At 37.2% G+C, this 144,179-nt stretch overlaps 4 protein-coding genes and 1 long non-coding RNA gene across 13 annotated transcripts in view; 2 read left to right on the top strand and 3 right to left on the bottom strand.

The window, feature by feature from the left end:
- The window catches only part of LOC106084861 (sodium-coupled monocarboxylate transporter 2), a 72,790-nt gene extending 5,342 nt beyond the window's left edge, over positions 1-67,448 (bottom strand). Inside the window, exons 1-13 of one of the 7 annotated variants that reach the window (XM_059365019.1) lie at positions 67,353-67,434; positions 67,118-67,287; positions 64,873-65,320; positions 36,165-36,298; positions 30,425-30,537; positions 30,215-30,364; positions 29,967-30,126; positions 5,508-5,573; positions 5,391-5,442; positions 5,267-5,334; positions 5,042-5,196; positions 4,708-4,966; positions 3,954-4,648 (exon numbers count right to left, since the gene is read on the bottom strand). In XM_059365019.1, coding sequence (XP_059221002.1) covers positions 3,954-4,648; positions 4,708-4,966; positions 5,042-5,196; positions 5,267-5,334; positions 5,391-5,442; positions 5,508-5,573; positions 29,967-30,126; positions 30,215-30,364; positions 30,425-30,537; positions 36,165-36,239 — 1,793 coding nt within the window. In that variant the 5' untranslated portion in view covers positions 36,240-36,298; positions 64,873-65,320; positions 67,118-67,287; positions 67,353-67,434. Of the gene's footprint in view, positions 1-3,953; positions 4,649-4,707; positions 4,967-5,041; positions 5,197-5,266; positions 5,335-5,390; positions 5,443-5,507; positions 5,574-29,966; positions 30,127-30,214; positions 30,365-30,424; positions 30,538-36,164; positions 36,299-64,872; positions 65,321-67,117; positions 67,288-67,317 lie in introns of all 7 variants that reach the window. The other 6 variants (XM_013248797.2, XM_059365020.1, XM_059365021.1 and 3 more) reach the window with 6 other exon arrangements.
- The window catches only part of LOC131995841 (uncharacterized), a 205,841-nt gene extending 137,276 nt beyond the window's left edge, over positions 1-68,565 (bottom strand). Inside the window, exon 1 of the long non-coding RNA XR_009397646.1 lies at positions 68,472-68,565. This is a non-coding gene — a long non-coding RNA (uncharacterized LOC131995841). The remainder of the gene's footprint in view (positions 1-68,471) is intronic.
- A 10,105-nt stretch (positions 68,566-78,670) lies between these two features.
- On the top strand, positions 78,671-80,602 carry LOC106084869 (thioredoxin-related transmembrane protein 2 homolog). The gene has a single exon (XM_013248809.2). It carries the CDS (start codon positions 79,037-79,039, stop codon positions 79,865-79,867), a length of 831 nt encoding a protein of 276 aa, XP_013104263.1. The 5' UTR covers positions 78,671-79,036; the 3' UTR covers positions 79,868-80,602.
- Positions 80,603-86,193: 5,591 nt separating this feature from the next.
- LOC106084866 (small ribosomal subunit protein uS17) lies at positions 86,194-90,526 on the top strand. Of its 3 annotated transcripts, XM_013248805.2 has the most exons (5): positions 86,204-86,276; positions 86,693-86,812; positions 87,126-87,254; positions 89,905-90,110; positions 90,301-90,526. In XM_013248805.2, exons 1-5 carry the CDS (start codon positions 86,265-86,267, stop codon positions 90,422-90,424), a joined length of 591 nt encoding a protein of 196 aa, XP_013104259.1. In that variant the 5' UTR covers positions 86,204-86,264; the 3' UTR covers positions 90,425-90,526. The 3 variants fall into 3 exon arrangements, with proteins under 3 accessions (XP_013104257.1, XP_013104259.1, XP_013104258.1); XM_013248803.2 differs by lacking the exon at positions 86,693-86,812 and having other exon boundaries at positions 86,194-86,276; XM_013248804.2 differs by lacking the exon at positions 87,126-87,254.
- A 3,055-nt stretch (positions 90,527-93,581) lies between these two features.
- LOC106084855 (ionotropic receptor 25a) lies at positions 93,582-139,904 on the bottom strand. The gene is made up of 9 exons (XM_013248788.1): positions 139,688-139,904; positions 119,505-119,654; positions 118,935-119,408; positions 116,367-116,604; positions 112,946-113,060; positions 110,265-110,510; positions 97,667-98,259; positions 97,086-97,601; positions 93,582-94,106 (listed from the first exon to the last, which is right to left on the bottom strand). Exons 1-9 carry the CDS (start codon positions 139,797-139,799, stop codon positions 93,722-93,724), a joined length of 2,829 nt encoding a protein of 942 aa, XP_013104242.1. The 5' UTR covers positions 139,800-139,904; the 3' UTR covers positions 93,582-93,721.
- Positions 139,905-144,179: the final 4,275 nt, after the last annotated feature.

Genomic DNA, 144,179 nt, shown 5'->3' with positions numbered 1-144,179 from the left:
AAGGTGAAGTTATAGACAATGCAAAAAAGGAGGTTCAGTCACTAGGAAAGATCCAAAGCACACTTGGCCGTCTCGTCAGCCACCTCATTGCCGCTTATCCCAATGTGAGCCGGAACCCAAATGATAGTAGTGGCAAGCCATAAAAATCGCATAATCGAAAACGTCCTTATGAAACATACTAGTAGTCCAACACTCAAGCTATCAGTACAGATAAGTGTCCTCCCTGGCCGTTCTGATGGATATGTCATAGCTAATGTGGCAGCAGCCAGTTCGGCTGAGAAAACACCTACTATGTCTAGCAGACGGAACGCCCTAACTATCTCGAAATCATCGTATGCGATTTTTCTAATCACCGTATAAGCCGTGTTGATTCCATCAAAAGAGCCACCCGAGTACAAAATCGTCTGTGGCCTGTAAGATGACATCTTATTAGACTATAAGGCCTTGTAAACGCCTGGACCAGTAGGGTCCTTACTGCGAAAAGCGTAGCTGTCGTCGAAATGTATGTCGTGATTCCTATACTATGGAAAGATCGGTATCGGCGGAACAACTATTCTACTGCTGCGACTGCCGTTGCAGCTAATCCGTATGGATCATGACACCATCCGCAATCTGTGGACGCGCCGGTAGCACGAAGTTAAGCTTATCGCAACAGAAATGAACAGCACAATGTTCCTGTCTGTGTGGTGCTCACAGTATCCCGTGCCGGGTCTAAGCAGGTTGTCGACACTGTCTAGTCTAACTTTCATTTGTCGAACATGCTCGTTCCATAAAATATTCAATGTGAAAAGCAGTCCCTATATTCTCATCTATCAGGCCAATTGAACCTTGGCACCCCCGAGGCAGATTAAAGTCCGTGAACATATCCTTCTCCTACGTACATGTAATACTATAGTCTTCGACAGAGAGATAATCGCACCAAACTATAAGGCCCAAGTCTGAATGCGTCCGTACAAACTATTCAGGCTCAAAATTATGTTATCCGTATAAATGCTCACAAAGTGAGTCCCTGGGTAGCCACCAATGACCTTTGCCAATGAATTAGCATATATATTATACAGTACCACCGAAAGAGGCGAACCCTGTGGTATTCCATTGTCAAGTGAAAAAGGTCCCGAATAGTAGCTGTCGATCTTCACCAGAATCCTCCTATTCGTAAGAAACGAATATGACAGACTAAGGATAATTAACTTCCACGAACAAATCTCAGTGAATGAGGACTACCCTGTCGAAAGCCTTCTCTAGGTCCGCCGACATGACCAAAGAGTGCCGAGTCCAAGAAGGGACTCAGAGAATACATAAAATTCTTCCGTGTAAGCCGCTAAGCGGCCTTGCATACCTCTTCAGTAGAGCGTATGTCCCTCTATATCGAATGCAGTTCACCTGTGAACTGCGTCTCTTAACGACCTCCAGGCTCTCTGCCTTGGTTATATAAATTGAGAAATCGGAGAGTTAAACCATACCGGGTTGATTTTCTCTGGTGACCTTCGACCGCCTTTCGGAACAGTCTTTTCATTTGTGCGGCTTCCCTGTTGACCGTCTCGAATTCCCGAAACATATCGTTAAAGGATGACGGTTTGACCTTGAACAGTTTTCGGGCCACATTCTTGACCAATATTCTGGGTACAAATCTCCTGGGGGAAAAGGTGGAATTATTCGTAGCCATAAATATGGGAAAATGATCGCCAACTTCAGGCATGTCCAAACATCTCAATGCCAAGAAAGGCGCCAAATCAGAGCTACTCATTGAAACATCAATAGCCGTAAGAGAGTACCATGTAATCAGAAGCGTTGGAGAACCGTCGTTCAGTCTGAGCCAGTCCATGTCCTTAGCAAAGCTAACCCATAAGTCACCAGTCTTCAAGTCTAAAAGAGACCTCCATATGGTTCTGTGGAGTTTAAATTAGGGATGGTCTGATATGGACCATACGCTGTTCGGATATCGGTTGGCCAACTGCAACTCCATGTTCCAAATTTAAATCAAATTATGGTCCGATCTGGACGAAATTTGGCTCGGACAACAGGAAATCTAGTCCAACTCACTGTTCGGTAGACCGGTCTATATATCAGCTATATCCACATTTGGTGCGATCTGGATTATCTTCAGTTCGGACAAGGAGGGGTCCAGTACAATTCACTGTTTGAAATTTCGGCGAAATCGGGTAACAAAGGTGACTTTTATGTGCTTAAAACCCTAATTCGGCTGATCAGTCTTTAATACAGCTATATTTAAATATGGTCCGATCTGGACTATGTTCAGGTTGGACAATGAGAGGCCTAGTGAAACTCACTGTTCCAAATTTAAGCGAAATAGGGCAACAAATTGGGTTTTTTGTGGGTTTAAAACCCTAAATTGGCAAATCGGTCCCTATTGCAGCTACATCTTAATATAGTTCGATCTGGATCAAACTGGTTGCGGATTTCAATAGGATGCCACTGTTCTAAATTTCAACAAAATCAGGTGATAAACGCCCCCTTAAATCGGCAGATCTGTCTAAATGCCTGGTATATCTAAGTATGGCCCGATATGGACCATTTTCGGTTCGGATATCGGGGGCCTTATAATCGTATAATAAATGCGGCTTTTATGGGCTTTAGACCTCCCTAAACCGGGAGTACGGTCTAAAGGGCAGCTATATCTAAATATGATTCGTTTCTGCTCGCTTAAGAGCTTAACCTGCGTATAGACAAAATGCGTGTCTGTGCCAAACTTACGTTCAAAAACTAAATTGTTGAAGGCTGTAGCGTGATTACAACAGACGAATACACATACGAACAGACACACAGACATCGTTAAGTCATCTTTATACTTTATAGGGTCGAAAATGGGTATTTCGATGTGTTGCAAACGGAATGACTAAATGGACATACCTCCTTTCCTATTGCGGTGGATATAACAATCCATGAAGTTTGTTAGTTGGTTAAACTTGCACAAACTTGTGAGTGCACGAACACACTTAAAGTTTGATGGAATTCAGAATTGGTCAATAGTCTGAATGAAAGTCTGAAAACTCATCCCAATTCGGATCCGAACTCTGTCCGAATTATTTGCCGAAGCTGTGAGGACGTCGAGGAAAAAAAGACATAAGACATATGTTGTGTGTGTGTGTCCCCACTTGCAGTTAGAAGATGTTTCACTTTAAGTTCTCATTTCTTTGAGAACTTGTCTGATTTAGTGGATGTGAACAAAAAGGCATCTTTCTTCACCTGGACGAAACGTCTGAGTCTGATGGCTGACACACATCACTGTTTTGTTTAATTTTGAACACGCAGAGCAAACACAAAACTTTGAGATTCAATCTGTATGGTGTTCATGGCTGTCACGAAAAGCTTAGCTGCGGACTGCCGGGCGCGTCCACAGTTTGCGGATAGTGGAATGCTCCATACGGAGTAGCTACAATGGCGGTCGAGGTCAATCAGCGGTATCGAGCGGAGAGTCTCAGTGAGAGGCCGGGCGGCACCGGCTCTTGTACAAATACTGAGTGCCTATCATGTTCGATATGACAAGGCGTGTTATTGGCGCCTTTAAATAACCAATGGTCACTCAGTTCTCATTGCGATTGCTCCTTTGGACCGAAACAAGCATGCTCACCTACAGGGGCTTGAAGAGGATCGCCACCTTCACATGAAAATGTGGCTACAACAACAACATAAAATAATTACCACAAGAAATTGCTGCAGTTTGATTAGTGTCATTTTTTCAATTAAATACAAAACGCTTCAAATGATTAAAATTGCCAACCCAAATGTCTTTTTTATAAATGCGCTCACATTTATGTTATATGAAACTTTAAAATCTAATTGGGACACATGATATCAAAAAATTAAAAAAAAATTGTCATAAGACATAGTTATTGTTATAGTATAAGAGACGTATGAACATTAAACTCAGTTTGTAAACTATATGAAAAGCTATTGGACAATGAATCACTACCATGCACAATAATACTTACTTGTGAATAATCGGTGAGAGTAAATCGGCATCTAGTTTCTTCAATACAGTAGGTCCTGTTAAAAATGACACTATGGTTCCCACCAATATTGTCGACGCTATTCCAATAGGATTTATCCAATGGAACGATAATCTGTACAATGGGAAAACGTCGGATTCGTCGTAAAATGGATCATCGGGCACCGTTGTCACATTTGCCGGACAATCGACTACAGAAATTGGAAGCTTCTGAGAAACTAAATCACCCTTGGCAAAAGATATTTGCGAGCCAAACGAAATCCAACCGGACATTAAGGCCCCGGCTATGGCACCAGCAAGAGCGCCTTTGTGATTGCTCCAAGGTACCAGCATTCCCAATGTGAACAGACCGCAAGTAGTGCCCGCTGCAATCGCTGTAACCGATGTGGCCACGCTTAATATACCGCTTAGTTTCTCCAACACAAACACCAGTGAAACAGCAATACCTCCCAATACAACGATACAGGTCTTAACAAGAATGGCAGACGATTTCTCTGATAGCTTACAACGGAAACACCCCTTTACGATATCTTCCAAAACAACCAAAGCCGTGGAATTCAATACTACAGACAGAGAACTGAGAGCAGCACCAAACACACCGGCTATAAATAGTCCAGGGATACCGTGTAGATTTCCAACGGTTTGCATTACATAAACCGGCAGCAGTTGGTCATCGTTCTTGAGAATTAAAATTGAAATGGACAATTTAAATTTTAGAACTGATTAAATTTACTCACCGAAATCAAACCGGCGGTCAGGGGATCACAATTTCTGTAAAAATTGTAAACGAGCAAGCCGGCAAAACAGCAGACTGATATGAACATGACTATTCCAACGGTAAATATGGCCACTGACCATTGGGCATTCCTTAGCGATGGCAATGACATATATCTCTGTACCATTGTCTGATTAACCGAATTAAATGAGGTCCAATAGAAAAAACCTCCGATTAGAACAGCCCATAACGATTGACGCTCATATGGCGAAGGATTGATACTGTTGAGGGCAAACTTCGAAATATGAAAAATGATCGCAAGGGGAAATACATATGGTAATAGTCGTTAAGCATACTTTCCGAATATAATACGTCCTCCTTCGGCAGCAGTTTTGAAAATATCTGTAAAACCATCAGCATAAACCGTGCCTAAAATTACCACAATGACCACGGAGACAAACATTACAATGATTTGCCAGGCATCTGTATGGACCACTGCTTTTATGCCACCCTGATCGCAAGCAAGAAATAAAATTATTTGCAAATTTTGGAAAAATTATACATTCTGCCACCATACTTACTATTAAAGTGTAGAAGACACATACGACACAGATAACTCCACTGACGATATGGGTATTAACTCCCGTCACTGTAAGTCGAATAAAAATCATCAAATGGCTTAAAACAAATATGGTTGAAAATTACCTTGACTAAATGCTATTGCTGGAACATACAAAATTATTGGTAAAAAGAATATCTGCAAAAATATATCAAGACATTAAGAATTCATAACCAAAGTACATGGGATCTGAGAGAACTTACTTCATCCATGACAAACATAATAGATGCTATACTCCGTATGGTTGAATTAAATCTCATTTCCAAATACTGAAATAGGAAAGAAAATTTTGAATTAAACCTAGCAAAAATATTAAGAGGATATTGTATTGGGTTGCCCAAAAAGTAATTGCGGATTTTTCATATAGTCGGCGTTGACAAATTTTTTCACAGCCTGTGACTCTGTAATTGCATTCTTTCTTCTGTCAGTTATCAGCTGTTACTTTTAGCTTGCTTTAGAAAAAAAATGTAAAAAAAGTATATTGGATTAAAGTTCATTCTAAGTTTTATTAAAAATGCATTTACTTTCTTTTAAAAAATCCGCAATTACTTTTTGGGCAACTCAATAAATAACTAAAATATATCAATAGTAATTTTAAATTATATACTAAATAGCGTGTAAACTATTGAATGAAACATTAAGTTTAAAAGTATAATTTTTTTCATGCTACCCACTTCCTTTACAAATTTAAGAAAATTGTCAAGGTAAGGTTCGCTAGAGGAAGCGGATTTGAACCTGCCCAAATTCACTACGGACATACTCCTAGTCACTCACAAAGTCCCTAACCATTTTCCATTTTATGCCCCTAATGTCCAAATGTAGAGATATGTTACCTTGCTTCCCCTTGTATCGATCGTATTCTCCCCTTAACACTTTGGTCCTTCCGACCAACCACAAACAACCTACAACATAATTTTTTTATTAAATTTATTGAGCATTAGCGCGTATGATTAATATTTTATAATAATGTCATACGTCATACGCCACCTTGGTCATGCATGCTCCATATCAAAATACATGACAAATAATTATATATTTACAAATAAATCAGTGATTTTCTCAATGAGCCATAATTGTAGACACACCTCGCATATCTGCTATCCAATATGAGAAACCCATGGCTTGTCTTCATGGCGTATTTTTTTAAGTACTGCTAACACTCAATTTTGACAAAGTCCGATATATATTTTTATATCCACCACCGTAGGATAGGGGTATATTCATTTTGTCGTTCCGTTTGCAACACATCGAAATATCAATTTCCGACCCTACAAAGTATATATATTTCGGATCGTCGTAAAATTCTAAGAAGATTTAACGATGTCCGTGTGTCTGTTCGTCCGTCTGTTGTAATCACTCTACAGGCTTTAAAAATTGAGATATTGAGCTGAAATTTGGCACAGGTACGTCTTTTTGATACACGCTGGTTAAGTTCTTGAACGGGCCAAATCGGATCATATTTGGATATAGCTGCCATACAGACCGATCTCCCGATAAAGGGTCTGAAAGCCATAAAAGCATTATTTTTTATCCAATTTCACTGAAATTTGAAACAGTGAGTAGTTTTAGGCCACCCGCCATCTGATCCAAATATGGTAAAGGTCGAACTGTATTTAGATATAGCTGCCATATGGAACGATATGCCGGTTAAGGGTCTGAAGCTCATACAAGCTTTATTTATTACCCGATTTTGTTGAAATTTGAAATACAAATTTCAACAGTGACTTATATTTATTGGACCACTCAAAGTCCGTGCCGAATTTGGGTGCATATGTTATTAAATTTTCACCGGATTGCGACGAAAAGAGGTTTACAAATATACCCGAGGTGGTGGGTATCCAAAGTTCGGCCCGGCCGAACTTAATACCTCTTTACTTGTTTTATATTTATTTACCACATATATGGCAAAAACTATTTAGATTAAGCACATTACTTCTTCTTTACGAATCGACATTGAAAAAATGTTTTTTAGAGTCCTAAATAACGAAAATCTAGATAACAATCGTATAATATAGCCCTATAGCTGTTGGAAAAAAACGCTCCATTTTGAAACATGACCAAACAAATCAAAGGAAATTGTCATTTTTTTTTATTTTGTCGACTAGTGTAATTTAACGATTTTAAACAGTGTTTAAAGAAAAGCAAGAAGACCGACGAATTATTTCATAAATAAACTAAACAAAGGGGCTTTATGAGTTCTCAAGATTCTGTACAGGACGTGAGCCGAATTATAGAATACATAAAAAAAATCGTTTGAAATCAATAATTTCTGACTCACCGTTTCGATAACGAACGAGTATTTTTTTTTTTAAATTTAAACAAGGCATGTGTTAAAATCTTTTATATATAAATATTTAATACCACCATTGGTAAAAAAACGTTTTACATTTATCAAATGAGAGATAAAATTCGATTCCATACCAATCAATCATGATCGCCTTAGCGGTAATTCGGCACCTGATTTGTCACCTAATTAATTTTTCTTATTACATCACGTCAAGAATAAATAGCTGTGTTCAAATGTTTAGAATCGAACTAACAAACAGCGTAATCATTGGCCAAACCGAATTTGGCATGTCCACCTCCATAAATCGCAGTTGGCGAGTTCTTCAGACGCTTTTTTTTTGGATAGGCAAAAGGCAACATATATCCACAATCCAGAGTAAAAAAAAATGATATCGTCAGATCCAAATATATCTGGGATACGATAAAGTTGGATCTAATTAGATCCAAATGGATATGATTTATCCTATTATATATAATTATATCTCATGCTATATATAACTATATCTGGTAGTAGATATAATTGGATATGGGACCAGATATAATTATATCTTGGGCTATATATATGTATACCTTGTGCTACAAATAACTGAATTTTTTTCTTTCAGTGTTTTAACGTAGAAATGCTTATATATTATTTTAAATTATATAACAAATAATATATTCACATAAGTGATACTAAAGTTTCAGACATTTTACTGACAAAATTTCCAATTCTCAAAACGTGAGATATTTTGTCATTTTTTAAAATTTGTTCAATATGTGATTGTTGGTGTAAACAAATGGTAATATGTGATATATGGGAGTTTTATTTTATAAATGTAGTATGGTTACAGAATGTAAAATATTTAAAATATCTTTAATAACATCTGCACATTCCGCTAATTTAGTGTTGTTCATTGCTTCTTGTTCAAAGTTTTTCTTTCCTATGGACGTTTTTAGCTAAAAATTCATTATGAGAATCAAAAGGAACAGCATATGTTGGACCTCATATAAAGGACCTCAACTTCTGACGTTTCACTCACTGTTTCAAATTTCATCGAAATCGCATGAAAAATGCTTCTTTTATGGTCTCAATACTCTATTTCGGGTGTTCGGTCTGTATGGCAGCTATATCCAAATATGGTAAAGATGTGGGGGTCTGCCAAAACCTACTGTTCCAAATTTCATCAAAATCGGATAAAAAATGTTCCCTGTATGACCTCAATACTCTACACATGAACGATATGTTGGGTGTGAGTGCAACCTAAACACAAAGAGTAAGAGCAAACCCAAATTCATAACTACTTTCCAAGAGTAGGCAAAAATAAGGAGCAAAAGACGATACTGTTTGTTCTAAAAATAGACCAATTGTATTTGTTGACATTTAGCCGCGCGCATTGTAAACAAGTGGATAGCTGATTTAGTAGCGCACCACACAAGTAAACGAGATGTTCGAACCCCATGTTCGAACCCCACTGGCAACAAAAGTTAAAAATAGCACTTATATCATCGTATGTAAATCGTAAATGGTAACAAATGAGAGTTTAACTAAAAACATCAACATTAAGTTATAAATAAATAACAAACATCAACAGATTTTTATTTTAATTTAAGATCTAATTATATATTATTATATATATGTATCTAATTATATCAATTTGCAGCCAATTAGATCTAATTTGATACAATTAGATCCAATTATATCCCGGCCGATACGGGATTACTATGAGCACCACACAGGCTGGAACTTTGAGCTCCGACTTGTGTGGTGCCCATTGTCATCACGGGAAGCTTAGTTGAAAGCTACCGGGCGCATCCACAGGTTGCGGATGGTGGAAAGCTCCGTTTTTATGCGGAGTAGCTGCAAATACGGCCGCGAGCAGTCAGCGATTTTCGAGATGAGAGTCTCAGTGAGGAGTCAGGTGGCATTGGCTCTTTATTAAATACTGAGTGCCAATGATTCTCGAGATGACAAGGCGAGTTATTGGCGCCTTCAAATAACCAATGGCCAACATCAGCGTCTGTTCCCAGGTTAGGGGCGGCTGGCGGCGTGCGTCGGATCTTGGAGCAAGCGGCTCGCCACAACGAGGGATACATGCAATCCCACAAACCCATGCGGTTGGGGTTGGGCCAGTAACCAGCCCCCGGAAAACATAGAACTACTATGAAAAACAAAGGAATAGTAAAAACGAACCCCCCAACGATGACGAACCACGCAAACGAAAAAAGGACCATGATTTGCGGATCTGCACCTGGAATGTCCGCACTCTTTATAGAGAAGGTGCAGTATACGCGCTGGCGGATGTATTACAGAAGTACAAGGCAGATATAACCGCCTTACAGGAAGTGCGATGGACTGGGAATGGCGTCACCACAACACTATAGCTGCCATAACACGAGGCATGAATTTGGCTGTGGATTTGTGGTTAGTCGGAGACTGAAACACCTAGCCTCCTGCTATACTCCGGTGGATGAGAGGCTAGCCACAATCCACATAAAAGCCAAATTCTTCAACATCAGCCTTATTTGTGCCCATGCCCCGACGGAAGACAAAGACGAGCAGACCAAGGATATTTTCTACGAGCGCCTAGAGAGAGAATATGACCGCTGCCCCGCCCATGATATTAAAATCGTTCTGGGAGATTTTAATGCGAAAATAGGGAAGGAAGACATTTTTGGTCCACCAGTCGGAAAGTTTTGCCTCCACGAGATAACGTCCAGTAATGGGTTGAGGCTGATAGATTTCGCCGCGGCAAAAAACATGGTAGTTAGTAGTACCAGATTTCAACATAAAAATATCCACAAAGCCACATGGCTGTCACCCGATCAAAACACGAGAAACCAAATTGATCACGTTGTGATAGATTGAAAGCATTCATCCAGCATGTTTGATGTACGATCGATCTTGGAGCGAATATAGATTCGGATCATTACCTTGACGTGACAATGCACGGAAGCTGGACATTGAAAAGCTGCAAACACAACAAATGGCAGCGGCATACTCTACTCGACTGACTCAACTGCTTGATGAAAGCACTCCTTGTTCCGATGATATAATGTCGCAGTGGCAAACTATTGCCCACTCCATGGAAACTGCCACTGAAGCCTCCTCCAAGAAACCCTTGGTACGACCAAGAGTGTCGAGATGCTACTGAAGCTAAGAATGCGGCATATAGATCATGAGGGAGAGGTATCGGGAGAAAAGAAGAGAGGAGAAACGTTTATTCCGCAGAATGAATGTTCCGATGTTGGAGGCGAAGAGAATACCGTAGAACCAATCCCTGATGATGGTATAGAATGTTCTAGGCAGAATGAGGTCCAAGTAGCAGTAACCCGACTAAAGAACAACAAGGCAGCAGGAGCCGACGGGTTACCCGCTGAACTATTTAAGACCGGAGGCGACACGCTGATAAGGCGTATGCATCAGCTTATCTGCGCAATCTGGCTAGAAGAACGCATACCCGATGATTGGAACCTCAGCATACTATGTCCCGTACACAAGAAAGAAGACAAGACGGAATGTGCCAACTACAGAGGAATAAGTCTCCTCCCCATCGCATACAAGATACTCTCGAGCGTACTGTGTGAAAGATTAAAACCTAAAGTCAATGAGATAATTGGGCCCTATCAATGCGGCTTTAGACCAGGTAAATCCACCCTAGACCAGATATTCACACTGCGCCAAATCCTGGAAAAGACCCGAGAAGGACAAATCAACACCTACCACCTCTTTGTTGACTACAAAGCCGCTTTCGATACTCCTTTACGTTCAAAGGTATTTCAAGCCATGTCTGAGTTTGGTATCCCTGCAAAATTAATAAGACTCTGCAGGATGACACTTGCTGATACGCGTTCCTCAGTAAGAATAGGAAAGAATCTCTCCGAACAATGCAATACCAAACGAGGTTTCAGACAAAGAGACAGCCTATCGTGTGATCCCTTTAATATGCTGCTGAAGAAGATTATACGAGATGCAGAAGTAAATAGATATGGCACACTAATCACAAGAGAGCACATGCTACTCGCTTATGCCGACGATATCGATATCATAGGTCGGTCACCGGAAGTAGTAACTGCAGCCTTTGAAAGAATCGAAAGAGAGTCAGTGAAAATGGGTCTGGCAGTAAATGGAGATAAGACGAAATGGATGGTTTCCACTCCCAAAAAGCCTTGCACAACCGAGCAGATAAAGAACATGGAGAAAGTTGGGAACCACAACTTTGAGATAGTCAGTAACTTTATCTAATAGTAACTTTTGACAAACAAAAAACCAATTAAAATGTCAAGCGGTGAGGGTACAACTACATGGATCTCATTGGTTGACAAAATATTTTAGTTTATACATTGTTGCGTGGGCAAAAGTTAACTTTTTAACCGTGATTGGCTTTTTTATTGCTGTCTTCACAGAAAAAAATATAGACATAAGTTTGACAGTTTAAACATGGAACTGACTTTTAAAAATCTTTCCGTATTTTTTAATATCACGCCAAGTGATTGGTAAATAAGGCAAACGTTGAACGTATTCTTCTTAATTGTACGAATTAATCACAACATATGTAATGCGAAAAGAAGTGCGAATGAGTCAAATATATGTTTAGCTCTTATCACATACAGACATAAAGTGGCGTGGCTAGACCAAAAAGAAAATTATCGCTACATAAATTGAATTTTTTTGGCTTTTTTTGGGCTCATTTGCACTTCTATCCGGATTACATCTGTGTGAAAGAGAACTCTATATGATCTTGCTTTTTATGGAAACAGATACATACAGTTTATGCTTTTAAATAATAGTTTTAATTCGTGCAATTAAAAATTTGTTGAAAAACTTTTTTTACCAACCACATGTCATGATTCAATGCAAAATAGAATTTTAATGTAAAATATTAACAATCATACCATCTTTGATTGGATATATTTAAGTAAATATTTTTTTCTGTGTGTAAGATATTCGGGATATATATCTGTACACGTGGAGGCCGTCGTAGCGCAGAGGTAAGCATGTCTGCCTATCACGCTGAACGCTAGGGTTCAAACTCCAGTGGTGGCTACGCCTTACTAATGCTGGCGACATTTGTGCCAAATAGAACTTCTCTATGAAGAGGTGTCGCCAAGCAGCTATCCGTTCGGACTCAACTCTAAAAAGGAGGCACCTTATCATTTAGCCTAAAGTTGAATCGGACGGTACTTATTGATAAGAGATAAGTACCACCTTTCCTTAATAGAAAGTTCGTGGAAAAATTTGCAATGTTTTGAAAACATATAAACTTTTGGAATATAATTTTTGTCGTGAGTGCATTAACTGAATGTGATTAATCAACTGTATGTAATTAATTAACTTTTTGTTTTTTCCTCATGTTAGCTAAAATTTGTGACTCTTGCATTATCTGCGTATTTTACCCGAGATTGAAAGTTACTTTTTGAGTTACGTACATACATCAGCAGTCGGAAGAACCTAAACGTAAGATTCTAAACGTTAATCAAATACCAATCTAACGAATATTAACAACCGCCATAGTGTCTAAGGAAGTCCAGACAATTGCGTCATGGGGTTGTTCTTTGTTAGATGTCATTATTGAAAATAACCCTCCGTTCAGGTGACAGGGGTTATCAGACAGGTTGTTTTTTTTAACAAAACAAACTAGAAGAGATAAAGGTACATAATTAAATCGACTTCTTACACATGAACTTTTCAATAACGTAATCAGCTTAGATTTTGATGTTAATTGTAAAATACAATATATGCGAGTAATGAATCTTAAGGTCTCTGGCGGTTAGTTGATTGATTTTTTTTTTGAAATTTTTATTTGTTAATTTTTTGATATTTGAATTTTTTTATAATACATATTTCCTTGATGACTTGAGGATGTTGGAAACCAAGCAACGGTTCTGGTTGGTTTGAACTTGGCAAAATCCAGGCTTATCTTGGATTTCGTTCATCTTAACTGTGGACAAAAACGTCCGTTAAAGGTAGTGAGTTAAAATGTACCACGAGTTCACCTGTAGAACGTTAAAAAGATGGAAGAATAAAAACGGATCCCCCTATGTCGACGACCCCCGCAAACGTTCTAAGGATCATGATTTGCATATTTGCACATGGAATGTCCGCTCTCTTTATAAAGAGAGCGCAAAATACGCACTGGCGGATGTATTGGAGAAATACAGAGCAGACTCAGGAGAGCTCCAAAACAACACCTAGAGGTGATGCCCTATATTAAAGCTGTCATGAAACATGGCTTGAATTTGGCTGTGGATTTGTGGTTAAACGGAGACTGAAACACCTTGTCTCTAGGTTTACTTTGGTGGATGAGAGGCTAGCCACAATCCGCATAAGGGTCAAATTCTTCTATACCAGCCTTATTTGCGTCCATACCCCAACGGAAGGCAAGGACGAACAGACCAAGGATATTTTCTACGAGGGCCTAGAAAGAGAATATGATCGCTGCCCATGTTATTAAAATCGTTTCGGGAGATTTTAATGCGAAAATATGGAAGAAAAAATATCTTTGGTCCAACAGTCGGAAAATTTAGCCCACACGAAGAAACTTCCGATAATGCATTGTGACTAATAGACTCCGCCGCAAAGAACATTGTAGTTAGCAGCACCAGATTCCAACATCGAAGGATTCACACGGCCACATGGCTGACACCAGATCAAACACCAAATAGATCATGTTGTGATAGATGGAAGGCGTTCACCAGCGTGCTAGATGTACGATCGATCCGAGTGGCAAACATCGGTTCGGACCAATATCTGGTTGCAGCAAAGGTTCGAACGAACACGTCTTACTGTGGCGAGAAAATACGATCTGATATTGCTCGGAAGCTGGATGTCGGAAAGTTGCAAACACAACAGGTGGCAACGGCATACTCCACTCGGCTGACCTAATTGCTTGAAGAAAGCAATTCCTGTCCCGATAGTATAGCAGCGCAATGGCAAACCATTGTCCACACCATGGAAAGAGCTCCAACGCCCGTACTTTGCTACCAAAAACCTCCCCCAAGGAAACCATGGTACAACCAGGAGTGTCAAAAAGCTTTTGAAGCCGAGAGTGCGGCATACAGGGCAACATAACAGCCGGTAGCAAAGCGCCAGGCGAAGGAGAAGTATCGGGAGAAAAGAAGAAAGGAAAAACGTCTCTTCCGCAGGAAGAAGGAGGTGGAAGGACGTGAGTTAGAGCGAATCGCGATGTTCAGGTGCCAGAATGAAGTCTAGGAAACAAGTAAAAAGGCGTTAAGTTCGGCCGGGCCGAACTTTAGATACCCACCACCTCGGGTATATATGTAAACCACCTTTCATAAAAATTCGGTGAAAATTTCATACCTTATGTCCCATATCAGTTATATCAAAATATGTTCCGATTTAGACCAAATACTAATAAGTACAGTAGCTATATCTAAAAATTAACCGATCTGAACCATATACGATACGGATGTCGAAAAGCCTAACATAAGTTACTGTGTAAAATTTCAGTGAAATCGGATTATAAATGCGCTTTTTATGGGGCAAAGACTTTAAATCGAGATATCGGTCTACATTGCAGCTATATCCAAATCTGGACCGATTTGGGCCAAGTTGCACAAAAATATCGAAGAGCCTAACACAAAGCAATGTTCCCAAATTTCGGCGAAATCGGACGATAAATGCCTCTTTTATGGGCCCAAAACCTTAAATCGAGAGATCGGTCTATATGGCAGCTATATTCAAATCTGGACCGATCTGGTCAAAATTGAAGAAGGACGTCGAAGAGCCTAACTAAACTCACTGTCTCAAATTTCAGCGACATCGGACAATAAATGCGTCTTTTATGGCCCCAAAACCTAAAACCTAGATATCGGTCTATATGGCAGCAAAACTAAATCTGGACCGATCTGTGCTATATTGCAGATGTATATCAAGGGGCTTAACTTAACTCACTGTCCCAAATTTCGGCGACATCGGACAATAAATGAGCATTTTATGGGCCCAAAACCTTAAATCAAGAAATCGGTCTATATGGCAGCTATATCCAAATCTGAACCGATCTGGGCCAAATTGAAGAAAGATGTCGAAGGCCCTAACATAACTCACTGTCCCAAATTTCAGCAAACTCGGATAATAAATGTGGCTTTTATGGGCCTAACACCATAAATCGGAGGATCGGTCTATATGGCAGCTATATCCAAATCTTGACCGATCTGAGCCAAATTAACAAAGGATGTCGATGGGCCTAACACACCTTACTGTCCCGAATTTCAGCAAAATCAGATAATAAATGTGGCTTTTGTGGGCCTAAGACCCTAAATCGTAGGATCGGTCTATATGGCAGCTATATCCAAATCTGAACCGATCTGGGCCAAATTGACAAAGGATGTCGAAGGGCCTTACACAACTCAGTGTCCCAAATTTCAGCGGAATCGGATAAAAAATGTGGCTTTTATGGCCCTTAGACCCTAAATCGGTGGGTCGGTCTATATGGCAGCTATTTATATCCAAATCAGGACCTATATCCAAATCAGGACCCTAAATCGGCGGATCGGTCTATATGGGGGCTATATGAAGATATAATCCGATATAGCCCATCTTCGAACTTAACCGCTTATGGACAAAAAAAGAATCTGTGCAAAATTTCAGCTCAATATCTCTATTTTTAAAGACTGTAGCGTGATTTCAACAGACAGACGGACGGACATGCCTAGATGTCTTAGATTTTTACGCTGATCAAGAATATATATACTTTATAGGGTCGGAAATGGATATTTCGATGCGTTGCAAACGGAATGACAAAATGAATATACTCCCATCCTTCGGTGGTGGGTATAAAAAATGGAAATGGAAAAATCGCTTTTCCCAGCTGCTGGTATCCGATGATGGTGACAATGAGTATACCACAGAACCAATACCTGATGATGGTATAGCATGTGTACCATCTAGTCAGAACGAGATCCATATAGCAGTAACCCAGCTGGAAAACAATAAGGCAGCAGGAGCCGATGGGTTGCCGGCTGAACTGTTTAAAACGAGAAGAACGCATACCCGATGATTGGAACCTCAGCATGCTATGTCCGGTTCACTAGAAAGGAGACAAGACTGTATGTGTCAATTGGGAACTATCAGTGTGGCTTTGGATTTGGTAAATACACCATAGACCAGTTATTTACCCTGCGCCAAATACTGGAAAAGACCCGAGAAGGACAAATCAACACCTACTGTAATGAACAATTAAAGTAAAGTAAGTTTCCTTAGTCTATTCAAAGCTTCTTGTGACCATGCATCTTATTTTGTTGTTTGCATTTTGCATTTTGCCGGCTTCAATAGTCCGCAATTAAATCTCATCATACAGTTATCGGTTTAATTTTCGAACACATTTTTCTGAGCGATACAATTGTATAATGTTTGTTATTGTTTTATTAATGTTTATATTGTGTTAATTAAATTCGTCTGATTGCTTTTTTATCTAACAGTAACATTGTCCATAAACTTATATTTGGGCCAAAAGACAAATTACTGTCGTCTATCTGATAAAGAAGTAAAAGCATATTAGTCTTGTTAAACATTTAGTGAGGCCCACGGAAAAGTTAAGTTTTAAATACACTCAGACCTCGATTTTTCGGAAAGCTCGGGACAGGAGACATTACGGATAATGTTCAAGTAAAGTGACATATTGTTGTACACTTCTATGCAATAACATTTAACTCTAGTATTTTTTTAACCACCACCATAGGATTGGGGATATATTCATTTAGTCATTCCGTTTGCAACACATCGCAATATCAATTTCCGACACTACAAAGTATATATATTTCGGACCGTCGTAAAATTCTAAGATGATTCAACGATGTCCGTGTGTCTGTCCGTCCGTCTATTGTAATCACTCTACACCATCCAAAAATTGAGCTGAAATTTAGCACATATACATCCTTTTGGTTCGATTTCCGATTTCGCTGAAATTTAAAACGGTGAGTATTTTTAGACCTCCCGACATCTGACTCAAATATAGTTCGGATCGGACCATATTTATATATAGCTGCCATATAGGCCGATCTGTCGATAAAGGGTCTAAAATCCACAAAAGCTTTATTTACTACCCGATATCGCTGAAAGTTGAAACAGTGAGTTGTTTTAAGCCTTCTGACAACCGACCCACATATAAACCAGATCAGACTATATAGCTATAGCTGTCATATAGACTGATCTTCCAATTTAGGATCTTAATCCCATAAAAAGTGGATCTATTGCCTGTTTTCGCCGAAAGTGTTAATTGTATAAGAGTTCTCCGACCTTAATAAAATATGATCCGTACCAGCCCCTATTTAGATATAACTATGAATATGGTAGGGGAGTTATAAGAAAATAAATTGATTAATATATCCATGTGGTGGGTATCCAAAGTTCGGCACGGCCGAACTTAACACGTTTTTCCTTGCTTATAATAATTGTTAATGGAAATAAATGAATTAATACTCAACATTCAAAAAGCTCTTGTAACGAAATCATTAAATAATTAATTTTTATAATAACAAAAGTAATGTGTTAAAAATTGTTTGCTGTTTTTTTTTTGCTGGTACTCGGTTAACTTGCAATCTATCTTGGTCCGGTAAAACATCAGAGTAGGCAGGACCCTAAAAGAAGTTTAACAATGTTGTGTAATTGGCTATTTAAGGAAATTTTTGGGCGAATAATATCATTGTCAAAAGATTAACCTATTGAGTGCCACGTCATTCGTAACCGTACGACACCTAACCCGTCGTTGGGTTTTACTTAGTTCTATTATATAATTCTTTTATATATGACACTGAGTGAAATTTGTTGCGATTTTTAACTGAAGAATCCTTTACTGAATATTTTTGTACAATCATGCATGGGTCTAGGATGATTTTTGAGGTTTTATTAGGTGAAAATGGCTTCCTGGGAAGGTTTTCGTCAAAACCCCTTGGCACTCAATGTGTTAATTTCAAATATTTTCCTCCTGAGTCATATCTGTGGTATTTGTCATACACACATATAGTTTCATCATCAGACAAAACAGCAAATTGAGAAGCATTATAATTACACATGAGCTATCTTTCTATATCCTCATATATTATTTAAGGGGCTTTGGTCTCACACTTTTACACCTTGCACTTGTGTATAGCCAGTGCCAGCAACATTAACACAAAGTAATGCAGTTAGTGGTGTTAAACTCTATGCTCATCTATCGTATACCAAATATAAACGAATATTAGATTTGGAACATATTTTAACTTTTTTCTATTCAGAAAATGCTTTTGGGCCTTTGAAAGGCATTTTATATTAAATTTTGGTCTGTTGTCATGATCTTGCCATTTTTTAACAGCTACTAAAAATGCGCGTGCACGGAATTGTGTCTGTCAGAATAAGAAATGGTGGTGTGACAAAATTGGTTTTTCACTTTGCATTTTATCATCAATGATGGTGGTGATGAATATCGCACGGAAACCGGAGAATCAACCTATGCATCGCACGAATTGCTTACGATTTGTAATCACAAATTTCCGTGAAAATTGGAACAGTCCTAATACTGTATTTTTTTATTTTTGCTCGCTTTAACTGAATAAATTACAATTTCAACATTTAAGGCCTGGTTTATTAACGGAGATTTGCGTACTAATAAGTTTTTCAATTAAATGCAATTGAAAAAATTGTAGAAAGCATTTAGAAAGTGTTTTTTTTTTATTACGAAATGCATATTTTTGGTTCGAATTTTCTAAAATAATTTCAAAGACAACTAATAACATATAAAAATGTCTTGACCGGCCGGGAGATTCGACCCTGGGTTTGCAAATCGTGAATGGCATGGGAGTCTAGTGTGCTACATGGTATTCTAAAAACTAACTCAACAATATAATTTTTTGAAAATTCACAAAATTGCAATTATTTTGTCTGTAAAGTCTCTACAAACCAACTTCAACAATGAATGTCTTCAATTTAATGCTGAAATTCGTTGCGAAATAACTTTTTCACATACAAACGATTACCGAACGTCTTTCGACCATAACCGGAAAGCAGAATTCGGTAAAAACCAAAGTGCCCCATTCATCTGTATTCCGTTTTGAATACAGTTTCGAATGCAGGATGATCCCGTCCAAAAACTGGGTCTAAAATCCGATAACTCAACTTTGTATTTCCTGGAGTCATCCTCAAGTCATTTCTCTTAGCCCATCTCGACAGTTTTCCTAGTGACCTCTCCGTAATCTCGCTAATCGTATTGCAGTATGACGTCGTCCGCATATGCAGTAGTACGATGTTGTCTACCGATGCCATCAATCTCACGCCATCTCTCATGAGATCCAACGAAATTTGGTTTATCACGAGGTTCCAGAGAATTCGCGAGAACACCCCTCCCTGAGGCGCTCCTCTTCTCGTCTGCTTTCTGACCACACTATCTCCGAAGTTCGCGTTGATAATCCTGTCAGGTAGCAGGGACACTCGGTTTAACGCCCGGCGTTCCAAAGTGGTGACTATCGACCATATCTCTACGTTGTGATATGCTCCCTCGCTATCCGAGAAGAGTGCCATCGCGTACTCCTCCAGCTTGCCCTTGAGTTATGTATGTTGTGCCCCATTAAAGTTCTCCGGCGTCATTCCCCCGTTTTTATTGTTCATAATATTGATAATTTTATGCCTTGTTTATTCGTAATGTCAAACGCTACGTTTTGTAATAAGCATAATTGCCTTTTTAAATTTACGGAATGTTTACGAGAGCATAACCAGGCATTTAATTTAACATATTTTTTGCGACTATGTGTTCAACATTCAAAGATTATTTGCCATAGTGATTGTATTGATATATAAAAAGTACGTGCCGTCTGATAGCATCTTAACTAAGGGCATACATGTTTATTTCTCAGTCGAATCGTTTTACTTCATCTACTTAAATGATCTTCCACCAGTTATTCATAGCCTGTTTGTCATCGTAGAATGTAGGCGTTCGTTCGCCCTGCAGACAAAAAAAAACTAACTTTTGTTTGTGTATCTCATTTTAAACAAAAAATGTATGCTTATGCTCTCGTAAATGTATCGTAAATGTAAAATGTGTCATAAATATAAAGAAGAAATATCCTGTTTAATCGGATATATAAGTTGCAGTTCTTTAGACTCCCGTCTTCAGACGATATTCGCAGTTGGCTCCAAGATGGAGTCAGGGAATGGATTGGGGGTATCCTCCGAGGCACACAACATCGGTTTGTCGGTGAAACCGTCTGGCGGGTGTTCCTTTTTACAAGCAAAAGTCTGTGCTATAACTATAGCCGCAAAAGAACTTCTAGGAAGAGATTTACAGTCTGCGAAACTCGAGGACGGACTCTCCTGTAATTTCTTCTTTTTTCGCCTACATATATTGCACTTTTCTTTTACTTTTTGGCCCACACTCTCTTTCTCACTAAGGTATCACAATGGACCAGACTTGGCTCCGAGTAAACTCACCTTTTCGTAGTGGGCAAACCTAAACCTGAAACATTAACAATAAATTGTAAAAAATTACACATAGAAATTGTGGAATGGGACTAGCAGTTTTCTAAATACACATTTCAGTTCACACTTCAAATTTTATCAGCTGATACGAGAACAGAACCTAAAATGTTGTTGTGTCGACAGACGTTCGCTTGCACGTTTTTGAAGGCCTGGTTATGCTCTCATAAATGTAGTGCAAATGTAGAAAAATTGTATAGTAAATGTTAAAGGCAATTATGCTTATTACAAAACGTAGCATTTGATATTTCAAACAAAAAAATTTTTTATTAACAAAAAAGACTTGAAAGTGAAAGAGAAGTGAAGACGTCGAAAACTTTAGCCATAACTCAAGGGCAGGTCGGAGTAGACCTTGCATGCAGCGATGCAAGAAGTTGAGACGTCTCTCCATCTGAGGGAGTACGCGATGGCGGCCTTCTCGAATGTTGAAAGGGCATTCAACAACGAGGAGATGGGTCGACAGTCACCGCCCTGAGCCGCACGGGGAGACAGAATACAGTCAAGGTTCCCTACTGGACACTATGAATGCGGCTTCTCGCTGAAACTTTCCCTTCGATACCGCTGATTGTCCGCGACTGCAATTGCAGCTACTCCGTATATGAAGCAATCCACTAACCGCAACCTGAGCTTCTCGTAATTACAATGACCACCAAACAAAATGGAGCTCAGACTTTCAACTAATGTGGTGCTTACAAGTATTTCGTGCCGGGTCGAAATCAGTAGGTGTATATGGCAGCCCCCAAGGCAGTGGGCTCTTGTGGAATCCCTGATTAGATCCCAGTTTCATGACATAGTGCTAACATGGATTAGCGGATACGGCAGCTCCTTTCCTCCTATTCTCTTCTTGTAATTCATTATTATCACATATGTCTCACTTTTTCATTTACTTTTCACAACAGGTCAGACTGACCACCTTTTCATGGTGGGCTACCCATTCAACCTTAATTATTAACAATAAATTCCAAAAAGAAATCGTAGAATAGAAGAATGGTGGTTTTCTAAACACACATTTTTGGTTTTGAAATTTCTTCAAACTTCAAATTTTATCAGCTGGCACGAAAACGGAACGTAAAATTCTGTTTTTACTGAATTCTTTCTGGTTACGGTCGACAGACGTGCGGTAATCGTTGGCATGTGTTTTCATAAAGCAAAACAAAACAGCTGACACGTTTTCCTACATTTACGGTATGTTTACGAGGGCATAACCAGGCATTAAGCATTCCCACACTTAACCAAATTTGTGATTCAAAACAGCAAACATTTTTGTTAAAACAGCAGTTTTTGTCAGCTAATAATGGGAAAGCAGACATTATTGCCGTTTCAGCAAACATAGGCCTGCCGTATTAGTAAACATTTCGGTCAGCTAAATCAGCAAACAAAATTTGCTGACAAAAAAATGTTATGCTATTCCCTATGTTTGCCGTTTACTTGTTTTGATTACTTTAGGCATTTTTTTAGAAATTTTGTTGGAAGAGATGATTTCTTGTCATGACTGACATGGCCTTTTGTTTTTAAATTTAAATAAAAAAGATTATGGAAAGTACACATTCAGTGGTAATTATAAACATTCATTGAGACACACATTTACATTTGTATTTTATTGTTTCTTCAAACATCCCCTTCATAATTAAGCAGCAGTCATTTTCAGCACACAACAGATTTTTCAGCAGTCAGCCTTCTGCTCTAAAATTCCAGAACTATTGCTGTAATAGCAGAACTACTGCTATAATAGCAGCAAAATTAACTTCAGCAGGCAGTGTTTGCTATTGTATTTTCAGCAAAATTTTTTCTATGAGTGTAAAATAGACTATATTTTATTAAAAAATTGGAAAAACCCTTGAGTTTTCAAAATGCAAAAGCCAGATTCTCCAATTGGGCTGTAGCTTTTTTTACTTCATATACTTCAAATATATAAAGGCCACCTCTCGACGAAGATTACACTATACAAGACACTGATACTACCCCTGCTGTTATATGGTTCTGAAGCATGGGTAAAATATATGGACCAGTTTGCGTTAACGGAGAATATAGGCGACGTATGAACCACGAGCTGTATGACGACGATAGCATAGTTACACGCATCAAAATACAACGGCTGCGTTCGCTTGGTCATGTTGTCAGAATGGATGAAGAAGCTCCAGCAAAGAAGTCTTTTGAAGGCAAACACGGTGGTACACGCAAACCGGGAAGACCAAAAGCCCGATGGAAAGATCAAGTTGTGGGAGACACCTCGAAACTTGGTGTCAGAGATTTTAGAATGAGCGCAGAAGATCGAGACGCTTGGAACGCTATTCTACGTTCGGCTAGTGGAACAAATATTCTGTCATATCCAATTAAAGTAAGTAAGCATACTTCAAATATTTGTGGCTTCTACAGCCAATTTACAAAAAATAGCGATTTGGAAACCATCTTTGCCTGAAATGGGTATTTTTGTGAAAAAATTCGGACAGAATTTATTTTTTTTTTTATTTAAGGACACTTTTATCTACAAAACGTAGAAAAAATTATTAAGATATCTTCGTTTTCGTTTTTTTTTTTTCTTAGAATTATTCCAATTTGAGTTTTCGTTTTCAAAAAAAAATTTACCGTACTTCGTACGCACGAATTTTCAATGTGGATTTATTTAAAAATCTCTCCAGATTTTTTTTTCTCGTCTATAAACATTGAAGTTTTAGAATCTCAAATAATTTTCCAGGTGTAAGACCTTTTTATTTAAAGTTGGTTCAGACGCACCGTGTATGTTGATCTAATTCAAGTGTTTTACTGGCTGTGAAATTTCCGTGGACAGTATTACCCTAACCCTCCTAGGGTGTACGCAAACTAACGTAGTGGGAGATGGCCTCCTCGGTCGGCAGGGGCGGGAGTGAGAGGCATGAGAAAGAACGATAAATAAAAAAACTAAGAATAAAATAACAGCTCATGTAGTATTTTATCCGCGAAAAAAACTTATAAGGGAGTTTTTAGGAAATTTTTTTTGGAATTTCTACTTAACGGCTCGAAAATTTTGTTTGCGGTTCAGTAAACTAAAAGCAATCAAACGAATTTGTTTTAATTATGTCATTTTGAAAAACTAAACAAAAACCCATTTGATAGAGAAAGTCTTGCAATTATATCACCTGGGTATTATGCCATGTGATTTTAACTGTGAAGTTTGCCTGCGCTTTTAGATGTTTTAAGTTTTTTCTAACATAGATACAAATTTTGTTCAACAAATTAAGTACTATCTACGTGTATTGAATTTAATCACCACATTTAAATGAGATTTATACACTTCCACAGTTTAGATAATTTACATAGGCATTTAGTCCATCAGGAGATATAGGCTTTAGTCCATTGTACTAAAGCTGAAAATGTTTCTAAGAATTTTAAGTCGGCCAAGGTCGCGGCGCCCAAAATACTAAGATAACTTTTTATACTCAACGGTAGGAACTAGAAGCCATCTTCCTTTTTCTGTTTCTGTGGTATAACAATGGAATCACAATATTGATGTGCATCCTCATAAGGTGCATATATTGTTGAAAGTCTTGACATTCGAAGTCGATCTATACATGTCTCCCCGTCCGAAATCACGAAATAGAGGTGGAACGAATCAAATTTTGGTCCATTTGCAAATGGGCCATATCGGTTCATATTTCGATATAGCTCCCATATAAAGCGGTCTTTCGACATGACTTCTAAACCCCTAGAAACTCAAATTTTTATCCGACTGGGCTAAAGTTCATGGTCCAAATCGGTTTATAACGTGATATAATAGCTCTCATATGAACCGAATAAAATTATCTCCCGATTTGACACCTTGAGCCCCTGTAAGCCGCAATTTTTTCGGTTGAAATATTGCACGAAGTGTTTTTACTACTTAAAATAAAATTATAATGCATAAATCCAATTTTTTATGAAAGAAAACTTTTAAATATATTTTTTAGGATATTTTCTTAGGGGAAAAACATTTTAATTGTGGATTTTTGGGGATATTTCTTAATATGTTGGGAATCTATCTCAAAACAATTTGACAAATAATTTTCTACGAAGTCAAAATTTTTTTTTCCATTCGTCTCAATCATACAGGATTTGAACGTACAAATATTTTTGTATAAATGTATCAGCCCTGCATAACCATTTGTTCGCTCTTTTCATTTTTATACATCTTTTAACCGATTTGTACGATAAAATACCGTATCGTTGAAAGCTGGGAAATTCAAACCCCTATTTCACTCGCACACCCTCACGCACGATAACGTCATTGGATTTGGATCTCACTCAAAAATCACGTGACCCACGCGTGACCCGACTCACGTGCACACCTGTAATATTGTGGTAATCACACAGTATCAAATTTGTAACTAGTTTTGAGGTTCGAAATGATTAAAAGGGGTGTTTTATTTACACGTTAAGCGGATTTCCTCGCATAGTTTGTATGGAGAAAAGTGTTATCCACGACTAGATAAGCGGTTAATCTTATTGTCGCTTACTATCAAATTGAATGATGGTGTCATCATTCAATTTGAATGACAAAACTAAAAGAGGAAGAACGTAACATATTTATTCTATAATTAAACGTGGTGGCCACCGTAGCGCAGAGGTTAGCATGTCCGGCTATGACGCTGAACGCCTGGGTTCGAATCTGGCGGGAACATCATAAAAAATGTTCAGCGGTGGTTATCCCCTCCTAATTCTGGCAACATTTGTGAAAATTTCTCCACAAATAAGTGTCGCACTATCGCAAGCCGTTCAGACTCGGCTTTAAAAAGGAGGTCCTTTATCATTGAGCTTAAACTTGAATCGGACAACACTCATTAATATGAGAGAAGTTTGCCCCAGTTCCGCAATTTTTTTCCGGATACAATGAAAACTCATAGAGTATGTGTGAATTGCTGTCTGACCAATAAAGCATATTATGCTTATTGACGTAGCCTTCATGATGAGCCTTGGACGTAGCGCTCTTAACGTTGAGACCACTGACTCCGAATTTCTGCAGTTGGCTCGTATATCTTTGCATTATGAAATGGCAATCCTTACTAAAGAGAAACATTAAAAGAGCGGCAAAAAAAATATGGCGTCGTTTGCTGTCCCTATCGGTCTTCTTTTGTATCGTCGCTTTTGAAAACCCCTTTTTTGATTATTTCAGATGATTTCAGATTATTTCAGGTGTCAGTGCTGCCAACGTTAAAGTACAAAGCATTTAGCGGGTAGATTGTTTTAGATATTCATAAGCCGGCGAATCCGCTAGACTGGTGAATAAAACAACCCAAAAGTGTGTCATTCTCATGCTATTAATTGGTCATTTTGAACAAAAACAAAGTTTCACAAGAATAAACGCATGGCACAGCACAGCGTACTAAACATGAGAGGAAATCAATAATGACGATATGCCCTCGTCGCTCCTATTCATTCAATACATTTAATTGGTAGAAGAAAGCCAATTGAACGGCATATTGCCATATGTATGTATGCATGTAGGTGCAAATGAAAATCGACGTAGATATCACAGCGATGGGGTATCATTCATTGTTTTTAGCACGCTATCTCATACATTCATGGAACAAAGTCCATTTTTAAGATTGTTAGCGAATTGAAGCGGCCTTCATGAATCTCACTGCCATTGTAGTCATTTTAGTCGCAAGCAGGCAGCGAAATTTAAGGTTTATAAATATTTACTTATATGTACATACATCACAACCAATAACCAAATGAAGCAACAGACCTCAGACATACATTTCTTTCTAAAGCGTCGTACTAGCCATTATTTAAGTTTTAATTTAATCTGTTTCCAATCGATAAGCTTAATCGGTTCCTGGCTGGTTGATATCAGCTATTTATAAAATTTTTCAAAATTAAATGAGTAAAAATTTGTGGCCATTCATTTCTAATTTATGAACATTGCATATGTTTGCTAAAGGCTCTATTACACGGCATTTAGTTGTCTTATGACATGTCAAATTTAGCACATGTTGAGTTGTACATGTCGTGTGATACAAACGAAACTAACATATGAAAATCACTTTTCAAAATAGCACATGTAATTTTTTTTCGATTAGAGCGTGCTCTATTCCTTCTGACAAAAACATTAAAAAATCAGCTGTTTTTGTTGTCAGTTAAATGAAAGCAACCCCAAATTAAATTGTTTTCACTAGTTTATGATTTAACCATCTTCCTCACAACTTTAACATAATAACATACAGGCGTGATAGCAAAATGATGAATCGTGTGTAAACTGACAATTTTGACAAACATTTTCAATTTCATGTGAATACAATAAGTGACATGTCATAAGACATCTACATGCCGTGTAATAGCGCTTTAATTTATATTGCAAAATACTTCACAGAGGTTTACTCCTCAAATTGAGTAGAGCATTTCCTTTATTACAATCACATTTCGCGGTTTGTGAACGTTTATTGTGTAACTATTTTTGCTATTTCGATGGCCTTAGGTTCGGGTTACTTCAGAAGGAGGCCGACTATTTGGCTCCCCATTTGCCCATTATTTTCACATCGTGCCTAGGACTTCCATATACTCCGAATGCCAGGCAGAAGGCAAGGGTGGCATTTATACCCAAGGCCGGCAAGGCAACTTATGCGACACCAAAGTCGAATTGTGGATACTATGATAAAGAGTATGACATCCAACGAACTGCTCAAATACAAACAGCATGCCTATGTCAAGGGAAGGTCGGTGGATACTGCCCTGCACGAGTTTGTGCATAAAATAGAAGAATCCTTCAATGTCAAAACGTACACACTGGCGGTATGCATTGAGATCGAGGGGGCTTTTAACAATGTGCGGACCGACACACTGATCCACGGACCGTTATGTTCCAAATGGGGATTGAATTAATGGATAGTTCCCTAGATCTAAAGCAGCGTGATTGGACCAATACTTACTTGCGCCTCAAATGTTTGGAGGACTGCGATGGAGAAAAACGTGCAAAAATTGCAAATTTTGCCCATGAACATTCCACTAAGGAACAGGGGCATACTTCTCATCTGTCACTCCAGAAGGAACGTGCAACGTAAGGATAATTCCACTGGTTCAGAGAACATGTTTTGGCATAGGCGGAGCGATGAGGACCACGTCCACTAGGGCACTGTAGACTATTCTAGATATCCGACCCATTGACATACAGTTAAGTGTGAGGTAGCAACGGCAGCTATTAGACAAAAGGCAATGGGAGAATGGATAGACGATGGGAACAGCACATACCATCGCGGCACAATCGAGGCGACGATAGAAAACCGGATGGATAAGATGAGGTTTCCGAGCGGATACCTGAGATGACAATTGAAGTCGAGTGCGAGACACAGCTGCCAGTGGCACAGTCTTGGATTGACGGAACTCTGGTATTGCCAACAGGATTATCATGCTATAAAGATGGATCAAAGCTTGAGGACAGAGTGGGCCTAGGAGTTTCGAAAAAAGATCCAAGGACTGAGATCTTTTTTCGAAACGCCTTCTCTGAGGTTGGCACAATCCGCATCGTGTGGGTGCCGGGTCATAGTAGAGTTAGGGGGAATGAAGGAACAGATTTGGCAGTGAAGGCCTGCTGTCAATAAACTTGGATAACCCGAAGCCTTTCGGGTCGACGAAGTCTATGTTAAGGGCGTGGTCTAAGAAATGTGGAACAACGAAACCGTCGGTAGGATGGCGAAAATCCTAAATGGAGATCCGGATCGTGAAAAGGCGAGGCTATTGTTGAAAGGAAGTAAGCTTTCGGTATCATAACGGGACACATAGAATTACGGCGAAAATCCTATAGGGAGATCCGGATCGTAAGATGACGAGATTTTTAAAAGAAAGTAAGCTTTCAGTGTCATAACGGGGCACATAGGACTACGAGCTCACTTATGTAAAATCGATGCGGCAAGTGATAGCATGTGTAGAGCATGTGAGGAAGATGATGTGACGTTAGAGCAGTTCCTCCGGCTTTCGAGGTTAACAGACACCGGTACTTAGGTGGGTATACAATACCAGACATGAACTAACTTAGGGGCTTGGTATGGAAAATAATTAAGGATTTCGAGGTTACTTTTTAGTATTTAGAGCGCACAACAAGCCCATGACTGGCTTAAGTGTTTGTCCATAGTGGCATGGGGCGGATTAAAGTCCATACCTCCTTTTTAAACTGACCTAACCTTATATTAAGTGAGAAAATTTGTATTTAATAGACAAACGCCGGAGATTTTGATTCGTTGAAGCGAAATTTATGTTGGCGCAGCGACATGTCGCTGGTATTTTGCTTAAAGGACTCAGTACCACTTCTACGGAATGTGTTCGCATTTTCGTCGTCACCGTTTTTATAAAATGCATTTTGACAGTTGTTCGAGTGAAAAGTCGAAATCAATATTAGGCTTAACGAAAAAATCCTAGTATGTACTGACTTTGACTTTTCGTCCGAACAACTGTCAAAATGCATTTTATAAAAATGGTGACGAAGAAAATGCGAACACATTCCAAGGAAGTTGTACTAAGTTCTATGAACAAAACAGTAGCGACATATCGCTGCGTCAGTGTAAATTCGCTTCAATTAATATTAATTGGAAATGTAATTGAATGCTCACGAAATGGGCACCAATCTCTTCAATGCTTCAATACTGTTATCTTTGCTTTGTGTTGTTTGAATTTGTTGGTGTTATAGGCCCTTTCGCTGCGAATGAAGTCAGTACTTTCCTAAAGGAAAAGTGTATGTAGGACAATAATTTAAAATTATTGTTGTCAAAGCAGCTTCAAGAATTCACTTAACCCCCAACCTCTTCTTCTCTTAAAAATGTCACATGTTTACCTGTAAATGTCATTGACTATTGTTTTGTTTTATATCCAATGGGTTAATGCATGCCACATTGATTGACGCACATTTTTATGGCGCGAAATCGTTTTTATTTGTGTATATAAAAAATACAATGTTAAACATATTAAGGTAATGCCGATAATATCTTACCTCATATGAAGATCCAACACGAAGTGCAGCAAAAACGGGCAAATACACGGTGGAAACAACAATGGCCATTAATACAATAGCCACCACAATTAGCCAATATTGTGTGCCAAAATTATAGATCTCCGACACAGTACCAAGAATAGTAACACCTGACACATAGCTATTGAAAGAACAGGAAAGAAATTTGTCGAAAAACAAAATAGAGGGTCAACAGTTGTTGAAACAAACACACAATTTATTTCACTTACCTACCAACCAAACTCATGGCGACGGGAAATATCTTCAGTTTACGCGAACCCAGGAGATATTCATTCATTTTGGAGGAACCAAAATCGGTTGTTCTCTTTGCAGCATCCTCCACATCGGCATGGGGTAGTTTTTTAGCTGTCTTTTCCTTTCTTTAAAGAAATTTTTGGTAAATTGGAGAAAAGAGACGCCAGTCACCATGTTTGTCTTACTTGAAATATCCATAATAAACGCCTGTGCCCGTGGACAAAACAATCATCAGCACAAAAACAACATAGTCGGCCCAATGAAAATGAAATTGACCAAAATCTTGATATTCCCTCATCTGAAGTAAATAAAAAAAGAAAGACGATTTTTGAGAAGGAGAATGTGAATTTTTATAAAAGCTTACATACAGCGGTCAAAAAAAGTATTCATCATTCAATGTTTTTTTTTTAATAAGTCTACAAAAGACAATTGGAATAAAAACATATTAAACTAATGATGCAGTAGTGCTTGTGTGATATATATGTACACAATTTCATTGTTTTTAAAGAAAAAAATAGTATTTATTGGAACAAAAAGGGCCATTTTACAGCTGAACACAAAAAATTAAACAAAAAAAGTATTCATCATTGCAAAAAATCAAAAAAATAAATAACATAATTTAAAAAAATTAATACTTTGTTATTCGACCACCGCGTCTTATAACTTCTTTTAAACGGTTTGACATCGATTGGACTAATTTAGCGGTTATATTTTGGTCTATATTAGTCCATTCCTCCATTATCACCTGTTGCCTTTGACTCTTGCTCGAAAAATTGCGCGTTCTCAATTTGCGTTCGAGATGTTCCCAAAGATGTTCAATTGGGTTCAAGTCGGGACTTTGAGGAGGAGTTTTAATGACTTTGGGGCAGTTATACAGCATCCACATCTTGGTATTTAAAGCAGAATGTTTGGGGTCATTATCTTGATAATATTGAAAGTTATTACCAAGCCCAAGTTTTACAGCACTATCTTTTAAATTCCTCTTTAAAATGTCAATGTAATACTTATGATCCATTACTCCATTAATAATTTCAAGATTTCCCGCTCCTGAAGCCGCCATACACCCCCAAACCATTAAACCACCTCCACCATGTTTTACAGTAGCAACTGTGTTTCGTTCTTCAAGCTCTGTATTTGGTTTTCTGTACACTATGACCTTTCCATCGCACCCAAAAAGATTAAACTTGCTCTCGTCTGCAAAAATGACTGTTTTCCAAAATGATTCGGGCTGTTTTACATACATTTTTGCGAAGTTTAGCCTTTTCACTCGGTTTATTTTATTTATAAAGGGCTTCTTACGTGCAGTTCTTCCTCTGTAACTATGCCTTTTGAGTGTATTTCGAATTGTTTGTGTAGTAACTTCCTTCCCTAAATATTCCATAGTGTTTTTACGAAGAATGGTCGCATTTGTCTTCGGAGTTTTCTGAACTTGCCGCACTAGCCAACGCACATCTCCAACTGAAAGTGCTTTTGGTCGACCAGATCTTGGTTTATTGTCAACAGTTTTCGTTTCTGTCCACTTTCTGATGATGGATTGTATAGTAGATCGTGGTCTATTTAATATTTCACTGATAGTTTTTTGAGTTAAACCATTCCTGTGGTGTTTTATTATCAAAACTTTTACCTCATCAGAAACCTCGTTTTGCTTACGACCCATTTTGACAAAAACTATATTTTCAATGAAATTAAATATTTGCTGTCAAGGGCAAAGCCTCCTTTACTAAATAAAACAGAAAAGGGGGATTCCCAAATAATATTTGAATTTGACTTTGATGATAGCACATCAATGATGAATACTTTTTTTGTTCTGTTTTTGGTGTTATTATATAAAATTGCATTTTTTGCGCTAATTAAATTTATTTTTTGAATTTATTTTAAAACATATTACGAAAAATAAACTATTGCATAAAACTGCATTATTTGTTTACTTTAAATTTTCTTCAATTACCCAAAATAAGTGAATTTATTATCAATTTTGCTAATGATGAATACTTTTTTTGACCGCTGTACATATGTACATATATTCAACTACTTAAGAAAATATGAGAATTTATTATTTTTACGTCTGAATGACGGTACGAATACAAACATACGTAACTCTTGGATAGATCTGTCTGTTAAATGCATAGACAGATTTATCTGTACATTTTGTATACATCGTAGGATTAAAACGAGGTCCCGGCACGGAATAGCTGGAGCACAGGCTGGAACATTGAGCTCCAATTTGTGTGGTGTTCATTGCTGTCATGAGAAGTTTAGCTGCGAGCTATCGGGCGTCCAAAGCCGTTTCAGCTACTTCTTATGGAGTAGCTGCAACGGCTTTGGGGACAATCAGCGGTATCGAGCGGCGAGTCTCAGTGAGAGGCCGGACGGCTCCGACTCTTGCACAAATACTGAGTGCCTCTGATGCTCGATATGACAAGACGAGTTTTGGCGCCTTTAAATATCCAATGGCCACCTTGTTCCCGCGGCGATCGGTCATATGGACCGGAACTAGCTTGCTCACTTGCAGGAGGTGGGATCGAGGATCGCCACCTCCACATGAAAATGTGGCTACAATAATTGTAATTGTATTTCTTAGGAAAGTGTTTATTTATTAATGAATATCCATTTTGTACCACCCATAAACTTTGCTTTTGTCCACGGCGAAGCTCACCACATGCCACAATCAACATTCGGAATGTGTCCGCGTACCGGATTAACCCAATGGATTCCTTTATCGGTGTACAACACATCGCTATGACAACAACAACAAATGAAAAGGGCACCCCTAACCCCATCAGCCAAGGCTGCCCCTCAGTGCTCATCACACCTCAACGATATTTTTATGTATTCGTGTATTCCAGTACAGTTAACATAGATGGACCAAACTACAAATAAATAAGTTTAATATTTTAGATATATAAATATTAGACATGTAAAGTCAAGTCCATGAGTTGTAGCGTGCGTCACAAAAAGCATGTTTTTTTTAATTTTTGAGGGCAAAAAATTTACAAATCATATATTGTTTGACATTAAGCTTCGAGTGTTCTTTTAAAGTAAAAAAATATGAAAATTTGACAATACGTTGAATAATGTTATAGTAAATTACAGTTTATAACGTGCGTCACGATTTGATATGTCGCCAAAAATCTAATTTAAGAACTTTAATATTTTATACCCTCCACCATAGGATGGGAGTATACTATTCTGTTTGTAACACCTCGAAATATGCGTCTGAGACCCTATATAAACCGATCTTGGGTCTTGACTTCTTTAGCCTCTAGAGGGCGCAATTCTCGTCCGATTTGACTGAAATTTTGGACATATTATTTTGGTATCACTTCCAATAACTGTATGATTCAAATCGGTTCACTATCTGGTTTTGCTGTCATATAAACCGATCGTGGATCTTGACTTCTTGAGCCAATAGAGCGCGCAATTCTCATCCGATTTGAAATTTTGCATGAGGTGTTTTTTATGACTTCCAATAGCTGTGCTAAGAATGGCGCAAATCGATACATAACCCGATATAGCTGCCATATAAACCGATCTGGGATCTTGACTTCTTGAGCCTCTAGAGGACGCAATTCTCATCCGATTTGGCAGAAATTTTGTACAACGGCTTCTCTCATGACCTTCAATATACGTGTCTAATATGGTCTGAATCGATCAATAGCTTGATATTGCTGCCATATAAACCTATCCCCCGATTTTGCAATTCTTATCCGAATGAACTGAAATATTGCACAATGACTTCTACAATGTTCAGCATTCCTGGTCCAAATCGGTCTATAACTTGATATAGCTTCAATAGCATAACAGTTCTTATTTAATATTCCTTGTTTGCCTAAAAAGAGATACCGCGCAGAGAACTTAACAAATGCGATCCATGGTGGAGGATATATAAGATTAGCCCCGGCCGAACTTAGCACGCTCTTATTTGTTTTATTAAATTTTTAATAACAGCAACTTTAAAAACAATTTAAATATCATTGAAGAACCTGGCGGGGTGCTAGGAAGGGGCTGAAATTTGGTTTCGATTTCATTATAACCCAAAACTGACTTGTGGAAGAATTGGTAAACGAGTTACATTAATGCCTTCGAATACCTTTACTTAATACGACCCGAATATCTTCACAGATATGTAAATATAGCTGCCATATAAGCACATATTCTAATTTTTACTTTGAGTCACATAAATGTCTGAATTCAGCTCGTCTCGAAAGAGAAACAAAAAAAATAATTGTATATAACTTGCACCATTTCCGAAACCTTTGAAAATTGAGATATTGAGCTGAAATTTGCAACAAACTCATATTTTTCTCTACGCAGGTTGTATAAGGCTCGACGACATTTTTATTGAATATGGTCCAGATTGCTGGATGTAGTGGTAAAATACTCCAATCACTCGATTTAGGGTCTTGAGCCCATAAAAGGCGTATTTGTCATCCGATTTCTATATGTGGAAATGTAAGTTGTGTTAGACCCCTTGACTAGAGGTGGACATTTTAGTTCCTTTAAGTGATCGCTCCTTTTGATTCCGTTACACAAAAGGAATTAGTTCCTTTTCTTAGTTCTTTAGGTCCATTTTCATTTGCGATCCCCTTTTTTGATTCCTTCATACAAACAAAAAAGAGCTTCGAATTTTGTTTTGAACCTTAAAATGTACATATAGATACAAATATTTCGACTGTATATGTAATTGATTTTAAAATTAATTTTATGTACTTTGTTTTAAGCAATTATTAAGTTTCGATGCTGAAAAAAACACGAATCGAAGCGCATCAAAACAATTTAGATTTGTTGACAATAAAAAAAATAATATTCACATTCATTTAATGTGGTTGCCATAAACAATTTATTTTCCTTTCACCGAAATCACAACGTACCCAGATGTTGTCCATTAAAAAAGTTGACCTTTTTATTTAGTTGTTGTATGAAGCTGAAAAATATGGCATGGTCTACAAATAAACAAAAGGGAGCAAAAGAAAATACATGCAAAGAAAAGGAACTATGGAACTATAAGAAGAAAAGAGATAGAACTAGTTCCAGCTGTTCCTTATTTGGATAAGTTCCATTGAACAAGTTCCATTCGGAACTACTCAACTGTATCCTTGACAATCGTGCTGAATATGGGTCAGACAGAACCATATTTGGATATATCTGCCATATACGGCGACATCCCAATTTTGGTTCATAACAGACGTATTTATTACGCCATTTCGCCGCATCAGTGAGTTGTATTGACATTTTGAAAGCCGTGCCAAATAGGGTCAGATTACACGATATTTGGATGTTACTGCCTACCGATTAAAGATTCTTCACCCGATTTCACACATAGACATCCTTGCCGCATATGATCTGTATCGGGACATATTAGACATATAACCAAGTCTCCAAACTTCGGCCCAACCGAATTAAATTAGTTTTTTCTTGTTATATAATTTGTACGAAAAATGTATTTTGTTTCATAATAAAAACTCGTTAATATTAAAATATCTAATGTTTTAAATTTAAATTCAATGCTATATTAGTGTACATTTTGTTCCACGTAATACAACTTACAAAAATGATAAAAATATTTGGATATGGGACAAAACAGCAATTAACTATTTTCGGAAAGTGGGCTATAAAACGTTTATTTCTCTAGGAAAACCTTAAAAAATATAAGTGAAATTTTTTTAAAAAATGCATGAACATGGTAAAGTCGAGAACAACCATCCTTTAGTGCATTCGAGAAAGTGCGTTTTTCTCGTACGCACAAAATAGCGCATTAGGCCGACGATATAGTAGTAAAAAAACAACTATTATACTCAATTGAAAGTACGTTTAAACCCTTCTCCACACAAAAAGTATTTCAGCTAATATACAGGTTGTCGAGCGTGGTTAATGTGGTAATTATAGATGCGTTTTCGCTATTAATACGATTCAAATACAACATACCAACGCACGGCCCATGAAGCCATCACACCTTACATGGTTGAAAAGTCTTCTAACCAAAGACGATACGCATCCCATAGTGGTTGGTGTGTGTTGCTATCATTGGCTTTCCGTTTGCATCTCCGATCATTGAGCTCCTCTCGAAAGAAAAAAAAAAAACAAAAATTGTAAAATTAAATTATATTCGCCCGAACAGACAAAAAAATTGAAAAAAAATTCCAAAGAATCTTTTTCTTATCATCAAACAATTCATGTAATTCAATTCGGATTCACCCATATAAATGTACTTCATTTACAATTGGAATATATGAAATATATTACAAAAAAAAAATTATGACCAATTCCACGACTTTGATTTCAACTCTCTTTTTGTACAGCAGATCCATGTGTTTCTCTGTCCTTGCGAATTCCAGTCTAGGACATTTCTCGCTATATCATCGCGCGGTCGGTGTAGGATATGACCCAACCAAGCCCATTTTCTCTTCCGGATTTCTACATCGGCAGGTGTAGTGTTTGTTCTTATTTGCAATTCTTCACCTGAAATAGGGTTTGGGCAGACAATTCGAAGTATTTGTCATAGGCAGCGATTTATAATTGCTTGGATTTTGTGGGAAGTTCGTTGTGACTTCCCGACTGACTTTTGTATTATTTGAAAGTCACTTTTGCATTATTTTAGATCTCACTACATCTCCAAACTTTTTTAAGTTTAAGAAATGCATTTCTATTTATACGTTTGCGGATGGCTGCTTCTGATCCTCCGTCATTGTTATTTTGCTGCCATTTGCATTTGTGTCATTTAGATCCATTAAATAACTTCTAAGAAATTAAAAAATTTTATCATTTTAAATTGAAAATGCAATTTTTTTAATCGGAAATTTACTCATTTTGCAACAAGTTTGATATTTCATTTTAATATCACCACAGGATGAGGTCATACTAATCTAGTCATTCGATCTGGGAACTTATATAGTATATACACGTACATTCTTCGTTGTCTTCATCAATCACGATAGTGTTCGAACTATATTGGGAATTAACTTTAAAAAAATAATCGAACTATTCGAATAATTAGCCCTTTTTTAAATCGATTTCAAGTGTTTAAATTAAAAAAAACGGTTGTTTAATGTGATGCATTAAAAATGGCCAAAAGTAAACCTGGAGCCGAATTAACGCATACGTGAAAGAGTTTAATTGTTCAAAAGCTCTCTAATGCTCTCTAATTTCTTTATTGAACGAGAGCTTTTGAAATGTGAGAACACTAATGTTTAAATCGATTCTGATGTATAAACAATATTTCTGAAATTTTTTCAAAAGGCGAAATTTAAAGTTCTTTCTTTAAGACAAAACAATAACATTGACATTTTTTGAAAAGACAAAATTTCTATCAAATTTTCTAAATTGACAAATTTAATAAAATATCATTCAAAAAATCAATTAGAATTAAATTTTCTCTAAATACATAAATTCGATTACCTTTTTCTTAAGACAAAATTTCGAAGAAATTTCTCTATTGATAAAACTGGAAGAAATATTTTCTAAAGACTCTGGAAAATTGACCAACAAATCGGACATATTTCGGAAAACTGCTCTCAAAATACCGCATCAATCGTCTTTTAATTTCAGCCATCAGAGGATGGGGATATATTAATTTCGTCATGCCTTTTGTAACACATCGAAATATTCCGTCTGTCTGTCAAAAGCGCGTTAACTTCCGAAGGAGTAAAACTAGGCGCTTGAAATTTTGCACAAATTCTTCCTAAACCAATCTCGGTTCTTGACTTCTTGAGCATCTAGAGGTTGCAACTGCGATTTGGCTGAAATTTTGCATGTGGATTTTGGTTTGACTTCCAATAACTTTGCCAAGAATGGTCCAAATCGGTTTAAAACCTAATACAACTGCCGTACAAACCGATCAGAGTTCTTGACTTCTTGAGCCTCTAGATCCAATTTGGCCGAAATTTTGCACAATGTGTTTTGTTTTCATCTCCAACAAATACGCTCAATATGTTCCAATATTCAGATTAAATTACTGAGCCTCTAGAAAGAACAATTACAACCCGATTTGGCTGAAATTTTGCACGTAAAGTTTTGCTACATATGTCTTTTAACGGACGTGCCAATCATGGTACAAATACAAATTTGATGTTCCTTGCTGTGTATGTGAATTATTGAATATTTCTTTTAAATAAAAATGCATTAGTGGTTTCATTCAACGTTACTAGTATTAATTGTTAGAAGCATGTAAATGTTAATTATATTTATAAAAGCAGCCAACAATGTGATTGTTGAAATAGCAGATACTATGCATGCATATCATCCTGTAAATAATGAGTGCAGCATTTTAAGGTTGAAATATACGCAATTTCCTGAAACCATATACATGAGGCCATTGATCCTTTCCGAATTTGCAAATTTATCAACCCCCAAATAAATCCCTATGAATTATGAACTTTTTGCTTTTTCAGAACAGCTGAGATAAGCCCATAGCCATAAAGTAATGGTTGTTAACCTTTGAAATTGAAATTTTAACTGGAGTGACTTTCGGCTAACTGTGCAATGAGAATGAATCAATGAGATAATAACACGATGTTTCATTAAAATTATTAAACTTATCAATTAATGCATTGCGTCAAATCGTACACAAGTGTACATTAGAGTATCCCAAAAAAACAGAAAGTGTTTTTTTCTTAAAACGTATACCTTCCATTTTCCCCCTGTTGATCCCAATAAGCAAAATATGAAATATTACGACAAACGGTTAACGCAACCCGTGTCGCCACGACATCCAAAGTTGGATGTATTGCTTTCTTAGGAATACAGTTGAATATTTTAGGTCCTAGCAGGAAATTTTTGAACTGTACCCTGCACTACTACTGTGGATATGATTAGGTGAGTAGTCCGACTCAGAAATTCCTGCTGATTCGGCTTAACTATGTCCGTCTGTTCGTATACACGGAACAAAATGAAAAACTATGTTCAATTAAGAAGTTTGTGCAATCAATTAAAAATTTTTGCTGAAATCGGATCTGTAAAGGAATTTGTATTATTGATTAATAGGTTTTGCAATGTGAAAGTGGTTATTAACTCAATAAGCCAATCATTTAAAATTTGCCATTTCTTTTATACAACATTTTTACTGTTTTAAGAAAAGCAAATAATTGATATTTTTCACATAAATAAAAAAACTTTTTTATCGAATGGGTTAAATTGCGAATAAAACATGGAATATATTGCTTAAAAACATATTTTTTCTTAATGATGTTAGGTTTCTAAAAAAAAGAAAAATTATCGATTTCATTTTGACCCTCTCTTCGTCTGTCTGTACGTACACGTACACTGAGGCGGCAGCCCTTGCTGATGAAGGATTCCATCGGGTCAATACGGAACGTACAACCGGCTGCCGTGGGATTGTAAAGAATATTATAAACAATATAATTAATATACGTAGGTACATATTTAAAATGATTCGTAATAAATACCGATCTTAACATTTTGCGTGCACTACCATGAAGTCTTGATCTACATGTGTTATCTTCCATCCTCAGCGCCCAAGTGAATGTAGTATATATATGGATAATAAAATATTAAAATAAGATAATATTAATAATAATATGTATTTATAAATACCACGTTTACATTCTACAATGTCCTCCAATTTGTTGCGTTTGCAATTTATCCATTCTATTTTTTAACATCCGGCATTTTTCTGCATTACACTATTTTAACGCAATATTTTTCACAATATTTCTTTACTTTTAAAATTTAATAAAAAAAATTACATATTATGTTAAGATAAAAACCACGCTTCTAATTTTCTTGATATTTTTTTTCTAGCCACTCCACTTTGTTTTGTATGTTATAGAAGCTAGACATATATTGGGTTGCCCAAAAAGTAATTGCGGATTTTTCATATAGTCGGCGTTGACAAATTTTTTCACAGCTTGTGACTCTGTAATTGCATTCTTTCTTCTGTCAGTTATCAGCTGTTACTTTTAGCTTGCTTTAGAAAAAAAGTGTAAAAAAAGTATATTTGATTAAAGTTCATTCTAAGTTTTATTAAAAATGCATTTACTTTCTTTTAAAAAAACCGCAATTACTTTTTGGGCAACCCAATATTTGACTCATTCACACTTCACACAGTATAATATTGGTCAATACACAATTTATACAATTAAAAAAACAATTTAATTCATACAACTAAAAACACTTGCAATGATACAAAAAATATCGAATTTCTATGTCAAAAATAATTAAAGCAATTAACACCTTGGTTGAAAACATTTTTATAAGTCAATACCATGTTTAATCAGTCACATTTAGTTCCATATTTTTTCTTTGTACGCTTTCTGTACTGTTTGTCGGTTTTTTGTAACTAAGGTGAAGATCGCATTTGTTATCCAATCATCACGAAAATAAGCATATATCACTTTTTTAGCCCAAACACAAACGTTTACAATTTTGGTAGAAATCGGTCCAGATTTAGATGTAGCTCCCATATATACACGTACATGGGCCTTTTTTCTACAATTTTCAACGGATTTGCATAAAATTTGGTATGGAATGTTGTATTACTCAACTAAAAGCCTCTGCTAAATCTTATCAAAATCGGTCCAGATTTGGATATAGTCCCCATTATAGTTTTCAACCTACAACCTTCAATTAAACTTCGGAGCTATATCTAATTTTCGTGATGATTGGATAACAAATGGTCCCTCGCTCATGATTAAAAAAGACGGACAGACAGACAGGCGAATTCGCGCCCCGACAAACATGACTAGATCAGTCTATGAAGTAATTCTGAGTCAATCGATACACTATTAACTGCCAATGTAGTAGTTCTAGGTGTAACCTATGTTTAGTAAACAATAAGTGGCATACAAACCTGTACTTTGTTCTTCAATTAAATTCTAATGGCTGGTACTATGTTCGTTTTTCACCGGTCAAAACACAGTTTTTTCACGGTTACTTTTTTGAAACACTACAAAAATCTCAATGACAAACATAATTCTTTTATGAATATTTGGAATAATGAGGGAATGTCCTACTGAACGAAATCAGCAAGTTCTTTTGCTTCAAATTCTATTATCTAAAAATGTAATCATGAAAAAATTTCGCATAAAGCGCACATAGTACCATCCTTAGGACGTAAAATCCTACTATGGATCTCAAGAAATTCACTTCTTCACAGTTTGCATGCCTTTGCGGCACGTGTTATCATTAACCGATCCTCATGATTTTTCGTATTTGGCTTATTTTACGAAAAGTAAAAAATGGAGTGTATGAGTTTCTTTATTTGCAAAAAAATGGGACGGTCTAGTTTATATGCTAAATGTCATAAAACATTTTAGAGTAAGTTGCTTATTCTATCTATCATTAGCGTTTGAATGAATCACCCTGCCGTATAGCAAAAGGTTTACAAATAAAATGGGCAAAAATGCATATTATTTCAATTTAGAAGCTCACAATTTTTAAAATAATTCCTTCAAAAATTAAAGAATATTAAGTTTTTCTGAAGATCATTATACCATCATAGGATGAGGGTATACTAATTTCGTCATTCCGTTTGTAACACCTCGAAATATGGGTCTAAGACCCCATAAAGTATATATATTCTTGATCGTCATGACATTTTAAGTCGATCTAGCTATGTCCGTCCGTCCCTCTGTCGAAAGCACGCTAACTTTCGAAGGAGTAGAGCTAAGCACTTGAAATTTTGAAGATATACTTCTTATTAGTGTAGGTCGGTTGGGATTGCAAATGGGCCAAATCGGTCAATGTTTTGATACGGCTGCCATATAAACCGATCTTAGGTCTTGACTTCTTGAGCTTCTAGAGGACGCAATTCTCGTCCGATTTGGCTGAAATTTTGCACCTGGTGTTTTGGTATCACTTCCGACAACTGTGCCAGGTATGGTTTAAATCGGTTGATAATCTGATATTGTCATTTATATAATATATATAAACTGACCTTGGTTCTTGACTTCTAGAGTGCGCAATTCTTATCCGATTTGGCTGAAATTTTGCATGAAGTGTTCTGGTAAGACTTTCAACAACTGTGTCGAGTATGGTCTAAATCAGTCCATATCCTGATACAGCCGCCTATAAACCAATCTCCCGATTAGACTTTTTGGCTCCTAGAAGGCGTAGTTCTTATCCAACACGGTTGAAATTTTGCATATGTTGTGTTGTTATGACTTCCAACAACTGTTCCAAGTATGGTCTAAATCGGTATATAGCCTGATATAGCTGCCATATAAACCGATCTCACAGTTTGTTTTTTTGATTACTCTATCTGGCTAAAATTTTGGAGGTGGTGTTTTTCTATTTGAAAATGTCATTCAAAGAACTTGTTTTACTATCATTTATATAAGCCTGTTACAGGCTGGTCATGTATATGATTACTATAGTTGTGTTCTCTCCAAAGTGGAGTCGAGTTTAATGACCATGGGAATTATATAAAGAGAAAAGTTTTGATTATTGAAAAGTTACTGAAAAGAAATTGTCTGATCAACAGATCCTTGGACATATAAGCCATTGGTATTCGTTCCGTTTCGGAAGGTGACTATACTTTGTTACCTGTTGATCAGCATATCATTAATGTTATTTGACTATTATTTGACTACAGCGATTGCCAACTCCCATGTGTGCAATTTCATTATTAAAAAAACAATGGCTTGTTATCTTTGCTTCCCATCGTTTTTTATAGTCATTTGAAACCGTTTGCTTATTTTATTTTCTTTTGTCCAACAACAGTTGGCAGTTGTCCAACAACAAAACGTTGAGTGCACTGTCAAAATCAGTGATTAGTGCAACTCTGATTTTCTGTATGTTACTAGTTCGCGACATTTCTCGTTGTTTGTGTGTGTTATGGTTCTTAACTATAATACACACACACAACCAAAACCCGTTGACAGATAGTGCACTTCGCAAGAAAAAATTGTACTCAGCTGTTTACAGTACACTACCTGGTAATTGTCATGCTTTTCCCTTGAAACATGCCAACAACAACAACATTGCTGCCTATGTTGCTCAGTTTTAATCAATGAAATTGCACACTTTGGAGATGGCAATTGCTGTAATTGTCAAATAATAAAGAATAATGTTGTTGGATAGATTTGGAAATAAAGTTTTTTTGAACATATTCCAGTTCAAGATAATTTAAATTCAATGCTTTCTATTCAAAGAGAAGCATAGCAAAGAACTTATAAAAGTTTCGCAAGAGTGTGTTGTTGTCAAAACACTTTGACTGGCATGGTGGATCGCGATTTCTGGTACGCCATGTATCTTCATCAATACCCATACTCAACGACTATAGAGTACGGTGTAGAGCACGGTAGAGCACGCCTCCGGAAAACAAAGAACTACTATGAAAATCAAATGAATAGTAAAAACGGACCCCCAACGTTGACGACCCACGCAAACAAAAAAAGGACCATGATTTGCGGATCTGCACCTGGAATGTCCGCACTCTTTATAGAGAAGGTGCAGTATACGCGCTGGCGGATGTATTAGAGAAGTACAAGGCAGACATAACCGCCTTACAGGAAGTGCGATGGACTGGGAATGGCGTCACTACAACACCAAACGGTGACGAACTATACTATAGCTACCATAACACGAGGCATGAATTTGGCTGCGGATATGTGGTTAGTCGAATACTGAAACACCTAGTCTCCAGCTATACTCAGGTGGATGAGAGGCTTGCCACAATCCGCATAAAAGCCAAATTCTTCAACATCAGTCTTATTTGTGCCCATGCCCCGACGGAAGACAAAGACGAGCAGACCAAGGATATTTTCTACGAGCGCCTAGAGAGAGAATATGACCGCTGCCCCGCCCATGATATTAAAATCGTTCTGGGAGATTTTAATGCGAAAATAGGGAAGGAAGACATTTTTGGGTTGAGGCTGATAGATTTCGCCGCGGCAAAAAACATGGTAGTTAGTAGCACCAGATTTCGACATAACAATATCCACAAAGCCACATGGCTGTCACCCGATCAAAACACGAGAAACCAAATTGATCACGTTGTGATAGATGGAAGGCATTCATCCAGCGTGTTAGATGTACGATCGATCCGTGGAGCGAATATAGATTCGGATCATTACCTTGTTGCAGCAAAGGTTCGCACCCGTTTGAACATGGCGAGGAAAGTACGATCTGACACTGCACGGAAGCTGGACATTGAAAAGCTGCAGACACAACAAATGGCAGCGGCATACTCCACTCGACTGACCCAACTGCTTGATGAAAGCACTCCTTGTTCCGATGATATAATGGCGCAGTGGCAAACTATAGCCCACTCCATGGAAAATGCCGCGAAATCCGTACTTGGGTACCGAAAGCCTCCTCCAAAAAACCCATGGTACGACCAAGAGTGTCGAGATGCTACTGAAGCCAAGAATGCGGCATATAGAGCAACCCTGCAATCAGTAGCAATGCGCCAGATGAAGGAGAGGTATCGGGAGAAAAGGAGAAAGGAGAAACGTCTATTCCGCAGAAAGAAAAAGGAAATGGAAAGACGTGAGTGCGAGCGAATTGAGATGTACAGGAGTCAGAATGAAGTCCGGAAATTCTACCAATGAATTAAACACCAAACCGATGGCTTTGGTGCAGGCACGTCCTCCTGCAAGAACAAAGAAGGAAATCTGGTAACTGACACAGACAACATGCTGAGGATATGGAAAGAACATTTTACCCAACTGCTAGTGTCCGATGTTGGCGGCGAAGAGGATACCGCAGAACCAATCCCTGATGATGGTATAGAATGTTTACCTCCTAGTCAGAATGAGGTCCAAGTAGCAGTAACCCGACTAAAGAACAACAAGGCAGCAGGAGCCGACGGGTTACCCGCTGAACTATTTAAGACCGGAGGCGACACGCTAATAAGGCGTATGCATCAGCTTATCTGCGCGATCTAGCTAGAAGAACGCATACCCGATGATTGGAACCTCAGCATACTATGTCCCGTACACAAGAAAGGAGACAAGACGGAATGTGCCAACTACAGAGGAATAAGTCTCCTCCCCATCGCATACAAGATACTCTCGAGCGTACTGTGTGAAAGATCAAAACCTAAAGTCAATGAGATAATTGGGCCCTATCAATGCGGTTTTAGACCTGGTAAATCCACCCTAGACCAGATATTCACATTGCGCCAAATCCTTGAAAAGACCCGAGAAGGACAAATCAACACCTACCACCTCTTTGTTGACTACAAAGGTATTTCAAGCCATGTCTGAGTTTGGTATCCCTACAAAATTAATAAGACTCTGCAGGATGACACTTGCTGATACGCGTTCCTCAGTAAGAATAGGAAAGAATCTCTCCGAACCATTTAATACCAAACGAGGTTTCAGACAAGGAGACAGCCTATCGTGTGATCTCTTTAGTATCCTGCTGGAGAAGATTATACGAGATGCAGATGTGTATAGATATGGCACACTAATCACAAGAGAGCACATGCTACTTGCCTATGCCGACGATATCGATATCATAGGTCGGTCACCGGAAGTAGTAACTGCAGCCTTTGAAAGAATCGAAAGAGAGTCAGTGAAAATGGGTCTGGCAGTAAATGGAGATAAGACGAAATGGATGGTCTCCACTCCCAAAAAGCCTTGTACAATCGAGCGGATAAAGAACATGGAGAAAGTTGGGAATCACAACTTTGAGATAGTCAGTAACTTTATCTACCTCGGCACCGCCGTAACCGAAACGAACGACACCAGTTTTGAGATAAAGCGAAGAATAATTCAGGCAAACAGATGCTACTTTGGACTAAGTAGGCAGTTTAGAAACAAGGCCATCTCTCGGCAGGCGAAGACTACACTTTACAAGACACTGATACTACCCGTGCTGTTATATGGTTCTGAAGCATGGGTACTTGTGAAAGCAGATGAGGCAGTGCTAGGAGTATTTGAGAGAAAGATTCTTCGTAAAATATATGGACCAGTTTGCGTTAACGGAGAATATAGGCGACGTAGAACCACGAGCTGTATGACGACGATAGCATAGTTACACGCATCAAAATACAACGGCTGCGTTCGCTTGGTCATGTTGTCAGAATGGATGAAGAAGCTCCAGCAAAGAAGTCTTTTGAAGGCAAACACGGTGGTACACGCAAACCGGGAAGACCAAAAGCCCGATGGAAAGATCAAGTTGTGGGAGACACCTCGAAACTTGGTGTCAGAGATTTTAGAATGAGCGCAGAAGATCGAGGCGCTTGGAACGCTATTCTACGTTCGGCTAGTGGAAGAAATATTCTGTCATAGCCAATTAAAGTAAAGTAAATGAGATATTGACCTGCAGACATAAGCGTAGAAAGGCCTCTGAGGGTTGGGTAGAATTTTCTAACTTTGTTGCTTCTAAAAGGGGCTTATCGGGATGCTAATGCCTGTAGGTGAATGGGTATACTGTTCTCTGAGGTATTTTAGCATCACAAATGCAAATTTCATGTGATTTTAAATAAGTATCACAGAAATGAGATACAAAGCCGGGAGCCTCCTCAACCATGTGGATATGAGCTAAGCGATGGTAGTCAACAAGAAAGTTTAGCAACCTTTCGAAACGGAACGTATACCAATGACTGCTATGTCTTTGTCCAAGGATCTGTTGATCAGACAATTTTTTTTCAGAAACTTTTCAATAATCAAATCTTTCTGCTTAACATAATTGTCACGTCATTTTATTTTATAATTCTCATTTTATGGGTCTTTCGAGACGAACTTAATGGTCGAAGAATGTCTAGCAGTGAAAAAATAAAGCCAGAACAACGATATTTCGTTGACTTTGTATTTCAATCTTTCACACAGTACCCTCGATGGTATGTTCGTATATGCGATTGGGAGGAGACGTATTCCTTTTTGGTTGAGACATACTGTCTTGTCGCCTTTCTGGTGTACGAAATATATTATGCTGAGGTTCCAATTGTCGCGTATTCGTTTTTCTACACGCAAAAAATAATTAGTTTCACATAAAGGAAATTTTTGCCCATTACTGGTTTAAACGCTCAAAACTTCACCTTAACTCCCTATTAGGAAACACAAGAGAATAATTATTGGTACGATTAACAAATAATCGTTTGTGGTCATCGAAACTCTTTTATCATTAAAAAGTTTTTGGTTTTACAACAAAATAAAGGTCCTATCACCGTACGCGAAGCTTCTAGAAAGTTTACAATAAACAAGGTTAGTTAAGTCCAATAATGCAACGTTTATCGCTAACGTTTGGTATGTTGAAGCAAAACGTTATATGTTAAAAAAATTTTTAATAAAAATATTTTGTTTCTCGTAAAAATGTCCCAAACGTTTTATTTTTCTGCGTGTAGCCAAATCGTGAAGATGACCTCACGTTTCGCCTTATCAATATGTCCGGTCGTAAATAAATCAGCTGGCTAAACATCGATTTCTACTGTCTTGTTGTTTTTCAACCGTATTATTGCAACATGGACCTCGTTCTGACTAGGTGGTAATGGTATACCATCATCAGGGATTGTTTCCGTGGTATCCTTGCCACTGCCATGATCAGATACCAGCAGCTGGGAAAAGTACTATTTCCATACCCTTAGCACACTATATATATATATATGTACATCTGTTATCAGATTTCCTTCATTGTCTCTCGCAGGTCCAAATCGAATGATCGGAGGTAATGTTCGCTCCTCTGATCAATCGTACGTCTAACACGCTGGGTGAATTCCTTCCATCTATCACACCACGATCTATTTGGTTTCTAGTGTTTTGATCGGGAGACTGCCATACCACCGTGTGAATCCTTCGATTTTGGAGTCTGCTGCTGCTAACTACCACGTTCTCTGCAGCACCGTAGTCTATTAGCCTCAAGTCATTATCGGTAGTTTCCTCGTGTACATGCAATGGTCATATTCTCTCTCAGCTTGATTATCTCATCTTAACACAAACAAATAATGTTCAAACATTTAACGAGTGAATGTGCGCCGCCTCTGGTACGTTTACATTTTTAATTAAAAATTATAGAAGTGTTAAGCTTGACTTGGTATTATTAGATTTTATTTACGACTCGGAAATGTTGAAATCATTGAAGTATAGCAAATATTGATAATACCTCTTAGGTTATTTAAACGTTTGCAAATAATAATTTGCCATTACGTTTGCACATTTTCAATCAACTTAAATCAAAACATGCAATTACACTAGGCTATTGAATGAGCAAAAGTATATAGGATGTACAATTCAGGGTAAACAATTATGAAATTAAATTTTATTTTTCAATGGAGTGAATTCTACGCCCGAAAAGTCAATAATTATACTCAAAACTTAATCAAAATTGTTGTTGGGGGAATAGTTGACCTTTTATTCGTCGCTGTTTGTCTGGCTCGAGTAAAGTCAATCCTAAACATCCGTCATTAAAAAGTTTATGGTTTCACAACAAAAGAAAGATCCTTTCACCGTAGGCGAAGCTGTCATGCTGTTTATGGCTAACGTTTGGTATGTTGAAGCGAAACGTTATATACATAGTTAAAATAAAAGAAGGATAATACATAATTTTATAGGTAAAATAAAAGAAGGATAATACTTAAGAGGTATTATCCTAACTCTCGAAACGGATAACATAATTAATAGCAAATGCAAATTTGCCCATGAACATTCCATTAAGGAAGGGGGCAAAATTCTCACAAATCAATGAGTGCTGTCCGATTCAATTTTAAGCTCAATAATAAGGTACATGCTTTTTATAGCCCAGTCCGAACGGCGTTCCCAGAGCGACACCTCTTTGTGGAGAAGTTTTTACATGGCAAAGTACCTCACAAATGTCGCCAGCATTAGGAGGGGGTAACCACCGATGAATAACTTTCTGATGTTCCTGCCAGGATTCGAAACTAGGCGTTCAGCGTCATAGGCGGACATGCTAACCTCTGCGCTACGGTGGCCTCCAATATAATTAATAGTTTGTATAAAAATATATAAAGTTTATAAATATAATATAAATTTAGATATAATGCATCTCTTCTGTTCCAGCATATTTTGGGCATATAAAATGAGTACTTTTTACGCGAATTCGACAAAAATTAGATATTTCAACATTTGTTTTGTTAGTAATTTACTCCGACCTCACCATTTGGCTTCTTAAGAAGTCAAATAGTGAGATCGGTCTTAATTGTTAACAAAAGAAAACGTATTCTTACTAAATGTAACCACAGTTTAGTCCAACTGAAGGAATTTAATCTGGAATTTTGACATAATTTTTATACCCTACACCACTACTGTGGTACAGGGTATTATAACTTAGTGAATCAGTTTATAACACCCATAAGGAAGAGAGATAGACCCATTGATAAGTATACTCAGAATCATTTTCTGATTGGATTTAGAAAATATCGGTTCAGATTTGGATATAGCTCCCATATATATATATTCGTCCGATTTGCAGTAATACTGCAATAAAATGGTCATTTATTAACTGATTCTCTCGAAATTTGGCACGAAGGATTTTTTATGACTCCCGACATTACGAATAAATTTCATCGAAATCGGTTCAGATTTGCTAAGCTCCCATATATATGTTCGTCCGATTTGCAGTAATAATGCAATAAAATGGTCATTTGTTAACAAATTCTTTTGAAATGTGGCAGGAAGGATTTACTCTTGAATCTCGACATTACTGGTGAATTTCATGGAAATCGGTTCAGATTTAGATATGCACAACGGTTTCATCGACTACTACTACAATAGCTGAGAAGTTTGCTCGTAATCGGTTCAGATTTAGATATAGCTCCCATCTGAAACATCCGCCGAGGTCCATCAAAATTGGTTCAGAATTGGATATAGCTCCTACATTGTACTTATAGGGTAGGTGTAGGGAATTATACAGTCGGCACCGCCCGACTTTTGGCCTTCCTTATTGTTTTTTTTTAAGACCACCATGTATAAACTGCTATAACTACAACAAATGACAAGTGAAATAATAACCAACAAAAAAAAAACAATACTGCCTGCAATGGTTTAAGTAGCACCCAACCAAACCATCTGCGAGTGGGGTTTGTTATGGTAACTGTAATACCTATATTATATGTGACACCTTTTTAGTATATTGATAAACATCATTGAGCTGTTAAATTTTTGTAACAAAATTAAGTAGTTCACTTTTGGAGGCAAGTTATGCTTTAAATAGTATTTGTATTTTCCTAAAGCTGAACAAACAAAGTTGAAATAAAAATTCAATTATCGTAGAAAAAAACGAAAAAAAATGGGCCACCTATATATAAAAAGACAGAGTACAGCAAATAATAACCAGAACTCGTTAAGAGTTCGAACGACCAGAATATCAACTAAATTTATGGCAACTTCAATTCTGTTTTGAAGTTTAACTGGGAAACTAACAATGCGTATTTGTAATCTAACCACATTAGCATAACACAGCTCTTTAAGTTTCACACTTTACGGAACAAGTGCGACGAATTTCTTATGGCTACAATTCAGGCTTATAAATACTTTGGATGATGTATTTGCAACTCAAAGTGAACAACAGAAAAACTTTATGAATTGGAAATATAGCTAAAGATTAAAACAATTATTTTCTTAACTAATAACATATATATTAGCAGTGTTTTATCTGAGCAAACGGATGTTTTTACTCGAATCAACAGAAATTTCCTTATAATTACAACTGCCCCACAGAATCATCCATTTAACTTTTGAAGGTGTATGGTAGAAAAGTTCTAAGTCTGATTGTTGAATGTTGGTGTTGAATGCCCGTGCCACATATATAGAGTTAAACATTTTTTGGTTGGCAATTTTGAACTTTATTTGAGGTTTTAGGTCACACTGTGCGGCAATGTTTCACTTTTTGTTGCGCAGAGGTTAGCATTTTCGCCTATGACGCCGAACGCCTGGTTTAAATCCCAGCGTGAACATCAGAAAATTTTTCAGCTGAGGTTTTCTCCTTACTAATGCTGGCTACATTTGTGAGGTGTCCTGCCATGTTAAAACTTCTCTACCAAGTGGTGTCGTTATGCGGCACGCTGTTCGGACTCGGCAATAAAAAGGAGGCCCCTTATCATTGAGCTTAAACATTAATAGGAATGCACTCATTAATATGAGAGAAGTTCCTTAATGGAATGTTCATAGGAAATTTAGTTAATAGTTGTAGATTTTCACCTCAAAATGGACGAAATTATTATGTTCGTAACAAATATAGCTGTCTATATACATAAAGAGAGTTTTATTCTAAAAGTATTCTACCAATTTGCATGTTCCCTCCAGTGGCATCATACTAGAAAAATTTAAGAAGGAAGCACACAACGATTCGAAGCATTAAGGAATTAAGTGCGCTCATGTAGATGGTCAATGCTTGCTATCGTAAGGCAGCCTGTAATGGTCCCTAATGCTGGGTCATGCTCCGTGTACCAAGTGCGGATAAGCGTCTTGAGAATTCCGAACGAAAAAAATACAAAATTTTCGCAAAATATTCCATTAAGGCAAGGCAGGGGTAAACAGAATTAAGAAATATAGGGGCTTAAAGAGATTGGGGGAAGAAATCCACCAAAAAGAAAGAGAACTATCCAACTCTGACTCGATGAAGTCATTATACGTCAAGTGCTGCAGTTTTAATGTATAATTTACCAAATCCAAATGGACTGCTAAAAGTAAAGACACACTCAAATGACTCCCCTTGGTATGCCGATTTCCCTATGTTGGCAACAGGGACCACCCGACACAATTATTCACATCTGAAGTATAAAACGGGTGGAATAGACCCGACCAAATGCAGCAATAACATATATTAAGCACAGAGAAACCTCTCTCCATCTATCAGATACATTTAAGTATTAGCTATATACAAAAACGTACCGTACCAAATTCTGAATCTATATCGGATAAAAGTTGAGGGGCATACTTAAGAACACAAATTTGCGGACCGATTTAGAGGCTTTATCTACTTTTAAGGAACTGTATATGTCATTTAACATTATTCGTAAATACTATAGTAGATGTTAGGACCATTTCCAAACGGTTTCTTCATAAATTCAATTTAAAATATTAAAGTATAGCTCAAAATATGTGAAGGTGCACAATTTTTTTGTAAATTCGAAAATTAATTATTATACTGCAATTGTAAAATACACTGTCGGACAAAATAAAGTGCGGCTGGAAATATTTCTAATTTTTTAATTGAAACATATATTTGTTGTTTTCAAATGTTTATAAATTATAGTTTTATTTCTAATTCGGTTAATATCTTATCTAATAATGAACTTAACATTGAATTCTTACTTTATATTTTCTATTTATAATACAAACTATATGACACATAAGGAATTTCAAGTGATAAAATAAAGTAACACTAGTAAATATTATAAACAATTATATGACTTTAAAATTTAGTAAGAATGTGCCCCTTCTTTGTTATTTATGACTTCTCACAATCTTTTCGGCATATTTAAAGCAAGTTTCTTCCCTAATTCCCCTAAGCTCATTTCCTCCGCACTGCTATAACGATTTTCTTCCAAAATATTTACATAGTGCTCTCCAGTCATTTTAGAGAAAATTTTTACGAGCCTAATAACTCCTGAAGAGGAAAAACATCCCCACACCATAAGGCTTCTTCAATCATGTTTTACAGTATGTACAATATAAAGATTTTCGATTTTAGCCTTTGTGTTGGTTCTCACCACAAACTTTTCCCATTTTTACAATTTATTAGTTTGACTCGTCTGTCCAAATAACTTTATTCCAAACTGATTCAGGCATATTTACATATATACTTTTTTGCAAAAGCCAATCGTTTTTTATACCCTCCACCATAGGATAGGGTAGGTCGGTTGGTATTGTAAATGGGCCATATCGGTTCATGTTTTGATATAGCTGCCATATAAACCGATATTGGGTCTTGACTTCTTGAGCCTTTAGAGTGCGCAATTCTTATCCGAAATTTTGCACGACGTGTTTTGTTAACATATACAACAACTGTGCCAAGTATGGTTCAAATCGGTCCATAAACTGATATAGCTGTCATATAAACAGATCTGTGGACTTGACTTCTTGAGCTTCTAGAGGGCGCAATTCCTATCCGATTTGGCTGAAATTTTGCATGACGTATTTTATTCTTACTTTCTACAACTGTGTCAAATAAAGTTCAAATAGGTTCATAACCTGATATAGCTGCCATATAAACCGATATGGGATCATGACTTCTGGAGCCATTAGAGGTTGCAATGTACGACGGATCCTCTCATGACCATCAACATACGTGTTTATTATGGTCTGAATCGGTCTATAGCCCGATACAGCGCCCATATAGACCCCAGATCCCGATATTTTATACTTGAAACTCAAAGCTTTTAATTTCATCCCATTTTCGCGATCTTGTACCAACATATCTTTTTGAGTTTCGGTTAGGGGCTTCATTTCGAAAAAGTAATGGTCCATGCTTATTTTCTATATATTTAAGTAATATTGAACGAAAAAGTTAGATACTTTGCTACAAATTATTCTTTCTTTCTTTTTTAATAACTTACCACGAATTTTTGTACAAAAAAATCAGGAATATATTATAAATTTCACGATTTATAAAACAAACTTTATTATGTCATTTTTTGTACTCCAATACTTTTACATCAGAAACCTGAACGAACGAGTTTAAAAATTTCAAATATTTATGGAAATAATCGAGGCACTAGGACAAATACTAATAAGTACCGTAGCTATATCTAAAAATAAAAATAAACCGATCTAAACCATATACGAGTCGCTGTGTCAACTTTCAGTGAAATCGGATTATAAATACGCCTTTTATGGGGCCAAGACTTGAAATCGAGATAACGGTCTACATGGCAGCTATATGCAAATCTAAACCGATTTGGGCCAAGTTGCAGGAAAATGTCGAAGAGCCTAACACAAAGCACTGTCCCAAATTTCGGCGAAATCTGGCATTAAATGCGCCTTTTATGGGCCCAAAACCATAAATCGAGAGATCGGTCTATATGGCAGCTATGTCCAAATCTGATCCGATCTGTGCCAAATTGCAGAAGTATATCGAGGGGCTTAACTTAACTCACTGTCCAAATTTCAGCAAAATCGGATAATAAATGTGGCTTTTATGGGCCTAAGACCCTAAATCAGAGGATTGGTCTATATGGCAGATTTGGATATATCTGGACCGATCTGGGCCAAATTTGCGAAGGATGTAGAAGAGCCTAACACAACACAACTCACTGTCCCAAATTTCAGCAAAATCGGACAATAAATGTGGCTTTTATGGGCCTAAGGACCCAAATCGGCGGATCGGTCTATATGGAGGCTATATCAAGGTATAGTCCGATATAGCCCATCTTCGAACTTATGGACAAAAAAGAATCTGTGCAAAGTTTCAGCTCAATATCTTTATTTTTAAAGACTGCTGCGTGATTTCAACAGACAGACAGACGGACATGTCTAGATCGTCTTAGATTTTTACGCTGATCAAGAATATATATACTTTATAGGGTTGGAAATGAATATTTCGATGTGTTGCAAACGGAATGACAAAATTAATATACCCCCGCAATCGGTAGTGGGTATAAAAAAATGGTGAAAAACCACATATGTGTACAAAGAGTCATAAATAATTATATAAACAGTAACACTTTAGTCGTAAAGCTGAGAAGACCAAATATGTTATCGTCCAGAGAAGGACGTCCCATTTTGGTCACTTTGTCCCAAATTCCACAAATTTCGGTAGATTAGTTGACGTTATATGCGTACGAATGTAGTAGTAAAACATTAAATCCCCATATTGTTCAAAATATTCTGCGTAGAGCCGGCTGTGTACCATGTCAAATACCTGTATTTTTAAAAGAAACAAAGATTTGTTTGGGTAGTCGAAACTATTAGGGCTTTGAAAAAAAAAATATTATTATTTTAAAATTAAGCCATGACATTACCTTCACATGATTTGGGGGTAGCCTGGATTTAGTAAATAAGTTTTATGGTGAAAAAAATGGATAAACATATTTATAAAAATGAATAAACTGACTTATACAGTAACAAGTAAAAAGGCATTAAGTTTGGACTGGCCGAACTTTGGATACCCACCACCTCGGGTATATATGTAAACCCCATTTCGCCACAATCAGGTGAAAATTGGATAACTTAAACACCCAAATTCGACACGGACATTGAGTGGTCTAATATATATGTCACTATTCCATTTTTTGGAACAAAATATTGGTCTTATTGGCAGATATATCCAATTTTTAACCGATCTGATCCATATTAAGGTCGGATATCGTGAGGGCCAGAAAAACTCACTGTTTCAAATTTCAGCGAAATCGGGTAATAAATAAAGCTTTTATGGGCTTCGGTCCTCTTATCGGCAGATCGGTCTATATGGCAGCTATATCTAAATATAGTCCTATCAGAACCATATTTAGGTCGGATGTTGGGAGGTCTTAACCTACTTACTGTTTAAAATTTCTGCGAAATCGGGTAATAAATAAAGCTTTTATTGGCTTTAGACCCCTTATCGGCAGATCGGTCTATATGGCTGCTATATCTGAATATAGTCTGATTTAAACCATATTTAGTTCAGGTGGCTAAAAATAACTCATTGTTTCAAATTTTAGCGAAATCGGTTAAAAAATAAAGCTTTTATTGGCTTCAGACCCTTTATCGGCAGATCAGTCTATATGACAGCTATATCTAAATATAGTCCGATCTTTACCATATTTGGGTCGGATGTTGGGAGGCTTAAAACTGCGCACTATTCCAAATTTCAGTGAAATCGGATAAAAAATAAAGCTTTTATTGCCTTCAGACCCTTTATTGGAAAATCGGTCTATATATAGCAGTTATATTCAAATATGGTCCTATTTGGCCCGTTCAAGAACTTATCCAGCGTGCATGAAAAAGACAATACTGTGCCAAATTTCAGCTGCCAAATTTCACCACGAACATCGTTAAATCTTCTTAGAAGTCTACGACGATCCGAAATATATATAGTTTATAGGGTCGGAAATTGATATTTCGATGTGTTGCAAACGGAATGACTAAATGAATATCCTACGGTGGTGGGTATAAAAAATTGGAAGCAAGTGTGGAAAAAACGTGGCATAGTTCAAGCAATTTGTATTTTCAATCAACCGTTGGCCTAAGATATACAGCTTATAGAGTTCGAGAATGATAACAAAGTTACTGTTAAGTGCTTTTTACACCCGTAAAAGCATCTGGCATGAATCCAATAAACCAAATCGGAGCATTATTCGCAAAAAGAATCCAAAAAAACAATAACTTATCTAAAGAAGGCCTGAAACCTACCATATGAGAAGAGTGAGCCTATGCAGGGGAAACCGACACCCAAATTCTGGTTAAAACCCCGAATCAAAAAAGGATCCACAAAATACAAAAGTCCTGTAAAACTTTTTTTGTATAAAAAAGATGTGCTTCTTAATGTACGAAAACTTTTTGATATAATTTTCCGACCATTTTTAGGGGTTTCGCTATATATGTGCAATATTATGAATTTAAGGTCGAGGAAACCGTTTACATATGTAATGATCTATATTCCAATGAAGTTCCGTGTCAAAAAATTAAATATCTATGAATTATTTTTTTGCTAGACACATGTGTACGTAAACTTTATTTAGCGACTGTATATTTTCCCATGAACATTCCATTAAGGAATAGGAGATACTTCCTAGGTGCTGGGTATACAAATATAGAGTCAGACATCGCCTTCGCGATCCGTTGCCATCGATGGATGACATCGGATTGCATTCGCTAATAAACTAATTATTTTCTCCGATGAGAGCAAATTCTCCGGCGCAAGTCCGGGACTGAGCTGGAAAAACAAAATTTAGGATCAATTAGAATTTATTGAGTCCAAAATGGATAAATGGGGTTATCTCAATATTTTGAAAAAAAATTTGAAACCAAGTGCTGCTAAACTAGGGTTACCAACGACATTTTGGTTCCAACAAGATAACGATCCAAAGCATACATCGGAGGTTGTTAGGCTTTGGCTTCTATTGGGTTGCCCAAAAAGTAATTGCGGATTTTTTAAAAGAAAGTAAATGCATTTTTTATAAAGCTTAGAATGAACTTTAATCAAATATACTTTTTTACACTTTTTTTCTAAAGCAAGCTAAAAGTAACAGCTGATAACTGACAGAAGAAAGAATGCAATTACAGAGTCACAAGCCGTTGAAAAAATTTGTCAACGCCGACTATATGAAAAATCCGCAATTACTTTTTGGGCAACCCAATATATAACACTCCAAAGCAGCTTAAAACACCACCCCAATCACCAGATCTTAACCCCATTGAGCATCTTTGGGATCTATAGGAGAACAAATTTCGTCAGCACGTTATAACCAACAAGGAGATGTTACGAAGTGTCATGCAGGCAGAATGGCCGAAAATAACACCTGAGGAAACAGAGAAGTTGGTAAACTCCATGCCAAAAGACTAAGTGCAGTCTTAAAACAACGTAGCTATCCTACCAAATATTAGGAATGTGTTATTATGTTTTTATTTTGTGTTTAAATAACTCTTTTGTTTATTTTTAATTACAGAACGCAGACTTTGTGGTGCTTATATTTAATTGTTATCATATTTAAATCGCTCTAGAGTGAAAGTGCTTAACCAAACTTAGAATTTTGTTTTTGTTTTTTAATGTTAGGAATATGAAGAAAAAATATATGTAATAGAGTTGATTTGATTTATAATTTTATTTTGTGTTCTTTAACCAATCATAAAAGTTTGTCAGGTGAACGTAGACTTTATGGGCTATGTGTATATCTGTTTGTATTTTAGACAAAATATTTTGAGTATAAAACCAATGATTAGTTTAATTACCATAAATGACTTAATATTTACACAACTGTATGCTCCTTAATTAGAAATTGTTATGAGATCAAAAGTCTAGCGTTGTCAGAAATGGTGATCTCGTGATATGGACAACACAACCCGTATATTAACATGAAATACAATTAAGAAATACAAATTATCAAGGTAAATAAATACAAAGCAACTATTGTTAAGTAGTGTTCACAACCCAGATATACATTATATGCAAATAAGCCGTTCCAGTTGTTAATTTTTTCCTGTATAAATAATTTCTTTATCCATTATACTACTAGAAAAATTACCAATATTCTACCCAAGAACGTTTTCAAGGAAATATGACACCTAATTACCATAACCCTTGTGCCATAACTATTTCCTTGATTGTTGTTGTTGTAGCCACATTTTCATTTGGAGGTAGCGATCCTCGTCAAGCTCCTGTACGTGAGCAATCAAGTTCCGGCCTATACGACCGGTCGCCGCGGAAACAGGGTGGCCATTGGTTATTTAAATCCGCCGACAACTCGCCTTGCCATATCGAGCATCATAGGCACTCAGTATTTGTGCAAGAGCCGGTGCCGCCCGGCCTCTCACTGAGACTCTCCGCTCGATACCGCGACTGCCATTACAGCTACTCCGTATGAAGCATTCCACTATTCGCAACCTGTGGACGCGCCCACATTATTTTAGTTGACTAATACGCATTGGCGTAGCTAGACATTTTCCCAGTGAGGAGTGCTACAGCCCAACCAAAAATTAAAAAAAAATACTCCTATACAATTTCTTTGGGCTGTGAAAGGCACATTTGTGGTCCTAATCTAATCTCAAGTATTCATATCCGATTTTTAAATTTGTTTCCATGTTTGATAGTGCTTGTAAAACCCTTCAAATGAATGCTTTATATATGGCGATATCTATTATGGTATGGACTTAGGCCTCGCAATTTTAGCTTTTTATATTTTAACTATATTTTGCAAAAATTAAAAAAATGCAAAGGTTTTGTAAGTCAATTAGACTTGAGGAATTGTTTTTGTTTTAAATGTTTCGTCCAATCGGTTTTTTGACTAGTTAAGTAAAATTAAAACAATTAAAAATGTGCTTAGTTCGCCCGGGTACCCACCACCAAGGATTCCGCTAGAAATTGGCCTTTATTAACTCAGTTCGTATTTGAATTATTTTACAACAATCAAATCGGGAATTGGTTGGAGCAGCTCTGATCTCAAGTATTCATATCGGGGAATCGGTATTTAAGGGGCTTATATCAGTATATAGACCGATTCGTATCATACTTGGCACGCACGTTGGAAGTTATAACAGAAGTCTTTGTGTTAACTTTCAGCCAGACTAGGGACAAATTGAAGCCTCTAGGAGCTCAAGAAATCAAATCCGGGAATTGGTTTATATTGGGGCTATATATGTATATAGACGGATTCGGATCATACTTGGCAGGGAAGTTGAAGTTTTCGCCAAATTGGAGGCAAATTCGATGAAAATTGAGGCATCTATAGGCTCAAGAAATCAAATCGAATGAAAACTGAGGCTTCTAGTGGCTCCAGAAATCAAATCAGCAGATCGGTTTGTATGAGGGCTATATCAGTTTATAGACCGATTCGAATCATACTCAGCACTGGTATTGGAAATCGGAATCCAAGTGGTTGTGCAAAATTTCAGCCAAATCGGGTAAAATTGAGGTCTCTTATCAAAACGTCAAAACTGAGGATCGGTTTTTATGTGGGCTGTATCCAAATTAGAACCGATATGCCCAATTTGCAATCCATAACAACCGATAAGAAGTATCGATGCAGTGCATTTTTAGTTTTTTGAAATTTCTATGGTGATTACAAATGTTTTGGACACCAGTGTATATCGGAATATGGTCCTACATGGACAAAACCCGCCACAATTTCATTAAAATCAGGTATGGTTTAAAGGCCATAAAACGAGAAATAGATATAAAGAGTAGTTATATTCAAATTCGATCTGCACTATATTCGGGGAGAATGTATAGGAGTATAAATTAGGCAGCTCCCCGTACCGTGGCGCAGACGTTAGAAAGTCCGCCTATGATGCCGAGCGTCTGGGTTTAAATCCAGGCGCGAACATCAGAAACATTTTCAGCGCTGGTTATCCCCTTTCTAGTGCTGGCAACATTTGTAAGATATTCTGCCATGTTAAAACTTCTCTACGAAGTGGTGTCGCTATGCGGCACGCCGTTCGGACTCGGCATAAAAAGGAGGCCCCTTATCTTTGCGCAACTCATTGTGGCAAATTTCAGCGTAATCGGATAATAAATGCAGCTTTTAAAGAACACCTAGTTTTATATATATCTATAGACTCAGAATCACTCAGAATCCTGATTCCGTGTCCGTCTGTGCATCAATGTTCTTTCGTATACAAGGTACTGCTCGCATCTTCGATTCAAATATAATGTAACAGTGTAAGGCTTAAATATGCTTATGAAAACCGATCCCTCGATTTGATTTGGGTCCAGTTCAATACGTAATATACACTTATGCCATCCAACACTTACAATAAATGATGCCCAGATGGGTCCATGAATATATATAGGCCCTTATAAACTGATATCTCAATTTTCAGTAATCTTATATCCTCCAAAATTCCCCCATATAAACCGATCCCTTAATTTGCCTTTTTGAGCCCCTAGATAATACAATTTGTATCCGATTTGGTTGAAATGCGGTACGAGAATTGCACTTATGCCTTCCAACTACAAATTTTATTTGAAGCCCTTTTAATATCGTTCGGTATAGGTACACACATGTCCATTTTTGAAGTGGAACGGCCTCATACACTTCAGGCCAATTTTTTTGTATCAGATTTGTATTCTACTTTCCATTTTGCTCCAATCGTTAAGCATGTCTTGTTAACGGGTTGGTGGAGGATGGTGCGGCCTAGACCCCAGGGTATTTTTATTTGTTTATCTTAAATTTGTTCACGCAATTTCGAGAAAAATACTTCTTGCAAACTAAAATAAGGGAGAGGGTTTGCCCACTTTGGATATCGAAAAGGGAAGTACACTATTTATACCTTGGGTTTTGGCCTGCGTTTTGCGACAATTTAATGAAAATCGATTCATCAGTGCTTGAAAAAAAATGTCAGCGGTGGTTATCTCCTTATTAATGCTGGCTAGATTAGTGACGTATCCTGCCATGTTAAAACTTCTCTACCAAGTGATGTCACTATGCGGCACGCCGTTCGGATTCGGCATAAAAGAGAAGGCCCCTTATCATTGAGTTTAAACTTTTATCGGACTGCACACACTGATATGAGATCAGTATCCCCTGTTCCTTGATGAAATGTTTATGGAAAATTTTGTATTATGTAGCATACTAACAATCAAACTATCAAACAAAGCAACTCTTTGACATAATGAGAAGAAGAAGATCTAATGTTTTTGAGTCTTTAAAAACAAACAGGTTTTATACAGAAGAAACAAGTAAACAGACGTTAATTTCGGCTGGGCCGAACTTTAGATACCCACCACCTTGGGTAAATATGTAAACCACCTTTCGTCAAAATCCGGTGAAAAATGCATACCTTGTGCCCCATACCAGCTTTATCGAAATATGTTCCGATTTGGAACAAATACTAGTAAATACAAGTCATTGTTTATTGTATATAACAAAATATTGGTTTTTTAAGTAGCTATATCTAAAAATAAACCGATCTGAACCATATACGACACGTATGTCGAAAAGCCTAACATAAGTTACTGTGTCAAATCTCAGTGAAATCGCATTATAAATGCGCCTTTTATGGGACCAAGACTTTAAATCGAGATATCGGTCTATATGGCAGCTATATCCAAATCTGGAACAATTTGGGTCAAGTTTAAGAAAAATGTTGAAGAGCCTAAACAACTCACTGTCCTAAATTTCGGCGAAATCGGACAATAAATACGCCTTTTATGGCCCAAAACTTTAAATCAAGAGATCGGTCTGTATTGCAGCTATATTAAAATCTGAACCGATCTGGGCCAAATTGAAGAAGGATGTCGAAGGGCCTAACACAACTCACTGACCCAAATTTCGTAGACATCGGACAATAAATGCGCCTTGTATGGGTCCAAAACCTTAAATCGAGCGATCGGCCTACATGACATCGGACAATAAATGCGCCCTTTATGGGCCAAATACCTTAAATGGAGAGATGGGTCTATATGGTAGCTATATCCAAATCTGAACCGATCTGAGCCAAATCGAAGAAAGATGTCGAAAGGCCTAACACAACTCACTGTATCAAAATTTCAGCAAAATCGGATAATAAATGTGGCTTTTATGAGCCTAAACCCCTAAAACGGCGGATCGGTCTATATGGCAGCTATATCCAAATCAGCACCGATCTGGGCCAAATTGAAGAAGGATGTCGAAGGGCTTAACATAACTCACTGTCCCAAATTTCAGCAAAATCGGATAAAAATTTTGCTTTTATGGGCCTAAGACGCTAAATAGGCGGATCGGTATATATGGGGGCTATATCAAGATATAGTCCGATATAGCCATCTTCGAACTTAACCTGCTTATGGACAAAAAAATCTGTGCAAAATTTCAGCTCAATATCTCTATTTTCAAAATAGTGTAACGCGATTTCGACAGACAGACGGACGGACATAGCTAGATCGTCTTAGATTTTTACGCTGATCAAGAATATACAATATATACTTTATAGGGTCGGAAATTGATATTTCGATGTGTTGCAAACGGAATGACAGAATGAATATACCCCCATTCTTCGGTGGTGGGTATAAAAAGAAATGGCTCCAACCTTTAAAATAAACACAGCTCTCTTTTTTTTAATTTCCACTTCAATCTTTACACACAATAAGTGCGTTGCCATATTTGTTCTTAACAGTTTTAACACCATGAAATAAAATCCACTACCGTTTACATGCAAAAAAAAAACAAACAATAAATACAAAATACATAGTATGAAGAAGAAGCATATGCAATTGGCTGACCTCCTTATGAAACAAACCACGCACAGCACTCACCGTTGTAGTGGTGGATGATGTGCTACAACACCCACTACACCGCGAGAGTGATCTTTGTTTTCAGCATCACACCACGCCCACAATAGCAAATATTGTGATCTAATTTTTTGCCCCCTAAGTTATAACACTGGCATTTAAATTTTTTAAATCTGTTATTAAGTCTTACACCCTCTCTATTCAAAACCATGGAACGAGTTAGGTATACAACGATAAAGTGTATGATGTTCACCGAACTGCTCAAATACAAACAACATGCCTATGTCAAGCGAAGGTTGGTGGAGATTGGCCTGCACAAGGTTGTGCATGAAATAGAAGAATCCTTCGATGTCAAGACGTGCAGGAGAAGGTCGCACAGGATACGCCACAGGATGAACGTGAAGATAAATTGCGCTTTGTTAACCGAGTGCGAAAGAGAGTAACAAATGTATTTACAGATTTCCGCTCAGGGGTAAGCAGAGCTCTGTAAATACTTAACAGAACAAAAAAACATTAGAACTTATTTATAATGACAGGAATTTTAAAAAACCCACTCCTCGATTGTCGAATAAAAATATGTTTTGGAAAGCACGCGTAGTCTTTCCAACAAGGTATCGTAGTACCTTGTAGAATTCTTAGATGTCCTCCAGGATCATTGGCCATAATCCTGTCCAAAAAATTTCGATACATTTGTTAAAAAAGAAAGGAATTTGAAAAAAAAAAAACAACTGCTCGATCTTCGAATAAAAACCTTTTTGGAAAGCACGCGTTGTAGGATTTCCAACAAGGTATGATAGAACTTTGTAGTATTCTTAGCAGCATTAGCCACAAATCTGTCTAGCATTTTCTCGAAAAAAATAAACCCCCAGAGGCGTCTTTTATCGATCGACATTTGGCGGCTTCTGCGATCGCCTTGGAGATTTATGTCAAGAAGTAATAAAGAAGTGTGGTGCAAAAAAAAGCCCACAATTTAAGTACAAGAGAAATGGGACCTTTTATGTGATAAAAACCGACCCCATGAATTAAATTTTAGAACAAAGGTACACAAATTATTTCATTCTTATAAGAAAGTAAAAAAATTGTTTTCAATTTTTTGGGATTTGAATTTTCACGAACGCTCACGCACCATTTTTTTATGTCGACTCACTTTCACGCACACCCACTAGACAAGAAAATCACGAGATACGACTAACGAGAAAAATAACGACTTGCGAATTACTAACGAGACACTCACGAGATACTCACGGGACACTCACGACTCCCGAAAGACTCACGACTCCCGAAAGACTCACGACTCACGAGACAGCACAACTCACGGTTGAAATTATATTTTTCCATGAAACGAATAATATTTTCTTTCCAATCGTCTCAAATAATGCGAGAGTTATTAACGTACATATATTTATTTTATTATTTTTTTTTTTCATTTTTATTTATCTGTAGACAGAAATTGTTGCAATAGTGACAACGTGCCTGAATTCGCACGTTAAAATACCGTATGATAGAGGCGCATGCAAAAAATTGTGTTTTTCGATATTTATAACGATTAGTCGTGATTTTCTCGTGAGTCGTGAGTAGAAATTTTAATTCAATCACGATCAAGCACGATCACGTGATTGGAATTACCTCTCACTCACGAATCTCGTCACTCATGCGTGAAATGACTTCTCACGTGCACAACTCTAGTGTATACATAAATTGATCAAAGTTTTCATTTTAGTAATGCTAGTGCACAATATTGTATAATGTTTGTAATATTTAATAATGGGCCTTGTTGGCTTCTGTATAGCATTAATAAAAATGAAATAGGGATACATTGCCCGAAGGCATGAAATAAGTTTATACTCATAAATTGAAATTCATTTTATTTAAACATTTACCAACATAGATGTTAAAATCAGTTGCAGTCAATGGAATTTTCCCTTACCTTTTTGTATTTTAAATACTTTGTATTCCTTTTACGCCGCTGGTGCTCACCAATCGATTGACAATTTGAAATGTCAACAAATGTATTCAACAGGCTGGTTGACTAGCCGGCTCGATAGAAAATGGGCTGTGTGTTTGTTTTGGGATGATTATGACTGTCGGGGCGTTGAAAAGGCAGGAGAGTAAAGTACGCACACAACGATTATGCCAAAAATAGCATTGAAAAGTGCACAACAGCCGTGGTATTAAAATCGTATACGTAACCGATTTTCGAACTTCTTGTTGGTATATGCAACAATGATTATTCTATTGATTGTCTTTGAACAGGCAATGAGAGCTTTCTTTTTTATTTGTTTACCTCGACGAACGGAACAGTTTCTCACAAAAGTCTTCGCGCACGTTCTTGATTTTCATTGAGAAAAACTAGACAACTATTTTGAAGGTAAGACCTGCAACACAAGAATTGCATGTTAAAATTATTGTTGGATAATGGCTGACAAGCCTCAAACTAAGTTTTTAATACCAAATTTAAGGAGATAGCTTCACGTGTGCATAGAAAAGAAATGGACAACAGCAAAAGAACTACTTATTCGTTGATCATTCCAGTTTTAATGTTTGTACCTAATTTTTATTGATTACAAATATTGCTCCAGTGGAGAATTTATTATGCACATTATTAATAACATATAAATAATTTTAAAGTCAATTGGCGAAAGGAAAAGAAATCTGCTAAAGCTAAGTATGTACCTCAAGCGAAATTTTCAAAAGCAAACACATGGTGACAAAAAACTATGCACTATGCCATGGCGAAACAATTAAATGTGGTCTCATTTGTACAACAACCACAAATCATAGGGTGCAATCCGCCATGTTGTCATCAAGCTGATCGACGTTTGCCAACATACACAAAGAAATTTTTGTGCGTGTATGTGTACGTGTGCGTACATGAGCACAGAACATGCGAAAAAGAAGATAACAACAAACAGAATGCAAGCAAAAATCTAACATCTTAATACCGTCAAACATGGGCGGCTGTTAACAGCTGTTGGCGCGAGAACAACTTTTTAAATCCGCCTCGGTACTATGCCAACCTGCCACACCTTTTCGCCGCTAAAGAACGCAATTAATCACTAAGCGTTATTTTGAATAAATACTTCCATTTCGTGCAAAAAATTATCAAAGCAATAGTGTTCTTGCAACTAAACCAATGATGTCACCCTGTTACACAAAGTAAACCGCTTAGGATATGTCAATGCATTTCTTACGGCAATGTAAATTTCGTTAGGAGTGCAAACCGCCCTTAAATGCGGAAATAGTATTTAAAATCTGTCTAGACTTTATAAACGATAATGCGGAACAATCGTGAAATAATTTTTCACAAACAAATGTCGGAGAATTCTGTGGAACACTGTATTTTCAGTTAACAAAATGAAAGTGATAAATTTTTACCTTATTGTGCAGCAGAAATGAGAATGTACGTTTTTTTGTACTTTTACCACAGATTGTTTAAAAACCTTTATACAGATAAAAACAAAGTTTCTTCCAATACATACATATATATAAAGTGGCCGCATCAGTACCAAACTTTTTTTTATTCTTATTTCCACATTTTTAAAAAATATAAATCGAATTCTACCTAGAAAAAATTTATAAAAAGAACTCAACAAATGGCGGAGGGTATAGAAGAATCGGTTGGTCAAACTTAACGCGCTCTTACAGTTTGCCATTCGATTTTTTCCGGCATCAAACACAATTTTATTGATTTTGAATGCGAGTACGTGCAATGATGTATAATATATCATCCGAAGTGAGCTCTTTTTCAGTACTATTTCAAGAATTAATTTTCCATCCCTGTTCTGTTGTTTTTTTTTGTGTTTTTGTTACGAAAATTTAACAAAAGCGTAGTCAAAAATCAATAGGCACCAAACGGGATTATAAAAACAACTAATAAAATTGCTGAAGAAAGAAATTGTATATGTTGAATACACCAAAATCCGGAAATCTGAACTTCTTCGTTACTACAGCACAAGTATGTCTCCTGAATGCACTTTTGTAAACTTGCAGACATTCAGCTTGAAATTGTTGCATTTCCACGAATTTAATGTGTTGTCTTTTTATAAAATAATTAAACCTTAACCGTAAAAGTGTAAACTACGAATGCATTCACATTTGCCTACTTGCAATATTCTTTTTCTTCAAGGATATAAAAGATTTTAGTAAAAAAACAATCCAATTTTTTTATTTACGAATGGTGGAATGGAGTAATGATCGCTCTCGACCACTAGGATAATGGCCGAATAGGATAATGATGGAAAGGCCGAACATTGAAGAAACTATTAGTGATAACCGCATCGTATAGTCACGTGTATGCAGACTTCGAAATATGTGTTTATACTGATACATTGATTGCTGACAACTAAAATTGCATTAACGATAATTAACATACATTCACAAGAATTAATTTTTTTGTTTTATTCTCACACTTTTTTTATATAAACACGTAATGCCCGAACGTCCGTATTAGTAAATATTCATCCGTCTATACACCTTACCGTTAAACGCCGAACTTTGACTGAACAGTTTGTTTGATCGAGAGCTAAAGAGAAAACGTTTCTTTTTCTCTCCAAGTCTGAACCCAATCAAAGATTCTGAAGTCAACGTCGAAAGAAATATTGGCGGCGAAACAAAATAGGGGACAATGATAAATTTACCAAAAATTTTAGTTGTTGGTTTTATTTTAGTCCTATCCTGTGTAAAAATTTGCAAGAAGAAAAATTTTGTATTTCCAAACCAAATGCTTGTGTATATAAAGGGTGATTTTTTTGAGGTTAGGATTTTCATGCATTAGTATTTGACAGATTACGTGGGATTTCAGACATGGTGTCAAAGAGAAAGATGCTCAGTATGCTTTGACATTTCATCATGAATAGACTTACTAACGAGCAACGCTTGCAAATCATTGAATTTTATTACCAAAATCAGTGTTCGGTTCGAAATGTGTTCATTCACCGTAACGTTGCGTCCAACAGCATCTTTGAAAAAATACGGTCCAATGATTCCACCAGCGTACAAACCACACCAAACAGTGCATTTTTCGGGATGCATGGGCAGTTCTTGAACGGCTTCTGGTTGCTCTTCACTCCAAATGCGGCAATTTTGCTTATTTACGTAGCCATTCAACCAGAAATGAGCCTCATCGCTGAACAAAATTTGTCAAAATTTGAACACATTTCGAACCGAACACTGATTTTGGTAATAAAATTCAATGATTTGCAAGCGTTGCTCGTTAGTAAGTCTATTCATGATGAAATGTCAAAGCATACTGAGCATCTTTCTCTTTGACACCATGTCTGAAATCCCACGTGATCTGTCAAATACTAATGCATGAAAATCCTAACCTCAAAAAAATCACCCTTTAAAAACATTTTACGCATAATCTTTGATTGGATTTAAACGCTAACTTCCCCATTAGTGGTTATCGGAACGCAAACACCACGTATAAAAAACCTCAAAAATTCATAGATGACGGAAGGAGAAAATAATGAAGGTGCTATCGGACGACTTGTATGTTTCACATGAAGGTGACGGCACTTATGTGACATACAGGGTGGCTGATGAATATTGCTACAATGATGAATATTGCTACATTTTTTTTTCGGTGTATGGAATACATTTTTCTTTTATTCATGTTAAATTAAATTATTAAATTAATTATTAAATTATTATTAATTAAATTAATTAATTAATTAATTAAATTAATTATTAAATTATTATTATTAAATAGAAAAAAAGTTATTACATTTTTTTTTGGTAGCGGCTTTCATCAGCCACCCTGTATGTACCTAAAAGCCCAAAGCTAAACCCCATTGAATAGCAAATCCGCCTTGGGTGCCATATTAATTTTTACGTGTAAATGGCTACATTTTGGTCAAAGAAACCTAAAAAATTTTTGGCAACCTTGTCGGAAAATCAGTATGTGTGTAGTAATAATTGCTTGTCTAGTATTTGCCCGGTTAGAAGTGGTGTTCCATAGTTTATAATGTTTATTAATGACTTGTTTAACTTTATAAGCTCCAGAAATTGTGTAGTATACGCATTTGTTGATAATATCGAAGTGTTTAAAAGTGAATTCTTGTTTTTAGACTTTGTGCCGTATGCTATTGATTTTACGGTTGTTGTTGCAGTAGTTTGTTGTACACTGAGCCGGCAGCGCTTGCCGATGAAGAATTCATCGGGTCTATCCGATACTTACAACCATGCGATTGATTGATTTTAATGTTTTGAATACTTGGATGTTGGAAAGCTAGTTATCTGTTAATATAAATAAGAACTAGGCGATGTATTTAAGTAAAATAGCTCCCAGTACTTTATCTGTTTCGTTTTGTAGCAGAGCTACAGAAGTTGAAAAGTGTTATCAGAGTATACGTTCTTGTCTAATGACATGTCACTTTTTACATATCAATGGTATTTCATTATGTGTGTCTAAGTTGCCAATTTACATACGATTATATTTTTGTATGACAACCTAAAATTGTTAGCAAAAGCTTATTTTTTTGGCTTTGGGGAAAGCCAAAGAAGACTTTTTAACCTTATTAGGTGTTATGGCTTCAAGAGCCGTGCGTTGGTATGTTGTATTTGAATCGTATTAATTGCGAAAAGCATCTACGATACAATTACCACATTAACCAAGCTCGACAACCCTGCTTATTAGCTGTACTTTTTCCTATGCATTTATTTTTGTGTAATGGCAGACATTCTGTCTGTGGTAAATTATGGTTTAATTTGGGTTTGCTTTCATTTAACTTACAACAACAACAGCAGATTTCTTTATGTTTTCGTCAGAAGGAATAGAATATCGATCCAATAGAAAAAATAACAGAACTATTTTGAAAAGTGATTTTCATGTGTTAGTTTCACAACTCCAACAATTGCAAAATTTGACATGTGATAAGACAAGACATATAGTGTGATGACATCTTAAGCAGTATTAAGTGCCTAGTTCAAGGCGTATTTATTTACTAGGTGTCCACATCGGCGAATTGGTACAACAAAGCATTTTTTTTTGGGAACTGGATATGTCAAAATTTGTGAGCAAGGCGAATAAAATTTGATTCGCCGTGACATTTAAAATTTTTGCCAAATTGTTTCAACCAATCAGAACAAAATGTTTATTTAATTTTAAGTGTTAATCAATAAAAAAATTAATATGTTCGCAATTGCCATCAGCTCCACAATACAATAGCATATGTAAATAAAACGCACCCCAAAAACACAAGTTGAAAATTCCCACAAAAGTATTTGGAAATCAAAAGGTTAGAAATCAGGAATAAGCAGTGCATCAGGCAGAAGTTGGGGCCTACGAGGATGGCGTTATCTTGGTGGGTGGCTGTTGTTCTTATACTATTACAGACATGTTTCATGGTGCATATATGATGCTATCGATATTGGAGATGGCTAGTTGGCTTGGTAAAAACCCCAGAAAGACCGAGACCAATGCAATGGCAGGATATTCGCATCGCATTGGCCAAATAAAAAGGCATACTTCTCAGAATTTGTGGCAATGAGAACTAATTGTGCCACTACCCTCCAATTATGAGAAGGCACATAACTATGGTGAGCACCTTTTTTTCTCTGGATTCTTTACAGCCACATAGTCCACAAGTTCTTGACTACGCCGTCAGTCCGATTGCCTCCCATTATGGTTATAGGCATTAGATAGCGATTGAGGTTGCTAGACGCGTGCCATTGAATCTAATATAACCCTAATTTTAACAGCCAGTACAGCTGCAATCACAAAAACCAATTTAAAAAATATTTTTTTTTAAGTTTACATTTACGTTAAGTTTTTGTAAAGCGAATTCAAGATACGCCTTGGCCTAGTTGTTATAATTGACAATCACCCTTATTCCCTTTGTAGTAGGCGAAAATCGACAGTGGTCGTAGTCGAAGGAGAATTTCACATTTCGTGGTATTCTGTAGCTTATTCGCCTTCGACAGTTCGATGATAGAAAAATATTGTAGTAATAATATAAAAGTATTTTCCATACTATTGCGACAAACAGGCTTGATGTATTTTAGAATGCAATTAACTTATATATCGATCGTTTTCGTCAAATTTGACAGTCGGATTCGACGTGATACCAAAAATGTAAACGAATTTTCGCCTACGACAACCACAATGCCGTTTTTAAAAATTTCGAAATTCGGCTACGCCAACCGGCATAAGGAGGAATGATTTGACATTTGAATCGTATGTCAATTCTATAATTTCAAACGCAATCTTTACATTGAGAAATTTGTATAATTTGAATTTAATTTTCCACGTAATGTGCATGCGATCATATAGCCTGTATTTTTGTATGGTCTTGAAGTTTTTCTAGCAGTTTTGGTTATGTTTTACGAAAGTTGCGTTTGTTATTACATCGAATTTTATTTTGTTTTCTTTTAAATGGTATCACCATATCTCTCAATATGTTTTGAATTTTTTTGGATGTTCATTTCAAGTTTTTATAAATATGCGAAATATGCTGCATTTTTACAAGGCTTACCGAGCCGGAATACAGTTTTTCCTTGATATATTTGCGTTTGTGTCGACAAGGAATCGAAATATTGCCATTCCTTAATTTACATCTGTGTTAGAAAATCGTTTCATGTGAGAGTTCCCCGTTGATTTGCAGTCAATTACTTTTACTCCTTTTACTTTTAAAAACAAATTCTTAAATCTTAGAACAAATTCTACTTAAAATTGCATAGCTTTTCGTTAGTTTCATTAGTGTAGTTTTTATAAAGGAAAAATCTATTTTTTTATATTTTAATTGTGTTTTTGTTGGGACAAATCTATATTTATTATTTACGGAATGAAAATTGTGATAAATTGGGTGTATAAGTGTTATTTTTTTAGTAAGATCCCCCATAGTATTTTTATAATTTTTTTATATTATTTAATTTTTTTTTTATTTTTGAAATTCATTTTATATTAGCATTTAAAGTTTGTACTGTTGATTCTATTAAGTAGTATTGTAACTACATAGGGCTTCTATGAGGCTAGTTACTGAAATGTTGAAATAAAATAACATTAAGACGCTAAAAAGAAAGTTAAAGAGTGTTCGTAAAAATAATGTTTAAAAGCATAAAAATTTACAGTCGAAACTAGCTAAATCACTTTCATTGTTTATATACAGTTCTCTTTAGATTTTATCTTCCCATTTTCTTTGTTTGTTTCTAATCGTTGTACTTGTGCCCCTTTAAAGAGTTGCTTACCTTCTATTCATTTACTGTCTGGGTTACATGGTATTTTCATTTTGAAGTGATTTCATTATTATTATTTACATAATACATTTTTTAATATAGTTATGGACGATGCTTACATAAAGTGTTTTAAAACAAAAATGTAATTCAGATTGCTAAAATATCGCTAGGCTACAAAAAACAATACTTTAATTTCTATTTTTTCGTCGATACACAAAGACACTTAAAAAAGAAATTAAGCTATTTTTACCACTTCTGTATGCAGTAGTATTAAGGTTATGTTTTCGTATAGAGTCTTATCGAAAAAACTTACAATTATTTCGTCATATCCAAATTTTCTCGATCGATCTACTACCTTTACATTTATAGTTTGATTGAGTAGAATACCAACTAAGGCCTGTGTAGCCATTTTAAATTTCGAATGCATGTTATCTTCAGACAGAAAATTATCTTCATTATAGGCCAGCTCAATACCATGTATGCGAAACAAATTCGCTTGGGGAGGGCTTAATATTTGCTCTGGATTGCAAGAGGCTATGCAAATTTGACTTACAACTTCTGTGTTCCCAAAATCAATGTAGAAAACTTTATATAGGTCATCGTTGGGAATAATGTCTATAATTCTAGCACGATACCAGTGACCGTCTTTGTCATACCGCGCCAAAACAAAGGAATTCAATTTGGGAAGAGAAGATAATTCCTTCTGCGTAGGGGTTATATCCGCATCACTCCAAAAGAATGTTTCTCCGTTCGAAAAATCGTCAATAACGCCATAAAAATTAAGAGGGTTTGTGATATAGGTTACGGTAACTTGCAAATTAGCACCGATATTAACGCTTTTACATGAATTTAATGTGCATTCCGATGGTGAATTGCCGTAAACAGATGATATTGGCAAAGGCATGTGATTATTACTCTTACCAGAACCAGCCTCGTCTTCCAACAAAAATGAATTTAAAAACGGATTAATATTATCTAGTCTGGTTTTTGTTGTGATTGTTTGATTCATTTCGCTCGTCTTACGGTGGCGATCCTTGCTCGGATTGAAGTCTTTTTCTTCCGAAGCAGAAGCACTTTCGTCGATGAAACAACTGGTAGTTTTGATTGCTGTTGATGGTGGCGATGATAATAATGATTGCCTACTTTCTTCCTTTGTGGCCAACATTATTACTTCTAGTTTATCATCTTCGATCCCCAGTACCTTAAACTTTTCCATTTTATGTTCTCTTGCCATTAATATTGTTTTACATTTTGAATGATCTGTAACCAAGAGTCCTCTAGGGTCGCACGTACCTTTCAAAATACATTTTACAGCCAAAGGTGGTATCTTTTTCTGCTCTGGAGTCATTTCGAAAAGTTCCCACTCGTCGTTTAGATGGATTCTTTCACCAGAATCAACCAGCAAAACCGATTGAGGTTCTTGGCAGAATTTTTCCGGTAATAAAACGGCTCGACTCACAATTTTAACGCTATCGCAATTTTTAAGCCATACGCAGAACAATTTATCGGATGTTGTAAGACAACGTTTTGGCATCTGATCGCACAAGCGGTTTATTTGAACAATATTTAGGTACTTATTCCTTTCGCAAATATAAAATGTCAATGTATTGGGATCTTTAACGTATGTGATCATAGCTGAAAAGATGTACCCGAATGTAAAGTGTGAAAAACCCCTTTTTGGCAAAATTGTTTGTAAATATTGATCCACATTGTAAGCATACAAATTCAATTTTATTGCTGAATTTTCATTTGAAATCGGATTTTCATCTCCACATGGTAGGGGTAATTCGATGGCATTCCTTTCGGCATTATTGTTGCAATCTGCACTATGCGACTCATTAAAATTGCTACCATGAAGATGTGTTAAGACGCAGTTATCTGGTGCAAACAAATCAAATTTTTGTCGAAATATAGACCGTTGAAGAATTTCATGAAATAAACGTGAATTTTTGTCTGCCAAATCGCTGAACGGCGCATCAGGGAAGTCATTTAACTCCAATTGGATATTGAATTTCCTTGCCATATTAAGAATAGTGGTGATCTGAGCCATATATCGATCAAATTCTATAAAAGCAAGTACATTGTTCGATGCTCTTGTTCCACAATTCAATTCTCCTGTTGTACTTATTAGTGCTTTGGCCTTTTCGCTATTCACGACAAATCGATCGATATTCTGTTGCAGCTTTTGTAATTCTTTTTGGCACATATTGTGCATAATGTTCATATCCATTTTTCTTGTTTTGGGGTCCATTTTTGATTTTTTATTTTATTATTTTCAGTTTTTTTGCCAGAACTCAAATGATCAATAATAAACCGTTACAGTAAGCGGGAGAAAATAGAGCTGGGCAAATAATATGAGACGACGACAAAGTTTTCAAATAAAAAACGGCGTCAGATGCTTAGGCTCCTATTACACGATCACTCACATTGTGCAATTATAGAAGGTAGCGTCACTTGTCCGATTAAACCTAAATTGAAGTCAGTTGAAAACCATGAGAGAAATCACTGTACAAAATTTTAACCCAATCCAATGAAAATTGTTCAAGTAAAATCGGATGATTGAATAATAAAGCTAAAGCTGGATATGGGCCGCTCCGAACGATACTTGAATTACTCAGCACGAAGGATGGTTAAAAAATGAATGATTGCGATTCATTCAGTATCGGCTCGATAAATATGTCGAAATATTGATCTGAGACCAATATTGATCTTGACATTCTAAGTCGATTTAGCCCTGTCCGTCCGTCTGTCGAAAACATGCCAATTTTCGAAGGTATAAAGCTAGGAACTTAAAATATTGCACGAATATTTCCTATTAGTGTAGGTCGGTTGGGATTGTAAATGGGCTATATCGGTCCATGTTTTGATATAAACCAATCCTGGATCTTGACTCCTTGAGCTTCTGAGGGCGATATATATATGATATAGATGCCATATAAACCGATCTCGGATCTTGACTCCTTGAGCCGTTAGGGGGCACAATTATTATCCGATTTGGCTGAAATTTTGCATGAAGTATTTTGTTAGGACTTCCAACAAGTGTGCTTACTATGGTCTAAATCGGTTCATAGTCCGATATAGCTCCCATGTAAACTGTTCTCGGATCATGACTTCTTAAGGCATTAGAGGGCACAATTATTATCCGATTTGTCTGAAATTTTGCATGAAGTGTTTGTTATGACTTCCAACAACTGTGCCAAGGCGGATTTATAAAGGTGGACTTACACGAACTGCAGTTAACAGCCGGCCGGGTTTAACGGTATCAAGATTGTTTACATTCTCTTTGTTGTTATTTTCTTTCTCGCATATATATTCTGTATATTCTGCTCATTTGCCCACACGTATACACACACGCACGCAAATTTGTTTGGCAAAACGCTGATCAGCTTGATGACAAGATGGCAGATTCCACCATATGATTTGAGGTTGTTGTACAAATGAGACCACCATTGCTTGTTTCACCATGCAACTGTGCCAAGTATAGCCTAAATCGGTTTATAACCTGATATAGCTCCCATATATACCTATCTCCCGATTATATGGGGTGATTTTTAAGAGCTGTAGGAAAGTTTTTCAAAAACAAAAATAAAATTCAGAAAACTTCATGAAATCTTTATTTGAATCGATAGTACGGTCCATATGTTGACCGTGACTGCGCCTCAAATTGTCCATCCGCTTAGTCCAATTTTGCCATATTCTTCCAACATTTCGGCCGGTATCTCACGAATAAATGCTTCAATGTTATCTTCCAATGCGTCAATTGAAGCGCGCTTGTCTGTACAGACCAAGATATATTCATTTAGTGGCCGTTGCCCAACAATAAAATATTGGGTGCACTATCTGTCAAACTCATTGAATAATGCAACTCTGATTTTTTGTATGTCACTAGTTCGCGCCATTTTTCGTTGCTTCTGAATGGTACGGTTCTTAATTATAATAACCACACACAACCAAAAATCGTTGACAGATAGGGCACTCGCGAGAAAAAATTGTACTCAGCTGTTTACGGTACACTACCTGGTAATTATGTCATGGTACATACAAAAAAATATTTTCATTTACAGGTAGTGGCAGTTGCCCAACAACAAAATATTGAGTGCACTATCTGTCGAAATCAGTGATTAGTGCGACTCTGACTTTGTGTATGTTACTAGTTGTGTTCGGGATCTCAAATATTTGTGCAAATTTGCATACATTTGCGTACATTATTTGCTAGCAGAGGAGAGCGCGAGAGAGAGCAAATTTTGACAGTTCGAAAGTAGAGAACCTGCAAATTTCTACTGGGAATTTTTTGACAGCAGAAACTTGCAACTTTGAAAAGATGTTTTGTAAAGGTCAGCTGTTTTATGAAAAGCAGCTGTAAGCAGAGGTAAGTAAACTTTTATTTGCTTCAGATTCAAGGTAGCCAGTGTTCAAATGCAGAAAACTCGCCAAATGATGTAATTTTACCTCAAGTCGGTTATTATACATTGGAAGGTGAGTGTAAAATTATATATTAATTTTCAGGTAGTGACAGTCGCCCAACAACAAAATATCTGTCAAAATCAGTGATGAGTGTAACTCTGATTTGAGTATATTACTAGTTCCCGCCATTTTTCGGTGTTAAGCTGAGTATTCTGTTCCGTTTTTCGAGCGGATTGCTGTCAAAATCCACATAAAAAAATGTTGGCGAAACGTTGGTTGAAAATCGGCGGAAAAGTAGTACTCTGTTTATAGTGAGGAAAATGGCAAAAAAAAACTATTAAAGGGGCAACACTTGAAACTATTACCGGCATTATTTTTGTTTGTTTCATTGGTTTCAATGGCTCGTATTTCTTTATTTATTTGAGAAACAATATATAAAATAGATAAAATAATAAGTGCAGATAAAGAAACGTGTTTTGGTATGAAAACGAAAACATTTGATTGCTGTCAAATTTCGCTTTCGAAACAATAACAAATTGCAGTGGCTATTTCGAAAACAGATTAAAATACCAAACCTTAATGTGTGTTATTGTTCTTAACTATAATACACACACAACCAAAACTCGTTGACAAATAGTGCACTTCGCGAGAAAAAATTTTACTCCAATGTTTACGATACACTACCTGGTAATTATGTCATGATTTCCTCATTACTTATGGTAAAATTTTAATAAAATTGTTATTTTATCATTGTTGTTTGTGTAGTGTTTCATAGATAGTTTAGTACCAGTAGTAGTACCATAGTACCAGCCATAACATGCATTGATAAATTGATTGGTGCTATATTAATTTAAATATGTAAATGACAACATTTTGGCCCAGGATGCGCTTATAACATGAGGTCATGCGAACAGCTGAGTACAATTTTTTATTTTTTTTTTTTTGATTTTGCAATTAATCTAAACGTCAAAGGATTGATAACACAGCTGTGATTTTTTTCTAAAATCTTAAAAAGATGTTCTATGTAATCCGATATCCCACACATAAAAGCTGGTACTATATTCGCTTTTCGCGATATTTTTTCCCGAACAGCTGAGTACAATTTTTTATTTTTTTTTTTTTTTGATTTTGCAATTAATCTAAACGTCAAAGGATTGATAACACAGCTGTGATTTTTTTCTAAAATCTTAAAAAGATGTTCTATGTAATCCGATATCCCACACATAAAAGCTGGTACTATATTCGCTTTTCGCGATATTTTTTCCCGATTAGTTTTTAGATACAAGATTTAAAGCAAACAAAACTTGCTGATTTCATTCAGTAGGACATTCCCTTATTACTTATGGCAAAATTTTAATAAAATTGCTATTTTATCATTGATATTTGTGCAGTGTTTCAAAAAAGTAATCGCGAAAAAATGGATTTCCAACGGTGAAGAACAAACATAGTACATCCATAGGCAACAAAACAGTGTTATAATAACGAAAATACATAAATAAAACACATTTGAAGAAGATAAGTTGTAAAACAAGGTTTATTTCTAAAACCACTTTGACATTTCAATTTACGGCATTTGGCACTCAAGGTAGTTTGGGGTAAATTTTTGTTGTTGTGCTAATGACTCTACCTCTTAATTGTACCATGCTTTTGGCCAAAGAAACCCAAAAAAAAACAAATGTGGTATGTCAAACCATCAAAAGAACGATTTAGGGAAATATTTGCCCCCAAAAAAGTGCTACTAGCCTATGCTTATGAAAAAATTGTCATAACAATATTATCTTATCATTGAGATTTTTGTAGTGATTCAAAAAAGTAGCTGTGTAAAAGGCTCTATCACATTACATGTTCTTAACTTATGACATGCCACTTTTTATGTATCATTAGTATTTCTGTGTGTCAAAATTGCCAATTTACATGCAATCCATCATTTTTGCTATCACACTAGTACGCTCTTTTTGTAAGACAACCTAATAATGTGAGCAAAAGCTGATTTTTTGTGGCTACAAATTCTTAAAGTTGTGAAAACCATTTAATTTGGGCTTACTTTCATTCAACTTACAACAAAAACAGAAGATTTCTTTGTTTTTTTTTTTCAGAATGAATATAGCACCGCTCTAATCGAAAAAAATAACGGTACTATTTTGATTAAAAATGCCAAATTCATAATTACCAGGTAGCGTACCGTAAACGGCTGAGTACAATATTTTCTCATTGGGCAACTGCCACTACCTGTAAATGAATATAACTTGGTAAAATCGTCACTTCTGGCAGCCCTGTGTGTACTACTATGAAATTGTAACGGCTACAAATTGTGCTGACTCTGAACTTTGCATCTCAACGACACATCTTGAGCAAGAAGAAAATCCAGAGGCTATTAATAAAAATCCAGAGGAAACTGTTAATTAAAAAGCAAAGCAACAACAAAGTAAATTAACACAAGTTACTGTGGCTACATGTGTGAAGTATAGAAGTAACATTTACGTCAACTTAATATAAGAGCTGATCCGAACAAGATGACACTGAAAAAGGAATTACGTCTGCTAGCAAAACCTTATTATTGGGTGAATATTATAATGGCCCTGTCCTATTTAATTTCTAAGAAGACTATACCGGTATGCTCAAGAATTTTCAAACACCTTGAAGAAATGTGTGAGCTGGACAGCAGAGAAACAGAGATACTCTTCTTTTTGTTAATAATCATAATGATACGGTCAAGAAAGACGGGCAGTGTCACCATGGTCAATTATTTGTCTTCATCGTTTTTATACACCAAAGTAGCTAATGCCATACTATGGGCCTACAGTGACTTTCGTTATGGCCTCGGCTTCCTATTACTGTGTGTTCTGGTCGGCATGATTTTACCAGAACCCTCGTACAAAGGACCAGAGCACATTACATACTTCCGAACAGCGCAAACATTTGAGGATGAGATGAACAGAGATAAACGAATTAATTGGTTGATTTGCTTTTACACAGTATGGAACCCCAGCTGTGTTAACTTTGCTCCGGTATTTGCTGAGTTGTCGGCGGAATACAATCTGGACAATCTGAAGTTTGGCAAAGTAGATATAGGCCGTTTCCCTGAAATTGCACAAAAATATCGTGTATCTGATAGCAGTTTTTCAAGGCAACTGCCCACGGTTATATTATTCCAGAATGGCAAAGAAGTCGAGCGACGTCCTATGGCCGACACCAAGGGTAAACTGCAGAAATTCTTCTTTTCATCAGACAATGTGCGAGCAGCTTTTGGTTTAAACAATTTGTACAAGCAGTGCGTAGAGAATCCAATAAAACAATCAAAGCAACAACAACAAATAGCGGCCAATGCTAAAAAGTCAAACTAGACAGCGAGCCAGTGACGACAATTTGGGTATATACACGTCAACATAAACTTCGCAAGCCTTGATTTTATTCGCTCGATAAGATGAGCCACTTAACTGATATCTTATTTGATTTGTCATGCCCACCCGCAAACGCCCCAGAGATACCACCACTGCAATCACTTGTTAAGTTATTCGTATTACTAATTTCGAATAGAACGTGTTATTTACGATTTTACGTTCTCAAAGTCATATGTTGTTTTTGTTATTTTATTTATGTATAAATACAATTGTAATTATAATTATTTATTTTTAAACTCTTGCGTTTATATGCATTTTTACATTTCTAAATTTTAGTGAATACACATTTGTTTTTTTGTTTTTTTTTTGTTTATTTCATAAATACGAAGCATTTATTTTCGTAATGGGCCTTATTTTGTATATCGAATTTGAATATTCGGCAATGGCTACAGAAAATACGAATTTATATTTCGTCGGTTTTATGTTGTAGTTTGATTATATTATATTTTGTATAGCAGACGTTACTTGCAAGCATTATATAAAAACTGTTGCACATATTACCGACGAAGTATAAAATTAGTCGAAAATTTGACAACGCCATATATAATGGGGTGAATGTAATCCATTGGATTTCTATCTAATATTGATTTTATTAGACTTATGCGTAGATACATATGTTTTGCTTTAGTGTTTTTCTTTTGCTTATTATGTTCTAAATAAAATAGGTACAAATTTGAATGTCTGGACTTTTAATGGAAAAGGGAATTAAATGACTCAAGCTAGTACAACACGGCCTAATTTAATACACAACACTACTTTTTAACACCTTGTACAAGTATAATAGAAGAAACAAAACATACCTTCCCCCTGATTCTTTGATTGCAGATTTCCTTTTACCAAAGCCTAATTTATTGTTTTTTTTTTTTTTTTTTTTAACTTAAACTTGTTTTTTTATTATTTGATTAAATGTTCGCCAATCATTTCTAAAATCGAATACATTGGAAAATGTAACAAATTTTAATACAGAAAAAAATGGACATAAAAATCCTAGACTCTTGAGAACTTGACTATTGGGGCTAGAGGAAAGTTTCCCGGTACTCTTAAAGATATACTTAAGGAAACTATGTGCGGAGAAGTGGCGCCTACTGGCTGGTACTATGTTCAATTTTCACCATTGGAACCCCGTTTTTTCACGATTACTTTTTTAAAACATTTAGAAAATAACAATGATAAAAAACAATTTTATTGAAATTTTACCTTAAGTATTGAGGGAATGTTCTAATGAATGAATCAGCAAGTCTTCTTGCTTTCAAATGTATTATCTAAAAAAAGTAATCGGGGAAAATATCGCAAATAGCGAATATAGTACCAGCCTTAACACGGAAGTTGTTCTTTTCAGCAGGAGATACAAGGTATCTAAGATGGAAACTGTCTCATTGTCAGGAAAGAAATTTCCATTTCAAACATTTTAGAAAGGAAGAAAGCTGTTGGTGGTTAGAACCTTGTAATGCATTGGCTGTTTATAATGGTATATGGTTTGTAGGCTGGAGGACGGCGTTCCGAAATTCCACCTACTGTTCAATAATCAGACGCATCCACTGGACGGAATACATGTGCATCACGGCCGCTTTGAGGACGACACCATACGATGCACTGAATTTAATGCTTAACATAATGCCTCTGGAAATTGTGTTTAGACAAATTTCTCCTTGGTCATGTGGTGGCTACGGTCAATGTGTTATCCTTGAAACAATGCCAAACGTTTCAGGCAGTGTGGACTACATATTGTTTGAATCGATATTTGATGAAAAGTATAACACTACATCAGATAAAGCCGATTGGAACTGTAATATCCCTAGTAACAGAAGCTATAAAGACTTATACGGATGATTGAAGACTGGACGACTGTTTGGTCTTTGATGTTTATTATGAATAACTGGAAGTGTGAATCAAGCATAGCCCTCGCAATGTATTGACGACGCTTGTCTCGTCAGATAGCCAGTCGGAGAATAAATATATTTTCGAACGTATTTCTGAATTCCAAAGCCGACCTTCACTGTCGCAGATCTCTCAACGAAATGACTGGACAGTTTAAAATTCACCTTTTCTGGCTGACTAGCCACAGGCCAGTGGAACTCCGGCACGTAAGCAAAATCTTCAATATAAGGCCCGAATGATCACGAATGACAGATGGTCACAAATGTGGACCAATCTATAGATTGGAGTCGTATTTTTCTTCAAGTCAATAGACTTAAAGACGTCTCCCGTTTTGCTGTCGATGGCTAGAAAAGAGGTCTCAATCAATTTGTCCGTCATGACAGGTCACTGCCTGATCAGAAAACATGATGGTAGACAAAAGCAAAACCTGTTAGGATGTCGTGGAAGGAGAAAAAAGAATATTTGCTGTATACCTGTCCCGAACCGACGAAGTTCCACTTTAGATTCTTATTTCTTCCTGAGGATTTGATATATGTACTTCGAAATATCGGAACAAATCAATATTTCAGGATTCATTGACCCCGACGGTGGGCAGACCCCTCAGGTTAGGTTGAAAAGAGGGTGCAGATATTAATCCGCCCCGTGCTACTATGGACATACACCTAAGCCAGTAATCCGCTTGTTGTGCGCTCTTAAAACTATTGGGTTGCCCAAAAAGTAATTGCGGATTTTTCATATAGTCGGCGTTGACAAATTTTTTCACAGCTTGTGACTCTGTAATTGCATTCTTTCTTCTGTCAGTTATCAGCTGTTACTTTTAGCTTGCTTTAGAAAAAAAGTGTAAAAAAGTATATTTGATTAAAGTTCATTCTAAGTTTTATTAAAAATGCATTAACTTTCTTTTAAAAAATCTGCAATTACTTTTTGGGCAACCCAATATAAAGTAACATCTAAAAAGAAAATTTTAAATTAGGAATCTGTGCTACTTACAAAATCCTTAATTGTTTTCATTACCACTCCCCTAAGTTGGTTCATGCCTGGTATTGTGTCTCCACCTATGTGCCGGTATCTGTTAGATGCGAAAGCCGGGCAATGACAAAGGAAACGTCTCATCATCTTCCCCGCATGCCCTACACATGCTTTCACTTACCGCACCGATTTTACGTAAGTGTGCTCGTAGTCCTATGTGTCGTGTTAGCTATACCCCCAATAGCTATACTGACCTCCTTTTTACTTCCTTTTAGTAATAGCCTCGTTTTCTCACGATCTGGTCCCCCCGTAGGATTTTCGCCGTCCTACCGATCGTCTTGCTGTTCCACAATGTCGCATGCGCATTCGTCGCCCACTCCCATAACTCGGACTGCGTCGACCGGAAAAGCTTCTGGCCTTTCAGTAGTGCAACTCTGATTTTGAGTAGTTCGCGCCATATTTCGTATTTGTGTGTGTTAAGGCTCTTAACTATAATGCACACACACAACCGAATGTTATGAAAACTCGTTGACAGATAGTGTACTCCGCGAGAAAAAATTGTACTCAGCTGTTTGCGGTACACTACAGTAAATGAATTTATCTTGGTTAGAAAGGCCAAACATGTATTCATTTGTCATATTAAATTTTTCGTACGTATCACACGATGTGAACAACTTTCAGAGTTTCTGTTTTTGAAATTACATATGACATGTCTTATCGTCTAATGGGAACTTTTCAGGTGGAGTAGTAAGAACCATAAACACACAAACAACGAAAATGGCGCGAACTGTTAGCAGACACAAAATCAAAGTTGCACTAATCTAAAAAAAGTAATCGGGGAAAATATCGCAAATAGCGAATATAGTACCAGCCTTAACACGGATGTTCTTCTTTTTAGCAGGAGATACAAGGTATCTAAGATGGCAACTGTCTCATTGTCAGGAAAGAAATTTCCATTTCAAACATTTTAGAAAGGAAGAAAACTGTTGGTGGTTAGAACCTTGTAATGCATTGGCTGTATATAATGGTATATGGTTTGTAGGCTGGAGGACGGCGTTCCGAAATTCCACCTACTGTTCAATACTCAGACGCATCCACTGGACGGAATACATGTGCATCACGGCCGCTTTGAGGACGACAGCATACGATGCACTGAATTTAATGCTTAACATAATGCCTCTGGAAATTGTGTTTAGACAAATTTCTCCTTGGTCATGTGGTGGCTACGGTCAATGTGTTATCCTTGAAACAATGCCAAACGTTTCAGGCAGTGTGGACTACATATTGTTTGAATCGATATTTGATGAAAAGTATAACACTACATCAGATAAAGCCGATTGGAACTGTAATATCCCTAGTAATAGAAGTTATAAAGACTTATACGGATGGTTGCAGACTGGACGACTGTTTGGTCTTTGATGTTTACTATGAATAACTGGAAGTGTGAATCAAGCATAGCCCTCGCAATGTATTGACGACGCTTGTCTCGTCAGATAGCCAGTCGGAAAATAAATATATTTTCGAACGTATTTCTGAATTCCAAAGCCGACCTTCACTGTCGCAGATCTCTCAACGAAATGACTGGACAGTTTAAAATTCACCTTTTCTGGCTGACTAGCCACAGGCCAGTGGAACTCCGGCACGTAAGCTAAATCTTCAATATAAGGCCCGAATGATCACGAATGACAGATGGTCACAAATGTGGACCAATCTATAGATTGGAGTCGTATTTTTCTTCAAGTCAATAGACTTAAAGACGCCTCCCGTTTTGCTGTCGATGGCTAGAAAAGAGGTCTCAGTCAATTTGTCCGTCATGACAGGTCACTGCCCGATCAGAAAACATGATGATAGACAAAAGCAAAAGCTGTTAGGATGTCGAGGAAGGAGAAAAAAGAATATTTGCTGTATACCTGTCCCGAACTGACACTGAACTGTGCGCTCTTAAAACTATTGGGTTGCCCAAAAAGTAATTGCGGATTTTTCATATAGTCGGCGTTAACAAATTTTTTCACAGCTTGTGACTCTGTAATTGCATTCTTTCTTCTGTCAGTTATCAGCTGTTACTTTTAGCTTGCTTTAAAAAAAAAGTGTAAAAAAGTATATTTGATTAAAGTTCATTCTAAGTTTTATTAAAAATGCATTAACTTTCTTTTAAAAAATCCGCAATTACTTTTTGGGCAACCCAATATAAAGTAACATCTAAAAAGAAAATTTTAAATTAGGAATTCCGTGCTACTTACAAAATCCTTAATTGTTTTCATTACCACTCCCCTAAGTTGGTTCATGCCTGGTATTGTGTCTCCACCTATGTGCCGGTATCTGTAAGATGTGAAAGCTGGGCAATTTTACGTAAGTGAGCTCGTAGTCCTATGTGCCGTGTTAGCTATACCCCCAATAGCTATACTGACCTCCTTTTTACTTCCTTTTAGTAATAGCCTCGTTTCCTCACGATCTGGGATTTTCGCCGTCCTACCGATCGTCTTGCTGTTCCACAATGTCGCATGCGCATTCGTCGCCCACTCCCATAACTCGGACTGCGTCGACCGGAAAAGCTTCTGGCCTTTCAGTAGTACAACTCTGATTTTGAGTATGTTGTTGGTTCGCGCCATATTTCGTATTTGTGTGTGTTAAGGCTCTTAACTATAATGCACACACACAACCGAATGTTATGAAAACTCGTTGACAGATAGTGTACTCCGCGAGAAAAAATTGTACTCAGCTGTTTGCGGTACACTACAGTAAATGAATTTATCTTGGTTAGAAAGGCCAAACATGTATTCATTTGTCATATTAAATTTTTCGTACGTATCACACGATGTGAACAACTTTCAGAGTTTCTGTTTTTGAACATACATAGGACATGTGTTATCGTCTAATGGGAACTTTTCAGGTGGAGTAGTAAGAACCATAAACACACAAACAACGAAAATGGCGCGAACTGTTAGCAAACACAAAATCAAAGTTGCACTAATCTCTGATCTTGACAGATAGCGCACTCAAAATTTTGTTGGGAAATTGCTCCTACCTGTAAATTAATATATTTTGCTTGTAAAAGAATATATATTAAGAACAACTTAAGGCTGGTACTATATTCGTTTTCAACAGTTGAAAACACACATTTTTCACGGTTACTATTTTGAAACACAACAACAATCTCAATGAAAACATAATACTTTTATGAATATCTTTTCATAAGTTATGAGGGAATGTTCTACTGAATTAAATCAGCAACTTTTCTGCCTTCAAAATCTATTATCTATAAAAAGTTATCAAGAAAGAATGTCGCGAATATGGTACTAGCCAATTGTTGCAAATCAAATCTATTTATTGGACGACAAATATTTAAAGTTTATGATAGACTATTGCTCTGCGCCATCTTACGTTGAACAGCTAATATAGTTTCCACATAAACTACAGCCAACTTCACTTTGAAGTGTCAAATTTGCTGTCTCAACTTCCTTTGCTCGCGTGTGTTCTTTCCCTTTACATCAATATGGCTGATCAGGTAAGACGCGAAAAGAGTGCTTCGTTTTTGCGAATTTAAGCAAAGAAATTGTGAAAAAGATGTGTAAATCTTGTCATTCGCTGAAAGTTACGGAAAAGAGCTTTAAAATAAGCCACAGAACACTATAACATCTAAAAAAAATCCTATCAAAATCGATACACAAAATTTAGACGAGGCCAACACCACGAGGGATTGAAAGAATAGTGAAACACGATATTACAGAAAATGAATTAAAGGTTTTGCCAACAAATACATTTGAAGGAATGTAATATAAACTGTGTAAACAAAATATGAATTATACTTCGGCTTGGAAATTTACAACAAAATTTAAAAGAGAATTAATATTTTTTCTTACTTTTTTTAATTTTCCACTTCATACGGTGTTGCCACATTTTGTTTTCGATAATTGCCCTTAGCAAACCGAACGTGCTTATCGCAAACAGTTTTCGGTTCCCGTGGTCCGGCGTAAACCAAACATAAAGAAGAAGCCACGCTTCTATCGCAGTATTGGATTGGGCTTCCGTACCCCGACTGAGGTGAGCTACATGAACAAAAACTTACTAATCTCTTGTTCTTTTCTGTTTGTTCTCTTTGCACGTCGTTTGTTATTCCCCTTTACTCCGCCAAAAAAAAAAAATGATTGTCACAAAATCCACAATTGTTCCCATAAAAACAAATACAAAATTTGCGGCCTGTTATTCTCCTACTAACACATGAATCAACGAATGACCGCATCATCGTTACCGCAATTCCCACTTACTGCCCATGCATCATCATCACCCTACCACCTAACACGCTACCAATCACTTGTTTGCCGCCCCACTCGTTCGTACTCACTGCAATGCATAGCAAACCGAGAAAGCCTTCCAAAAACAGTTCGGCATTAACCTAAACAGAAAGGTTAAGCCTGGTGTTGTCAAAAAGAAGGTCTTGCGCCGCCACCGTGACATCGGTTTGGGTTTTAAAACTCCCCGTGAGGTAAGTAAGTTGAAAGTCATTGCTCTGTTAGGAAACTTTTGCCAAAAACTAACCAATTCATATAATTGTATATGTATGTATGTATAATTTTTTAAGTATTTGTCAATTAAATTGTAGTTATCATGAACAGACATGTCATATGAGCTGTCACTTTCTGTATTGTCTGACTTGTTTTATGTACGTCAAATGCGAATAGACCGCGCTCTAATCATACATATTGTACCTTTTTTTTTATAGATATTTCTTTACATGTATACTCGTTGCAATAGAAGCTTTATTTGCTCGAATAAGTTGCATATTTTTTTCAAAATCCATTTGTCATATTACACAATGTGTAAATTTTTCAAGGTTGCTATTTTTAAAATTGCATATGACATGTCTGATTGTGTAAAAGGAGCTTTAATGAGACGTACAGAATATTTGAACATTATAATATCCATCGTTTAGGAACAAGCCGTAATGACTTTTCCTTGGCAGTTCTAGCCGCAAACTGGCAGAATTTCAAAGTCTGCTCGGACAGATTAAATACATCTCTTGTTGTGAAGGGCAATGTTTAGATTTCTTGAAAGTAGAAATGGAACCTTTGTCTCAATTGTTATATAGATAAGTGATTGATTTTATTCTAACGGTTTTCATTCCTTTGCTGGATCGATTGTATTCAGTTTATGCAAGGTTTCAAGGTTAAAAAAACGTTTTTTTTATTAAAACTTTTAATCCTTTTAATCACTCTAAGAAAGTTATTTCAATTTCAATTGACCCCGAGTAAACAAAATTTATATATGAATTGGTCTATTTTAAGAATAAACATCATCGTCTCTTGCTTCCTTCAGTACTCCTCATTTTTTTTGTTTGTTTTTGCTTACTCTTGGAATGTAGTTATGAATTTGAGTTTCCTCTTACTCTTTGTGTTTGGGTTGCACTCACACCCAACATATCGTTCATGTGTAGACTGTTAAGCCCATAAAAGGAGCATTTTTTTTATCCGATTTGGATGAAATTTAGAACAGCGAGTTTCGGTCCAGATCGGACCATATAGAAGGATCTACCGAAAAAGAGTATTGAGCCCAAAAAGAGCATCATGCGACATCGAAGACATTGTAGACAGTGAGTTTTTGTAGACCTCTTGACTCCTTTGTCGAATATGCTCCAGGTCGCACCATATTTGGAAATAGCTGCCATATAGACCGATCTACCGTAAAAGAGTATTGAGCCCAAAAAGAGCATCATCCGATATCGAAGACATTGTAGACAGTGAGTTCTTGTAGACCTCTACACTCCTTTGTAGAATATGCTCCAGGTCGGACCATATTTGGATATAGCTGCCATATAGATTGATCCCCCGAAATAGAGTATTGTATCCAATTTCGATGAAATTTGAAACTGAGTGAAACGTCAGGCGCTGAAATATATTTTATGGGCAACATTGCTTTTCCTTTAGAGTCTCAAAATGAATTTAAGCAAAACGCGTCCATGGAAAAAAAAAAACATTGGACGAGAAACAATGAACAACCTTAAATTGGCGGAATTTGCAAATGTAATTAAAAATATTTGTACGGGTCGATTTAATACCGTTGCCATCGTTACAGAAATTTTAATTTTTGTATAGACTTGGGGACATTATTTTTTTTAATTTCTCAGTAGTTGAAAATTTCCAACTTTATACTAATTTTTACTTTGTGGTTTTGTCTCCTGGCAACTCAATTGTGGTCGAGTTGCAATCCATAATCGACCCGTTAATATTTTATATTCTGTAGCCATATTACATTTAGAAAATAAAGCTCTCATATATCACATATTACCAATTGTTAATACCAACAATCACATATTGATCAAATTACAAAAAAAAGAATGACAAAATATCTCACGTTTTGAGAATTGGAAACTTTCTTAGTAAAATGTCTAATACTTTAGGTTTACTTACGTAAATATATAATTTGCCCTATAATTTAAGATAAAAAATAGGCATTTCTACTTTAGAAAACTGAAAGAACAAAATTCAGATATTTGTAGCACAAGATATACATATATATAGTCCAAGATATAATTACATCTAAGATCAGGTATCAATTTATCCACGGCCAGATTTAGTTATATGTAGCATCTCTCTTTGAATATAATTATATGTAGAAGATATAATTATATCTGGTCCCATATCCAATTATATCTACTACCAGATATAGTTGTATGAAGCATCAGATATAATTTTATAAGTGGATATGGCAGATCCATTTCGGACTAATTAGATCCAATTTTATGGATTTGACCATTTCAATTTTTTTTTTACTCGTGGAATTAAAAAAGCATTTGTTTTTAATTTGTTGCCTGCAAGATGCATGGGATATAACAATATGAATGGGGAAATGATAGGGTTTAGCCCTATAGAGTGCCAACTTGCTGGCCGTAATTTTCACAAATTTTGCATTTCTATTCACAGATAATTGAGCATATGTTTTTGTTTAGTATTTTTTGATTGAAATCAATTTTGGCGCAAGCAAAACGCGCGACTTTATGCACAGCCAAGACTTCTGTTTAAAAAGTAAAGCATTTGCGTTCTAAGCTACCATAAATTAGTATTGGTTGGAAATTCTATAAATTCTTTTAAATTTTTTCTTAAATTGGCATTTTTTTATTTTAAATATTTTCCTCACAGGCCATTGATGGTAACTACATTGACAAGAAATGCCCTTTCACTGGTAATGTAAGGATCCGTGGTCGCATCTTAACCGGTGCCGTACGTAAGACTAAAATGCAGCGTACCATTGTTATCCGCCGTGATTATTTGCACTTTGTGCGCAAATACAGCCGTTTTGAGAAACGTCACAGAAACATGAGCGTTCATTGTTCCCCCTGCTTCAGGTGAGTAGTTGCATCTTCTTGAACTTTTTACTCAAATCCTATGATGATAAAATCATGACGGTCTTCATAAACATAATTGCTGAAAAGACTTGATAATTAAACCTAAATCTACTGAAAACCTTAAGAAATAATAGCGCATAACTTTTGTAGCCAATTGCCAATACATATATATTTTTTACCTCTATTACAGAGATGTTGAAATCGGCGATATTGTTACCATTGGAGAATGCCGTCCCTTGTCTAAAACTGTTCGCTTCAACGTATTGAAAGTCAGCAAGGGTCAAGGTTCGAAGAAAAACTTCAAAAAGTTTTAAATTTTTCTAAAGAAGATGCTGGTTATAACCAAACTAGTTTGATGTTCAAACTAAATTTTGATTTTACACAAGAAAACAAATAAAACTCGGAAAATCTACAAATTTTTCTTCTTATTTCATTAAAATTTCATGCAGTGAAAATCATCGTGGGATATAGTTTCTGTTTATTTAAAAGGTAATATTCAATCAACTGGCTATATTTGTTTTAATTTCATAAATTTAACTTTTTGTGATGATAAAATCATGACGGTCTTCATAAACATAATTGCTGAAAAGACTTGATAACTAAACATATTTCACTGACAATTAATACAAGCTTAGCGTTATTCAATACAATTTAAAGGAATTAGATCGTAACTAACCTTTATTTATTTTTTCTTTTCTTGCAGAAGAAGACCCATTTGATTTTGCAAACTTAATGTAGTCGTGCTTATAAGGAAAGGCGTGAGATACACCGTAATCCATTGTATTGCTACGACAAAAAGTAAATGCGAGAGAGAGCAAATAAAAATTTGTTCAGTTCGGCCGGACCAAATCTTGTATACCCTCCGCCATGGATCGCATTTGTGAAGTTCTTTGCACGGGGTCTCTTCAAATGCAGAAACGAAAATAGGGTAGTGGGAGATCAAGTAATAAATCCCATGAATTTTTTTTTATTTGGATAAGTACTATTTGCTCTAGGTGCTAAAGAAGATGGGTTTGTATGGGCAGAAACTCTATTCAGAAGAAAAGTCGGTGTTCAAATTTTCAGCCAAATTGGATAAAAATTGCAGCCTCTAGGGGTCGATGGGTTGATATGGGAACTATATCAAGTTATGAACACATTTAATGAATAATTGGCACTAATATAAGAGGTCATGGGAAAAGTCAATTTGCATAATTTCAACCAAATTGAATAAAGTTTGCAGCATCGAGGGGATCAAGAAGTACATTCTGGCGATCGATTTATCTAGTAGCTATCAGCCCAATTCTGAAAACTCCCTGAGAATAAACTCCCAGGGAATTAATTTTGTTTTTTTTTTTCATTCATTCATTAATTTTTTATTAATCAAACATCGCCCACCCGAGCTTTATATTGATAGATTGGAACATTTTCAGGTTTTTATAATACAAAAATCAATATTAAAATCAAATATAATACCATCACTAAAATAAATAACTAATAAATTTATTGAGTGTAAAAAATTTGTTTTTTTTTTTAAAAAAAACATAGTCTAAGGCACAATTATCCGTTCAAACACCAAGAAAAAGCAGCAAATGTGAGATATCATCAATGATGAAAATTAATTCAATTGAGTTGCCTATAAGAAATGTTGGATTAGCTTAGACTTAAAAGTTTGTTGACATACTGAGATGTTTTTAAGATGAGATGTTTTTTTCCCTCGAATAAAATCCTCCTATTCTGATTGAATGGGGAGAGCACATTTTTGGGAGAGGGAATTTCGAATTTTCGAATACAGCTGTTTTGTTGCAGCTGTTTGATTTTGGCCAATTATTTGACTATTATTTTTTGGAAAAAGAACATAAAATGAAAAAATAAGCAAAAAGAAGTTATAAAGGTTGCTTAAATAGTTTAGAAACATGTTTAGTGTTGCTTTTGTACAGTTTGTCATTTTAATAGTGCACAATTATGGCCTACAGCTTGTCACCATATTTCTGTGTTGTGACAACAACAATCGCTGGCTAAATTAGATGCTTGCAGAGTGGTCTGATAGACAGATTAATTGTGTCGTGTTATCCCTGGTTGCATCCGGGCCACACATCCTGCATGTTGGCCTTTTCCATTGCCAGAAGGAGTTAAGGTGGCTGAATCTTAATATAGAGGTTTGCTTCTACTTCGTCGTCATAAATGCTGTGTTGGTCTGCCTGATACGCCGTTTTATCTAAAGGCCTTTATGGAGCAAGTACTTGAAGATTTAATCGACATTTCCGGGCGGCGGCCGCTTTTCTTGGTGGTTGGGGTTGCTGCTGGACATAGTGCTGCCGAGCGACTTATGGATTTATTCTTACTCCTGTGGAGTAAATGTTGCCAAATGTGGCGCCAAGTATTTTTGAATAATTGCCCACGCACATTTCATTAAGGAACAGGCAGAAGACTTCTTGCACATCATTGAGTGCCGCCCGATTCTACTTTAAGCTCAATGATAAGGGACCTCCTTTAAGTATCCGTCTCGGAGCGGAGTGCCAATAAAATTGAAAAACCTAAGCAAATCTTTGATGGGTACATGACATCTAAACCGGGAGAACCTAAAAAATTTGTACTTGATTTTGATGAAAAAGTGGAAAATAATTTTCATACATTTTAAATTGTTCGTAAATAATAAAAAGTGGCACCATTTTTTCAAAAAAAAAAGCATTAAAATTCACAATTTTTTATCTTAGCTCCCTTTTATTTGTTTGGGGGAATTTTTCCCAATTTTTACCGTCTCATTCTCCCTTTTATATCGATTCAGAATAGCTACTTTTTCCCTGGGAGATATTTCCCTTTTTCGGAGTTTGTTTAGAATAAGGGAAAAGGGATTAGGGAAGAAACTCCCAGTAAATTGTTATTCAGAATAGGGGAAAAGGGAGTAGGGAATAAACGCTCTGGGAATTGTTATTCAGAATAGGGCTGAATATTTTAAATCCGTTGTGATGCCACAGTAGCGACAGACCAAGGCTTCTGGCGGGAATTGAACCCACGACCCCTGCACTGGTAATCCAAGCATGCTACCAACTCGGCTACCGGGCGCCCATTTGGACCATTCTTGGCACGGATATTGGAAGTTATTTTAAACCTAATGTGCAAAATTTCATCTTAACAGGATGATAATTGGCAAATCATACATATTAACATGAGGTTGATTACAATCCACACCTTCATTTCAACCTTACCTAGCCCAGCAATTTCAATTGGGGGTTATTCTAAAAGAACTCCATTTATGTAATACTTCCAAAGTGATACAATTTTTTCTCATTCTACATCTTTGGAAGGAATATTGAATAGCATTGCATATGCTATGTTAAACGCAACCTGGGAATCCCAATCGAGAGAAGTTCTGAATTAAATAAATTGTTTGATGTTTCAAAGCGACATATCCTCAGTTTTGTGTTAAATGATCAAATAGTTAATGGTTAAAGCTTTTAACTGATTAACCCCTTTAAAACAAATAACGAATTTAGTATTTTAACCTTTTTGAATACAATTTTGATCGCACTTCTTTGTGATTTATTTCTGTAGCATTTATTTTATGCAAGGTGCTCGTTAAGGATTTAAATATTATAGGAAACAATTCAGTAAATATTTTGCATGGTCACTTAGAACCTTGGTTTAAAATTGACTGGATTCTTGTTAAAGCGTGGGCGTAACATGTTTTTTGGATCTTCGTATTCTTTTCCGGTCTGGCCTAATATGATGTGTTCGGCTAATTTCATATCTTTTCCGAGAGGAGTAGACTTTGCTTCTGCTACATCTATAATACGAGGATTTTTGCGCCATTTGTACCACCAGTACTCAAATACCAGTGTTATGCAAGCCATTCCAATCCCAACGAAAATCACTATAAATACGCCTCCGATATTTTCAATGGAAATACCATCTGACTGGTTTTCAGATTTATGGCATTTGTCCTCTATATCGTCATGTTTCCACCATTTGTCCTTGATTTTTTCCAATTGCCTTTTGTTTAGCAACGTTAAAATGCTGAAATTTGATAAAATAAAATTACCTCATTTATATTTTATAACTTTCATTGTCAGTTTAACAACTTTAGGTCAGAAAGCTCATTGGGATTATCTAATATCCCTGGGGTGCAAAACTCGACCTGGTGAGAAAGATGGACAACCCAACTCAAAAAGGCGACTATCTTCATCATGTGACAGATCGCATGGTAGGCTTTTTGAACATGCAAAACCAAGGTTTGGTCGCGGAGAAATGGGGTATAGAAGCAGGATGAAACTCTGCTTATGGTGGGCATTAATCAAGTCACCGTGACAGGTTTGGCTAAGACGAAAGCCATGGAGTACTACTAGATTGGGAAGGCAAATCAATCACCAGGCAGTTTAGTGGCAGGAGATTCAATACACAGGGGGACGATGGCGATGACCATCACCGACTTTCTCAATAATGGGAAGACTAGGATAAGCAATGACCCTAATATTAAAACATCACGCAGTGCAGAGACGAGAGACTCGGCACAGCCTAAAGAACTGGGACTCTACGATGGAACCATCACCGACCTTCTCAAGTGACAGGAAACTCAATGCAGCCTAACGAGCAGGGAACTCACGACGATGAGACCATCACACTCTCCCAAGAAGCCTATTTACTTAAAATTTGGAAGCCTTGGATAGGCAAAGATCCTAATATCGGAACATCAGGGAGTGCGGGGACGGGGAGACTCAATACAACCTAAAGATTCAGAAAACTAGGATAGGCAAAGATGAGATCTTCATTCACTCCCAAGAAGTACAATTACTGGAGGAGGAATGATTGAGGTCATCCACCTATACCGAGGAGAAGGAGGCCGACTATCTGGCGCCCCATCTGGTCACTATTTTCAAAGCCTGCCTAGGACTTGCGTACACTCCGAAAGCCTGGCAGGTGGCAAGGGTAGTATTCGTACCTAAACCCGGCGAGGCAAGTTCTGCGACACCAAAGGCCTACAGATCTATAAGCCTTACGTCCTTCCTACTCAAAACCATGGAACGTATTGTGGATATCATTATAAAGAGTAGGACATCCAGCAAACTGCTCAAATATAAACAGCATGCCTATGCCAAGGGAAGGCCGGTGGAGACTGCCCTGCACGAGGATGTGCATAAAATAAAAGAATCCTTACATGCCACGACGTACGCATTGGCTGTATGTATTGACATCGGGGGCGTGTTCAACAATGTGCGGACCGACACACAGATGCAATCCTTAGAGTAGTACCGGGTGTATCGAGTCCTTAGAGACTGAATAAACCATATGCTAAGAAACGGGTGGATAAACTGGGTGGCCACCACAAATAAGAGGACGATGTTATAATTCTTCTAAAAGGTAAGGATCCGAATCAGCTACGTAGATGTGCAGAAAGGCTCTTGTAGATGGCATACGTCTGGGCTAGCTCTAGAGGTCTCAATGATAACCCAGAGAATACCGAAATCTGCCTGTTCATGAGGAAAACGAAGGTGGGCCATTTTGACGCACCATGTATCCTCAACAGAACGATTTCGATATCTGACAAGGTCAAATACTTAGAAGTGATCTTGGACAGGAAACTGCATTAGAAGTCTCTTGTTCAGGAGCGTATTTAGAAGGCTCACAGATGTTAGGTACTAAGCTAATGACCCCTAGGCCCGAAATGGGGCTTAAATCCGAGGATATTCCACAGGCTCTACAGGAGCGTGAACGGACCAATACTTGCGTCTCAGTAGTTGGTGCTCAGCAATAGAGAAAAAGTTCAGTGTAAGGTTAATACAACAGGTTCAAAGAACATGTTGTCTTGCCATAGGTGGAGCGATGAGGCTCTAGCTCACTAGGGAACTGGCGACTATTCTATATATCCGACCCATAGACATACAGATTAAGTGTGAGGCAGCAACTGCGGCTATGAGACTTAAGACGATGAGAGAGTGGATAGAGCATAGCAGCAGGTCATAGCATCCGGTATAATCGAGGCGACGATGCCAAACCTGGAAGGAATGTAAGGGGTTTCCGATGGGATACCTGAGACCACACTCGAGGTCGAGTGCGAGACAATGCTGCCAGTGGCACAGTCTTGGATTGAGAGAACTCTGGTATTGCCATTGGGAACATCATGCTACACACATAGATCACAGCTAAAGCACAGAGTGGGGCTGGGAGTCTACATTGAGAACCCAGGAAATGATATCTGTTTTCGACTGCCTGACCATAATATGGTCCTGCAGGCGGAGATTAGGGTTATCACGGAATGCATGAGGTGGTGTGGTGATAATGTGAGAACTACGAGTGTCATTATCTTTTCGGAAAGTAAACTGGTCATAAGGCCAATAACAGCCAAGGCGGTAAGGTCTCAAACAGTCTTTGAGTGACATAAGGAGATTAACGTCTTCTCTGTGGATGGCACAATCCGGGCTATAGCGGAGTAAGGGGGAATTAAACACCAGACGATTTGGCAGTGAAGGCCAGAGGACTATCGTCAGTAAACTTGGTTATCCCCAGGCTTTTCGGGTCGATAAAGTCCGAGATAAGGGTGTGGTCGACGAACGCGGTGGAACAGCGAAATGGTCAGTAGGAAGACGAATATCCTATGGGGAGATCCGGATCGTGAGAAGATGAGGTTATTGCTGAAAGGAAGTTAGAAGGAGGACATTATAGCTTTCCGTATCATAACGGGACACATAGGGGTACGATTTCATTATAAAAAATTAGTGTAGCAAGGGATGGCATGTTTAGGGCATATGGTGGAGCATTTCCTATATCATTGACACAAGCAGTTAGGCGGGGACACAATGCCAGACATGAACCAACTTATGATTATGATATCGTAAACAATTGGGGATTGTGTAAGTAGTACTGAATTCCTGACTTAGATTTTTTTTTCAAGGCTACTTTTTAGCGTTTATGTTCATAGTGGCGTGGGGCGAATTAATGTTAGCACCCTCTTTTCAACCTAATAACTTTAGGACTTGTAGTAGTAGTGGTAGTACTAACGCATTATTGAATTGATCTTTGAGATGGGAGCCTTGTTGCACAGCAATGGCATATGGTTTTCGTGAAAACTCTTCTCCCACCATTTGTAGGTCGCAGTTGGTCATAACAAGATAACGAATATCGGTGGCATCACCTAGAAAAGCAAATCCTGTTGCTGTGGTTGAATTTCGAACTCGCGCCAGTGCTTCATCTAAGGTTGCAGGCAATTTTGTTTCCTGCATAGCTTGCCACATTTTCGTGTATTTGTCACTGACTGGATAATCCCATACGGCTAATTTGGATCTTTCCAAAGGAGTGAGAGAATCATTTAGGGAAAGATCTTTCCAGATTTCATAGAACTTTTGTTCAATATTGGCCATGCGTTCGAAGAAGACCATTGACGAGGAACCATTTAGGGGGGCATATAAAATTTTGTATTGTTTCGATAAATCATCCAAGGACTCAACGGGTGTGTCCAAGCGGGATACGGTCAAGAAAGCAGCTAAGTTAGCCGTATACGAAGCAATTATAATGAAACTAATAAATGATTATAAAAAAAAAATATCAGATTATATAGAAATATTCAAAATCCAGCAACCTACCCAAATAACCACCAAGTTGCAGCTACCAAACGTCCAGATAGATTTTTCGGCGCCTCGCCGCCACCTTGAGGTGTTAGCGACGTCATACAAAACCAGAGGCATTCTTTTAGGTTAAATTCTCGTTTTTCATCATCGTCCTTATATTTTTCTTTATTATTTTGATAACTGTAGGGGCTCCAGCGATCAAAGATCCACATCAGAAAGCTGGTAAAAAAATACGCAGCCATTATACACAGCCAAACATTTGTCTCTAGCACGGTCAGGAACTTGAACAGAGAGCTGGGTGCACTTGGCTTTAGCATCATTATTCCTATACCAACCAGATCGTAATAGGGCACTGTAAAGTCGATTACATTTTCTCGTTCAGCCATAACCGATATTGAGCCCAAACCGATATCTGCTTTCTTGTCTATTAGTTGTTTAATAACACCATCCCATTCTTCATTATCATTCATGTTTCCAAAGTTGCCATCCTCTACCTCTTCAATGGTATACTCGAAATTTACAATACTGGCAATTTCGTCGATCAGATCAATACAATAGCCTTTGAAGCCTTTAGGTGCTGTTTCATCTCTCATTATGAAAGGAGCTTGCTAAAAAAAACAAAATCGACAAACAATCAAATTTCAACATGACCAATATTATCAAACAATTTTAACGAAATGTTAAAAGAGATAAATCAAATAATTTAAGGGAAAACTAGAAACATCTTTTCCTTATTTTATTTGGCTTTAAAGTGATCATTGAAAAAACACAAACATGTCATTGAAGAACATCACTTATAACAAAATCTGTAGTCCGTTTCAAGTTTTAGCTCAATGATAAAGGATCAAAGAGCAACACCACTTAGTGCAGACATTTCCCATGCCTCACAAATGTCGCCAGTATTGGTGTATGGATACAACCACAGTTTTTTTTTTGATTTTTCGTCAGGATCTGAACCGGGCGCTCAGAGTTTTAGACGGACCATGTTGTTCTCCTGAATGAGAAAATTAAATTGTTCAGCCTTTTAAGCGCTGACACGCCAAATATGAAATCAGCCGATATTTATATCAATACTAGCTAAGCCAGATCCGCTCTGCTGCGCAAAAGCGTAACTATATAAATGCCTTTATCTGAATCTCATATGATCTTTACTGGTCTATGAATTCGCTCGCAGAGTTAAGGGTCATTAACGTTTGCTTATTAGATACACTCAGTTATTAAATGTCTTGCTAAGGGGTTGACCCCCAATACCTTTCATTTGAGCCCCACATTGACGTGGTTGGTAAATATGCCCGATTTAGGGGTGTTTTCGGCAGTGGGGTGGTCCCCCAAACACTTGGCTCTGAAAATATATCAGCATCGTGCTCTTCTCTCAAATGTCATTTATTTGAACCGCATATTGCCATTGTCCTCCAAATTGTATATCAAATTCGTTTTCTAATCTCAAATACCTTTCATTTAAACCCCTTATTGTAGAAGTCAGCAAATATAACCGGCCCTAAAAACTATCAATATCGAGATCCACTCCCTTTAAGTCCCAAAATTGTCATGGTGGGCAAATACGTCCTATTCGGCCGTTGTTATGGGGGTGGTACATCCCCTAGGGAGTTGGTCCAGAATGTTGGTATCAGATTCATGGTCTACTCCCAAATACCTTTCATTTGAGCCCCATATTTCCCCTGGTCGGCAAACATGACCGGTTTCGGGGGTCTTTTGGGGGATGGGGCGGCCGTTCAGTGACTTGGCCCTGAAAATATAAAGGGTGATTTTTTTGAGGTTAGGATTTTCATGCATTAGTATTTGACAGATCACGTGGGATTTCAGACATGGTGTCAAAGAGAAAGATGCTCAGTATGCTTTGACATTTCATCATGAATAGACTTACTAACGAGCAACGCTTGCAAATCATTGAATTTTATTACCAAAATCAGTGTTCGGTTCGAAATGTGTTCATTCACCGTAACGTTGCGTCCAACAGCATCTTTGAAAAAATACGGTCCAATGATTCCACCAGCGTACAAACCACACCAAACAGTGCATTTTTCGGGATGCATGGGCAGTTCTTGAACGGCTTCTGGTTGCTCTTCACTCCAAATGCGGCAATTTTGCTTTATTACGTAGCCATTCAACCAGAAATGAGCCTCATCGCTGAACAAAATTTGTCAAAATTTGAACACATTTCGAACCGAACACTGATTTTGGTAATAAAATTCAATGATTTGCAAGCGTTGCTCGTTAGTAAGTCTATTCATGATGAAATGTCAAAGCATACTGAGCATCTTTCTCTTTGACACCATGTCTGAAATCCCACGTGATCTGTCAAATACTAATGCATGAAAATCCTAACCTCAAAAAATCACCCTTTATATCAGATTCGTGTTTTACTCTAAAATATTGGAATGGTCAGCAAATACGTCCTATATGGGTGGTGTTATGGGGGTGGGATGGCGCTTTACACACTTTTTCCCGAATATTGATATCAGATTTGTGCTTTTCTCCCAAAGACCTTTTATTTGAGCCCCATATTGCCATGATCAGTAAATAAGTCCTGTTTGAGGGATGTTTTGCGGAAGGGGTGCACCGCCAGAAACTTGGTCCCACATTTGCACATCAAATTTGTATTTTACTCACAAATACCTCGCATTTGAGTCCCATATTGCCAAGGTCGATAAATATATCCGATTTAGGGAGGTTGGTGTGGTCCCCCAAACCTTAGTCCGATAATTGGATATCAGATACGATTTCTACTCTTAAATACCTTTCATTTGAGTCCCATATTGTCATTATTGGTCTCTATATATATTTGGTAGGTTTTGGGGGTGGGGCTGCCCCCTAAGTACTCCATCCGAAATTTGGATACCAAATTTTTATTTTTAGGTTACTATAAGAGCGCACAAAATTTCGCTTAAATCGCACCACCCATCACCGAGATCTGGCGTTTCTGAAAATTAGGGAAAGGGGGAGGGTCCGCCCCCCTTCAGATATCAAAAAATTTAGTACCATGTTTTCACCACGGGATCATTATGCACCATCTGTGAAAATTTCAAGAAAATCGGTTCAGCCGTTTTTGAGTCTATAAGGAACACACAAACAAAACAAACAAACCGATAAACAAACACAAATTGATTTTTATATATAAGATAAACTTGGAAATAGTGATGTCTCTCCTACAACTTGATCTCTTTTTCCAGTTTTATGAAAATTAATTTCAACACAATTTAAAGTCTTGCTATTTTTTTGTTGGGATATAATCTGACCCTAAGATCTTATATCGTTAACACTACCTTTGTGTAGACTATGTTTGATAAATTTTTTTCTTTATTTAAATGTAGGGTTTTGCAATGACTTTCCGTCACTATAGCATTTTTCAATTGAATAAATGTATCTAACTTAAGTAATTGAAGAGTACTAATACTTAGGTTAGATAACTTAAGTAATAGTAGAGTACTAATCAATCCCATGGCAGCCGGTTGTACGCATCGGTTTGATCCGATGGAATCCTCATCGGCAAGGGCTGCCACCTCAGTGTACTTGTTCGTCTTTTTTCGTCATGGGAGTGCCTTCTCCGTATGCTTCTGGTCCGTGCCGGGATTGAAAAGAACCCCGGACCCTGGTTCTGTTCCGTTTGCCAGAGCCGCCTTCATCATCGGTCAGTGTCGGTGAGGTGTAACCGGTGCTTGGAGTGGGTACATTTCCGATCTTGCTCTGGCCTCACTTTACTACGGGAGTATAGTCATACTGGCTATGTCGCAAGGTGCTGTGCGAACATAGCCAGCAGCGGGTCACAAGCGTCGTCGTCGTCGCCTTCGGCGTCCTCGTCGTCGGACTATGTGACCCCCCCGACCTCTCCCGTACGGCAATTTATGCAACGACAGCCCCCCAGCCCTACTATTGCCAGGCCAGTGCCGGGAAGTGTATCGTTCTTGCAGTTAAACTGCAATGGACTGCGAGGCAAGATTGATGAGATTGTAGATTTTATGAGTCGGAAGAGCATATCGGCCGCAGCGATCCAGGAGACAAATCTGACTAACACCTGCAGCTTGCACAGTTGTCACGGCTACAATGTGCTACGTAAGGATCGCTCAAGGAATGGAGGTGGGAGTTTGGCCTTCGTTATACACCATTCCGTGCAGTATAGACCTAACTCGCCTGCGCTTGACGCTAGTGACCCCTACATGGAATGCATGGGGATAGCAGTCAGGTCTGGTACTGCCGAGATAGAAGTTTACAACGTGTATATACCGCCGGTTGGTAGCTGTGTCCCGATTAATGGCCAGGCTTACAACCCCGACATAAATGGGTTGCTGGCCATAATCGTCTGGTTCTAGTGGACTTTAATGCGCATCACACGTCATGGCATTCTCCCCTAGGTAACGACCAGCGCCGCACAGCTTTGGCAGAGCAGATTGATAGCTCCACGGTGCTATCAATGAGGAAAGAGGATGCCCTCACTAGGATTACGAGGAGGTGCAGCTCGCTAGACATCTCCAATGCATCCCCTGATCTCTCCAGCCAGGCCTGAAACGCTGGGTCGCGAATTGTCTGTGTGGTCGCCAGTCATTGTGGAATTTAGGGATAAGAAGTCGAAACACTGGTGAGCGAAACAGGGAGTTCCCCAAGGGGAGGTGATATCTCCGGCACTGTTTAACCTCTACCTATCCTCCATTCCACACCCTCCAGACGGCATAGAGATCGTATCATATGCAGACGATCATGGCATCAGGCCCCCCACCCATTGATGACATCTGTGATAGGTTGAACGTCTACCTCAACGAGCTTGCCTCATATTTCGCTGCAAGAAATCTGAAGATATCCGCCACCAAATCTTCAGCCACATTGTTCACTACAAATACGCGTGAGGTGAATACCGAGCTGACTGTGATGGTCGATGGAGAAATGATTCCGACCATCAAGTGTCCCAAAATACTTGACGTCACATTTGACAGCTCTTACACATTCTCCTCACATGCCACAGCAATCTGCAATAAAGTCAAAAGTAGAAACAAGGTCCTCAAGTCACTTGCTGGCACCACTTGGGCTGCAGACAAAGAAACCTTGTTGACCATGTACAAAGCAATTGGCCGGTCTGTGGTAAGTTATGCAGCGCCAGTGTGGTCTCGTCAACTTTGTGACACGCAGTGGAATAATATTCAGATCTGTCAGGATGCCGCCCTCCGAACTGCGACGGAGGGCGACTGTCTCCTCAGTTCTCATGTGGACCACCTCCATCAGGAGACAAAGATCCTACCATTGCGAAGACATAACTACATGCTGTCCAAGCAATACCTTTTGGGCTGTTATCGCAGAAATCATCCAAATCATCATCCACAGGCCCAGAAGCCTTAAGGTAGATCTACACGATCTAGAGCGTGAGGTTCAGCGCTACAAGAGAGAACCTCTAGATCAAGCGGCATAACAAGCGGGTCTAAACAACATTCATGCAGACCCGGTAGCAGATGCGGTGATTGGCTACCGGGTGAATGTAGTCCTTGGAGAACGACCGCCACCCATTGCACCCGAAGAAATCGACCTCCCCCGGCAAACAAGAGTAGTTTTGGCTCAATTACGTTCCGGAAGATGCAGCCGCCTCAATTCCCACAGAGCAAGGATTGATGCCGACGTGCAAGATGTATGTCCCGATTGTAACCAGGAACCGCACGATACACGTCACCTGTTTAACTGCCCGGCCAGACCCACTCGACTCAGACCCAGATCCCTGTGGACGCACCCCATCTTAGTCGCAGAGTTCCTGGGTCTTACACTCAACAGAATCAAGCAGTCGAAATATAGTACACAATAAACTGCTACAACAACAACAACAAGAGTACTAATATATATGTAGGTTTTATTTTAACCATCTCTAAAATTATTAACTTTGTCAAACATATGAAACCATTTCTTTTCAAAAGGGATATAAAAGAGTGGTCCCTTATCAATAAATGTGATTAAACTTGAATCAAACAGCACTCATTGATATGTGAGAAGTTTGCCCCTGTTTCTTCATGGAATGTTCATGGGCAAATTTGCATTTGAGGTGACCTAACAACTCAGTCATCGCAGCCGAATCGAGAGATGAGGACAGCGGGATGACGATGGAAGTGAGCGAGGGCTTTGCTAAGCTCACAATATGACCGAGAAAGCCATCCGGGGCACGACGAAGGAGACAGGGGAGTATGCACCGAAAGGAGACAGAGGAGTATGCATCGGGCGTAAGTGCAGAATGTTAGAAGGGAATGTTAGTTCTTCCCGCTTTCAAGTACTCTGGGAAGACCAACCAGGCCCTCCCGCAATGGAGATTCCAGACAATGTCCTGTGGAGGGATACAAATTCGGAACAGTAATGAAGGAAGCGCGCACGGCCCCTGAGTTTTCATGGTGGACTGTGACTTCCAAAAGGATGCCACAGCCATCACGGAAAGGGTTATTGTCGCTGGGAACGGTAAGGAGCCGCCCTCTTACGCCAGAGTGGCAAGGAAGCACAACAAGGATGAGATGACTTGTGCAGTCATCGATATCGGCAGTGCATCTGCTGGGATTCTACCAGATCATAGGTCTCAAGTGGAGGTTCTCGATTTTCAAATATGTGTCGAACTGAAGACGGTCCACCCATAAAAATTACGAGTTGCGAGTGTAGAGGGGACATCTTTACGCTGCACTTTGCGCCAGCAGAATGTATTGATACCGACAAACCGTTGTGGTGGGCATTAATCAAGATTGGGGAAACTAGGATAGGCAAATATTCTTATTTTGAGCCATCAGGCAGTGCAGTGGCAGGACACTCACGAACAGGGGCCGATGACGATATTGGGAAGACTAGGATAAGCAAAGGTCATAATACTAAAATATCAGGCAGTGCAGAGACGGTGGACTCAATACAGCCTAACGAACAGGGACTTGATAAAGGAACCATTACCGACTTTCTCAAGATTCGGAAGAATATGATAGGCAAAGATCCTAAAATTAAAACATCAGACAGTGCAGTGAAGGGAAACTCAATGCAGTCTAAAGAACAGGGAGCAGACGATGAGTCCATTACCCACTTCCAAGATGCCCATTTATCGCAGGACCAATGATTGAGGTCATTAAGATAAACCTCCACCTGAGCGAGACAATACATGCTCTGATGGAGAAAATCAGCAAGGGCAAGATTCATATCGCCTTAATTTAGAAGCAATGGGCGACCCGGAACAAAGTTTCTGGACGGAACCATATGAACTACCAATCATTTTGTGCTAACTCTGGTACTCGGCCGAGGACCTGCGTTGTTTGTCATAAAAATTTTAATTATATATTTTCCCCAGAGTTGTCAGAGAGACGGTGGGGCATACCTGGCATCACTTTATCTGCCTCTCTAGTCTCCGACACCGCCACCTACGTCGGAGGTGAAACGGCTGGTGAGGAAAGCAAAACAGAGAAGGTTTTCAATATGTTCGGAAAATTTAATCGATGAGGTACAGGATTGGATTGTCTCCATGGAACATTCCTTCTCTGACCATCGCTACATTAGGTTTAGAATAGCACGACCATATAATAATTTGAAACCCAAATGCAGAAGACTACTCAGAAGAAGGCTTGGACAATATAATTTAGGTTGATCAAGCATTGAAGACATTGACGACAATGTCAACAGGATTACGACTTCACTAGTGGAGTCTTTTGAAGATAGTTGTCCTCTTCGAGAAAGCAAATCTGTCCAAGAAAAATCCTGGATGACCGGAAAGACTCGCATTATTGGGAAAGAGGTCAGCCGACTTTATAACATAGCACGTTAAAAAAAGTGGAAGTTTATTGGGATGTGTACTACACACGGCTCAAGGAATGCAATAAGATCAGAGCAGCAAAACGTGCTTTCTGGAAGCTTTTCTGCGAACAGGTCGATAGCGTTAATGACGCCGCCAATATGAACAAGTTTTTCTCAAAAGCCCATGTCCAAACTGAAACGTTACAAGACGACAAGGAAGCATTTTATAGCCACTCCTATGGGTGACCACCATTAATAACCTGTTAGAGATGCTGACTGTGGAGGGATTTTAACCCGTCTGCGGGACGATGTTATAATACTTCCAAGAAGTAAGTATCCGAATCAGCTATGCAGAAGATCCGAAAGGGGCTTGCAGATGGTATACGACTGGGTTAGACCCAGGGATCTCAATTTTAACCCAGAGAAGACTGAAATCTGCCTGTTCACAAGATAGACGAAGATGGGTCAATTTGACGCATCACGTTTCTTCAACAGAACGATTTCGATATCTGACAAGGTCAAATACTTAGAAGTGATCTTCGACAGGAAACTGCATTGGAAGTTTCACGTTCAGTAGCGTACTTAGAAGGCTCACAGATGTTGGTTAAATGACACGCAGGCACGAAATTGGGCTTGAACCCTAGAATAGTCCACTGGCTCTACAGGAGCGTGATTACGCCTCAGTAATTTGGTGGACTACTATGGAGAAAAAGTGCAACATAAGGACCATACAACAAGTTCAGAGAACATGTTGTCTTGGCATAGGCGGAGCGATGAGGACCACGCCCACTAAGGGACTGGAGACTATTCAAGATATCCGACCCATTGACATACAGATTAAGTGTGAGGTAGCCACTACGGCTATGAGACTTAAGGCGATGGGAGAATTGGATTGAGGATGGGAGCAGCTCATACCATTGCGGTATAATCAAGGCGACGATAGGAAACCTGGAAGGAAGTGGAGAGGTTTCCGATCGGAAACCTGAGATGAACCTTGAAGTCGAGTGCGACGCACTGCTGCCATCGGCACAGTCTTGGATTGACGGAAGCCTAGTATTGCCATCTGGAAGATCATGTTACACGGATGTATCAAAGCTAGAGAACAGAGTGGGCCTGGGGGTTTAAATTAAAAATCCAGGGACTGACATCTGTTTTAGACTGCCTGACCATAAAATTGCCATAAGGGCAATAACAACCAGGACGGTAAGGTCATGAACAGTCTTGCAGTGTAAGGAGAAGATTAACGCCTTCTCTGAGGATGGGAAAATCCGCATTGTTTGCCGGTGCCGGGCCATAACGGAGTAAGAGGAAATGAAAGGGCAGACGATTTGGCGGCGAAGGCCATAGGACTGTCTCCAAAAAACTTGGTTAACCCGAAACCTTTCGGGTCGACGCAGTCCGAGTTAAGGGAGTGGGCGACGAATGCGCATGTAACATTGTGAAACAGTGAAACGGTCAGTTGGACGGCGAAAATCCTATGGGGGGATCCAGATCGTGAGAAGACGAGGCTGTTACTGAAAGGAAGTAAGAAGAAGGTAAGTATAGCTCTTGGTATCATAATGGGACATATAGGGACACATAAAACAATTAAGGATTTTGTAAGTAGCACGGAATTCCTAACTTAAAATTTTCTTTTTAGAGGTTACTTTATTGAGTTTTAGAGCGCACAACGAGCCGATTACTGGCTTAGGTGTATGTCCATAGTGGCATGGGGCGGATATATATCTGCACCCTCTTTTCGACCTAACCTAACCTGGGTAAGCATTAGTAATAAAAAATAGAAATTATTCACTTGCTTTGCCGATATTTGTTTAACTTTGTTTGCAGGAACTTTTACAATTGAAATGCGATCTAAAATTTTTGCAGCGATGGAATATTTTAACGTTAAGGATTTATAAAGGGTGATTTTTTTGAGGTTAGGATTTTCATGCATTAGTATTTGACAGATCACGTGGGATTTCAGACATGGTGTCAAAGAGAAAGATGCTCAGTATGCTTTGACATTTCATCATGAATAGACTTACTAACGAGCAACGCTTGCAAATCATTGAATTTTATTACCAAAATCAGTGTTCGGTTCGAAATGTGTTCAAATTTTGACAAATTTTGTTCAGCGATGAGGCTCATTTCTGGTTGAATGGCTACGTAAATAAGCAAAATTGCCGCATTTGGAGTGAAGAGCAACCAGAAGCCGTTCAAGAACTGCCCATGCATCCCGAAAAATGCACTGTTTGGTGTGGAGATGCTGTTGGACGCAACGTTACGGTGAATGAACACATTTCGAACCGAACACTGATTTTGGTAATAAAATTCAATGATTTGCAAGCGTTGCTCGTTAGTAAGTCTATTCATGATGAAATGTCAAAGCATACTGAGCATCTTTCTCTTTGACACCATGTCTGAAATCACACGTGATCTGTCAAATACTAATGCATGAAAATCCTAACCTCAAAAAAATCACCCTTTACTACTAATTACAGACGGACACCTTTGAAGGTAAATATTAGAATGAAAATAAAACTACGTATCTATACTCAACACTTTCAATTTTTTTTAACAGTCTATAAAATATTAAGCCAAAGCCATTAAAAACTAAATATGTGAACGTTTTTAATACATACGAAATTAATATTCGCAACGTGTAATAGAATAGAACAAAGGATTAATATGAGAATAAATAATACATCTACAATTAAATGAATTATCTCATGCGCATTGGTTAAATCTGAATGGAATAAAAGCCGAGATTTTTCCAAAATTTCGTTCAGATTTATTATTTACACAGTAAATATTTCGGATATTTTATTCCATAAATTATGTTGATTTCAGTTCAAAATATCTTTCAAAATTGTTCATCATATGTACTGCATAAAGAATAATTTAGTTTCATTAATTAAACGTTGAACCATAACGAAGTTCTTTTGATGTAATTATATTTTAGATACACATTAACTAAAAACGAATAAAAATGTCTTTAGCGCTATATGAAGTTCAACTTCATTCGAAAGTATTCTATTGGGTCATTTTTTTTTTGTGTGCGAGCCACATGAGTCCACATGTTGCGAAAGTGGAACGCTTTATACGGAGTAGCTGCAACGGCAGTCGCGGACAATCACGGACTGGAACGAGCTTGCTCACCTACAGGAGCTTGACGAGGATCCCCACCTCCACATGAAAATGTGGCTACAACAACAACTGTTTCATTCATTGATTTAAATTGCGTATAAAACATGAAAAATATTGCTAAAAAATCATTATATCTTTTCTTAATGATTCCAAGGTTCTAAAAAAAAGAACAATGTCGATTCCATTTTGAGCCTCTCTTCGTTGTCGGCGACACCGTCTGTAAAGAGTATTATAAACAAAATAATTTATATACATACATATTTAAAACGAATCGTTATAAATACCAATCTTAGCATTTTGCGGGGAATAACACGAAATCTTGATCCACATATGTTATCTTCCATCCTTAGCGCCCAAGTCAATATAATCTATATATATGGATAATAAAATACTAAAATATGATAATACTAATAATATGCATTAATCAATCCCATGGCAGCCGGCTGTATGTACCGGATTGACCCGATGAATTCCTTCATCGGCAAGGGCTGCCGCCTCAGTGTACCACACACTGCTACTACAACAACAACAATATTATGCATTAATAAATACCTCGTTTACATTCTACGATGTCCTCCAATTTTTTTGGTTTGGCATTTATTCATATACGGCATTTTTCTGCATTACACTATTTCAGCGCAAAATTTTTCACTATACATTTGGTTAGGTTTAAAATTATTACCAAAGAAAAATTACATTTTATGTAGAGATAAAAACCACACTTCTAATTTTCTAGATTTTTTTTGTCTAGCCACGCCACTAGCCATACCACTGTATGTAATAGAAGCTAGACATATATTTGACTCATTCGCACTTCTTTTCGTATTACATATGTGTGAATGTGAACACAATATAATTTTGGTCAATACACAATTTATACTATTAAATAACAATTTAATTCGAACAATTAAAAATATGTTAAAGGTATGACTTATTTACCAATCACTTGTTGTTATACAAAAAAATATCGAATTTTTATACCAAAAATAAATTAAGCAAATAACATCTGGTTGGAAAAGATTTTTATAAGTCAATACCATGTTTAATCGGTCAAATTTAGGTCTAAATTTTTTCTGTGTAACAATAAAAAAGGATATAAAATACGCTAAAAGGATGTAGAAAAATTTTAATGCATTTTTTGGCGTCTACCCTATGTTGAAGTCATAAAATCACAAGTTAAAATCATATTATTAGAAGTTAAAATCATAACATCACATGTTTTGGAGTACATCTAAATCCCCAAAAACAAAGTTTTTTCTACATCTTTGGAAGCAAACATTATCTTCCATTGCGTAGCCAAGATACAAATTTGTTATAGATATTTCCATTTCTATTTTCCATTGCAAGCTTTTAATACCCATTACCATAGAATGGGGGAATACTAATCTAGACATTTCGTTTGTAACACCTCGAAATATTGATCTAGGACCCCATAAAGTATCGTCTCGCCATTCTGAGTCGAACTAGTCATGTCCGTCCATTTGTCGAAATTACTATAGCAGTCGAACGCGTAAAGCTAGCCACTTGCAATTTTGCACAGATACTTAATATTGATGTAGGTTGTTGCGGATTGCAAATGGGCCATATCGGTTCAGATTTGGATGTAGGATCCCATATAAACCTATCTCCTGATTTAACTTCTTGAGCCCCTGGAAACCGCAATTTGCAATACAAATTTAGAAAAAATATTTTAAAGATCGTTAACTTCAATCTGTGTATGAAAGGTATTACATATTTATTTACTTACGACAATAGTGGAGATTCTATAAACAATAGCAGCAGTTACATTTTCCATGGATTTTTTATCGCTGATCACAAGTGGGGAGTTCAAACTAGCTTTCCAAGTTCCAATGGGTTTGCTATTATCTGAATTGCCACTACGAATTTGTACAACACGTATATCCATTTCAAAATTCATAAAGCTGTAGCCATTGAATGGCTTTCCTTGGTGGGATGCCAACTCAAAATCTCCATAAGATGTGGGTTCGGAAACCTATCACATTAAACATAAAACATAACAATAATTTCAGACATACCAATTTAAATGTTGATGTAAATGTTAATAAAAATCCTAGCATAAACTTCTCCCTCCCTCCACCATAGGACGGGGGTATACTAATTTTGTCATTCGGTTTGCAACTCCTCGAAATATTCGTCTAAGACCCCATAAAGTATATATATTCTTGATCTTCATGACATTTTAAGTCGATCTAGCCATGTCCGTCCGTCTGTCGAAAGCACGCTAACTTTCGAAGGAGTAAAGCTAGTCGTTTGAATACTTCTTATTAGTGTAAGTAGGTTGGGATTGTAAATGGGCTATATAGGTCCACGTTTTGATGCTATATAAATCTGGGATCTTGACTTCTTGAGAGTTCAAATCGGTCCATAACCTGACATAGCTGCCCTATAAACCGACATGGGATCTTGACTTCTTGAGCTTCTAAAGAGCGCAAGTATTATCCGATTTGCCTGAAATTTTGTACAATGGCTTCTTTCATCCACGTGTCGAATATGGTATAAATCGGTTTATTGCCTAATACAGTTCCCCTATAAACCGATCTCCCTATTTTACTTCTTCAGCCCCTAAAATGCGCAATTCTTACTAGATATGGCTGAAATTTTACACAATGACTTCTACTATGGTCTCCAATATTCAATTCAATTGGTCCGAAATAACCCACCTTGATATTGTTCCAATACCATAGCAATTCTTTTCTTTTATCCTTTGTTTGTCTAAAAAGAGATACCGTGGAAAGAGCTAGACAAATGCGATCCATGGTGGAGGGTATATAAGATTCGGCCCGGCCGAACATAGCACGCTTTTACTTGTTATTAGTAAGGTGATAACCACAGCCGAAAATTTTTCTGATGTTCATGCCGGGGTTTTGAACCCAGGCGTTCGCCGTCATAGGTGGTAATGCAATTTTAAGTTGAACTCAGAAATCGAAAATAAGGACGAAGATAAAACGATTCTACAAGCTTTAAGGCATTATAGAAGAAGCACATACACCCAAAATTTAGATTGTAATCGAAAGAACACTCAAGAAATTAGAAATGTATATATAGTCCTGCCTACATCGAATATCGTAAATAAATCGCGGAACACAGTGAAAGCAGATTGTGGAGTTTAGTTCTGTTTGACCCAGTAAAGACCTTGGCAATGAATGAGCCAGTGTATATTTAATATGTGTTGGTAAAATAACGTTTCCACTGTTTATACTGTATATGTGCTATGTGCAATTTAAAAAGGACATTGGAACCAATTTCAATGCCTAAAAAGGCCATACAGTCCGTTAAGACAGAGAGAGCTATTAAATACAATGCATTTGGTTTTGCCAATGTTATTTCTCAAATATGCTCGAAATCGGAATCGATCTGTAGAGGACCTTGCTAAAAATTGGACCGTTGTACATCACTTTTCGAACATTTTAAAACGGATAAAAACCACACATTTCGGAATAGGGGTTTTGGGACCTCTGGAATTCAAAATTCCTACTCAATTTTTTTGTTATGATTTTCACCTATTTGCCAATGACGCTGAACGCTTGGTTCGAATTCAGCATTTGCAGATTTCTTAAGTCGCCTTGATATACGAGCTGGTAGCATGCCTGTACTGGTAATCCGAGCATGCTCGTGTGTTCGATTCCCACCAGAGGCCTAATCTGTCGTCACTGTGGTTTCACAATGGACTAAAATAGTCTATGTCAGTGATGGGCACATTAACACTGTTAAAAAAACCAAACTGTTTTAGTGTGATTATCATCAAACATCAACTAAATGAATTGGCTTTGTAATGGAGGCAGCCAAACGAAGCCACACGAAGTTGTTGTTGGGCATAAACAGGCCTACGTGGCGCAGAGGTTAGCATGTCCGCCTATCATGCCGAACTCCTGGATTCACTACTTTTGTGATGCAAGTGGTGTCGCTATGCGGCACGCCGTTCGGACTCGGCATAAAAAAGGAGGCACCTCATCATTGAGCTTAGACTTTAATCGAACTGCACTAATTTCCCCAGTATCCCCTGTTCCTTAATGTAATGTTCATGGGAAATTTAGTAAAATGGATTTTGCCTATTCGATAGAATAAAGAACATGCAACATGAAACAGAGAATTTTGAACATTTTCATTTCAAATATTTTAGGATTAATTATGAGGATAATAAAAATGAAAGCCCTAAATTTTCGAAAGTATGGTCGTGAACAAATAATTAAGTTTTAATTGTACAAGTATAAGTATTTGTGCAAAATTACAAGCGACTAGCTTTATTCCTTCGAAAGTTAGCGTGCTTTCGACAGACGGATGGACATGGGTAAATCGACTTAGAATGTCAAGACGAGACGTGGGTCTCAGATCAATATTTGGATGTGTTACAAAAGAAATGGCGAAATAATATGTTGTAAAAAACAAATATATCAAAATATACTTCACTTGTAGAAATGCTTGTTTTAAATTAATATTTCTTTCTGGCGTGTTTGCTCCTTGGAAATCATCGCAACGCAAATATTCCATTTTTGTAGGCCAGGCTCCAGATTGTAACATTGTCCTGTGAAAATATAATAAGAAAGTATGAACTATAACCATATGAATGCCGGTACTCTGTTCGTGTTTCACTGTAAAACTCAACATTTTCTTCCAACTATTTATAAGATAATGAATTTCGAACCTAAAACAAAGACTGATTTCATTCTATGCGAAATACTTCTGTTATTTTGATGAAATATGGTCCATGAACATTCCACTAAGGAACAGGGACAAACTTCTCACATTTGATCTTCTCACAGATAAAATGTTACTATACATAAAAAAAATATCACGAAAATGTTATCAATCAATAAATTAATTGGTTCAATAATTTTTTAATTGAACCTCAATTTTTTTTTAATTACGATCACGATTGAAAATTTCGAAAATTTCAATTAAAAAAATATTCGATTCAATCAAAATTTTCAGTTATTTTATTTTATTTGAATACACAACCGGTAATGAAGAAAGTCAACCAAACATTTCATACGCACAGTCGCTTAAAAACCAAGAGGAAACCCCGTTAAATCTTCCCTTGAGAGTTCTATTGAAATATGAGTTCAAACTATGTTTGCAACTACTATGATGCAAGAAATGATGACCAATCAAAACATATTAATTCAAAGCATTCTCAACCAAATCTAATGTCCCTAGTAATATGGTACGGGAATGCAAACGGCTTAGCCAACATAAAAAAGAAGTTGATCACTTTCTACAGAATCAAAGTATTGATATTCTCCTAGTTTCTGAGATTCACTTCACCTCGAGAAACTGCTTTAGATTAATGGATATTCTACATATGACAGGCCTGTGGCGGGTTCAGCAATCATTATACGTAATTCAATGAAACATTGCCCACTGCCCGAATACAAGATCAACCACATTCAAGCAACATAATAAACGTCACTTATAATAAAATTGTTATTTCAGCGATCTACTGTCCTCCTAGATACAACATTGGTAAATATCAATTTTTAAAATACTTCACTACCCTTGGAACGAAATTTATTGCAGCTGGAGACTATATTGCTAAAAATACATTTTGGGGCTTACGTCTAATTACATCTAGAGGCACACAACTCTACAGTGCATTAACAACGTCCGAGCTGGACGCTATTTCAAGTTGACAACCAACCTATTGGCCCACAGACCTCAACAAAACTCCATACCTACTTGATTTCGTGGTAGTAAGCAATATAAAACGCGAAAACATATAGTTCGTCCATCGTTAGACCTTTCATCTGATAACTCTCCAACTAGACTAAATATACAAAATACATTTGCACTCAATTAGCTGGGAAAGTTCCACTGCGATCACAAGATGATATAGAGAAAGCAGCCAAATTATTCACCGACTTTTTAACTAATGCGACTACGGTAGTTACCACAAAAGTCCTCTTATATCAAAGCTCCTCACTAATGCAATCTAATAGTAACCATCAGAAGCAAATGACTTCAATCTCTGAAAAGCCACAAAAAGCATGCGTAGACCTATTGCTCACCAATCTCCAGTACGTCTGGAATCTGGCTTCTGGGCAAAGAGTGAAGAATAAAACGTTAACGCTTACGCAAGTTATCTTGAAACTGTTTTCTCTCCTAATGATACTTCAAATAGTTTCGTTCTTCCAAACCATTAAACTACAGATTTTGAATTCCCTGTAGTAAATACAATAAACAATAAGTTGCGTTTGATGCTTAATGAAATTGAATAAAAGATTTGAAGTATAAGGAATCGCCAGGTGGCGACAATATAAACGCAAAAATTATAAAAAATAACTTCCTCAATCAGCTGTCAGAATATTATTATTATTTTCAACAGCTTATTACATCAATCAATCTCAATCTTGGAAACGATCTGAAATTGTTATGTTCCAGAAACCTGGTAAGGACCCTACACAAATAAAGTCGTATAGACCCATAATTTTATCAAAATTATTTGAAAACAAATTACTGACAAAAATAAAACCTTATATATTGAACAACAGTGTAATACCCGATCACAAGTTCTGTTTTCGAGAGCCATAGCACCGCAGAACAAATACACCCTATAACAATTTCTATTAGATAAGCATACGAGAACAAACAGTACTGCGCAGCGTTGTTCATAGACATCTCCCCTGCATTCGACAGAGAGTGGCATGAAGGACTATTGTATAAAGCGCGTAGATTATTACCAGCCCATACCCATAAGTTTTTAGTGTGTTATCTTTCAAATAGGTCATTTATAGTGAAACCCAGAGGCATCAAAAATATATATGACGGCTTTCCACAAGGAAGCATATTGGGACCTATGCTATATATACTGCAGCCATGCCTGGTGCCGACACAACGGTCACGTCGACTTTTACAGATGAGGCTGCTTTTATTAGAATTCATCGTAGTTCGATAAATGCGTCTAAAGAGTTATAAATACACGTCCGAGAGCTAGAACAATGGTTGCAGAAAAGGAGAATTGTAGTGAGCGCTAGTAAGTGCATCCATGTAACTTTTACTCTTATTGGAGAATCATGGTCCCAATAGTAATATTCAACTCTAAAGATAAAGATAAAGTAAAGTATCTGGGAATTCACTTAGATAGACGTCTAACTTGGACTGATCTTATAAATGCAAAGTTAATCCAAATAAAGTTTAAAACAAGCCAACTGCATTGGCTCATTTGTGACTATTAAAATTTTCAACATACAAAGTTTGGCTATATAAAAGTATTATTAAACCAATATGGACATATTGCATACAGCTCTGGGGTACAGCATGTGCTGTAAAATTACAAAGAAGCCAATCTGCCATTCTACGAAGTATTGTCGAAGCCCCATGTTATGTCAGGAACGCTACTATTCCTAAAGATTTAAACCTCAAACCGGAAAAGGAGGAAATCAACATTTACACTCATTGGGGTCACCCCAATGGCCTTGCTCGAGATCTTCTGAACTTTTAAGGACGTGGGCGCCCCAGAAGAACTAACACATCAAATTTTGTAAAAAATATGCTCTTGAAAATGTTAAAAATAAAATAATGCTTTGTATAATTATAAATTCAAAATTATTCTAAGTAAATGTATACAAAAAGAGGTTATTTACATTGGTAAAACTCTTTAGAATTAAATTAGATTAAGATTTGTAAACTTATTGTTTTTATCATTTATTTCATTACTGTGATGGAAGCAGTTTAAATGACAAATTAATGGGATCAATTAATTTCGTGAAATCGAGTTTTATTTTTTCGGTGTAGTATGCTGTGTTATTATCAAGATTTTTATCATATTGTTTACTTAGGTTTTTACTGTGAAACTTCAACATAGTACCAATCTTCACAAGGTAAATAGGCTTACTTAATGGCCAAGAATGTTCTAAGAGCCAAATCGAAGTAGAATGCTGACATAATTGCCGGTTCTTCATTTAAGCTGTAATTGGTCTTGAGTTGTTCCAAACGTGCTTGATTTTTTGGATACACAACGGGTTTTAAAAACATTATGGTTGCATGTTCTGCATTGGGTCTGAGCTGGCCTTCATTTTGAGTTATGGCGTGCCAAGCAAACTTGCGGTCGAAATAGGCCGGTTTCAAAGATTCTAGAATTATAAAATAATGTGTTTTCTTTAAAAAAGGGGACAAGTGAATTTAAAATTTATATAATTCTGCGAATGACATTGTGGTGCAGCATGTCCGCCAATGACGATAAACGCATGGAGCCGAATCCTGGCAAGAAAATCGAAAAAATTCAGATGTGGTTAACACCTCAAAAATGCAGATTTTTTCGCCGTGTAAAACTTCTCAAATAAAAAATGCCGTTTTGGGGCACGTTGCACAGTGGGAGAAAATCGAAAAAAGGAAAACAAGTTAAAGCCTGCTAAGTTAGGCCGGGCCGAATCTTATATTCCCTGACTTTGTCAATATTTATACATATGAAAAGCATCAAGTTATTGACTGACATGGACCGTATTTGTCTAGGCTGTTAGAAGTCATAGAAAAATACCACTTCCAAAATTTCCGGCAAATTCAGGTTATCAACCAATTTGTTGGAAGTCATACCAAAACGACCGATACCAAATTTTAACCAAATTGGCACATTTGTTGGAAGTCATGGCAAAACACCATGTGCAAAATTTCAGCCAAATCGGATAAGAATTGCGCCCTCTAGAAGCTCAAGAAATCTAATCGGGGGATCGGTTTTTGTGGCAGCTATATCAGGGTTGGTTTAGACCATACTTAGCACAGTTGTTGGAATCGGTACCAAAACACCACGTGCAAAATTTCAGCAAATTCGAATAATAATTGCGTCCTCTAGATGCTCAAGAATTCAAGACCCAAGATCGGTTTATGTGGCAGCTATATCAGGACATGGCTAGATCGACTGAAAATGTCATTATGATAAAGAATACATATACTTTATGGGGTCTTAAACGCATATTTCGAGGTGTTACAAACGGAGTGACGAAATCAGTATATCCTATGGTGAAGGGTATAAAAATATGCCGTGTGAGAACGGGTAGAGAAATTTGGAATGGTTAGAGCTGAGGTGTTAGCGAAATCGTCTGAAAAAAACGCACAGAGATATCTAAGTAATTCTTTTTGAAATGTAAAGATAAAAGTGTCCTTAAAAAACTTAAAATAAATTCTGCCCGAATTCTTTAACAAAAATTCCCAAAATACCCCTTTCGGGCAAAGATGGTTTCAAAATCGGCAAATTTTAGTAAATTTGCTGTGGAGGCTACAAATATTGGTAGGTGCAAAAAAGTTTTTCCATGGGTTTCCATTTGGGGATCTGGGCTTTGGAGGGCTTTTTCCAATTTTTTAATAAAAAATTGCCTATTTTGAAGTACATATAGCACCAAGTTTTTTTTTAATAAAGACTTATCAATGAAAATACTTTTCTGACCACAAAATACCCTTTTCACATTTTTGACTTCCAAACTGTACAACTTTTAATGGAACAGTCAGATGTGTGGACACTTTTTGCGCATATTCGTTGCAAATTTTGTCACAAATCAAAATCATGAATGACCAGTAAGGAAAGGCAAAATGAGGGCGGAGCCAACTATATAATAGTCTACACCTATTATAAATTCGGGCAATATATAAATATATATGTATATGAAAGCTATATCTTAATCTGATCCGACTATTAAACAGATCGTCTGGCGATAAATATGTATGGGTGCTACAACCAAATCTGACCCGGTTTTGATGAAATCTCGCACACATCTTAAGATCAGTAACAAAACAATCCAAATTGTGTTTATTACAGCCTTATAAGTGTAAATCGGGCGATACATATATATGGGAGATATATCCAAATCTGAACCGATTTTAATGAAATCTAGCAGATAGGTTAAGATCAATAGCAAAACAATCCGTGCCCAATTTTGTGCAGATCGATTGAAAATTGTAGCTACTAGGGCCATTTAAGTGCAAATCGGGCGATACATATATATGGGAGCTATATCTAAATCTGAACCGATTTTAATGAAATTTTGCAAATATTTTAAAATCACTAATAAAACAATCCGTGCCCAATTTTGTGCATATCGGTTGAGAATTGTAGCTACTAGGGCCATTTAAGTGCAAATCGGGCGATACATATATATGGGAGCTATATCTAAATCTGAACCGATTTTTATCAAAATCAATAGCGTTCATCCGTTCGGCCAAAAAAGTGATATGTGCAAAACTTCGTGATGATCGGACAACAAATACGACCTGCGCTTTGATTACAAGAATTCATGGACTCACAGACGGACATGGCTAAATCGAATCAGAAAGTGATTCGGCATATTTTTTACTATTTTTTTTTCGATTTTCTCCCACTGTGCGTTATTTGGTCTCGGCTATAAAAAGAACTAATGTTATCATAAAATCGGACAGCAGTCATTCTATTTCTGATATGATTTTATGCTTTTACCTAATATTTGCGTTATAGTTTTCAAACTTCCCAAAATGAAATAGTTATTTATGTCCAAATTTCGCAAACGTTTAATTTGATCTGCTCGAGCAATGTCCCCATCGGCCACAGCTGTGATAACATGGCGCGTCTGTATGTTTTGCAGAAGTGACTTGTATTTGTGGTCCATCATAAATGTTCCATCGTATAAAATGGCTGCATTGGTGATATTCACATTGCGAACAATACTGCGGACAACTTCAGGAATAATATCGGCTGGTGGCATAACTTGCAGCAGGTAATTCTGTTTGCTCTCATCCATGTCACGCCAAGGCCTGAGATCACCATCTTGGCCGTAGGATGCACTAACAGTTGGTAAGCCTAAAGCCGAAGCAAACGATTTGACCGTATCCGATGCTACTCCGGATTTTGTGGCATCGAATACTACATGTGGTGGTTGGTTGTTGTCAATACTATCGGCGTATTTAATGCAAACTTAAAGGTGACGAAGATGGATAAGTATAAATTTATTGATCAGAGTAGTATAGATTAAAAAATTAGCACCTATGTATGTTTATTTAAACGACTTACTTGATTCCAGTAGAGCCTTGGCGTCTATGTTGTTTGCTTCAATCTTGTCAAATCGCAATGACAAACCGTAATTCGAATTTTTCTTGAGGTAAGCCTGAACACTACCCATAGCCTTGGATGCCACAACATTATCTAGTTCATTTATGAATACTGCAAAGGATCGATTTTTTACAATGATAACAACATTTATTAATACACATAAAGAAGATAACTAAAAATCAAAGACATTTTCTGCTATTTTCAGTAGGTAAAATAACTCTTTTATTTCAAAAGAATTTATAATTTTTTAACGATTTGAAATAGCAACAGACAAAAAATGAAATTTATAGTATAATAATTAGAGATAGAAATCGTTTTCTGTTGTCATTAAGTTGTAACCAATTAGACAAGTATAACAAAAGTGCTAAAAAATACGAACATTCTGTAAGTTGCCGATATTGAGATTTACTTGTGTGCCAGCGTCTTTAAAAATAGGGACCGTCGTATGGTTTTTATTTTAACAAACATTGTTTTCTGACTTGCATACAATTTTGCATATAGTATTTTTCTACATCAACAGACTTTCTATCAGTCATCCCGTTGTTCTAAAATTGCAAAAATTTTGCAATAACAGCAGTTATAGCAGTAAAATTAACTAATAACAGTCCGCAAACAGTGTTTGCTATTATCAGCTGACTTTTTCTTTGAGTGGATTAGTGAATCCTGTTTTGGTTAGATTAAGCTTATGTGGCAGTCTGCCAACAGACTCACTTAGACGTTTACGTTCATTTTGATACCACATGAATGACAGAAGGAAAATGCACTCTAGTTCTTACAGTTGAATCATCGAGATCGCTTTAAAAGACCCAACAACTTGCGAATGTCCACATCCGCTAAATGAGACAAGTCTTTGAGTGCTTGTCTGATTTATCGGATGTGGATGAGAACCTAAATTAGTGCTGCTGCTGGCTGTCAGATGTTCTGGAGTCTCTTCTTCCCCGAGGTCCTCACAGCTCTGTAGAAGTCGTTACTTGCAACCTTCGATCTTTCAGCATGTTTTCCGATCAGACAGTATCCTGTCATGACGGACACAATGACTGAGACGTCTGTTCTGGCTAGCGACAGCATCTAGACGTCTTCAAATCTAGATTGGGTCACACAATTTTTGGAGTGTTCACAACACCCACTTTGCGACCATCTATCATTCATTGCCTTTCGGACTTGCAAATTGCAAATTTTGCCCATGAACATTCCGCTAAGGAACAGGGGCAAACTTCTCACATATCAATGAGTGCAGTCCGATTTAAGTTAAAGCTCAATGATAAGGGGCCTCCCTTTTATAGCCGAGTCCGAACGGCGTGCCGCAGTGCGACACCTCTTTGGAGAGAAGTTTTACATGGCATAGTACCTCAGCATTAGGAGGGGAAAACCACCGCTGAAAATTTTTTTCGGCGGGATTCGAATCTCGCCAGGATTCGAACCCAGGCGTTCAGCGTCATAGGCGGACATGCTAACCTCTGCGCTACGGTGGCCTCCGACTTTCGGACTTGATCCTGAAGAATTAGTTTACATGTCGCTAGAGGCATGCCCACCTATTCCAGTTCCCCTGGAATGTGTAAGGTAGTTCCTACAGGGGAGTTTACACGATGAGGCGTCCCACAAACACATGGCCCAAAACAGGTTATCAAATTCGTTTTCTAATCTTAAATACCACATAATTGGCATGGTCGAAAAATTTGTAGCCTTTGGGGTGTTTTGGGGAAGGGGTGATTCCCTAAATACATGGTCCTACATTTGGATATCAAATTCGTATTCTACTCCCAAATACCTTTATTTGAACCCCATTTTGCGATGGTCACTAAAAAATTGCTGTTTGTGGGGTATTTTGGGAAAGGGGATGACCCCCAGAAAATTAGTCCCGAAAGTGGGTATCAATTCTTGCTCTACCCCCAATACCTTTCATTTAATCTCCACATTGACATGGTCGGTTAATAAAGCCGATTTAGGGGTGTTTTGGGAATTGGGCAGGTCCCCCAAACACTAAGCCCGGAAAATATATCAGCAACGTGCTCTATTCTCATATATTTATATATCATTTATTTGAACCCCACATTGCCATTGGCCTCAAAATTGGATATCAAATTCGTTTTCAATCTTATTTAAACTCCTTATTGAAAAAGTCAGCAAATATGTCCGGTTTGGGGTATTGGCCTCAAAAACTATAAATATTTAGTTCCACTCTCTTAACGACCCAAATTGTCTTGGTGAGCAAATAAGTCCTATTTAGGGGTTGTTATGGTGTTGGGACATCCCCTAGACAGTTGGTCTCTAATGTTGATATCAGATACGTGGTCTACTCCCAAATACTTTTAATTTGAACCCCATATTTCCATAGTCGGCAAACATGACCGGCTTGGGTGGTGTTTTGTGGGATGGGCGGCCACTCAGTGAGTTGGCCTTGAAAATATATATCGGATTCGTGTTCCACTCTAAAAACCCTCTTATTTGAGCCCCATATTTCAAAAGTCAGCAAATACTTACTATTTGTGTTGTGTTGTGGGGGTGGGGTGGCCCCATAGACACTTTTCCCAAATATTGATATCAGATTCGTGCTTTACTCCCAAAGACCTTTCATTTGAGCCCCATATTGCTATGGTCGTAAATTTGTCCCTTTTGGGGGATGTTTTTGGGAAGAGGCGGCCCCCAAACACTTGGTCCCATATTTGGATATCATATTCTAATTCTACACTCAAATACCTTTTATTTAAGCCCCATATTCCCATGGTCAGTAAATAAGTCCTGTTTGGGTGGTGTTTGGGGGGGACCACATGTCACTATGGACATGCACCTAATAGAGCAGGCAAACTATCGATACAAAAATGAGAAGTAAAAATCAGGAAATCAATTAATGTTGTAGCAATATCAATGCACAAACTAAATAAAACCATGGTTAATAAAGTCAGTTGGAAGCCATGAGAGAAATCAAAATTGCGCCCTCTATAGGCTCAATGTATCTTACAGGATACATTCAGTATCGGATTGCCTATTTTTGTTAAGTTTTGCAAAAAATGTAACTTCTGCGATAGTGTCCATCGGAAAAATATCAATCAATATTCAGTCAAAAAATTAAATATCAATATTCTGCCAGCTCTAGTACCTAAGCCAGTAATCGGCTTAGGTGTATGTCCGTGTGTGTCCCGTTATGATAACGAAAACTTTACTGACTCCCCTTCAGTAATAGCCTCGTCTTCTCAAAGTGCGGATCTCCCCATAGGATTTTCGTCATCATGCCGGCCGTTTCGTTGTTCCACAGTGTTAAAAGCGCGTTCGTAACATACGCGCTTAACTCAGACTGCGTCGACCTGAAAGGCTTCGGTTTATCTAAGTTTGTTAACTGCAGTCCTCTGGCCTTCACTGCCAAATCGTCCGATTTTTCATTCCCCCTTACTCCGTTATGACCCAGGACCCAAACGATGCGGATTCTGATATTCTCAGAGAAGGCGTTAATCTCCTTCTTACACTCCAAGGCTGTTCGTGACTTTACCGTCCAGGTTGTTATTGCCTTTATGGCCCGTTTACTGTCCGGAAAGATGTTCACACTCGACGTCCTCGGGTTAGCACCACACCACCTCACGCATTCCGTGATAGCCCGGATCTCCGCCTCCAGGACCGTATTAAAAAAACAGATCTCAGTCTCTTGGTTCTCAATTAAGGCCCCCAGGCAGGGCACGGTGTAAGAAATGCAAAATTTGTCCACTTCATTGAATGCATAAATTTTTCAAATAGGCGGAAATTTCGATTTTTTCTGTGTAGTCTCGCTATCTTGTTGAGAGATCTGCGACAGCCGAGGGTAGTTTTTTGAATTCAGAAATATGTTCCAAACACGAAAAAAATTAAAAACTAGGCTCAAATATGAAATTTGTATGTACATTCAATTAAAAAAATTGCTGACATCGGACCTATAAAGGAATTTACAATTATGCAATTTGGATTTACGATAAGCTCAAAAATCAAATTAAAGTGGTTATTAACTCCATAAAGCCGGGCCGAACTTTGGATACCCACCGAGGTGGTGGTGGGAATATATGTAAACCACCTTTCATCAAAATTCGGTGAAAATTGTATTATTTAAAAATAAACCGATCTGAGCTACATACGACACGGATTTCGAAAAGCCTAACATAAGTCACTGTGCCAAATTCCAGTGAAATCGGATTATAAATGCGCCTTTTATGGGGCCGAAACCTTAAATCGACATATCGGTCTATATGGCAGCTATATCCAAATCTGGACTGATTTGGGCCATATTGTAGAAGAAAGTAGAAGGGCTTAACCTAACTCACTGTCCTGAATTTCGGCGACATCGGACAATAAATGCACCTTTCGAGGGGCTTAACTTAACTCACTGTCCCAAATTTCGGCGACATCGGACAATAAATGCGCCTTTAATGGCCCAAAACCTGAAATCGAGAGATCGGTCAATATGGCAGCTATATCCAAACCTGGACCGATCAGCACCAAATTGATGAGGGATATCAAAAGGCCTAACACAATTCACTGTCCCAAATTTCAGCAAAATTGGATAATAAATGTGGCTTTTATTGGCCTAAGACCCTAAATCGGAGGATCGGTCTATAGGGCAACTATATCTAAATCTGAATCGATTTGAGCCAAATTGACGAAGGATGTCGAAGAGCCTAACACAACTCACTGTCCCAAGTTTCAGCAAAATTAGATAATAAATGTGTCTGTTATGGGCTTAAGACCCTAAATCGACAGATCGGTCTATATGGCAGCTATATCCAAATCTGGACCGATCTGGACTAAATTAACGAAGGATGTCTAAGGGCCTAACACAATTCACTGTCCCAAATTTCAGCAAACTCGGATAATAAATGTGGCTGTTACGGGCTTAAGACCCTAAATCGACAGATCGGTCTATATGGCAGCTATATCCAAATCTGGACCGATCTGAACCAAATTCCCGAAGAATGTCGAAGGGCCTAACACAATTCACTGTCCCGAATTTCAGCAAAATCGGATAATAAATGTGGCTTTTATGGGCCTAAGACCCTAAATCGGAGGATCGGTCTACATGGCAGCTATATCCAAATCTGGACCGATCTGAGCCAAATTGACGAAGTATATCGAAGGGCCTAACACAACTCACTGTCCGAAATTTCCTCAAAATCGGATAATAAATGTGGCTTTTATGGGCCTAAGACCCTAAATCAGCGGATCGGTCTATATGGGGGCTATATAAAGATATAGTCCGATATTGCCTATCTTCGAACTTAACCTGCTTATGGACAAAAAAAGAATCTGTGCAAAATTTCAACTCAATATCTCTATTTTTAAAGACTGTTTTACAGACGGACGGACATGTATAGATCGTCTTAGATTTTTACGCTGATCAACAATATATATACTTTATAGGGTCGGAAATGGATATTTCGATGTGTTGCAAACGGAATGACTAAATGAATATACCCCCATCCTTCGGTGGTGGGTATAAAAAAAACGAATTTCTATGTCAAAAATCATTATAGCAATAAACACCTTGTTTGAAAAGAGTTTTATAAGTCAATACCATATATAATCGGTAAAATTTAGGTCTATATTTTTTCTATGCAAAGATGTAATGGCTGCCTCGCTGTCTGAGAAGGTATTTATGCCAATCGTCGTTATTACATTATCAACCCAGTTCAGTTCTTCCTCGAATAAAATCCTCCTATTGTGAGGCGGATTAAGTTATAGGAGAACTATAGAAATCTAGTGGTTTCGAAAGGTTTAAATTTTCAATGAAGATGGCCTAGAAAAAAAATTCGAAAAAAAAATATATATAAGAAAATTTTGTTTGAAAGGGATTGAAATTTGAAATTTTAAAGAAGACATACGTTTTTTTTTTTTCTCTAAAAGATATAAACGATTGGCTATTTAATCTGCGTTCTGGTTCCGTGAGTCGAAAGGATTAAATTTACTTTTGGTCATAAAGGACAACTGGTCCGCCAACATTGAAATTCTAAGGAGTCTATCGCATTCCGAAGTGACGTGAACCGTGAAAAAATAAGTTTTTTTTTTAAATTTGCTTATTGCTGTCATGTTCAAAACGATGGTACATCAAACCCTTTATTTCTCATTTTAATGTGTGGTCACAGGAATCCATTTCTGGTTCATTTGTGAAATTGAAGCGATAACGCCCGAAGCATTGGTCAAGTTCCCACATTACACCAAATGGTCAACGTCAAATAATTCAATAAACATACATAAGGACAGCGGCAAGGTTTGAAGAATTGCGGATTTGCCAAAAAAAAAGAAGAAGAAGAAAAATCTATTTCTAAGCACACAAATAATTCATATATAATTTAAATTTAATTTAATCCTGGTAGAGTAGAAATTTTGCAGTTTTTGTTTGGATCAAGATGCGACAACAGGCCTGCGGTCAACTTCAAGGATCTAAAGGTGAGTTTTTTTCACATTTAATCAGTCGAAAGGTTTCCACTCCACTTAAAGTATTCATGTGAAAAAAAACACTTATTATCTTAAATTTGCTATAAAAATATATATTTATTTTTTCCCCACTTAATATCTTGCAATTTAAAATTTTCAAATATTCATTGATAAAACACTTAATATTGAATTTTTTTTATAATTATTAATTACTTATGTTTAAACTAAATATTCAACAAAAATAGTATTCTTACAATTATTAATTTTTCTCTATAAAATAGTAACGATTTTAACACTTTGTTATTTTACCTTAAATTTTCATACACTACTCTTAGAATGATTGTTTATTGTTTTATTATAAATAACTTATAAAATGAATTAGTTGGATAATTTTATTTCTACGAAAGATTTAGGGCGGAAGTAGCGCAATCGACAAGGGTTATCCAATGACTAAATAGGATAACATAGGTGGGAGGGTAATGAACAAAGGGGAAAATTACATCTTAGTCCTCTTTTATTCGAAGACTTCCAATTTATCGTTTGTTTTATGTTTTTATTATCTTATCGTTATGTGCCGTTATTATTCATCAGGGTTTATGGTACCTAACTTTTGGTTTTTGTAATAGGCCCTAACGCATCTTCTAAGACCAAAATCACCACCCCATTTCCCTGAGCACGGCCGGATACAAAGGTAGCAACCGGTACTTAGAAGATGTGACCTATGCCAGGTCGTTACACTATTCTGATTAAATGGGCAGAAGAAAAATTTGGGAGAGGGAATATTCAACGAGTAAATATTCAAAACAGCTGTTTTTTGGCAAAAAAATTACTATTTTTTTTATGAAAAAGAACATAAAATAAAAAAAAGCAAAAAGAAGTTAAAAAGGTTGTTAAAAAAGTTTACAAACATGTTTAGTGTTGTTTTTGTAATGTTTGTTGTACTTTTTGTATTTTAATAGTGCACAATTACGGCCTACAGCTTGTCCCGATATTTCTGTGTTGTGATAACAACTTTCCGTCTTCATCCAACAATCGTTGGTTAAAATGAGATGCTTCCAGAGTGGTCTGGTGGACAGATAAATACATTAATTGTGTTGTGTTGTCCCTGCACCTTACGGGGTACACATCAGAGGTATGTATTAACTTGAAAAAAAATTATATGTGGCCTGTGCTTGAATAACGATGCAGAATTCCGTCGACAACTGTTTGAACCGTTGAATGTAGCGGACGTTTTTTTTATTTCACTCCGCAAGAATTTTCCTGTAACTCGTAACAGGTCATTATTTTTGGAAGAAAATTTAAGTCACTCAAGGATAGCTGCGATTGAGGTATCCATTAGGCGGTTGATGATCTGCGTCTGTTTCCAGCAGATCTAGAGCCCGGAAGTAGGCATAGAAAGACCCAACAGCCGCTTCTTAAACTCCGATTGGTAGAGCGGCTGCTCCAGGCTCCACTAGCCGACAGTTAGCCAAAAGGCTTCGGTCATCCTATGCCTTAAAGAAATAGGGCGAACAATAGTAAGATGGGTCCAAGAATCTTTGCTAATGTCGCTAGAGACAGTTTGGTGATGGCAGTTGTCGACAAGGGAGAAGAACAGGGCTGCCTACCTAGGAATAATTGGAGTGGGATAGTCAATGGATTATCAGTATACTCCGATGTCCTTGCTGAATTTCCTGGGTCTGCTCCAGTTTGTGACGATGCAGGCTGGTATCGGGGCCGATAGAGACTAATTGCCTTCGGGGATCAACGGTCAATTGAAATGTATCGTTGTGCGCTAAAAAAGATTGGTGAGATCTGCCCAGGTGCAGCACTAGATTAAGTCAAGAAAGAAAATATTCCTTCTTGACCAGTGGCGCATGTTTGGAAACCAAGGATTCCCTCAGATCCTGAATCGATACTTGGAAGACCAAGGGAATTTAATCCAAATCTTTCAACCACCGACTAGAAGGTTGGTAGATAGGTTGATGGTGACCGGAGACATGCAGTATTTGTACTCAACTCTGGCTGTCTCGGAAGTCTGAAGTGGTTGTATCCTACGGATTCAACAAGTTGAAACTGAAGGTCTATAGAAGCGGTGGGGTTGGGGAATCAGGAGACGACTCAGCAGTTATTGCTGAACACTTGCCTGAGGAACCACATCGCTAAAATCTGGCGGATTGCAGGAGACTGGAAAACCCCCTGCCACAATCAAGACCGGAGGGGATGGCATCGAAACGGGACCCGACAAGCCCTGAGTGGGTGCGTCATCCGGTTGGACTGGGCTCAAGGTGTTTGGCAGCGGCGAAGTACGGAACTCAAAAAGAACTTCGACAGCAGCAGCTAGAGAAGCATCTACACCCGCAATTGTCCACTGTCCTGAGGATGCGTGGTTCCACAGCTTTCTCACCTGTCCCTGGATGCGTACTGGATGCTTGTATCAGAATGTCATGTATACACCTGTGGGGTGGAGGGACACGAAGATTATTTTCATTCCATAAGCAAGAAAACCCTACCATACGATGGCCTAAGATTTTCGTCCTATTAGTCTCTCATCCTTTATGCTGAAGACTCTTGAGAGGTTGATACAAACATATCTTTGGGCGAAGATCCCTGGAGATAGCCTGTCGCGACAGCAGCATGCATATAGTAAAAGCAAATCCACTGACACAGCCCTTCACGACATAGTCGGCTACATAGGGGGTTCTCTCGCTGTCAAGAAATATACAATGGTAGCATTTCGGTTTTACATTATTGAAAGCACCTTAAAGCTTTCAATAGAACATTGGCTCAAAGACGAAAGACGAATCCCCTGTTTGGGGAAGTTTCCTCTAATCTGACAACACTGCTTATGACTACTCCCTCTCTACTTGCCAGTTGTTCTGCCAAACACACACATCATGTATCCTCATAAAAACTCTTTTAATGAGCTGTGATCAATGGATGTGATGGACATCGTTGAGTGTTGATACGATATTGGATGTTTTTTTAATTGCTTGTATTTGTCAAATTTGGAAATAATTCCCATTCAATTCATGCTTGTTTGTGGTCTTAAGGCTGGGTCTTTGCAGCAATCAGTGTGAACTTCCTGGTTCTAGAGAAAGACTGGCCAAATAGATAAGTGGCAGTGTCCAACACAACTTGTCTTAAAAAAGTTCCAGATGTTTGCCCAGCGATTCGTTCGCATCCGCACATAGTTTGGACCCGCATCTTAGTTGCTTTCGCGATTTGTTAGCATCTACACTTAGCTTGCATCCGAACCTTGTTGCATCATCATCTAGTTTGCTTGTGCGATTCGTTTAATAGCTTGCATCCACGCCTAGATTCATTGCCCACACCGACACCTAACGCCTTCCACAAACGCCCAACCAAAGTCTCGACTATCTATAAATCGACGCCTCGGCAACCGCGCAGACCAAAAGCACCAACAAGGGGGCCTTAAACTTGCGAGGACTTTACCGTCTGGATTACACCAACCGAGCCCGATTCAACGCCCACCAAAAGTTCCCGATCAATTATAAATCGATTGCCGTCGGCAACTGCCCTAACCAAAAGCTATAACGAGGGGCCTTGAACTTGCGAGGGTCTCTCCGTCAAGCTTAATCTACCCATCCTCCAAGAATCGCTTCTACAGCCGAACGCTCATAAGCAAGTGCCGAAACCGATAGCCTACTCACTTTCCCCACATTGTCATACACATTTTTAACACAAATATGTTGTAAGATCCCAGCAGGTCGCGTCGTCATTTTCATATAGTTGTCGCAAAAATCATTCATGCCATTTTAAGCGACATTGTGAATGAACACGTCATCAATGAATATGTAGATGACAGTATCCTTTATACTTTCGTTAATTTTAATATTCCAAAATTTCTGCAAGTTTGTCTTCGACGAAAAAAAAAACAAGAAATGGTCCACAAAATTGTTATTGACAAATTCATTTAATATAAAAATTATATTTATACACAAAAAAATTAAATTTTGTACAGATGTTATTTTATTTTGGTTCTCCTTTTGTTTCCTAGAATTTTTTTATGCTGATGTTAGTTTTCCGAATTAATAAATGCAGTTTTCGCATGTACTCCAACGCCTCGTCATTTACGGCTTCTAATAAAAAAATATTAAAATGTATGAACATTTACCTACGCATAATATAAAAACTATACTTACCAACAATTTCTTTTAAAATATGCCCATATGTTTCTCAGTTTTTGTCCATTGTGCACTTATCGGAACATAACTCTATTTTCAGTTTTTTTAGGGTTAAATTAATTATTCGCCTTCACTTTTTTCACTTGGTCTCGTCAGACATTCATACTCAAATGACTTGATCCATCACATTCTTCTTTGCTTTGTTATTTGGTACAGTTAGATTTCTTTTTCGTTAATAAAGAAAACAATTTTTTTGTCAGATGACGGTTTCTACTACAAGGTCCGCTAAGATGTCCTCTACAGAGCAAAGTATTTAAATTTTTAATGAGAGAGAGAGAGAGAGAGAAAATGAACAAAGCTTTGCTGATTTTGTTGTGGGCAAGATCAGTGAGTTTGTCGCCAATAAAATTTTATAGCAGATATTATGCATGACATATCATCAAAAATGCCATATCGGTGAAAAAATTCAAATGATCTTAAAAAGTCTTTGAAGACAATGTCATAATAGACGTCTAGATTGCTGGGATAGAATTAAACCAGTGATGGGCACACTAACACAGTTAAAAATAATACATTGTATTTGTATGGGGGCAGTAAATCCGGACTAATCAACCAAATCCAGAATAACAATGCTATGAAAAATAACAACAATGCATTGACCGAACGAAGGCACGAGAGCTGCTTACACTACCGTGTGCTTCTAGTATCTTTTCTATGCCCGCTGGCATAGGATTTTATGTGCGGTCGTGTGTTGTTGCCCATCAATGAATTAAACCAATAAAATCACCTTATTGTGAACTTTAGATTCTAATTAACTGGTTTTATCACTTAAGGCTTTTGGGTCCTTAGATTGAGCCAGCAGATCACTGAACTTACCTCAGCCCACAACAAAACCACGTCACAAAATTGTCTAAAAAATTAAAGAATAGATTTGCTTATTTCAAGCAAAAATTAATTGGGTACCACTTTAACTGTTATTGTAGTAGCATGCGTGCGAATTTATCTAACAGTTTTTGTGATTTTTATTATACATTCGAAAAGGGGTACACCTATTTCATCATTCTGTTTGTAACACCTGGAAATGTTGGTCTAAGACCCCACGAAGTATATATATTCTTTATCGTCTTGACGTTTTTAGTTGAGTCAGCCAATTCCATCCGTTTGTCTGTCTTTCGGAAGCACGATAACTTTCGAAGGAAATTTTGCACAAATACTTCTTAATAGTGTAGGTCAGTTAGGATAGTAAATGGCTCAAATCGGTTATGATATAAACCGATCTTCCGATTTGATTTCTTGAGCTCTGGAAAGCGCATTTTTTTCCTACTGTGCTCTATCTCGTTCAGTGAAAATGCATAGAACACTTTATAAAGCTATGGCTAGTAATTTCAAAGTTGTTCAGTCGGGCCTCGATTATCCGCGAAGTTCGGGACCGGAGGCATTACGGATAATCGATTTTCCCGGATAATTGAGTAATAATTTTTACATATATTTTTAATAACATTTGCCTTGTTCCGGAATGCCACAGCAGTCAGGACTCCAACTTTGCTTCTTTAAAAGATATTTAAATTTCAGTCACATCTGAATTATTTTCCTTCCTAGTCTTATCTGTGGCATATGTCATATCACCATTGAACAAACCAGCAAATTGAGAAGCTTTTTTTCACCTGAGCGATCTTTCCATATCCTCTATGGTAAAATTGTTAAATTTAATATTTCTGTTGTATTACCGGATCTATGTTTTATGTCAGTTCTAAATCTGAAACACCATTCGATACATTTTTCGATAATGACATTTAAAGCATCATTTTGCAACCCTGGTCCATTTTAAAAAATATTTGTTGAATTACATAAGCTATTTTAATGGCTTTATAAATAACGGTTTGTCAAAACTCATTAAAGAATTTGGCCGAGGATTTTTCCCAATAACAAACGCCTTGCACTTGACAGTACCAGCAGCATTACAATAATGCAGCACACAATAATGCAGTAAGCCTCTCCTTTGCCCATCTATTACTCATTCATCATCCCATAACAAACTGCTTTATAACAAAAACTTCAAAAATAGTTTCATCTCCATTATGAATTTCACCATTTCTCTTATTTATTTCTTATTGCTTAGTTTTTCTTTAGGTGTATGTCCAAAGTGGCATGGGGCGGATTAATATGCGCAACCTCTTTTTAACCTAGTTTTTTCCATGAAATAAATTTATTCAATTTTCAACAAACTTTTTGTTTGAGGCTTTTTCTCCTTCCGGCTTATGATTGTGAATTTCATTTCGCTTCTAAAACTTTTGCAACCTGCCGTTAGAATATTTACATTTCCAACTTATCTTCAACTTTGAGTGGAATACTTTTTTTAAATTTATAAGTCCAAATTAAGCTCTTCTCGTTTTCCAAGGCTTTTAAATTTTAATACCCATAAATAGAGACTTCCCATCTTCGATTAATTTTCATTTTATTATTCAAATATAATGGGAAAGTGGGCTTATACTCCCGGATATTGGATGGGGATATAGAGATGGTTTTCAACCGGGTAAATACCCAATGCTTGGGCATTTATTGGGGAAATAAGTACCTTTTTTGGGTATTAATAAATTTTCAAATATTTTGGTAATGAAACCATTTTCCCAAAAATTGTTGATGATTTCGTTTTCTCTGTGTATAAACCTGACGCTCTGATCTCATAAAATCGGAACTTAGTTACATGTAGCCGATATATAGACCGATCTCCAGACTTAAAGTCTTTAGGCAAATGGTCACTTTCATTCCGATTTCGGTGAAATTTGGCACAGTGAGTTCTGGTAGACCCTTACCCATTTCTGTAAAATGTGGTTCAGATCGGACCATATTTGGATATAGCTGCCCTATAGACCGACCGCCCGATCTCCCGATATAGGGTATTAACGCCATAAAAGATCCATTTATTACCCGATTTCGATGAAAATTGGTACAGTGAGTTCTGGTAAACCCTACCCATTCCTGTCAAATGTGAGCCAGATTAAACTATATTTGGATATATCTACCATATAGACCGATCTCTCGATGTAGTAATGCGCCTATAAAAGGATAATTTTTCATCCGATTTCGATGAAATTTGCCACATTAAGTTCTGGTAGACCCCTACATCTATTTGTTGATTGTGGTCCAGATCGGACCATATTTGGATATATGTAGCTGTCATATAGACCGATATTCTGATATAGAATATTGAAATCATAAGAGGAGTATTTTTCATCTGATTTCGATGAAATTTGGCACAGTGAGTTTTGGTAAACCCTTACCTATTGAATATGGTGAAGATGGGACCATATTTGGATGTAGCTGCCATATAGACCGATTTCCCGATATAGAGTTTCGTTTTTTCATCCGATTTTGATAAAATTTGAAACAGTGAGATTTGATAGACTGTCGTCAGTAATGAGAAATTGCTTCAAAATCTATTAGTTTAAAAAAAGCAATAGCGAAAAAAATTGATTTTCATATCGAAAGCAAATAGCATCACTATAACATGGAAACTGGTTTATTTGTGAACAAACAAAATTTTTTCATTAATACCTGGAAGCGTGATTTCTTGGGCGACATTTTGTAAGAATTTGTCGTACACAGACAAAAATTTTAAGGATTTTTTTCATAGTTCCTTTCGTTTACATAATATTCATGTAACGAACTTAGAAAACATGGACATGTTCTTCTATTGGTGAGCAAGCCAGTATTTTATCGAAAATGTAACAGAATTTCTAAACTCCAAAATCATTTTAATATTTTTCCCTATTTTTTCACTTTTTGTGCTCTTTTTGCTCTCTTGTTGGGCAAACTGCCTCATATGTATTATCTCAACAAGTGGAAGTAAGTTTCGTCTTTACTGCAGAGACAGCCCACTTGAATTGGGACAGTTTTTTGTTTATGTTGTTAGTGTGTGTGTATATTGACAGGCAAAACCAAGTAAATATTTGCAATCTTGGGAACCCACCACCAATCGAGCAATTTTGAATTGACTGCGAATCCGGGAAAATTGCTCTATTCCGATTTTGGAGTCCACTCTGGCACTTAAACATGTAAAATTTTTTTATACCACCATAGATGGGGATATGGAAATCTCACAATTTCTTTTGTCACACCTCGAAATATTTATCTTTGAGTCTACAAGGTATATATGTATATTCTCAACCGTCTCAACATTCTGTGTAAATCTAGCCATAGCCGTCCGTCCGTTCAAACATGGCGTTCGAACGAATGAGGCTATTCGCTTGAAAATTTCCATTGTTACTTCTTTTTGGTGTTATGATGCCGATTGATTTTAGTTTATACTGAAAAAAACTATCTATGGGCTTACAAATTGTTTCGTACAACGTGTCAATGGAACCATTTTTTCCTTAACTAAGCTTTTCATTAAAAAATTTTCAATTAAAAAAGTGGTGGAATGTCTAAGATATAGTGTGATAACAACGATTGGCATAAATATATTCTTAAGCAGCTATAAAATTCCTGGAGAACGTATTTCTGAATTCAAAAACGTCCACGACTGTCGCATTTCTCTCAATGAGACAAATTTCACCTGTTTTGGGAGCCGGGTCACAGAGATGTCCCAGGGAATTGTAGAGTAGACGAGCTTGCGAGACTAAAAACTACCTTACACATTCCAGGGGAACTGGTATCTGTGGATATGCCTCTAACGACATGTAAACGACGTCTTCAGGATCAAGCCAACGAATGAAAGGGTCTACCGCTCTACTGTCGCAAGCTAGAACAGGCGCCTCAGTCATTGTGCCCGCCGTAACAGGACACTGTCTGATCGGAAAGCATGCAGCAGATTGAAGGTTGCAAGTAACGACTTCTGCAGAAGCTGCGAGGACGTCGAAGAAGAAAAGACTCCCCCTCATTTTTTAAAAATCAAAAATTGGCAAAATATCCTGGCGACAACCGTAAGTGTAATATAATATTTACTCTCATAGATAAAAGGCTGATGTCTACACTCATAGAAAAAAGTTTGTTGAAAATAGCATACACTGTCTGCTCAAACAAAACATGCGAGTTGCTCAGCCACATTTCGAAATATATACCAATGAATGGATGAGGCAGTAATATTCTACAAATTAAAATCATTTGTTCAAACAAAATTTCTAAAAAAATTGTTATAAAATGTCTAAAGTAATCAAAACAAGTAACAGGCAACCATACAAAATTGGCATACATAGATTTTTTCAGCAGACTTGTGTTCTCGAAGTAGCAGATTTTGTTAGGTGAAATGGTAGTAAGAAATGTTTGCTAATTCAGCAGCCCTATGTTTGCTGAAACAGCAGTAATGTCTGCTTTCCCATTTGCAGCAAACAGAAACTGTTGTTTTAGCAAACATTTTTGCTGTTTTAACAAATAACAAAGAATAAATTTGGTTGAGTGTAATACTATTTTAACACATTTCTTAAATGGAATTTTGGAAGAAAGTCAATAACTCAAAAAGTTAATTTTAAAATTTTTTAAAAAATATTTCAATATGTTGGATACAACATTACGTTCAAAGCCTACAGAACTAATAAATTTCTGCTAGAATCAACGCTGATTGGTATTGACTGATAGATTACGATCCTAACTCACTACGAGCTCCGTACCAATTGTTAATTATGAATGTCCAAGGAGAAAACGAAATGGTTTCATTTGAAATAATTATTTTAAAATGTAAATTAATCTGGGTGATTCGATATTTAAAGTAAATTTCATTAACCCTTTAAATACGAATGGATAGAAAAATACCCAAGAATGGAGCTGTCTTAGAAAAATTCCAACTTGAGCTAGTATAGGGGTGTTCTAATGAAATTTGGATTGGCGTAAAGTGGACGACTAAAACTAGTTACAAACTATTTTCCTTTAATATAAAATCATGTTTTGGAGGAAATTGGCTTGTTGAAAGCTGGTAATTTTTTACATCCAAAAATATCCAACAAAAAATTTTTTTAATTTCTTAGGAGTGAGATTACTGGGTTCCATTATAGTGTCTTGTTGCATTTGATGGTTTCTATGGTATTATGAAAAATATGTTATTAAAAAAATATATTTATGGCGATAAGCCAACAGGTGCTATTTTATGTCAATGTAACTAAGTCCACCTTTCTTCGCTAAATAGTTATAAAATATAATTTTTTTTTTGTTGTAAATACATTGTGGCTAAGGAAATAAAAAGAAAATTTTTTTGAAAAATTTTTACAAAGTTTTTTAAAAATTTTCCTTAAAAAATTTTAGAAAAATTACTACGTCAAAATAAGTCCTCTAAATTATGAATATATGAAATTTCATTCAAATTGGACAAGGGAATCGAGGGTCAAGCGCAATGTGTTAAAATGTTGTCTTTAAAAATATTTGTTAAAAATTGTCTATAGAAAAAATTTTAGGAAAATTTTTTCGTTTGAAAAGATGTTATTGAAATTTATAAAAATCTTGGTTTTAGAAAGGATGCCCGGGCCTGAGCAACATTTTTGCCTTTAGACAATTTTTCATTGAAGTTTCACTATTAGCAAAAATGTCTTTAAAATTTTAGCTTCACATAGAAAAATTTTCATTTTGCATTTTATTTTGTGATTTTTCATTTTGTTTTTGTATCTATTTTGAACAGAAAAGCATAATAAAAAAAACTTTAATAATGTTTAAGCAAAATGTAGTGTCGCAAAATGCATTGAGCAGGCACGAAAAATTCAAATAAAATGTTTGCTTCATAAAATAACTAGCCGAACCGGGCCCGCTCTGCTGCGCCTTCTTTAACTCTCTAATATCTTTTTAGGGTGGGGAAACTTCGCCTGAATGCGGATATGGAATTCGTGCCATTGCAGCCTATGACGCTGAACGCGTTCGAATCCTGGCGAGAACATTGGACAAAGCGGTAAAGTTGGCGACATTTGCGAGGTACAATGCTAAGCATTTCCCCAAAGAGGGGTCGCACTGCGGGACGCCGTTCGGACTCGGATATAAAATGGTCTCTTATCATTGAGTTTAAACTTGAATCGGAAGGCACTCATTGATGTGTGAGAATTTGCCTGGGAATTTGGGGCTGGGGAGGCCTCAAAATAGATATCAAATTCATTCGGCCGCTGGGTACTTGGGTTGTGTTTTTGGCATAAGGGGGAGGGTCCGTCCCCCTTCTGATACCGAAAAATTATATAGCCTATGTTTCCTTCCACACTAACCTACACAATATGCGAAAATTTCGAGAAAATCGGTTTTGCCGCTTTTCAGTCTATACGGAACAAACATATATGTATCCGTGATTGGCTAATGTGCCCATTTTGGGCGTTTTTGTGCGGGTGGGATGACCCCCTATACTTCGACATGAATTTGTACGCCAGATTCGGTATCTACTCCTGCATACTTATTAATTTGAGTCCCATATTGTCATGATCGTCAAATAAACCTATTTTAAGCGGTTTTGGGGCTGGGGCGGCCCCAGGTACTTGGGCCCAGCTTTTATTATGAAATTCGTACTCTACTCTTGAATACCTTCCATTTCAATCCTATATTTTCTCGATCCCATTTTTATTTTTGGGTAGTACTTTTGAGGTAAGGGGGAGGGTCCGCCCCCTCCCGATATCAAAAAATTATAAAGCCTATGTTTCATTCCAGATCAAGCTACACAATCTGTGAAAATTTGAAGGTAATCGGTTCAGCCGTTTTTGAGTCTATTCGGAACAAACAAACAAACCGACAAGCAAACAAACAAACACAAATTGATTTTTATATATTAGATTTCGAGGTAGGCTGTGCAAAAGATTGTCTTTAGACAATTTTCACAGAAATATAGTTTTTGGAAAAAAAACACCATTGAAAAGTACTTTAAGAAAATTTTTTATTGAAATTTTGCCCTTAGGAAAAATTGTAATGAAATTTTGTCTTTAAAAATAATAATTTCGAGGGGGTGTCGGACCGAGCTGAAGAGAATGTCACGCTGAATTATTAAAATTAAGTCTTTAGGAAAAATTGTGCTGAAGTTAGGATATGTACCTACTAACTACCTATTACAAGTTACAGAATACTCTTGCGCAGCGAAATAACAAAACGTCCACTCCACTCAACGGTTCAAACCTTTTGTGTAGGAAAATTTATAAGATTTCATAGATACACATACTATAGCTTTTATATTTTTGGCAACACTCGCGCGCGTTTGGTCTATGATTTAACCATAAATTGTCTTATCTCTTTTTAGACAAACATAGAATATTGAATAAGAACTGTTATGCATTTGGAGCTATATCAAGTTATAGTCCGATTCGGACCATAAGTAAATACTGAACATTGTAGAAGTCATTGTACAATATTTCAGTTTATTCGGATAAGAATTGCGAATTGTAGGGGCTCAAGAAGCAAAATCGGTTTATATGGGAGCTGTATCAAGTTATTGATCGATTTAGACCATATTAGACACGTATGTTGAAGGTCATAAGACAATTGCGCCCTCTAGAGATTCAAAAAGTCAAGACCCAGATCGGTTTTTATGGCAGCTATATCAGGTTATATACCGATTTGAATCATACTTAGCAGAGTTGTTGGAAGTGCTACCAAAACACTACGTGAAAAATTTCAATAAAATCGGACTAAAGGCTCAAGAAGTCAAGATCGGTTTATATGGCAGCTAAATCAATACCTGGACCGATTTGGCCCATTTACGATATCAACCGACCTACACTAATAAAAAGTATGTTTGCAAAATTTCAAGCGGCTAGCTTTACTCCTTCGAAAGTTAGCGTGCTTTCGACAGACCGACGGACATGGCTAGATCGACTTAGAATGACATGACGATCAAGAATATATGTACTTTATGGGGTCTTAGACGCATATTTCCAGGTGTTACAAACAGAATGACGAAATTAGTATACCCCCATCCTATGGTGGAGGGTATAAAAAGTCACAGTTTGGTGCGGTTCATGGGCTGATGGCATCCTTGGACCGCACTTCTTTAAAGATGATGCGAAACGTAATGTAACTGTGAATGATAAGCGCTACCGTGAGATGATGTCCAATCTTTGTTTTGACCAAAATGAAAGAGCTTGACTTGCATGACATGTGGTTTCAACAAGACGGTTCGCGCGTAACAATGGACTTATTGAGAGGCGAATTCGTCGAACATATTATTTCACGTTCGGGACCGGTCAATTGGCCGCCTAGATGGTGCAATTTAACGCCTTTAGACTACTTTTTGTGGGCTATGTTAAAGCTCATGTCTATAAAGACAAGCCCGGTTGAATTGACGCTTTGGAAAACAACATTGAAGCATTTATTCGTGAGATACCGGCCGAAAGGTTGGAAAGAATATGCCAAAATAAGACTAAGCGCATGGACCATTTGAGGGGCAGTTACGGTCAACATTTTCATGAAATAACCTTCAAACATTAAATTATATCAATTCATATAAAGATTTCATGCATTTTTCTGAATTGTATGTATATTTTTTTTTAACTTTCCTATAGCTCTTAAAAAAGCACGCTTTAGAAATTGTTTCTGAACTGAATAAATATTGTAATACGGATTCCATTCCACTGAACCGTACTAAATGTTACTTCTCACTTACTTCTCGGTAGAGAAAAATTGCACAAAAAAAAAAATAATAAAATCTAGAAATTGTGTTATTAATTATTTACGAGTACTTACAAACATTGACATTTTGTATTGACTGTGACGTGACAAACAATTTTTGTCGTTGCAAAATTATTTGAATGCAAAGTAGGAGAATTTTAATGTTAATTCTCAAAATAAAAATCATTTTTGCATCGCATAAAGCCTTTAACAAATGTATTGTGTATATATGAATTTATTAATTTAGGACTTGCAAATAAGTTGTAATTATCCGGAAACAGGTTTTTGCAACGACGAGTTCTTAATTATAACTAAATTCGAAACGAAATCGACATACAATCATAGGCATGGAAATTTTTAATATTGGGTTGCCCAAAAAGTAATTGTCGGTAATATAGTAGTAATATAGTCGGCGTTGACAAATTTTTTCAACGGCTTGTGACTCTGTAATTGCATTCTTTCTTCTGTCAGTTATCAGCTGTTACTTTTAGCTTGCTTTAGAAAAAAAGTGCGCGAAATTTTCTTTACATTTGTTTGTTTGGCGTCAATTTTAATATGGGTACCACATGTATTGAAAGAAATTCTTTAACAAACCGAATAAACGCTTGTGATATGCACCTTAAACGCAATGAATTCGATCCGTTTTTAAAACGAATCATAACTGGAGATGAAAAATGGATTGTTTACAACAACGTTAGTCGGAAACGATCACAGTCCAAGCATGGTGAACCAGCTCAAACCACTTCAAAGGCTGATATCCACCAAAAGAAGGTTATGCTGTCTGTTTGGTGGGATTGGGAGGGTGTGGTATATTTTGAGCTGCTTCCAAGGAACCAAACGATTAATTCGGATGTTTACTGTCAACAATTGGACAAATTGAATATAGCCATCAGGGAGAAGCGACCAGAATTGGTCAATCGTAGAAGTGTCATATTCCACCAGGACAACGCTAGACCGCACACATCTTTGGTCACTCACCAAAAACTGAGTGAGCTTGGCTGGGAACTTTTGATGCATCCACCATATAGCCCTGACCTTGCACTATCAGACTACCATTTATTTCGATCTTTGCAAAACTCCTTAAATGGTAAAACTTTCGGCAATGATGAGGCCATAAAATGGCACTTGGTTCAGTTTTTTGCAGATAAGGGCCAGAAGTTCTATGAGCGTGGAATACTAAATTTGCCAGGAAGATGGCAAAAGGTTATCGAACAAAATGGCAATTATATATTTGATTAAAGTTCATTCTATGTTTTATTAAAAATGCATTTACTTTCTTTTAAAAAATCCGCAATTATTTTTTAGGCAACCCAATAGGGGCATGTTTTCTGCTTTTTTGAACTAGTTAAATAAATTACATAGTGCGACCATCTCACATGGGCAATGAAAGGACATTTATATTTACACGTGGCTTTGATGTTGTTTACTAACACAAATCAAGGGCATCAGCAGGTACTGTGTTTCAAGTAACATTTCGCTTGTAGTTTTTGCAACATTATTTAATCAGTAATTATCTGAGTAGGCAAATATAAAAAATGTCAAATGTGAATTTCATATTTTTATACCCATCACCTTAGGATGGGGGTATACTAGCCTAGTCATTCCGTTTGTAACACCTCGAAATATTGATCTAAGTATATATATTTTTGATCGTCTCGATATTCTGAGTTGATCTGGCCATATCCGTCCGTCCGTCTGTCTGTCGAAATCACGATGGCGGTCGAACTCGTAGAGCTAGCCGCTTGAATATTTGCACAGATACTTAATATTGATTTAGGTCGTTGGAGATTGCAAATGGGCCATATCGGTTCAGATTTGGCTTTAGCTTCCATATAAACCGATCTCCCGATTTGACTCTGAAAGTCGCAATTTTTGTCCGATTTAGCTGAAAATTTGCATATATTATTCTATTATGGCTTTCAACACCTGCGCCAAATACGGTTTAAGTTGATCTGTAACCCGAGCCGCAATTTTTTCAGATTTTGCTAACATTTTACATTTAGTGTTCTGTAATGACTTTGTGTAACTGTAATGAGTAAAGTCTAAATCGGTCTATAATCTGTTAAAGCTCCCATATAAACCGATCTGTGAGATTTGACAACTTTAGCCCCTGGAAGCCGCAATGTTTACCTAATTTAGCTTTAATTTTGCATAAAGTGTTCTGTTATGATTTCCAACAACTGTGCCAAGAACAGTTTAAATCGGTCTATATCCCGATATAGCGCCCATATAAACTGATCTCCCGATTTGGCTGAAATTTTGCACACAGTGTTCTGTTATGACTTCCAATAACTGTGACAAGTACGGCCCAAAAGGTCTGTAACTTGATATAGATCCCATAAAACCGATTTAACTTCTTGAGCCCCTGGAAGCCGCATTTTTTGTCCGATATGGCCCAAATTTTGCACATAGTGTTCTGTCATGACTTCCAATAACTGTGCCTAGTACGGTTCAAATCGGTCTATAACCTTATATAGCTCCCATATAAACCGATCTCCCGATTAGACTTATTGAGTCCCTGTAAGCCCAAATTTGGTCCGATTTGGCTCAAATTTTGCACATAGTGTTCTGTTATGACTTCCAATAACTGTGTTTAGTACGGTCCAAATCGGTCTATGAACTGATATATCTTCCTTACAAACCGATCTACCGATTGACTTTTTGAGCCCTTGGAAGCCGTAATTTTTGTCCGATATGGCTGAAATTGTGTGTTCTGTTATGATCCTCAACAACCGTGCAAAGTAGGGTTCAAATCCGTGAAAACCCTGATATAGCTCCCATGTAAGCCGGCCTCTCGATCATCCTTGTTCGGTTCCTATAGCTTTAATTTTTGCTGGTTAGACCGAAGTTTGGTATGTGGGATAAAATAATGCCCTTCAACTAAATTTATTTATTTTGTATAAATTTTTAGCAGAATCCATGGTGGTGGGTTCCCACGATTCGGTCCGGTCGAACTTAGCACGCTTTTACTTGTTTTGTATTACGTATTTTTCTACCTTCGTCTGTTTGATAACAGAACTATAATGTATTGGGTTGCCCAAAAAGTAATTGCGGATTTTTTAAAAGAAAGTAAATGCATTTTTAATAAAACTTAGAATGAACTTTAATCAAATATAATTTTTATACACTTTTTTTCTAAAGCAAGCTAAAATTAACAGCTGATAACTGACAGAAGAAAGAATGCAATTACAGAGTCACAAGCTGTGAAAAAATTTGTCAACGCCGACTATATGAAAAATCCGCAATTACTTTTTGGACAACCCAATAGTAAATAACTTAAATGTAAGTTGAAGGAAATGGATCAATTAAAGCTTAAAACGCATTAACATTAAGGTCATTTCAATCGAAAAATAAAATGGGCCTGCTGATCCAAAGGCAATTCTTCAGATTTCAATGTTATATGGGAAAATTGTGATAAAAAACCTCCCTTTTGGCAAATAACCCACAAATAGTCTTTTATAAGTGACATTTTTTTGGAAATCTCAACATTTTAACATATTGCAGTCAATAAGGTGACATACACTCAAAAAAATAATTCATTAGAAGTAAACGAAATTTTCAACAAGTAAACTTCTTTTGTATAAAACGAAGGGAGTTTTAATCATATTGCATTTATTTTATGATAAATTCATCTAAGAATTTTTGTCGAATATAATACTCTTACTTCGTATAAATGGGGTGATGCACATGCATGAATTTGCGACAAATATAATATTTTATGTAAATGGGGGGATGCATGTGAATGCGAGCTATATCCAAATCTGAACCGATTTCTTCCAGTTGCAATAGGCTTCGCCTTTGAGCAAAATGAAAGCGTGTGTCAAGATGATCGGATACAATTTGCGATCTGTATTTAGTACACAAAATAACATGGCCAAACATATGTTCCGTATACATATCTGAATCGATCTATATACTTTTTTATGGGTCTATCTCTCTGTCTTCTGGGTGTTGGTAGCGTGCTAGGATTACCAGTGCAGGGTTGTGTGGGTTCGATTCCCACAAGAGGCCGGGTCTGTCGCTGCTGTGGTTTCACTATTGATTAAAATAGTGTATGTGAGTCTGTCTAGAAAATAGACTGCCACCCTAACCTAACCTACAAACAAATGTACCAAGTTATAGCAACCTGAAGCACAGTGGTGGTTTAGGGTATAGGAGACAGAGAACGTAAATTAATCACATGTTATGTAATTTTTGCTGATTGCATTATCCACCGAATTCCCTTCTGAGGAGATAGTAGTTCCTTGTATGATTGGCATTGAAATTGTGATTGTAAGAGAACTTTTGGAGAATTAATTTGGTTGTTTCTTGTTTTTAAATTCCGCCCTAATCTGACATTGCGGACATTACATCTGTGACCATTACATGTTGCGGCCATTACATCTGCCTTTCAAACCTCTTCTTCATGAGACACATTGATTGTCTTAGGAGATTTTAATTTATCAGCTGTCTCATTGTTTCATTCTTCTGATTCAAATAGTTTAATATCGATTATACCTAGTGGAAATTCTAGTGACTTTCTTATATATTTTTTTTATTTTGGGGTTTTCCAAGAAAATAATAAATT

Source organism: Stomoxys calcitrans, chromosome 3 (genome assembly GCF_963082655.1).
Source record: "Stomoxys calcitrans chromosome 3, idStoCalc2.1, whole genome shotgun sequence".
Taxonomy (NCBI): domain Eukaryota; kingdom Metazoa; phylum Arthropoda; class Insecta; order Diptera; family Muscidae; genus Stomoxys; species Stomoxys calcitrans.
Note: the sequence above shows the minus strand (reverse complement) of the source record. Positions and strands in the feature narration are given on the sequence as shown.

Coding starts and splice junctions, on each gene's coding strand:
- LOC106084869 (XM_013248809.2), top strand. CDS start 79,037: ATGACACTGAAAAAGGAATTACGTCTGCTAGCAAAACCTTATTATTGG.
- LOC106084866 (XM_013248805.2), top strand. Junction 86,813..87,125: donor GCTTCCGTACCCCGACTGAG/GTGAGCTACATG, acceptor TGCAATGCATAG/CAAACCGAGAAAGCCTTCCA. Junction 87,255..89,904: donor GTTTTAAAACTCCCCGTGAG/GTAAGTAAGTTG, acceptor TTTTCCTCACAG/GCCATTGATGGTAACTACAT.
- LOC106084855 (XM_013248788.1), bottom strand. CDS start 139,799: ATGATTTTTATTTTGAGAATTAACATTAAAATTCTCCTACTTTGCATT. Junction 119,409..119,504: donor CAAGGCTCTACTGGAATCAA/GTAAGTCGTTTA, acceptor GTCACCTTTAAG/TTTGCATTAAATACGCCGAT. Junction 97,602..97,666: donor GCAACTTGGTGGTTATTTGG/GTAGGTTGCTGG, acceptor ATCATTTATTAG/TTTCATTATAATTGCTTCGT.